The following is a 144,179-nucleotide window of genomic DNA, read 5'->3' as shown; positions in this document are numbered from 1 at the left end:
TAAAGCAGTTTAAATTATTCTAAATATGTTACTATTTACTTCCAATGTTCAGGGTTTAGAGAACGTAGACAAAAAGTTGAGATTACTGTTGCTATGAGCAACGCAAAAGGTACCAAGACTCCAGACAGGAAAAAGAAATTGATTTCTCCATGTTTTTTCGTACTACACAACACTATTGAAAAGCAGTTTCTTGGCACACAACTATTGATCTATTGCTCTGGAGGGTAAATTAAATATGAGATCACATGAAAAGAAAACACATGAATCATTCTTTTGATTCGTGCAAGAGGCCTTTTAAAGTTTATCGGAGCATATGTACACTCCATTTACCTGCAATAAAACAAGAGGCAGGGAGGACCAATGTCGCTTTTGAATTTTGACCCTGAGTATTCTGTTTCATTGTCACAAACAGACATTTACTAAACCTGTAGCACCTAAATCTACTACAGTAAACTGTGAAACCAAACCATTTCAAATGTAACTTTACTCCGTACATTTTTTATTGGGTTTTGGGAAATACAACTGGCTGTGACACATTAAAAGAAATCAAATAAAACCTTTAATAGCTGAACATGGCAACTTTTCATAAGACAAAAACTTTGCACTTTTAAACTAATGGCTCCACTCAATAATTTTATAGAAGTTGTAGAATTTTGAATAAATGTGATCTTTCATCGTTTAAATTGGAATTAAATCGATATACATTATAATAAACAATATCAAGATGTTTATAGCAATTAGTCTGATATTTTCAGTATAATTAGGAGGTAAAACATGTTATTCTCCTTAAATTGTCAGTACTAAGACGCATGGAGAGATAAATTATTTTTGTCTGTCATGAAAAATATTATATTTTAACTCAGTGGTTCTCCACTGGGAGAGGGAGGGTTGGATTTTTTCCTCAAAAAGACATTTTGGCAATGTCTGGAGACATTTTTGGTTGTCTCCAAATGGAGGAGGGGTGCTACTGGCATCTAGTGGGTAGAGGCCCAGGACACTGCTGAACATCCTACAAACTTTAGAAACATTATTTAGGCCTTTATCTGGTACCTTTTCTCTCCTTCTGTTTGGCTTAATGGGAATAACTCACACAAGGAAGAACAGGAGATAAAAGGGAACCAAATATGTTTGTGTGTGTAAAATCAAGCATCCTATAAAATCCTATAAGATTTTAACATTATTTCTTCCATATTCTGAAATTATTATTAAAATAAACTCATTTTTTTTATTAAGATGGCTAATGAGAAAGAATAACTGCCTGGTTGCTGGAGCCCTGAAGCACATATGGGCTTCCAGTCCAAGAGCCCATGGTTAGTAAGTACAGACACATCTAAAACTCACTGTCATTGAATGCTCTTCCTACCTTCCATTGTCCTTCTTCTTGTCTTTTACATTGAAGTCATTCACATTGAAATCTTCATCAGCACCCCAGGGCCTATGTCAGAGAATACAAACTCTTTGGCCTCTAAGATCTGAACCCAACTTGGTTTTTCAGGTGCATCTACACTGATGACCCTTCCCATCTTCCTCTGAGCCATTCCACCAGCTAGTCCTGCAGTGGGCCATGTCCTACCTCTATCCTTTGTGTTCTCATGCTATTTCCTTAACTTGAATACTGTGAGTTTTCATTCCTCACCTTTAAACATCTTAGCCATTGTTACAGGTCCATCTCAATTATCACCTCCTTTGAGAAACCTTTTTCTTTTGTTTTTATTATAGATTTTTATTATTTGTTGTAGACTTGTCCAATCTACTAATTTTTTATTCTCTCCTTCTCCTGTATTCACACGGCATTTTGTTCACATTTGTACACACATCTATCACCAACATGATTTGCTTCTGTGTCTTACAAATTTTAAGTTCCTGGAGAGCAAAGACAATATTTGGATCAATTTTGCATTTCTCATGGGCCATGAATATTTGATAATTTAATAAAATTAAATTGACTTATTTGAATCCAAAATTGGCATTCTAAGAAGCTTGAGACTGTGGAAATGAAGTATCATGAGGTACACTGCAATTTTTATTTTTACATTCCTAGCCAGAGAAAAACAAATTCTAGTATCTTTGGTAAACAAAGAACTCTGGGCTTTGGAATATTTTTGTCTCCACTCCCATACTTTAAGCCCTTTTTAAGGTGAGAAAAAAAATGTGAAGCTACGATATTTGGAAGACTCATCAAATTTTGCAGGCTAATCAACAGCCATAACCATTATGAACTTTGTCTTTTTTTCCACAGGGTAACATTTTACTAGTTCAGAGAAAGTTAATCTCTACTGTTTAGAAATAAAGATTAATTCAGATAAACTGAGTGAGTGTAATTCTGCCAACTTTACATTTCTGAGATAGGAATTGAAAGGACAGCTTCTTAAATGGAATGCATGTGTGCCTGCGTGTCTCATCCTGCGCATGAAGACCAATACATCATAAGGAGTCCCATGTAGTAAAAGCAAGACTTTACTGACATTTCTTCCTACACGTTTAACTCTTTGCACTGTTGCTTGGGTGTTATATTAAGAGTTTTCTCATAGTTTTGGCAAGTCATGATTTTTTTCTAGGCTAAAATTATTGCAGCCATGCTCTAGAGAGTAGTGTTTCTCATCCTTAATCTTCTGTTTGGCTGCCAGTTGGTGTCACTCAGTCACATCTAGCCTTGCCTATAGGTACTTCCTTTGCCAACATCTATAAAGAGGTGGCGGGGCCATTGGGCCATGTACCTTTTAGGTTAGATGCTCTCATTTTCATAACAGAATCCTAAACAGCCCTCGTTCTGGTTGATATACAAAGCATACGAATTAATCAACAAGTCAGTTTCTGCTCTTAAATTTTGGCCAGCGACAGTGACCTTGACCCTTCTACTGTCTGAAAATCACTAAAAGCTTTATACTAAGAAATGTTGTTTTGGGTGCCGGCCCGGTGACGCAGCAGTTAAGTGCGCACATTCTGCCTCGGAGGCCCAGGGTTCACCGGTTCAGATCCCGGGTGTGGACTTGGCAAGCCATGCTGTGGTAGGCGTCCCACATATAAAGTAGAGGAAGATGGGCACAGATGTTAGCTCATGGCCGGTCTTCTTCAGCAGAAAGAGGAGGAATGGCAGCAGATGTTAGCTCAGGGCTTATCTTCCTCAAAAATAAAAAAGAAAGAAAGAAATGTTGTTTTTGAGGACCACCTAAAAGATATGCATGCAAGACCTCTATTACTATAAATCAGAGATGCCAGATAGATGGTTGCTTGCAGCCTTTCATCCATCCTTCACCCACAACAGACACTGTTAATCTATTACAGAACTTCTCTCTCCTGAGCATGAACTCAGCCACAAAACTTCCCAAGGCAGTTATTCAGTTGACATGTGAGTTGAAACTTACTTGCCGTCATAGGGAATGATGATCTAAATGCTGCCCTGAATAAAGCCATACCATTGAAGCTCTGTGATCTTGAACGAACAAGAAAGTTTGGGCGGTTCATTGCACTGATTTAACGCACCGTGCTTTCTAATTGCGGCAACAGTTTACATCGAGGGGATCTGTATGAAACTCCTTATGACACTTTCCTGTTTAGTTCACAGTATCATCATGATGAGGAATCAGGATTTCCCTTCAGACTAAAAATCAAGAAAAACTGTGCTTCTCAAAAACAAACAAACAAATGGACCTGGAGGGCATTATGCTGAGTGAAATAAGTCAGAGAGAGACAAAATACTGGATGATCTCACTTATATGTGGAATCTAAAAAACAAACAAAAATAAAAACCAAACTCATAGATACAGAGAAGAGACTGGTGGTTGCCAGAGGCAGGGTGTGGGGGGTGGGCGAAATGTGTGAAGGTGGTCAAAAGGCATAAATTTCCAGTTATAATATAAATAAGTCAGGAGGATGTAATATACAGAATGGTGACTATAGTTAATAATACCATACTGCATATTTGAAAGCTGCTAAAAGAGTAGATCTTAAACGTTCTCATCACAAGAAAAAAAATTATATGTGTGGTGATGGATGTTAACTAGACTCATTGTGGTGATCGTTTCGCAATATATACACATATTGAGTCATTATTTTGTACACCTGAAACTAATATATGTCAATTATACTTGAATTTAAAAAAAAGAGAGAGAGACCAGCACTTACCAAGTCCTTTTGCACCTATTAGCCAACCTCCTTACTACACCTTCCTTACTTTCTCATCAGTTTTCGTCTCATCCAAACCTAAGGTGGGAAACTTCAGGCTGTAAGCTCCTTGAGGTTTGTCTTACTTGTCGTTGGAACATAGCACTCTATAAACAAGATTTAAAGAATGAATGACTGAATGGCTAATGGAAAATGCCCTTCTCCAAGGTGTGCCCGTTTAGAGATTTATGGATAGAAAAAAAACCTGGTAATAACCTTTTCACTTTTTTCTTGTGGACTCAGAATTGTAAATGGAGGGAATAAAGATTAATCTTAAAGCAGGCCCGGGGCCCAGGTCCCCTCCCACCCCACCGCCAACAGACGTCGAACCCTGTTCCTCCCCTATGAGGGTCTAAGTGTGGTGTTGCCTCCACAGGCCCAAGACAGCAAGAGGGCACTAGGTGCCTAGGGAAAGTCATCGGGAGGAGACATCAGGAAGCAGAGGAGTGTGCTAACGCCATGCATCCGCCTAGCACTTAAGATCTGCTCGGGGGCTGGTAGGAACACAGTCCCAGTCGGTCCCCGGTTATGTTTCCTACCCGGCTTCTGCTCATGGAGTTGTGGGGTTTGGAGCTGGGAGAAATATGAAGAAAGTCAATTTTTAGACCGGGATCAGGTATCCGCAGGCCCGTTTCACTCTACAAATGCCGCTGAAGTCTAGCTCTGAGACCTGGACGGTTTTCTTCAGAAACTTGTGGGCCCCTCCCATTCCTCCGTGGCTTCCCAGGACTAGGCTCCACCAGCAGGGGGAGATAAAGCGCCGTGCACCCAGCCAGAGTAGAAGTGAAACCGAACAGCCTGGGAACTCAGGGAGTGGCCAGGACCGAACGCGGGGAAATGCGCATGCGCGGGACAAGCCTGGCCAATGTATAACGCATAGTCGTGCCGCGTGGCAAGGGCAGAGCGCCGGGATTGGCCAAGACGGAAGGGCGGGGAGCGCAAGAAGAAGAATTGTGACCCGCGCCTGAGGGGCGGGGCCTGGACACCGTGGGAAACCACGCCGGCGACGGCACTGTTGGGAGGGGCATGACCTGAAGACGTGGGACTTAGTTGTTGCGTGAAGGGCGTGGCGTGGCGGCTCGTCAGGGCATGACAAAACTGGTCGAGATTGTGGGAGGGGTGAGATCAGGCAGAGGGCAGCAGAGGAATTACTAGAGTGGAAAGTAGGGAAATGGGCTCAGGGAGGGACGTGGGGTCAACAGAATGAGCGTGACCGGCGTGGTTAACAGGGATGTGAAAGGACGCAGGGCCGGGGCGGGGCCACCGACGGAGACGCCGGGTCATGGAATGGCATGCGGGATGCTCATGACGAAACAGGAAGAAAGGCTGTCGTGTGGGCGGAGCGCAGGGACGTACCGTCAACGTGGGGGCGTGGCCTTGCCGTTCTCAGGGGCCTGACAAAGATGGTCCAGCTCTGAAGGGTGGGCCTAGGCGGAGAGCAGGGGCGGGGCCAAGCTAGCGCGCAGGCCCCTGAGCGCGCCTGAAGGCACGGAGGGACGGCAGCAGAGATATAGCCAGGGCAGCGAGCAGGGGGGGAACCCAGGCCCTGGCTGAGTGGACAGCAACTTGCCGCTCCGAGGCGAGGAGCGTGGCCAGGGCGGGACTTAAGGCCTTGTCGGGGACGTGGGCCGGGTGGACGCTGGCGTGACGTATGAAGCGAAATGACGTCTCCCGGCGTGAGGGGCGTGGCGAGGCGCAAGGGGGCGTAGCCAAGATGGCCGCGCGCATGAGCCTCTCCCGGTAGCGAGCGGAGGGGTTCGCGCTCAGGGAAACGTTCTGGTAAGGGATCGCTGCTGTGTGGAACGTGGTCAGCAGGGGGTCATAGCCTACCAGAGAGGACAGGGATCTTCTGCCCCTCATGGCTACGCGCTGCGATAGGGCCGCGCGAGGAGGCCCACAGTCCCGGCGGGGTTTTTCTGGGGAATGGGCGAGAGGAGGCAAGGCATCGCTCTTTCCCCACTCTAATCTTGTTCCTCCACTATGAGGATCACCAGATAGCTACACTCCGCTTAGAATTCTATTTAAAGGTAGAACAGCTGTCCCAGAGACTTGGGGAAGTGAAATGGTTGTAGTTCCAGACACTGAGACGCCGCAAGCTGAGACTTACTCAGAACTGCATTGTTGATCTTCCCCCTGCCTATGCCGAGGGTTATGGGCAGGTTCACAGCCAATCCCAGGGCAGGGGGTCAACAGCAACAGCATAGCTGTCCCTTGTGGGCAATTCTGAGCCTTCTCTACTCCTCAGTTCTTTTTTTTTATCCTTTTTCTTTTGTGCCCCAGAGCTGGAGGGGAAGAACCTACAAAATACAAACGTTGTTGGTGGCTATGATTCTTTGTGGCATGAGTTAAGAGCTACTGCTCTGAGGCTGCTGGAAATTCGTTTATTATAATTATTGTTATAATTATATAATATTTTTGTTTACTTATATACTACAATATATATTGTTATGTTATATTATTATATTATCAGTATAGTTTTACCTCGTTTATCTTTGTTGAGAAAGTTTGAAAAACATGGGGAGATAACCAAGATGTGTATACCTTAATTTGGGTAGAATTTATTCTCTGTCAGCTACTGAAAACCACACATTTCTCCTTGCCCTTTTTCCTTTACTGACAGTCTGGTCGTCTCCACTCTGCTATTTAAAAGTCTTGGGGGCCGCCCCATGGCATAGTGACTAAATTTGGCACGGTCCGCTTTGGTGGCGTGGTTGGCAGTTCGGATCCCTGACACGAACCTACACTACTGTCAGCTGTGCTGTGATGGTTACCCACATATAAAGTGGAGGAAGATTGGCACAGATGTTAGCTCAAGGCTAATCCTCCTCACCAAAAAAAAAAAAAAAACTCTTGCTGGCATATGGAGAGAAGTCAGAACTCTCTGGTGAGAGAATCTGCCCCATACCCTACCATAAGTATCCCTGCACATACCTCAGAGCAGTCACTGTTCTCAGCCTCCGTTGGAATCTACAGTGAACCAAAAAGTTAAGCCCTCCCTTCTGGGCCCTGGTAAAGAGCTGCACTGTTCTTGAGTATTTTGGAAATGAAACCTTTCAGCTTTCTAGAGCTTTCTTCCTTTACTCAGAAATTGTAAACTCAGTACCAGGACTAAAATTCACCTAAAGGGCGAAAGCAGCAAGGGCACCATTCCTGTGCTTGTACACACCTGCCCTCTTGTCTCTGGAGTCAGGCAAAAGGCTGCCACCACTCATGGTTGGAACACAATAAAAGTTGAGTGATCTTTGATTAAATATGACATTGGGGAAATCTGATGAAAAGAGAGAAATGCATTTCATTTCATTGGCTGCTATAGGGCAGTTAATTGCAGCACACAAACCAGGTTAAGTAATGTATTTTGAAACCTTTGGCAACCCCAGATTGGGATCATGCTCTCAGGGAAGAAGTGTGTGAGAGGAGGAAGCTGAACTTTCTCAATCAAGACATAGAAACATACCCTCGAATTTAAATTTCAGAGAATTGCAAAAGGCTGACTTCCTTTCTAAATCAGGAGGTGAGAAAATGAAGGGTCGATCTGGTAAGAATCAAGGAGTTTTTTAAAATGCAATTGTAACCTTTAGTAAGTAATTTTTTTTGGTGTGTGTTTTGCATATGTATAAATAGCTTGATCAGGCAGAGTTCTAGCCGAGGCATTCAATAAATACATGGTTTATGAATTATTTTAAAGGGCTTTTAGAATCTTTTCTCTTTTCACACATTTGTAAATCTGCAAAACAGCAGATAAGGTACGTTTAAGTAAAACCCAAGGACATACATAAATAATCAGTGATAGCAAGAGCATATAGCACACAAAGTTTACCTTCCCTGGGACCCATCCTGCCTATGGTCCCAACTTTATGGACAGACTTAAGGGCAGACAGATTGTGAAATCCAGCAATGTGTGCTAGTAGTTCATTGTTGTGTGCTGTGTTTGAGGATTAATCACTATTTGTGGTTTCACAAGCTTGGGGTTTATGAGATCACTGGGTAAGGTGGGTAAATAATCACCTCTTGATAAATTATTTTAACAACCATCATTGGCTTTAGGCAGCAGTGCTGGCCTTAAATAGTATACACCTGTTCTCTCAAGTGTCCATATTTTTATATCTTGGTGTATAATTTTGTTCTTAAAGCCCTGAGGCCACAGCTGACTTGTAATTATTGAATGTGTTTGTCAACATGAACATTGTTTTATGTATTTAGAATCCTTTTATTTTGAATATGTGCTTTTGAGAAAGAGAAGTATTTTTGGTCTAAAACTTCTAGTGAACTATTTCTTGCTCATAGACAATGGTTAATAATAATATAAAACATTTATAATTTCGTTCAGTGTTACCTATTTTTCCTGTGCCTGTACTACAAAATATAACTTACTGAGAAAATACACTCTACGTTTATACATTCCAGAACTCACCTGGAGCCTATTTCATAATGGCTATTAGTATGTATTTAATGCTAAATTTTTTTTTTTTTTTAAAGATAGAATTTTTTTTTTTTTTTTTTTTTAAAGATTTTATTTTTTCCTTTTTCTCCCCAAAGCCCCCCGGTACATAGTTGTGTATTCTTCGTTGTGGGTTCTTCTAGTTGTGGCATGTGGGACGCCGCCTCAGCGTGGTCTGATGAGCAGTGCCATGTCCGCGCCCAGGATTCGAACTAACGAAACACTGGGCCGCCTGCAGCGGAGCGCGCGAACTTAACCACTCGGCCACGGGGCCAGCCCCTATTTAATGCTAAATTTTGCAGTTTATAGTCTAGGTGCAAATTCATAAACGCTTTTCTGATAAGCATCTTTCTTCCTGAAGCATATGCCTGGACATAAACAACCTTCTGTATTGTTACAGGTGTTGTAGCCTAGCATTAGCTAACTTGAGTTTCTGTTCATTTGGATTTTCCGGGAAGCCTGCTCGCCCGACCTTCCATGCTCGGTTCCGTCCTTGATTGCCTTTGACTGTTCCTTCACCATCTCTTGGCCTCCTTAATCACTCTCTTTTGTCAGCCCCCCTCTATACGCCCGTTACTCCTGGGGAGAGGAGATTTTCCTTCTGTCTCTAGCCTCATGACCTCTCCTGAGCACCAGAGCTGCACTGCCGACTCTCTCCTAGACTTCTCCCCTCGCCTGCTCTCTTGGCGCCTCAAATCCAAGGTGGTTAGCAGTAAGAGTGCCATCTTCCCCTTCCCACCTGCTCCTCGCACCAGGTTCTGCCTCTCTGTTCAGGGATCCGTCCTCGTCCTACCACCAGCACCACTCCAGCTGTAAAATCACAAGGCCTTCCTCATCTCCTGTCCTTTTCTGTCTTCCAGTTGAGTGCCAAACCCTCTGTTTTTTACCAAAATGGTGATCTCTTGAATACAAAGTACCTTGTACATCTCTTTTGTCACTGTCTAGTCCAGTGCTTCATAGTCTCTCACTTGGATTATTGGAGTTTCATTTTAAATTCCACATGCCCAAATCTGAGCTACTGATTTCCCGCCCAAAACCTTTCCACACACTGTCATCCTCACCTCAGTTCATGGCAACTGCATCCTTCCAGTTGCTTAGCCCAAGAATCTTCCAGTCATCCTTGACTCCTTCCTTTCACGTCTTATGGGGTGTATCTCCAAGATATAGGTAACACCCAATCACTTCTCACCACGTCCACTGTGACATCCTTAGTTCCAGCGCCAGGACTATCCTGAATGATCTCTCTGCTTCTTTCCTGCCTCCCATCCCAGTCAGTTTCTAGGAGGGCGCCCTGAATGATCTTTTAAAACTGCAAATCAGATTCTGTCCTGCTGCACACAAACTCCGTTGTGTCCTCATTTCACTTAGAGCAATGGTTTGCAATCAGAGGTGACCCCCCCTTCTCCAAGGGACATCTGCAATGTCTGGAGACGTTTTGGTTGTCACAGTTGGAGGGAGGGTGTCACTGGCATCAAGTGGGTAGAGACCAGGGATGCTGCTAAACATCCTACGATGCAAAGACCAGTCCTCTACACCAGAGTTATCTGGTCAAAAATGTCAACAATGGAAACCTTGAGTTAAAGAAAGAACCTTTACGGTGGCCTAGAAGTCTACTTGATCGGCATCCATTATCTCTTGCCCTCATGTCCTACTACCCTCCTCCTGGTTCACTCCACTCCTGCCCATATTGGCCTCTCTACTGTCCCTTGTATGTGCCAGATAAGCTCCTACCTCAGGGTCTTTGCACTAGTTTATATTTTTATATATATTTGCACATTATATATTTATGTTTTTGTATGTATGCCCTTCCTCTAGATAGCCGCGTGACTAATTCCCTCATCTCCTTCAAGTCTTCCCTTCAATTTCCCCTACTCTGAGGCCTGCCCTGAGAAGCTTTTTAAGGTGCAACATTCCAAATTCACCTTACCCTGCTCTACTTTTCACTGAACCTATTCTAATTTTCTCCATAATTTACTCATTTATACACTTGCTGTTTATTGTCTGTTTCCTCCTACTAGAATGTAAGCTCTACAAGGATAGGGATTTTGTTTTAGTCCCCTGATGAGCCTAGAACAGTTTCTTGCATTTAATAGATGTTTCGTTGATGTCTTGATGAATGAAAGGGCGAAAGAGTGATGGAGTGAATGAAGGATGGTTGAAGGACTCACCTCGTCACTGACGTTCCTGGCTCCACTCTGCCCACTCCCATCCAGCCTGTGCTGTGCTGACAGTCATCAGAAGCCATCAGTGCTTCATCCTATATGCGTGAAATAACATCAGAAAGTCATCCAGTTTCTTGGACATTCATATTCCCCGAATTAATCTCAAATCCCCATCCAGCTCCACCTTCCACTGTGTCCCCTGGACATCTGCTTAGCTAGACTGACACATAAAATTAACCATCCTGAGTAGAGAGGCTGGGAACAGATAGTTCCCTCACAATTCTCAGAAGGAACCAACCCTGCCGACACCTTGAGATGAGACTTCTAGCCTTCAGAACTGTGAGACGATAAATCTCTGTTCCTTAAGCCAGCCAGATGATGGTACTTTGTTTCAAATTAATACACTGACCTGAAGACAGCAGGTGGAGAGCTAGGCCTGCAGGTGAGGAGTCTCCGTGGGATTCGTGAACTTCCTGCCAGTCCTCTCTAATGTGACGGTGCATCTCTGCCTCTTGAGTTCAGTGTGTTCAATGGCCAAGTGATGCGTACGACAGAGTGCGTGGCACCAGGCTGAAAAGCTGGCTGTTTGCCACCCTTCATTTTACAATACTTGTCTGTGACATAGCTTGTTGTTAGGCAGTTATAGAGTTCTACCTGGAGCCTGCGCTTGTTCCTCTCAGGGTAGTAATAGGAAGTAATTCTGCTTCCTGCTTTCACTGGACACACATCGGGTGTGATTTTTCTCTCCTTCCCCTTGGGTGTAGCCTTCTCCCCTCTAGCTCAGATCTAGCAGGGTCAAGGGCAGTGGTACGGGGAAAAAGAGCTAGTTCAGAGCCAACTAATAGTGAAAGACATGAAGCAAGGGGAGGATGAAATCAGAGTGCATACCTCCTTGCTCAGCATCACTGGGGATCATCATGTGCTTTTTTGTATCTAACATTCTTCTTGGAAAGATGGTGTGAATGAATAATATTGATGTCAGTAAGTGACCTGTGCCTTAGTGTTCTCTCAATGTCTCTTTTTGTGCCTTTTGTCACCTGTCTTCCCCCCCCCTCCCCGCCCCGGCATTGCCAAACTGTTGGGAGGCCTCCAGTAGGCTGAAGGTAGAAAGTGAGGAGGCACTAACGCCTGCTGAGAGCTGGATTGGTCTGTGTTTCCCTTCCCATATGATGTGCATTTCAAGAGGCTCCAAAGAGGAGAAATTGCAACACCGGGAAGGTAGAGTTCATGCCTTGTACATCTTTGCATCCCAGCACGGTGCCTAGAGCAAAGGAAATGACAGTGAATGTTGAAAGTGTTTGCTGGCAGAATTCTCATCCCTGTGAGACTAGGCTAGGTTCATATTGGAGTAGGTTCCTCTTTCAGATTAGGCAGGAAGGACTTTGGGGATCCTTCAGATATTATAGGTAGGGTATGAGACCCTCCTCTTAAATGACAAGCATTTAAAAGTGTTTCAAAATTACAAATGGGTGATGGTGGCATCTAGGAAAAGGAAAAACACTTAATACTGTCTGAGAACATGCTGGCAGTCACTTCACAGTTCTGGGTTCTTGAAATTAGGATCAACATCTTCACCACTCAGGTCATTCCACTAATCCTCACTGAGCAGCCATCATGTCCCAGGCATTGTGTCCCTAAGAGATGCAGCTATGACAGACAGACACAGTCCCTACCACCATGGGGCTTAGATGCTGGGGAGATGGAGTTGTAAAGTACATCCCTGATCAGGTATTTAATTCAACTGAGATAAGCACGGTGACCAAGGAGAAGAGGGCGCTAGGGTCAGGGCAGGCTTTGAGGGAGTGACGCTGGAGTGGATCACCTGAGGAGAGGGTAGGAATTAACTAGGCACAGATGGAGGAAGAGTGGTTTGGGGGAAGGAGGAGTACATGCACCAGCTGGAGGGAGCTTCCTCGGAATTTGGAAGAACTAAAGGGCACATGGCTGGTGTGCAGGCAGGAGCATGAAGTGCATACGAGGGAAGCAGATCAGTCTGAGGTCCTGGGGAGACCAGTAAGTTTGAGGAACAAGACTGGATAAACTACTGACTCTCATTTGGGTCCTCCCCGCCGACCCCCAGTGTACTAATAGTCTGAATTCTGAATGTTGTCCTACTTAGAAGTTTCCACATGCTGTCAATCTCTGTTGTTTACAGCTTTTCCTCCTCTGTCCTCCTGCCTCTAGGTTATTAGATTCCTGCAAGTTATTTGGGAACTGATCAAGATTTCAAGCTAAAGATGGAGTTAATGAATCGTCTGAGGGCCGTTCTTCAAGCCTCTCCATGCAAGTCACCGTGGAGAAGATTCCAGATCCCGAGGTCCATGCCAGTGAGGCCCTGCAGCCTCTACACCTGCACTTACAGAACCCGGAACCGAGCCTGTGAGTACACCACTGCCTTAAAGACAGCGAAAGGCTGGTTGTTTCCTAAGAATCACGTGTGTGTTAAGTGTTTGCGGGTACTATGTCAGTGGCATTCCAGAGTGGGATTATATGCCATAAAAACTGAAAATAGCTACTTGTTTCTCTATTTGTCTTCTAAAATGTGGAAAGTTCTTTTTTTCCTAGCTTTATTGAGATGTAATTGACATTTAACATTGTGTAAGTCTAAGGTGTGCCATGTGATGATTTGAAACACACACGTATTGCAAAATGATTACCACAATAAGGTTTAGAAAGATCTTTTCTTGACCAATTTTAATATGTTAGAATGATGTCATGCAGAAGGAAGACAAGGGAGATGTCCCGGTTTCAAATACTTTGGGACCTGCTCTTTACTGTTTGTTGTTAGCAATAGTCTCCTTACTAATGTTGATCCAGAAACTGAGAATTATTTCTTTGAATCTTAACGTTCTGGAAGTTGCATATTAATGTTTGCAAGCTCCATAGCTTCATGCTCTGGAATATTTCATCCCTAGTTACAAATTGCAGTTACTTCTAGCTGACCACTTTGCCACGTGTGTGCTCTGCTGTAAACGCAGAAGAACAAGTGAGGCAGCAGACGGTCTTCCCTGGAACCTCTCGATCTCCTTCCTCTCCTGAAATACAAGTTACCGTCCATGTCCATGTGCAAGGATTCTCCACCGAGACACTGCTGACTGGGGCGTGGGTCATTCTGTGTTGTCAGGGGACTGTAGTGTGCGCTGTAGGATGTTTAGCAGCATCCCTGGCCTCTACCCACTAGATGCCAGTAGTACCCCCCACAGCTATAATAACCAAAATGTCCGCAGACATTACCAAATGGGCTCTGGGGGACAAAATTGCCCCTGGTTAAGAACCATTGAGATGATAAGTAGATAATGTGTGTATTTGTGGAGAGATGAGTCTGAGTTTGTGGAGAGATGAAATGGGTAAGTATAGCAGTAAAGAGGAATTTTTTCATCTTTTCAATTATTTTAAGGGAACTGACACAATGTGTTCAAATGTTGGCTTCCTTCTAGGTCAAGGTTTCTGCACTTTTTCTCTTTGGGTTTGCTCTCTTTTGACCCCATATGCACATAATTAAACAAATAGTTAAGAAAGGAATGCTTGTAAATTAGTAATACTAATCTAGCTAAATCCAAGGACTTGAAGCTGCTCCATAAATATATTTTTATTGTAAGTTTACTTTGTTTCCTCTAACATTGACTCATTGAAATGAACTGGCCAGAGTCATAATAAATTTCTGGTTGCTGGGTGTGGCTTCCTACCAGCAGGCCCACATCCTACTTGGACTGGCTCATTTTCGATGCTGGCACTTTGCGGTCTAAGGCTTAAAGTGGAAAAAAATAGTCATATTTAGCTAGTGACTAAAGTTTTACTTTTTTTTAACAGGAAGTTGAAAGTTAAAGGTCTCAAATCCAATATGCTTGTCTTTTGGATAATTTGCTCCTTTTAGTGTTAACAAAAACAAAAAGCAGTGGTGGCTTGGGGATGTGGGGGCTTCCCTTGATTAATTTTCCACATCAGATGTTCTTGTTTGTAAGTTGCTAAGAAAAACAAGTGCCAGTCATAATTTGATTTTGTTTTTGGCAATTTCCCTGCCCCTCCCTGTTTTCACTGAGGAGAATATCATGGTCGCTGTACCCTGGGCCACTGAGCATATCCTGTTCCTAAATCCCAGAGGCTCATCTGAGAAGTCTGACAACATTCTTTGTTTCTGGAAGCTCAGTACCCCAGCAGAAGGCCCAGTGTACACTTGTGACCAAGAATGACCCAAGATTGAGAGAGAGAAAAGATAACGTCTATAGGCCTTAGCTAGCACCTGCCACACAGTGAGGACTCAGTGTTGGCAGCTACTTCTGCTACTATGATTGTTAACATCATCGTCTTTATCGCCATCATAGGCTCAGTGCCTCCCTCACATGTCTTTTACAAAGGGTAACTTCTATTTGGTTTTCAGAGTTTCTCCTATGTCTGCTGTTTCTTAAAAATAACCAGCCTAAAATAATCCTTATGCCAAAGGCACATATTTTAGAGTGATAAATTCTGCTCCCCTACAATGGATGCATGTCGTTATACGTTTGTCCAAACCCATAGAATTACAATACCAAGAGTGAATCCTCATGTAAACTATGGACTCCAGGTGATTACGATGTGTCAGTGTAGATTCCACAATTGTAACCAATGTCCCACTCTGATGGGGGATGTTGATGACAGGGGAGGCTATGTGTGTGGGGGCACAGTGTGTATATGGGAAATCTCTGTACTATAAATAAATAAAGTCTTTTTAAAAAATTAAGCATGAGATCTTAGATCATAAGAAAATTAATTTAATAATGTTAATTCTTAATTTAATGAAATATAAAGAATATCATCTAGAATGGAAGTGGTACATATTTATTTGTTATTATTCCAGTAATTCTTAATATTCATGATCTCTCTACTTTTAGAAAGAAGAGAAACATTTCTTTTTAGGATAACTTGGAATAGAATGGCATTGTGTAAAATGTAGCTAACTACTAGCCCTAATAAGTATTTACCTGTAAATTTATTATTTATTTTTTTAAAGATTTTATTTTTCCTTCTTCTCCCCAAAGCCTCCCGGTACATAGTTGTATATTTCAGTTGTGGGTCCTTCTAGTTGTGGCATGTGGGATGCCGCCTCAGCGTGGCTTGACGAGCCATGCTAGGTCCACGCCCAGGATCCGAACCTGCAAAACCCTGGGCTGCCGCAGCAGAGTGTGCCAACTGAACCACTAGGCCACAGGGCCGGCCCCTACCTGTAAATTTAAATTCATTAAAATTTTATGGCCAGAAGTGCTGAGCACTTACCATATTAGTCCTTTCCATCATCAGAGAAAGTTCTATTTGACAGTGCTGATCTATATTATAACTGAGCTGTGTTATAAAGTTCTTCTGTCATTCCTCCAGTTAATTTTGAAGAACAATAGTATCGAGAGGCTTCTTTTGCTGTTTCTTCACGAAAAACTCTGCTCATTCCTAAATAATCTAGACTCAGGATGCCCCAGATTGAGTCTTTCATTAACATCCAAATAACCTTGAGAAACATTGGGAAGATCAAGAGCCCGCTGGAATTGTATTAAGGGCCTCAGGGGAATCTGCAGGTATAAGGAAGTGACAAATAGCCCTGAACTGACCACCAGGAAGCTGCATGTGTATGCTGTGCTTATCTGGGCTCCTTTTACAGCCCTGATGCTCTGAGAAGACAATTTGTGATTCTGTGATCATCCTCAGCAACGTCATATGGAGGGTCCCTGGGTATCCTGTCACTGCGCTAAGCCCTAGGCCTACCAGGATGGTCTTCAGTTAGATGAGGGAACAGCGCATCTCAGGAAAAAGGACGGTACAGGGCAAGGCAGGGGAGAAAAAGCTCATGAGGGTATAGAGCAACCATGTCCAGGAGATAAGTAATGTGAGCCACAAATACGAGCCATATAGGCAATTCTATATTATCTAATAACCACATTTAAAAGAGAACAAATAGTATGTCAATTATACCTCAGTACAACTTGGGGGGGAGGAAGAATAAATAAATTTAGTTGATTTGTGAAATTATTTCTACTAATATAGCAAATATATGTGAAAAAGTTATAGGTGAAATTAATTTTACTAATCTATTTTATTTAACCCAATATATCCAGAATATTATCACTTTAAAATGAAATGAATATGTGAAATATTTTCCATTCTTTGTTTTGTGCCAAGTCTTCAAAGTTCCTAGGTGTTTTACATTTATAGCACATTTCACTGGCAACATGGGGTGAGTGGCTACCACATTAGACAGTGCGGGTACAGAGTGGTTGCCGAGGAGTAACAGCAGATGAAGGGATGCTTAATGTAATGTGGGGTTGTTGGAGAAGGGGCGTCAACTGACCTTGAGAGCCTGGTAGGATTTTATGAAATGAAAGGAGCAGGCAGATGCGATCATGTGAATGCAGGAGATGTTCTGGCGTAAACCTGCTTGCCTGGTCGGAGAGAAGATGGGTGTGAGGTAAGGGGAGAGAGCCTTGGTATTGATACCGAACCTCCTAATCTCAAGTTTGTGTGCCCAATGCACAGCAAACGAAACACTGAGACATAGTGCTTGGAGATGGAGAAAGACTTATTCAAATTGGCCAAAATGAGTAGGTGGGAGCTTGGGTTCGCTCAAATCCACCTCCCCAAGAACAGAAAGCAGGGGGGTTTTATGGAGCTATGGGGCTTGGCAGGAGGAGCTCTGGGAAAACAAAGGGTCACTCCCGATAAGCCCCTGGGCAATCTGACTTCTGGGCTTCAGTGGCTGTAGAGGCCAGCCACCAGGTGATTGCAACCTCCCCCAAGGCATTCTCTTTCTTCTGCAACACAGCTCACAAATGCTCTGGAAAACAAGCTCACAACTCCTCGAGACCCCTGAGTCACCTCTCAAGTTAAACAGGAAAACAGCAAATTGCTTCAGTATCTACAGTAACCCTTAGGTACCTGGCTTCAGTATGACTTGTTTGGTTTTCTCTCTCAGTAAAACAGGCATTAAGTGCTTCCTTTGTGCCTGGTACTGAGTTCAGCCTTGGGGCTGTAGAAATAGTACAGGCCCTAAGGGCTTGGAGTGACACAGATCCTTTGAGCAGATAAAGCAAATACACAGGACATGAGTAATGGTTGGATGCTAAATGGTGTGAGAGTGACTGCAGTGTGAGTTCAGAAGAAGGAAAGATAAGAGTGGTTGGAGAAAATGTCACTGATGCAAGCTTGGTGAGTCGAGGAGTCGAAAGACTTCTTGGACTCTCAAGGTCTGCCAGTAGTTCTCTCTTATTCAGAGAATAGCATGGAGACAGGACCCATGGGTAGTGAAGAGCTGCAGCATGGAGACAGAACCCATGAGCAGTGAAGAGCTGCAATGTGTTGAGGGTTAGAGCTAAATTTATAAGGCATAGGTGTGTGAGTTATTTCTTTACAAGACAAAGGAAAGATCATGAAAAAAACTGTTAAAATGGTATCAGTGCAGGTGGGGTCTGGTTAATGGGTGGTCCTATAACTTTGGATGGAAATCAGGTCGATCAGGTCAGGATGTCCTGTGCTTCCCGGAGGATGATATAGATCATCGGTATGTAGGGCAGGACACCTTGGACTTCTCTCCTTGGGGCAGGAGCAGCCTTGATCCTCATCATCAAGACCAGAATTTGGGAAGACGGAGTAGAGAGAAGTGAGGAAGAAGGAAAAACAACCGAGAGGCATCGTGTGAAGTCTGGAGTGTAAAGGTCTAAACTAGGTTGGTGGTCATGAGCAAGGCAAGGAAGAGAGAAACCTGAAAGATTTTTAAAGAAAATATAATGTGGTGATCAATGAGGTCCTAGGAAATAAAGCAAGAAGGAGAACGAAACCTTTTCATCAATGCTCTTTATCTTCATTCAGTCCACAAGCCAGCTCAGTTCTGGATTGCAGAGCAGTGGAGAAGCAGATAATTAAGTATAGATGTGTAGAGGAGGAGAAATAATTTTCCCTCTATCCTTCTGAGTCCTAGGCTGAGACATCTGTAATAAAAGATTAACAAGAGAAAAACATAAGTCTGTTAACATGTATACCTCATATACACATGGGAGAGACCCAGGAAAACTGAGTGACTCCCTGAGTTGGTCCAAGCCACCACTGATATCGGCTCAACACAAGGTTGACATAAGGGAAGCCATTTTGTAGGAAAAAACCCATATTGTGATTTTAAATGACCTCTGAGTAACTATCCCAGACAAGCTCTGTAGATTTTCTGGCCCCTCCCAGCTGCTTTAAGATGGTAACTTTTGTTCTTTTGAGTTCCTTAGGAGTGTAGGAATGTGATAATCCCAGGCAGAGAGCCTCTGCTGATAACCATAATCAGTGACAACTGAAAGATCAGGGTATAGGGCAGCTGCTCCATTCTCTGATGCATATCCAGTAAAACAAGGGACTATCAGGAACTGGGACCAGATGTCTGCCCCACCCTGAGACCAGCCATCTCCCCCACCTGGAGACTGGCCCTGTATATAACTGGCCTGTAGGCTTTGTTCTGTGAGATGCTTCTTTTGGACATGAGTCAGCCATCTTCCCTCTTGCCAGCAAGCTGTAATAAAGTCCTTTCTCTCCTACTGATGCGGGGTCAGTGAGCCGAGGAGTCGAAAGAAAGATTTCTTGGACTCTCAAGATCTGGCAGTAGTGCTCTTTTATTTAGAGAATAGTGTGGAATAGCATGGGGACAGGACCCATGGGCAGTCAGGCTGCTGCGTGGGGACAGGGCCCACGGGCAGGAGGAGCCGCTGCTGCTGCCCTGAGTTGAGGGTTAGGGCTAATTTTATAAGGCATGGGTATGTGAGTCATCTCTTTACAAGACAAAGGAAAGAACATGAAAAAAAGTTAAAATGGTGTCAGTGCAGGTGGGGTCTGGTCATTGGGTGATCCCATGACTTTTAGACAAGAATCAAATCGGATTAAGTAAAGGTCAGAAGCCACCACCCTAAATCAGTTACATGAGATTGCCAGACAGTAACCAACTTAAGTTCTTGCCTTCCCCATTAAGAGTTTCTAGAGACAAGGTCATCTCTCTTCTTCTTCCTGGTACAGAGAGGGAGGCACCTTTTACAGATAGAGATTTACCTTACAAATGTAAATGTGTCCTAACAAAGGGCAAGTTCCATTCCTCAGAGCCTCCTTCCCTGTCCCAGTTTATCAAAAGCAATCAGCCTCAAATAATCCTGATCCCAAAGAGACATATCTTGGGGTGGCCAATTTCAGGTCCCTACAAGGTCATCCCCCCTTCCTTCACAAATGCAAATATCTCTCAAAGAGCAAGCAAATTCCAGTCCTCGGAGCCTGCTTCTCATCTGCAGTTTTAAAAGTAACCAGCCTAAAATCCTCATCACTACCACCTTGCCTCCTGACTGTTGGCATGTATTGTGGCGCGCAGACGAGCCCACTTCGGTAGTAACACCACCTTAAATACCATCTTCAGCTAAAGAGGAAAGAAATATATGGGGAGGTGGTGGGGAGGCCAATTATGGGAGGCGACCAGGCAAAGCTCAGTAAACAAGGTAAGGTTGTTATGCAGATTTAAATCCTGCCTTCTCCACTGAAACAGAAGAGTTTCTGGTGATTTAGTCATCCTCCTCTTCCTGGTAGGGAGAGGGAGACATCCTTACAAATGGAGATTTCCCTCATAAATGTAAATGTCTCTTACAAAAGATTAACTTCTACTCTTGTTTTCCGAGCTTTTCCTGTGTCTGGTGTTTCCAAAATAATCAGCTCAAAATAATCCTCATGCCAAAGAGGCGTATTTGAGGGTGGCATATTCTGCCCCCCCTTCACCATCCCAAAATATACCTCGTTGGCATAAGGATTATTTTGAGAAACTGCAGACACAGGAGAAGCTCTGGAAACAGTAGAAGTGACCCTTTTGTAAGGGAAATTTACATTAGAAAGGGGCCTGTACCAGGAAGAGGGCTGTTACCAGAGATGGCTTTTTCACCTGAGAGACTTCGGCATGGCGGAGCAAACTCTCTTTACGATACATTTCCTCTTCTCACCTTCCTGTGAAATTCCTTCCTCCCCTTTCGAGCCCCAGACTCCTGTCCCTCTCCTTAGCTCAGGTGTATCAGCCCCAATTGCCTGGCTGCCTTTTGAGTCTCATATCTTTGTGGGGCTCCCATAAGTAAGTAGGGAATTAAAATTTTTTCCTCCTGTTAATCTGTCTTACAGTGGGTCTCAAGTAAGGTTTTCTTCTCCTATCGTGGCATATTCTGCTACCCTTCATATGCGTACAATCATAACCATACCTGTTTAATGTTTTGAAGGAAAAGCTCAGAGTGCTATGATTAAAAATTAAAAGGGGATCATATCATAAGGGGGTAGTCAAAAAAAGTTTCACTGAGGAGGTGCCACTTAAGCCCAAGACCTAAAGATAATAGGAGCCGGCCTTGAGCTGAATGAGGGGCAATTGATTTCTGAGGAGGAGGAGCAGGAACTGAGGAGGAAAGGCAGGAATGCAATTTCCACATTTCTAGGGCTGAAAGAGGAAGACCTCCACCCGCCTCAGGCTGGAGACGGGGTAGTACAAGCACAAGATAAATCAGAGTCAGGACTAGTCGTAGAAATAAATGAGAACTAAAACCGAGCATATCCTCACTATGGAATCTAAAGGGCTTTTGTTATTGACACCTTCCTAATGGCAGCATGGCATCACTCACTTAAACCATGGTTGATAAAATCACTCTATTTCATTTTCCTCAAACAAGAAGAACCTGCAAATGAAGGCTCTGTGGTCAGAACACTTAATCATCTTCCTGTTTTGAGGGACAGTATGAGCAACTACGAAGAAATCATTTCAATCTCCATTTGGTTAAAATGGCAGAAGAGGAAGGGAGGAGAGAACAAAAATGTGAATTTATCTTTAGCAAAACAAGCCCTTGGCAAAAGCTGGCTTCACTAAGGGGACAGTCACCAAGGGCCCCCTAGTGGGGAAATGATCTATGTTCCTAAAGAAGGGCGGGGGAAGGGCTGGAGAAAACCTTCTGGAAGCCGAACTTCTGAACTGAAGGGCATCGAGTGATAGGAGTGTTATGGTCATAAAAGAGCAATTGGAGGAATAGGCCTGGTTTTCTTGGGCTGGTGTTTGTGTGGGTGTGAGAGTAGATTCTGGCCGTTTCCTGAAGGAAGTGGGGAACGATGGAGGGTGAAAGAGGGCATCGTGTCAGGCATCTGCTCATTATTCCACCTCTCCCCTGGTCTTCACAGGAGACCCTCGTAAATTGATTTCGAAGGGTGATTCTCAAATCCTCAGCCACGGTCTGAGTATCTCAGAGAGGAAGAGGGGGCAAGGTCTCTTTGCGCTGGGCATCTTTAAATCTGAATCAGGGCTGTTCTAGGGGTTTCTGGAAGTTTAAAGATATCACACAATTACTCAAATACAGCTTTTCACCCCAACAATAGCAGCTGAATAATCAATACTCAAATTAAAGGGCCTATATTGACTAAGGCACTACAGGGCAACAAAAAAGGAGGGAGATATGGCTCCTGCCTGCAAGGAATTTGCGTTCTAATCCAATTATAGTGTGACTTTATTGTACCGACTCATATGCATTTTCCATTTTAGATTTCTGAAAAAGTTCTTGTTCTTCACAAGTTCTTTTATACTAAGGGAGAAAACCCAAAACATTGGATTTGGACCTCCCTAGAGATGAGTACTGCGTTATATGAAAAAATAGAAAGAAAAAAGAGAATACTCTGAATTTGCCTATAGCTTTTTAGCTGTAGACCAAGATTTCTCAACTTTGGCATTATTGACATTTGGGGCCAGATAAATCTTCCTTGTGGGAGCCAGTCCTGTGAATTGTAGGATGTTTAGCTGCATGCCTGGCCTCTGCCCACTAGATGTCAGTAACACTCTCCTCCAGTTGTGACAACCAACAGTCTCCAGACATTGCCAACTGTCCCCTGGGGGGGCACAAAATCACTTCCTCCCTTGAAAACCACTGATCTAGAAACTGCTTGGAGAGCTCTATATCTATACTACTGGTGCACTTTTCCCAAAAAAACAAAACAAAATAAGGTTAAGATCTTGAACTTGAACTTCCAGCTTTGGGCAACTACCTCAGGAAGAGATGTCTCCTCTATAAGAGTAAACGAGAGGCAGGTTTCTGGCTTTTTTAGTGGAAAGTGGAGTGCCAGTGACCCTGGCATACACAGGGGTTTTGACTGGGTAGCAGCTGTCCTGTCACTTTCTCAAATCCTTTGACTCATTCTTAGTAGTGGGGTGAGGTACAGAGGGTTGTTGGTCATGATTTATCTCCATTCATATTTCCTCTAGTTCTCCTGTTGGTCTTGGTTCCCATCCGTGGTGTTTCTAAAGGGCAGAGAACTGTACCACCCAAATTATACACGTGGGTTCTGTCCATCATGCATGGATGTCTCAACAGCTCTATCTGTGTTACAGGAAGTCCGCTGAGATTTATCAGGACTTGCCACAAAGACCTGGTGCTTGACTCTTGGGTAGAAAAATCATCATCAGTGATGTCATCACTGTGGGTGCCATGTGGGACAAGTTGTGCATGTACACCTTCATATATAATGTCCATAGCTGTGCACGTGACAAACAGAACTCCAGGGATCTTAGCAATGCTGATTCTCTGCCCAGGTTTTGCAGGATGGCTGCCTTGTGCTCACAGTTCGCTTACATGGGAGGTAAACTCAGCAGACGCACTTCTATGGGACCATATAATCCCTCCTATGGGATCAATGTCCCTGTGTCTCTTCCCTCTGACATACTTCACTGCTGTGATTCAGGAAGGGTCTGAGTCTCTCCTTAAGGGTTAGGGGTCTCTGTGTCCCCTATTTTCCTCTTTCTCCTCCATGGTATGACATGGCCCCAAAACCCTGAACATCTTACTTAGACTTCTCAAATTAAGAAGAAATTACTCCTTTCCTTCCCAGATTCATCGGTATCTTTCTTAATTCTTTCAAAACCCTAGAGTGTGTCCCCATCTCAACCGGAAGCCTATAATATTACATTGTGTCTAGGATTCCAGAAATTTCAAAACAGCAAGCTAGATTACAGGATGCATGCTACGCAAGCCTTTATTTCTACTAGCCAACCAATTAAAACCTTACCATGCTTGGTTGAACGTTCTGTCCAAAAATTCTTCCTCCTCTTCCCTCATTTCCTTTGTTGAAAATAAGTTCAGTACTGAAAATGTCATTAATTTGTATTTGTATTTAAAGCTGGCTTGGCAGGTTGGGCTCCGAAAATTATCAATAAAGAGAAGGAACTCGTTTGAGAATAGCCTATTCCACATGGCGCTCGTCTCCACGCATTTTGCTGTTATCGCAGGACTGGGTGTCACTCGGTTTAGGTGAAATTAGAAGGTCACCTGAGATGCTTTAGCTTGATGAGACAGCAGAAGGCCGCTTCTCTACAAGCTGCTCTCTGACCGCTTTGTCTTCTGCCTTGGTCAGTCATTTATGCCCCTGAGCAACTAATTCCTAAGACTTCAATTCCATCGGCCTCGACAGGCTCTCCGCAACTGGAATTGCCTGGTGTGTGATCCCAGATAGTGGACATCTTGGTGATAGCCTGGATGTGCTTTCTCCTAGTGCACCCACTCTGGGAGAGCGTGGACCTGGTCCCGGCAGGCGAGCGCCAGTCGCCTATCAACATCCGGTGGAGGGACAGCGTGTATGATCCTGGCTTAAAACCGCTCACCATCTCTTATGACCCGGCCACCTGCCTCCACATCTGGAATAACGGGTACTCTTTCCTCGTGGAATTTGAAGACTCTACAGATAAATCAGGTGAGAGCCAGACTGGTGTTCTTGTCTGGAGTTAAAGGGACAGTTTCTTGTCAGCAGAGGCCATATCACACTGCCTCCATGCGAGCATGAATCTCCTGTTAGCAGTGGCATGGCACTCATTGAACTGACTTTGCCAGTATATGAAAAAAGTTCCTTCTAGTTTTTAATGCACATTTTCTTCTATTAGTATAGGTAGTATTTCCTATCAATAAATATGTATATCTTTATGTATAAATTCTATAATTGATATAGAAGATAGGGTGTGAAATTAAAGCTTTGTCTGAAATTTATTTTGTATGTAGCTATTGAATATGTACTAGTTTTCTCTGCTTGCTGACTTTACAAGACACTTTTATACTAAATAATCAGATTTAGCTGATCAGATTGCAATATCTTTGAAATGGGGCAAAAAGAATATTCATGTGTGCATGAGGTTACAGTCTTAACTAGTTAGACTAGTCATATATTAGAAAAATGGAAACTCGTGTTCTGTCAATTTTGTTAATTAAACAGTGTTATCTACTTTAAAAGAAACACAATTTAAAAGAGATTTTTAAATTCAACTATTATATTGCTTTTGAATCATCTCTTTTTTTCAACCTACCCAGATATAAACTGATCTGAACAATTTCAAAGTTTACCTGAAACTTTTAGTATCTATGGAAAACAGAATGTGATTAATTCTATGCAGGTTTCTTTTTTTTTTTCCCAAACTGAATTTGATGGTATCAAATAGTCCTGATTAGGACCGGCCCCAGTGGCCTAAGTGGTTAAGTTCAGCACACTCTGCTTTGGCAGCCCAGGTCCAGCTCTCAGGCATGGACTGACACCACTCGTCTGTTAGTGGCCATGCTGTGGTGGCAGCTCACATACAAAAAGAGGAAGATTGGCAGCAGATGTTACCTCAGGGCAAATCTTCCTCAGTAAAAAAAAGAAGTCCTAATTAGTCTGAATAATTATTATTTGAAATAGTGTATCTTAACAAATGGTTATCAACCAGTGGCAATTTTGCTACCTCTTCCCCCCAGGGGTGGGGGACACTTGGCAACATCTGGAGGCATTTTTGGTTGTCACAACTGGGGGGTGGTGGTGCAGCTGCCATCTCGTGAGTACAGGCCAGAAATGCTGCTAAAGATCCTGCAATACATAGGACAACATTCACGAAAACTTATACAGCCTGAAATGTCAAAAGAGCTGAGATTGAGAGACCCTGATCTAAAGGAAATTAGTTTCCTCTTAGGAATGGTAGGAAATAAGTCTGTGAAAGTGTTAATGAATGAAGTAAAAAGTATAACTTAAAGCATAAACAGAAGTGTTCACCCCTATGTGTATCCTGGCTCCAGGATTCTCAACTGTATCTTGGTTTTCTTTGTATTTTCCTGGTGATGCTCTGAAGAGACATAGTCCTCTGGTCCAACTGCAAACAGACTGCTTCTCCAATGGGATCAATCTCTCTGGTCCTCTTCCCTCTGACATACTTCTCTGCTGTGATCCAGGAAGTGCTTGAGTCTCTCCTTAAGGGCTTAGGTGTCTCTGTGTCCCTCATTTTCCTCTTTCTCCTCCATGGTATGACACAACCCTAAACCCTTACATCTTATTTGCATTTCTCAAACTAAGAAGAAATTATTCCTTTTTCTCCCAGATTTACTGGTGTCTTTCTTAATTTTTCCAAAACCCGAGAGTATGCCCCCATCTTAACTAGAAGCCTATAATATTGCATTGTATATAAGGATTCCAGAAATCTTTAAAAGCAAGCTAAATTCCTGTGTTCCTGATGGCCATCTTGCACTATGGTAAGCTCTGTTTGTCTCCTTTACTACCATTATTCCTGCCAGAACTTGACTAATGGGCAGACCCAATCTATAGAACACCAACTCTCGTCCGTTCATGCTAGATGCATAGCAGTCTTCTCAATTAATTAGTCTCAGTCCTGTCTAGGTTCCTGGCAACCTTCTTTCTTTTCTTCTGAGGATCCTAAATGTTGGTCAGCCTTCTAATGACCTTGACAGTCTAAGGACTGTCTGTTGCCAATATATTATTGCTTCATTGAGTTGGAAATCTCAGGAAGTTGTTTAATGAGTTTCTTAACCAAGTGAGTTAATCTTAAGATCATTGAAGGCAAATAGCTTTTTGTTTTATTTTTTTCTTTTGAAAAATAGACCTATTTAAATGGGCAATCTCAGATGGAAAACAAATGACCAACATTTTTGTCATAATAGCTCTTTAGATACCTCCAAACACATCATTCCTTGATTTTACGCTCCCTAGGTGAGTCAGTCTCACACTCTTTTTACAAAATATACAGGAAAAATTATAGAGAGGTTGCTAATTTTCCACTTGTTCTGTCAAGAAAGGACCAAAATAGATAACCTCTTTTCATTATGCTTTAATAATTATTTTCTTCAAGATACTATTAATCTTTAGTAAGTACCTAACTTTCTCTCCCTCTCTCTCTTTTTCCGCATTTCAGTGCTTGCCTCCTATTTCCTGCTTATTCACCGCTATTTCTCCATGCTGTTGCAAAATAACCATTAGTATTCAAAGAGGAAGAAAGAGTGAATGAACCTAAAAAGTAAAGGAAATGTAAAAGAAGGCAAAGACATCCTAGAAATGAAGAAAGACAGAAAACAATTCTAATTCTAGAAAATAAAGGATCTAATAAATATCAATGTCTATAAATTTCAAAAAAACCCAAGGAAATGGTACTGCAGCGTGCTTTACAAAGAACTGGAGGTAAAGTGTGCAGTTAAAGGAGCTGGGGCAGGTATGTGACAGAACAAAACATACCAAACCTTATGGCATGAGCTAAAGGAGCGCTTAGAGGGAACTTACACATGAAAATGCCTATACTGGGGAAGAAATTTCTCAAATCAATAGCCTAGTATTCTACCTTCAGAAATTAGAAAGAGGAGCAAACTAAGCACAAAGCAAACACGAAGAAGGACGTAATAAAGAAGAGAGCAGAAAGCAGTGAAATCACAAGTTGGTTCTTTGGAAGGATCAGCAAAATTGACAAACCTTTACCTAGGTGGACCAAGAAAAAGAAAGAGAAGACTCAAATTACTAAAATTAGGAATGAAAGAAAGGACATCACAACCAACCTTACAGAAATTAAAAGGATAATAGAGAAATTATGTCAGCATCTTATACCACTGCCTTCTGCTGGGCATCATTTTGTTCTTTGGCTCCCCTGAATGGGACACAGTTGTGGATTTTAATGAATACATATGAGCGATGCAAAATATTGTGGGGTAGGGCACTGAATTATGCCTGGGCTGAGTCCCATGGATGATCCCTGTAAATTATCACCTCTTCTGAAATGACTCTTATTGGCGATGGCACCAGGCGTTAAAGAGAGGGAGAGATGAGTCCCATTGTTCTCCTAAGGATGCTTCCTGCCCCATCTTGCTTCGCTTTACTTTACACTTTGATGGGGCATCACCAATGAACCTAGTAAGAATGCTTGCACAAACATTTTAAGTTCTCCTTCCCTATTTTTGGTCCTACATTTACTTTTTTTGAAAAAACAATGTAATGACTTTTAGTAAATTTACAGAGTGGTGCAACCATCACTACAATCCAATTTTAGAATGTTGCCATCACCCCCCCAAGTTTCATGCCCATTTCCTTTTACTCGTGTGGGTCCTGTGTATTACCTTGCCCTTCATCATCCCTCTCTCTGCTAGCTCCACATTAAAAGCAAAAGAAAGGAGCGAATATTCCATAGATTGCTTACTCTAAGTCTGACTCTGCTAGGTGTTTTATATTTGTTATCTAACTTTTTACAAGTTTAATTCTTTTTCATCTTAGAGCACAGAAAGAACAAAATATCAACAACCTTAAATAAATAAGTTATATATTTACTTGACATCTTATTACTGCTCTGCTTTCTAATTCACTGTTTTCTGTCTCTCTTCCCCACCTGTTTCTTGCTGGCTGTACTTCCCCCTCTTGTCCACCCGTCTGCCCCACCTGACCCCACCCTCTTCCTCGCTCTTGCTGAGGCTATCAGTGAGGTTTCAATTAAAAAACCCAACAGACACTTTACAGTCTATTTCTTTAGTTCCTGGTTTCGTTGAGGATCTCCTAAGTGCCAGGTCCTCAGAATAGAAAGAGGAAGAAACGATGGTCTTGCCTTTAAGGAACTTACAGTGTCGTGACGGGACAGACCTTTGAAGAGAAGATGTGAGTGCAGAGTGCTAAGTGCTGTGAGGGAAGTGTGCACCTGAGGTCTGGTGGGAGAAGGCTTCCTGGCTGAGGTGACACCAGGGTGCTCCACATGGAGGTGGAGTGTGAAGCAGTGTGATGCTGTATTAGGTATCACTGTGTGTAAAGTGCCAGAAGGAAGTGGCAGACAAGGAAGTCCTGAGGAAGGCAAGAGCCAGTTAACGGAGAGTTCTGCAGACCATGATCAGAGATGGGGAATCTGAGTGCAGCTTAGCTGGGTACTCTTGCTCTGGGTCTCTCATGGGGCTGTGACCAAAGTGTCAGCTGTGGTTGGGGTCTCATTTCTAGGTTCCTCTGGCAAAGGATCCTCTTCCAAACTCACTCAAGTGGCTGTTGGCAGCATTCACTTCCCCTCAGGACCTGCATTCCTTGCTGGCTGTTGGCCAGAGGCCACCCTCATTTCCTTGCTGCATGGGCCTCTCCAGAGGGCAGCTCACAATATGGCTGCTGGCTTCATCAGAGCAGGCAAGCAAGAAGAGTCAGAGAGGGCAAACAAAATGGAAACCAGTGTCTTTTTGTAAGCTAATCTCAAAAGTGACATCCTATCACTTTTACCCTTAGAAGCAAGTCACAAGGTCCAGCTCACACTCAGGGAAGCGAATTATATAAGGGTGTGAATACCAGGAGACGGGGATCATTGGGAGTCATCTTAGAAACTGCCAGCACATGTGGCTAATGACACAAAACCAATTAATTCAAATTGAGGCCCTTTTCCTGCAAAGTGCATGCTCTTAACCACATTATACAGGAGAATGCTGCCCTGTCTCACCTCTTTCCTATGTACAGTTTATATAGGTGTAGTGCTTGGCACATGGTAGCAACTTAATGACTTGTCTAGCTAGCAAGTGCCCAAGTCAGATGCCTGGGCATCTAACTTCTCTCCCAGGGATCAGAAATGCAGATGCACCTCCAGTGCCAGAGAAGTCATGAAATGAGCGAGGCTGGGAGAGTCTGAGAGAAATAGCAGTGGTGGCAACTGTGAAGAACTGGTGGGACCATCCAAATGGGGGTCGCCATTTCTCCCATCTAGCCTCTTGTTACCCAGCGGGAGCATGTGCCCAACATGGGCAGGGCATCTCCTTCTCAAGTCAAGTTGGAAATGTGGATTTCTATGTGAAGTTGTCTAGCTTTAAATGTTGGCAATGAATTAAAAATGTGTTTAGTGTACAGTGTGGGTGATCCAAACACACCTGAAGACCAGTGCTGCCACTCCCTTGCAGCCACCCATCAGTGACATCTCTCTGCCTTGATCATCTTTGGAGAAGACGCACAGTACGTGTCCAGGAAATGTTGCAGTGTTTTTCTGTGGATAGGAGAGAAAAGCTGGCCCTTTCCTCTGCCCTGGTCATGTGGGACCAGACCTTCAATTTCATTCAACAGATTAGATCATTTGCCAAAGTCATGCTCACAATATGGAGCTGGCATAGAAAAATAAGAATTTTTTGGAAGATATTTTTATTTCAGTCCACTGGAGTACTGTCCTCCTGTTAATTTAGTGAATCACATGATACTATTCTCTGCACCTCTCCTGCCCCTCAAAGGAAAGTGGCCATTGGTGTCTTCACTCACCTCTTACGAAACTCCTTCTTTTCTTAAAAGAGGAAGTTATGTAAAATATTTTTGAAAGCCATTAAGATACATAGCAGACCACTGCATGACGTAACCAGTGTGTTTGGTCCTTGGGGTTGCTGTACTCAATCATTTGCTTACATAAAATTCAACTAATGATGCAATAAATTCTAAAGATCATTAAGATCGATGAGATGGATGGTTTTTGTGGTGTTGTATTGGTTTAACCGTGGACAGACATCACCAGGGTCTGATGAGATGGAAGAATGAGGAATTAATATGCTTTAGCAAATTCAAGCAAAAAAATCTGCACCACCCAAAGCCTTGAGGAAATGTGACTTTAAAAACGTGTTGTATCTGAATATTTTGCCTATAATGTATTGATGTCACTAGTTCCAGAAAACTCTAGGCTAAACAAAAGGTATTTATTATCCAACATGGTGAGGCCAGTGGTAAAGTGTGTGGCTGATGACTCACATTGTTCATTGGGTCCAAAGGGAAATGGGTGATAATTTTTGACTTGGAAATTTCCTATTCCATTTCAATGAAAGGGAAAGAAACACTTGTATCTTCAAAAATTGAAAAGCAAAGTGTCAGTACGTAAAACAGAAAGAGAATATCTGTGGTCCCCATATTTCAGTTTTATGAGAGAGTTGGATAAATATGCTGAGAGAAATTTGCATTTTATTGCATATAAAAATAATGAGGCACAGTAAATATAGAATATAACAGTAAGTCAAGAATTGGCCTTTACCAGTTGTATGTAGCTTGGAGTGTAGTTAAATTTCGATGTCATTCAGAGTGCAGGTCTTGCCCTTATACATGTATTAACTGCGTGGAAATCAAGTTTCTAAACACATGTATATGATACAGTGTGCTCCATTTAGGACAGGTCGTATAGAAGGGTCAACCCACAGAGTCGGCCTTTCCCCTGCATTCCTCCACGGCGTGAATAGCTGTCCCCTGAATTGTTGGATGTGCCATTTCAGTGATCGAGGGAGGACCCCTGGAAGACAACTACCGACTGAAGCAGTTCCATTTTCACTGGGGGGCCATCGATGCCTGGGGCTCCGAGCATACCGTGGACAGCAAATGTTACCCCGCAGAGGTACGTTGAGAAGCTCAGGAACAGTGACAGCTGTGGAGAAGGGGGGATATTTCTGAGTTTCTAGTTCTAAGAAATTATCAGGAAGAATCATGTGATTCCTATAAATGCTAAATAGTCCTCTCAGGGGCATAATTGATTATTCCCAGTTTATACATGCAAAAATAACTTCCCTCATCTCAAATAATATTGCAGAAATGAATCTTAAGATCCTGCAACTGAATTCTTCCAGAATTCTAAGATAGGCTCAAATTATAGCCTAAAGTAATAACCCAGGCAAAAGTACAGGGCCATCAGGTCAAAGTAATCCAGATGAGAGATGCTGGGAGCCTAAATAAAAGCGGTAGCAATTGAAATAGAGAAAAAGAGCAAGATTTAGCAAGTATTTCTGAAATAAAAGCAGCAGGACTTGGAGGCAAGGTCCTCTTCAGGAGAGGAGAGGGAGAAGTTAACCATGACCTTGAGGGCCTCACTCGGGAGGCGGGGCGATGATGCATTCGTGAATGACGGATGAGGAATGATTTGTAGGGAAATATAGGAGGCACATAAGGAAATAGAATTTTGTCTTACAACTTTTCCCCTAATTTAGTTTTAAATGTTACCTTAAAAAGAAACACATTTTAAGTAGTTATCCCTCAAAGAAATTTGTCTTCAACGCCTGTCTAATTCCCATAGGGAGAATCTATTTCTCTCAACATAAACATCTTTGCTTTAGATGCAGATGGGTTTTGAATATGAGTGTTTCATGCAAATCAGGATGAGAATGGACAAATGTTGCTTCCCTCACTGAAATGTTACTCACTTTGCTATCTAAGTTTGTTTTTTATTTTTCTCCCCAAGTAAATCCCTCTATTTCAAAGTAACATTCATTGCTGTTCCTGCATACATTTCTTCCTGTTATTTATTTCTATTTCATTTTGCACCAGATTGTCATATGCTTTTTTCAATGGCTTTATTTTGGATGAGGAAACATGTTAAAATATCATGTGTTGGATAAGGCTGTCTGTCTGTTTTGGAGCGATCCTCCATGATCATGTGTCATACCCTCTTGTAATGGTGTTTCAGCTGCACTTGGTGCATTGGAATGCAGTCAAATTTGAAAACTTTGAGGATGCGGCACTGGAAGAAAATGGTTTGGCTGTGATAGGGGTATTTTTAAAGGTAAAAAAAATCTTACCTACTTTAAATGATGTGTTGTTTTCTATGATGACAAGGCACAACATTGCAATATTAAGTTCTAAGAATATTGGGGTAAAAATAAACAATGGTTAAAATACAAGATTGTTATCAGTATATTTCAAATGGTATAAAAATGCACAGTCTAGTAGAGTAGCCACAAGCCACATGTGGCCATTGAGCACTTGAAATGTGGCTACTTTGACTGTGGAGCCATTTTTTTTTTTTTTTATTAATGTTATGATAGATTACAACCTTGTGAGATTTCAGTTGTACATTTTTGTTAGTCATGTTGTGGGTACACCACTTCCCCCTTTGTGCCCTCCCCCAACCCCCCTTTTCCCTGGTAACCACCGATCTGATCTCCTTATCAATATACTAACTTCCACCTATGAGTGGAGTCATATAGAGTTCGTCTTTCTCTGACTGGCTTATTTTGCTTAACATAATACCCTCGAGGTCCATCCACGTTGTTGTGAATGGGCCAATTTTGTCTTTTTTTATGGCTGAGTAGTATTCCATTGTGTATATATACCACATCTTCTTTATCCAATCATCAGTTTCTGGGCATGTAGGCTGGTTCCACGTCTTGGCTATTGTAAATAATGCTGCGATGAACATAGGGGTGCAACGGACTCTTGAGATTTCTGGTATCAGGTTCTTAGGATAGATACCCAGTAATGGGATGGCTGGGTCATAGGGTATTTCTATTTTTAACTTTTTGAGAAATCGCCATACTGTTTTCCATAGTGGCTGTACCAGTTTGCATTCCCACCAACAGTGTATGAGGGTTCCTCTTTCTCCACAACCTCTCCAACATTTGTCGTTCTTGGTTTTGGATGTTTTTGCCAATCTAACGGGGGTAAGGTGATATCTTAGTGTAGTTTTGATTTGCATTTCCCTGATGATTAGCGATGATGAACATCTTTTCATGTGTCTATTGGCCATATTCATATCTTCTTTTGAGAAATGTCTGTTCATGTCCTCTGCCCATTTTTTGATCGGGTTGTTTGTTTTTTTGTTGTTAAGCAGTGTGAGTTCTTTGTATATTATGGAGATTAACCCTTTGTCGGATAAGTGGCTTGTAAATATTTTTTCCCAATTAGTGAGCTGTTTTTTTGTTTCAATCCTGTTTTCCCTTGCCTTGAAGAAGCTCTTTAGTCTGACGAAGTCCCATTTGTTTATTCTTTCTATTGTTTCCCTCAACTGAGGAGTTATAGTGTCCGAAAAGATTCTTTTGAAACTGATGTCAAAGAGTGTACTGCCTATATTCTCTTCCAAAAGACTTATTGTTTCAGGCCTAATCTTTAGGTCTTTGATCCATTTTGAGTTTATTTTGGTGTGTGGTGAAAAAGAATGGTCAATTTTCAATCTTTTGCATGTGGCTGTCCAGTTTTCCCAGCACCATTTGTTGAAGAGACTTTCTTTTCTCCATTGTAGGCCCTCTGCTCCTTTGTCGAAGATTAGCTGTCCATAGATGTGTGGTTTTATCTCTGGGCTTTCAATTCTGTTCCATTGATCTGTGGACCTGTTTTTGTACCAGTATGTGGAGCCATTTTTAATTTTAATTATTGTAAATTTCAGTTTAAGAACTGATATTTAAAAGGAACAGGGGCACCTTTCCCTGCAGGCACTCTGACCCTGTCAGCAAACAGCCTGCTCATTTGTTCTGTGTCTAATTTGATTCAGTGATGTTTATAACGTCCTAAATTACCAGTTTAAGTGTAGTTGAAGTAGTGTGGTTTGTTTGTTTTTATGTAATCCCAGGTGGCTAATTTTAGTTTGCATTCTGTTACAGTTTCTTCAGTGAGATGTCAATTGTTTTAAATATTTTCTCATTGCTTCTTCTTTAGCTAGGCAAACAACATAAAGAGCTACAGAAGTTAGTGGATACTTTGCCATCAATTAAGCATAAGGTAATAATTTTTTTCCTCTATCACTTGAAATATGTTTTATGTTTCAATCTCAGAGTGGAGCCACTAACAAGGCACTTCGAATTGGCAAATGTAATTAACTTCAGTGTAATTCAGGTTCTCTTTGAAACTTACCTAGAAGACAACTTGCCATTTATAATGCTTATGTTGAGAGAGCCCTGGACCTGGGACACTTTGCAGGGGACAAAAGGAATTTGATTGGTGGGCACTGACCACTCTGGTTTTGCTGCCATGCCACCAAGCTCTTGGGGACTCAGGAACATAATGCTGTCCCCTCCTCTGCTGCTGACACCTGCTCTTTCTAAATTTTTGTGGAAACCGTCAGAGTGTCTTTCTTGACACTTAACTATCCTCCCACATGCTGGGAGAAGAGAAAAGTTTTACAGAAATTTGGTTTGTCCAGTTTTAACGAACAATTACCCATATCCTTCAGGTTGAATAACTTTGTTCAACCCTCAAGATTAATTGTTCAGTGTTCAGAATCCCAAAGGGACTGCTCCATGGAAGTCCATATATTCTTTCTTCTCCCTCCCCCCACTCCCACCTCGGTCTCTCTCCCTCTCCATCTCCCTCTTTTTCCTTTCTTCCCTTCCCACCCCCCGCCCACTTTTAGTCCAGGATCCTGGCTCCTCCTGATTTATATTGCATTTTAGAAAGGAGAATTCTATTAGTCTCTTGAAAAAGAGAAGCCTCCTTGTTTATGCACCAACTACCACCTAATGCCTCCCAAGGAGTTCAGAGGAGACCACCTGCTGTAAAGTCACTAGAATGGAGGGAGCAAATGGTGTCTGCTGTGTTCCCACTGAGGACTATCCAAAATACACATTTAATTGCAAGAACAAAGCATGGGCATAATTCTGTCCTAAGGTGCTCAGAGGTACCTGGAGCTCCTCTGGACCACTGCTGGTCCCCAGGAACCCCTAGAATCATCGCCTCATCATCCCATTCCTGAGTGGTTTTTACCATGAAATGATGACCCCCTTCTCTTGGCCAGGACACCCTTGTGGAATTTGGGTCATTTGATCCTTCCTGCCTGATGCCCACCTGCCCAGATTACTGGACCTACTCGGGGTCCCTGACTACTCCACCACTCTCTGAATCTGTCACCTGGATCATTAAGAAGCAGCCTGTAGAGGTTGATCATGATCAGGTACGGTCTTTCCATGTTTCTATATAAGGAAATTCTAGTCTGCCCCTTTAAAACAAGGTTGGGCTCAAACTTTGGCGTCAGTTTTTAACATCTTGTAGTGCTTATACATTTTTATTAACATGTGCTAATATCTTGTCTTAATTTGGATAAGAATTAGGAAATGCTTCACATAAACTAGAGAGAAGAATTAAAGCTTAGGAAACAGAAGCTTTTTACTTCCGTATTTGACAATGACATATGTTTTATGCATTGTGTATTTTATATATAAATATGAATCTCTATATAAACAAGACTTTTTTAAAGGGAAAATTGAAGGCTAGAAATGGATGTGCTCAAAATCCTTTAAAATACTTAAGGTAATTTTGCTCTGGACTTCTCAGGATGAAGACAGAATCCAATAATGTCTGTCTAGAAATTTTAAGTCAGTTGTTTTGAACTTGGAATTTATTTTTTCCTTAGAAACTAAGTTTAAGTGGTGAAAATCTTGTTTAATTCATGATATAACTAAACTACAATAATACTTGCTTATGATTGCTTTAAGGGATTTTTATTAATTACAGAGCATTTTCACAAGAACAGAAGCTTCCAAAATCTTTTTTATGAAGCCAGGATAACTAATACCAACACTCATCAAAGATTGGACCAAAAAAAAAGAAAACTACAGACTGATGTCTCTGAAGAATATATTTTTCAAAAGCTCAAATAGTATAGTAGAAACAGAATCCAGCAGTACGTTAGAAGAAGTATATGCTTTGTCCAAGTAGCATTTATTCCGGTAATACAAGGATGATTCATTATTAAGAATGATATTAATATAATTCATTGTATAAGTGAATCTAAACAGAAAAATCATAATCATTTCCATAGATTCTTAAAATGCATTAGCAAAATTCACCATTTAGTTTTTAAACATTTTCAGTAAAATAAATGTATGGAGACTTCCCTAACTTGATAGAAGAGATTGATCTCAGTTCTAAAGTAAATAGTATGCTTAATATAGAAAGGATTATGACCATATTAAATTTTATAGTAGATTATATTCTGGAAGTAGTCAATACAAGTAAACCAGAAAAGAAAAAATAAATTAGAGAAACAATAAAAAACTACTGCAAATATAAGATAATTCAGTAATTAGTGGAGTACAATATTAATTTATAGGAATCAATACATTTGACATGTATAAATCACAATCAGTTAAAAGATATAATGATATGAGGATATAATGGAAGAATGAACATTATTTATAATGGAAGCAAAAATATAAAATACCTTAGAATAAGGTTAACAAGAAAACTTAACATTCCTGAAAGACACAAAAGAAGAATTTAATTAATAAAATTCATACCATGTAACTGAATAGGAAGACATCATAAAGACACCTTTGATGTCATCTCCTTAAGTTGTTATTCTCCATGAATTGTTTATTCTCCATAAATTTGATGTGGTCCCAATAAATACAGTCATCCACCACATAATGACCTTTTGGTCAACAATGGACCACATATATGACAGCGGTCCCATAAGATTAGTACCATAAACCCTGGGTGTGTAGTAGGCTATACTGTCTAGGTTTGTGTAAGTACGCTCTGTGGTGTTCACACAAGATTGCCTAACAATGCATTTCTCAGAATATATCCCCATTGTTAAGTGATGCATGACTACATAAATATATATAATTTTTTAACAAAGTGGAATCATTCTGTATGTACCATTTAGCTGCTTTTTTTCCCTCCCCAAAGCCCCAGTACATGGTTGTACATGCTAGTTGTAAGTCCTTCTAGTTCTTCCATGTGAGCTGCTGCCACAGCATGGCTACTGACAGATGAGTGGTGTGGTTCCGCAACTGGGAACTGAACCCAGGCTGCTGAAGTGGTGATTGCACTGAACTTTAACCACTAGGCCATCAGGGCTAGCTCCAGCTGCTTTTTTTCACTCAGTGATGTGTGGAACATTTTATAGGTAATAAACATTATCTTTGATATCATTTTTTAATGGCTATGTATTAGTCAATTTTATAGCTCTAATGTAAATTATTATTGGTACTTGGACTATTTCTAATCTTTTGCAATTAACTTAAAAGCTTAAAAATAAATCTTAACTACATGGACACAATCCTAATGAATGAGGATATGTAATTTGCAAACATGGTCACTATGTTTGGTGCTTGCCCCTGGTCACAGTCCCACCTCTACAGTTCTACTTGGCCTGAAGTCTTTGATCCAAACAAACCTTCACATGCTTGCCTAGTGTGCCCCAGACTGTCCTCTCTAAGCTACAGTGCACCTCACTGAGTGAGGAGAAATGTTGTGAACAGATTTTCCAGCTGGCTTGGAGTCAAGTGTTCCATAACATGGTTGCTCAGAAAGCCAAGGGGCTATTGATTGATGTTATTGCCACTTTAGAGAACAAGCCCTTGATCTGGGGTTGCTCCTTTTGTATTGAGCTGCACTGTCCAATATGTTAGCCACTAGCTACACATGGCCATTTAAATTTAAATATAGATACATTCAAATGCAAATTAAATTAAAAATTCAGTTCCTTAGTTGCACTGGCCACATTTCAAGCACTTAGCCATATGTGGCTTGTGGCTACCGTAATGAACTGTGCAGAGGACATTTCCATCATCATAGGAAGTTCTATTGGACAATGCCAGTCGGGGGTATCCCACGGCCAGTTAAGACATCCACGGGCAGCATTGCTTTGTCACAGTGCTCAGGTGCAGTGATCAATCAAAAATACATTGTTTATGTTAAAGATTCAGTTAAATTTTAAAAAACAAAACATTTTTTGCACTGTTACTATATGCATCAAGCCTTGCCTTTATTATTCTGTAGGCTGGCTATTTTGCCCATTTAAAGATGAGGTTCCTGAGAATCAAAGATGAAGTAACTCGTCCTTGGCAACTGGCTAATATGTGAAGACAGGGTCTTTGACCCCCAGTCTTTGCATCTCAAGTGCCCTGCTGGTTTTGCCACTTCCTGCTACGCTCCTCCTCCCACAACGACATTTTATTTCCTGTCCAGCGGGGCAGGCATTCCTACCCAGAAATAAGTTCTCCTTCTGTATCCAATTTTAGACGAATGTTTCAGAGTTGTAAAGGTGAGAGTAATTTATTCATGAAGTAAAGCTGTTTTTCTATTGAAATTATTTTTGCTTCCTGCTTCTATTTCTAGCTTGAGCAATTTCGGACCCTGCTTTTCACTTCTGAGGGGGAGAAAGAGAAAAGAATGGTGGACAACTTCCGCCCCCTTCAGCCCCTGATGAATCGCACTGTTCGCTCATCCTTCCGTCATGATTATGTGCTGAATATACAAGCAAAACCCAAGCCATCGACCAGCCAAGCGACTCCTTAAGACGATTGTATTTTGGCAGTATTTTGCTTTAAAACATACTAGCTTTTAAAAAATTAACTAGACTATTCTAAACACTTGCATTTAACAATAATTATAGATGTGCATTTTTGGTATGGCAGTGTTCCTTCAGTCTTGGAGGAAAGCTCTTTGGTAAACAAATTCTTACTTTTATTGATAATAACGTTTGTCACTGAAGTACCAGCAAGAGATGTAAGTTTCTCTTCTAGCAACCTGTTGGTAATTGTAATGTCTTTTTATGTCTGACATTTTTGGGCTGTCTTTTTATGTTTATCAATTAGTGGTTCTACAGAGTTATAAATAGGGATGATAACCAAAATAGTTAACAACTAGTAAGGCACAGACATTGACCATCCAGAATGCAGGCCTTTCAGAAACAGCCTCAGGGCCCAAACTGGTACTTCCTGACCAAACATTGGCCGTGGTTTTAGGTATATTTTATTTCAAAACATGAATGTGTATTCTTTTATAAGGCCTTGGCATTGAATATGTTGGCCCTGATCTTTAGTTGTCATTACTAGTACAAGATATGCTTGCTTACTTACTATCAATTTATGATATATGAAAATATTTTTTAATCCTAAGAAAGCAAGTACTTACTAATATCTAGAAATCCTTCTGCATTTCTGAAGATCAGAGATTTTACTTAAAGTCTGGATCATACAGAAAGCATATGCAGAACATGTTAAAGAAAATGCTTGAAGTGCCTAGCACTTAAAATTCTTTCATGATTTATTTACATAAATATTTTTCAAAAGACTAGCAATATAATAGTCTATAGTTTATAGGATTATTTTGCGTTGTTTATACACTTTTATAGACTATGATGATAATATTTTTTCCACAATGACAGAACTCACTTGGCTTTTCTTTAAACCTGTCTGAACTTTATTTCATTAGTTGAGATTCTACGCGAGGCAGGTGATCAACATAAATCTCCCAATTTATACAGTGCTTTAGAAGATGCTTGCTACAGTAATAGAGAAACTTATCAGATAAGCTAAAATCTAGATAATTCTACATATTCTGAGGGATCCATGCCTCTGTTACCCTTGCTTATAAATATCTTGGAATGTCTCTAATTGCCTATAAGCCTGTGTTCAGACTCAATATTGCGTTAATAACTAGTAGTGTTTCTTTCATTAACATGTTAGTCATCTGGCCTGCAAGGTAGGGCTGAATGAACATATTTAAGACTACTGAACTGTCCACTGAAAAAGGTTAAGAGGAAATTTTATGTTATGCATATTTTATAATTAAAAATAAATAATACAGTAGAAAAAAAGGTAGGGTTGGAGTTGTATGTGTAAGTTTGGGAGATTATCTCTGCTCCAAAAAAAGAGGGGGTGAAGGCATTTGCTTCTAGATTGCAGGCCTTTTCTGGGAAAGGGAAGCATGTATGCCCTAGGGAATAAATAAAATTCTTAAAAAGATAAATGTGGGGGGAAAAAGTTTACGTTAACTTAGAAGAATTGATTGGTTTCAAACCATGGTTATCTTTAAAGGGGTAAACAGGGGCCAGAACGGTGGCACAGCGGTTAAGTGCGCACGTTCTGCTTCGGCGGCCCGGGGTTTGTTGGTTCAGATCCCAGGTGCGGATATGGCACTGCTTGGCAAGCCATGCTGTGGCAAGCATCCCACATATGAAGTAGAGGAAGATGGGCACAGATGTTAGCTCAGGGCCAGCCTTCCACAGCAAAAAGAGGAGGATTGGCAGCAGATGTTAGCTCAGGGCTAATCTTCCTCAAAAAAAAAGGGGGGGGGGGATAAACACACAAGATAGGCATTTTCCAGGGCATACAGGCTTCCCTCCTAGGCATCTTGCAAACGCTTAGTGCAAAATTCTATTGCAGCGAGTCTTCCAAATTGGGGTGAGAACCAGTGTATGGAATGCCCGACTTGCCCTTATACCTTAGAGAAACAAAGGAGCTCTGGGTAGGGTGTTGCGGTTTGCCACCCCTGCTTTACTAACACCTGGTGTTCTGGTGTAAGTATTAACAGCACCCTCTTTCACGCTCCGCCGTGGCCTGATTTGCATGATAAATTCTTGGTCACCTTCTTTGCAGAGGTTATGGAAACTGCCTTGGGGGTGTGGTTTCTTCTGTGTCTTAGTCATTTGGTCCCCAAAAGGGTGCTTTAGATGTCCTGGTTACTGATATACCCTAGCAGGAAACTTGTCTGTTATGCTTCCGGAAGTGTTTTACTTGTACCTTCCTAAACATGAAGGGAAAAAATAGGCTTGAGGTCTGTCAAAGGGCTTGAGAAAGAATTTTGTATTGAAATTGCTGCTCATCTTCATTAAATAATATAATAAAGCCCCTTCTTCACAATATTAATATTTGTTGAGTGACTTTTCTTCCTAGTAGTTTTTTTGAGTGTGTAAGATTCTGTAAAATTAGTGAGACATCCTTTACCACGTAGATGAGAAAGTGACTAGAAAACTCATAAGGGATTTACTTATTAGAGAAGCAGGAATGGAAAGAGCCACCCGCCCCTCCTTAGCTCTCCTCTTTCTGTCAAACCAGTGTACAATCTGCTGACATCACCAACAGGGCAAGCTGCCAGCCTCTTTCTCCTTTCCCAGGGCTACATGACTCAGGGTAAAGTTGGCTATTCTAAAACCAGGCATCCACCTCAAAAAAGTTTAGGAAGATGTCTTTCCCTTGCTCACGGGGAGACACATTCTTTTGGCGCGATATTAGCAAAACTATGGTATTGTAATCACTTGAGGTATTTTTCTGTGTCACTAGGAGAATCAATATTATTTACTTGATGTTTATTCTGCTTAACATTTTATTGTCTTTTTAATCCAGCTTTCTTGGTTAAGTTCTTTCATGTAAAATTTTATTGATCAAAAATGGATATAGTTCATTTAAGCAAATTGGCTCTAATTTTACCATATAATTAGTACATATAAACAATACTGGCTACTTAACATATAAATAGTAATGCATTCATGTTGAATGGTCCCTCCAAAATTCATATGTTGAAACCTAATCCCCAATGTGATGGTATTAGGAGGTGGGGCCTTTGGGAGGTGATTAGGTCATGAGGGTGGAGCCCTCATTATGGGGTTAGTGCCCTTTAAAAGAGACCCCAGAGAGCTCTCTCACCCCTTCCTCCATATGAGGTCACAGAAAGAAGACAGCCATCTCTGAACCAGTAAGGAGGGACTCATCAGACATCGAATCAGCCAGCATCTTGATCTTGGACTTCTCAGCCTCTAGAACCGTGAGAAATAAATTGCTGTTGTTTATAAGCCACTCAGTCTATGGTATATTGTAATGGCAGGACTACGACACTTGTCCCTATGCATATTTTGATTCCTGCTTTTTGAATTCAACCACTCTTTAGAAATGGTACTTTGGTTTGGGTTCTGGGTGGGGATTTTCACCCTGCCACCATTCCTTCTCAAACCACCAGCAGTTGTGTTGCTTTGAGCTTATCACTAGACAAAAGAATCAAGTTATAAGAATTATCAGTGGATAATTCTTTCCTCCAAAGAAAACTTAATCAGTTGTACAAATGTAGATTTGTATGCATTTTTCATATTAATATGCATTCGTAAGTATTTTATCTTGCTATTTTAAGTTATAACTGTAATGTGGAAAATATATAAAGCCCTTGGCATAGCAATGAGGGTTGGAGAGGACTTGAGACCTCACTTGATGTCCTTGAGTAAATCTAGTGACTAATACTGAAATTAATGGTAGGCAAAAAATGAAATGTTCTTTCCTGAGAATTTCTGCCTTGACTATTTAATGAATCCTAGTACCACTGTCCTACTAGAGCAAGAAAAAAACAAATTAATTGAAAGAGTCCCAACCTGGCATTCAGAGAGTAGACTTTTTTTCCTTGCTCTCCCTTTATGCTTGCAATAAGAGAAAAATACATTTATGGATTATTCTTTGGCCATTTTATAATAACTAAGACATCTTTAGTAATAGCATTACCTATTACATTATTTATGTAAGTAAAATATTTTCTTTAACTTTTTAAAGATAATCAGCTATTTTCTTCTGACAATGAAAAATAAAAATTTAGGCATTTTCCCATGAGGGCGGGATGAACTGAAGTATACATAATTAAGAATAAGTAGATGTTGTATTTTAGGCACCAAGAAAAATAGAAAATATATGTTATGTTGCAGAATAAAGATAACTTTGTTCTATTTATCAGAATATCAGTAGAATGTATCTTTGTAGTAAATTTTTACATACCTTATTTTTATCTTATGACTTATCAAACTCAAATGATGATAACTATAGTTTGGAAATGGAATTGGCTTTTAGAGTAACTTTAATGAAATTAACTTGAGCAACTGAAGCTTGTTCATGAAAATGAATTCAGTGGTAAATTGTGGAAGATAAATGTCTAACTCCTATAAAAGGAGATTTACATTCATTTCTAAATGATGATAAAATAAAATCTAAATCTGTACTCTTTTTAAATTAGGAGTATCTTCCTAGGAGAAATTCTTACTATTGATCTGGCATGAAAGTCAGGTCTAATTCGTAAGAAATGTGCAGCAACCCAAGCACTGACGCTTTCAGAATAGCAGCAATTCTCAGTATAAGTCCTGGTCATGGAAACCAGCAAAATTGGTGATTTGCACAGCCACATTTTGTGCCATGTAGGGCATTCTCTAGTTAGGGGCTATAACTGCCAAGTCTCCACCATCAAGGAGGGGATTTTTTTGGGGGGTGAGGAAAATTGGCCCTGAGCTAACATCAGTTGCCAATCTTCCTCTTTTTGCTTGAGGAAGATTGTCACTGAGCTAACATCTGTGCCAGTCTTCCTCTATTTCGTGTGTGGGATGCCACCACAGCGTGGCTTGATGAGCAGTGTGTAGGTCTGTGCCCAGGATCCAAACCCACGAACCCCAGGCTGCAGAAGCTGAGCATGTGAACTTACCCACTATGCCACTGGGCCGGCCCCAAAGGAGTTTTAAGATTTAGTGCAAGAAGCAGACATGTGTAGGCAACAAAGTACAATATAGTGTGATAGGTGTTATAAAAGGTGAAATACTTGTGCTGGGAGCACATGCAGGACAAGTACCTAAACCTCCACTTAAGGGGGTCTGGAAGTTTTCACACATATGATGATGATGATGTTATAACAGCTAACGTTTTGGGGATACTGACGATTGCCAGGCACTATGCCAACATATAGCATGCATTTGGGAACTATTATTACTATCTTGATTTTCGCAGATGAGAAAACTGAGGATTAGACACTGAGGAATTTACTCAAGATCAAAGAGTCAAGGCTTGAGTTTCCAGTCCATCCACCTCCAAAGTCTGTGTTCCTAATTACCGAGGCACTGAGCTGGACCAGGTCAACTTGGAGGTGTGTTACTGCGAGTGTTTTTATAAGAGGGAGTAGGGCAGGGCTTTATGCGAGTTTGGGCTTCTGAATGATTCCACGGAGGGACTAGGGGAAGCAGGGTGACTTTAGTAATTGGGTATCTCACTAATTTTGATTTGGAGGAGAGAGGAACAAAGCTAGGGCAGGGAAGTTATCCAATCACTCAAAACACTGCGGTTAATCATTTTGCAGATACAACGTGTCCTTGGCAGAAACCTTTTTTCTTGGTCTTGTCCCTGGCCTTGTACGCGTACATCACAGTCTAATTATTAGCATGGCTGATTTTGCCTTCTCAATATCTACTCTTATTGCCTCAGTTTAATCCCATGTCACCTCTCACCTAGGTCTCAATATTCCAGCTTTATCTTTTATATTGCAAACCAGAGTAATTTACCTAAAACACAAATATTTCCACAACAAGCCTCAATTTAAAAACTTGCAACGGTTCCCTGTTGCCTACAGAACGTAATTAAAGCTTCTTAGCATGGCATACTAGGCCCTCCTATTCCCAGCCCACCTCTACCTCTGTATTCCTTGATACTCTCGAATTGCCCTTTAAATTCGATGGCCCAAATTCTCGTCGTTCTGGCAGATTCCACATTGTTTCACCTCTCCGTGCCTTTGCTTATGCCGATTTACCTGCAACTCAATTCTCACCCTTCTCCACCTGGGTAAAGGCCGTCTGCCTTCAAAACTCAACTCAGGCATCAGAAAGCTCTTCCTGAATCCCCAGGTGGACTGTGTTAAGTAAACTTAGTTGCCTGTACCATATTATATCTATGTAATGGCCCTCGGCCTCTAGATTGTAAATTCCTTGGGAGCAGAGGTTGCACCTTTGCCAACCCCAGGAGTTAGCTTTGCCTGCAGAGCCGGCAGGTGTGAATGGGAGGGGGCGGAGTCAGGAGCTTTGAGGCGGAACCTGGAGAAGTCGGACTGCGATGCCAGGCGAGCGGCTGCCTGTGGGATGAGGCTTCGTGGGCGGATGAAGAGAAAAGAGGGAGAAGTGTGACTTTAACCTCCTGGCCACAAATCACCGCACTATGGTGTGGGGAGAGGTAGTGATACAGCTCTGGGGAAACGCTAGAGGGAAGGATTACTTCCAGAGCGGGGTAGGAGCCCCAGAGGAGTTTTCGGGAAGGAGGCATTGATTTGCGCAGGGCTTTGGAAGACTAGCCACCTACAGGAGTCTCCCGTCTTCCGTCGTTGATCCGCCATGGGCGAGGCACGCTCCCCGCCCGGGCGACAGGCTGCGCGGCACCGACGCCTGCGCGCCACCGCGCGCTGCCTTAAGTCTGCCTCTTCCGGCTGGCTCTTGGGGGCGTGGCTGCGCCGGCAAGATGGCGGCGCCTGAGGAGATGATGTTTCCGGGGAAACTGAGGTAAGCTGAGTTGGGGGAGATGACCTGGCGAGAAGAGGGAACGGAGAGGGCCAAGGCTTGGCATGGAGGATGTGCAGGCGGAAAGGAAAGAGGAGCTGGGCCAAGCAAGCCAGCTGCCGCGGCGGCTCGAGCCCTTCCAGGACTGCGCCCCGGACTCTCACAGCCGTCCATGGAGGCGAGGAGGGAAACAGGTGGCGAGATGCAGAAGACTTGCCGTCTGTCTGGGTGTGGAAGGGCGAGGTGGTGGTAAATGCACGTTCTGTAGTTAAAACACGGGAAGCAAGATTTCACTGCTGAGCACCCGAGCGATTTCCTGTCACTGGGCGCGGAGGAGAGGGGAGCTCAGGCAGCGCTGCAGGTGCGACCACTGACGCTGGAGCGTGTGTGTCTCGTTTTTCCAGCCACAGGAAGTACAGGGCCGCCCTCAAGAAGGAGAAACGAAAGAAACGTCGGCAGGAACTCGCTCGATTAAGAGACTCGGGTAACGGACTCATCGTGTTTTCTGTGTATGAAATTGCTTTCCCCACTCCCGTCCTAACTTGAGGGCCCAGTGTCAGAAGGAAGCCAAGTACTATATCTCATAAAGAATTGTTGTAGCTACTGCCTCTCAAGTAAGGTTGTTTTAGACCCACGTCAGAAACAGTGTTACCGTACTAAAGAAGGGGAAAAAAGTCATGGTGAATCATCACCCACTGATGATGACTAAGTATTTATAAAGTATCTAATATTATCGGTGCAGGCATCATGAATTACAGCAGCTAGCACAGCCCTTGCCCCATAGTAAGTATTCGGTGAATATTTTTCTTTGTAAAACCAGCAAGAGTCGAGGGTTTCAGACATTTTGCAAGTTTTTCTCGAACTTGAGTAACAATAGATAAATATATTGTTGGCTCAAATTATTAATATGTCATTTAAATATATATAAGCCGGGGCCGGCCCTGTGGCCGAGTGGTTAAGTTCGTGTGCTCCGCTTAGGCAGCCCAGGGTTTCGCGGGTTCGGATCCTGGGCGCGGACATGGCACCGCTCATCAGGCCACGCTGAGGCGGCGTCCCACGTGCCACAACTAGAAGGACCCATAACTAAAAATACACAACTATGTACCTGGGGACTTTGAGGAGAAAAAGGAAAAAAAATATATTAAGAAAATATATGTATATGAGCCTAAAACTAGTTAGGAAACTGTCATTTAACTGTGAAACAATGTATTTACAAATAGCAAAACCAAGTAAAATTACACATCCAGTAAAATTCAAATCTCTATTAATGTAATGTTAGGGATGATGGGAAACAGATGCTCACAGCATGAATGTTGTGCTGATTGGAGTTTGGAAATGCCATTACTACTATTGCCCTGTGGTTATTTACTACTGATTTTTTCTGTTAAAATACTGTGGAATCTTCATCTGTATTGGCCGTGGTGTCATTGGCCTTCATATAGCAGAATCTAACATTTATATTAAACCTGCTTGTTTAATAGAATGAAAGAAGTACTAACTTAGTTATAAAATTGTATAGTAGTTGTAAATGCAGATGGAAGCACTGAAATCACACAGGAGTACTGGGTAATAATGGTTGCCATCCAGATTACTCAGAATATGCTTATTAAATTATTCTAGGCAATTCTTGAAGTCCATAGACCATGGCCTCAAGTAACCAGGATCCTTGGGCCTTGAGAAACATAGCCATAGAGGTTTTATTTACCATTGGAGTTGCCAAGTAATTATTTTAGTAGCAATACTTGGAATATTTAGGATGGAAAGAGCATTGTGTTTTACCTGCAACCTGTGTTAGCATCTCTTTTTTATTCGCTCAAAACTGGTCCACTAGAGGCAGGATAAAGCATCAGGGATAAAAGGGAAAAAAAAAGCAAGTTGCAAAACTAGCATGATGCCGTATATAGTTACATGTTTAATACAATTAGATATGTTGTACTTAATATGTATCCTTGCATGTATTTGATTGCACATGTAGAGAAAACGGTACGCCCAGAACTGTTAGTGATCACTGCCATAGAGCATGTCAGCTTGGTTTGAGGGAGGATGAGCGGTTGAGTCAGTCAGGCAACAAATGTTTTTGAGTAACAGCTGTGTCCAGGCAGTGTCTAGTCTATGGGCATCCCTCTGTAAGTCAGTCAGTCTGTGCCAGGTTCTCTGGAAGGCTCTTTACAAACATTAGATGATTTAATTATCTGAATAATTAGATATTATTCTATGTGAGTTATAACTTACCCTAATTTTTTTTTTTTTTGCCTATTTTAATTTCAGGTGCTGAAATAATAAAGTTTACTTGCTTGAGAAAAGCAAATTATTGTACTTATCTAGGACTGGTATTGGTTAGACCTGTACTCAATATATGTGATAGACACAAAATCTTTTTCCTTCAAGCCTGAGATCTGTTACATTTCCTTAAGATCACTTCAGTGTTCCTCCTTTTTTTTTCAAATTTAAATTCTGAATAGGAGAAGATATGAGTTGTTATTATAGTAAATTATTTTCCCATGTTTTATTTTGAAAATGTTCCAAAGTACAGAAATTTGAAAAAATGGAACCATCAATTAATTTTTTAAATTTAATGTCTTATCTACTACCATTATTGTTCTTTTTGCTGCTCATATTGTACCAAATTTGGGTGGTTGGAGCCCTTGTTATTAGAAAGTTTTAAAAACAGGTTTATACTATAATTGTCAAGATTTAAGATTGTATCTGGTTTTTTTCCTGATTATTGACCAAGGTTTTGCACTACTCAGCTAATATAATAAAACATTTAAATTCCCTCAGGACTCGCACAGGAGGAGGAGGAGGCAGAGGATGCTTTTCGTGAACAGCTGGAAGAGGAGAAGCAGTCGGAGATGGAGAGGTCAGCACTAATTGAAAGCCTTCTTGTGAACCCAGTTGTTTTATTTGAGTGTTCTAAGTCTTTACTAAGTAGCACAGGTCTTCTTTATAAAACCTCGTACGAAATAGGTCTTATAAAATACCCTGGATAAATGATTTAAATCTCCAGCTGACGGGCTAAAACTAGATGTTGTCATTTTTCTTTTTAATGGAAGTATTTTTCACTGTTTTTGCTAATTTGTAAATGTTTTTGAAAAAAAAATCCAAATAATTAAGAAGTGTAAAAAGCAAAAGGGCTTCAGTAAACTCAACACACCCAAAAATAGCCACTGTTAAGAACATAAGAAAGAAAATGTAGATGTACTGCACATGAATAATATTCATACATATTTTTCTATAAATTGCTTTTTTTGCTAAATATAGAGGACATTTATTTCAGTGTTGATGCAGAGATCTAATTCAGCCATTTCGATGGCAACATAGTATCCATTGTATGGATGTAGCATAATTTATTCTTTATTCATAATTTATAGTTCTCTACTGGTGGACATTCAGGTTATTTACTATTAAATAATATTCACTTATTACATACTATTATTTACTATTTACTATTAATTGCTATTAGTTTATTATTAATTTACATTTAGGTTTTTTTACTATTATACAAAAAGTTGCAATGAGCATCCCTGATTATACAGTCATACATTGCTTAATGATAGGGATACGTTCTGAGAAATGCATTTTTAGGCAATTTCGTGGTTGTGTGCACATCATAGAGTGTACTTACACAAACCTAGATGGTATAGCCTACTGCACACCTAGGCTATATGGTACTAATCTTATGGGACCACTATGGTATATGCTGCCCATCGTTGACTGCAACACTATTATGCGGCGCATGACTGTATATCCTTGGTAACTGTCCTGTTACTTCCTTTGGAAAATGCCTAGAAATGAAATTGTTGGGATCAAAGGATAAGTACACGTAAAATGTAGATGGGCAGGTAGAAGGCATCTCAGTTTGCAGCCCCTCCAACAGTGGATCAAGGCACCCATATCCCAATACCTTCACTCACACTAGGCATTAGCAATTTTTTAAATTCCTATAGTGAAAAATTACATTTCATTGTTTCAAATGTACATTTCTTTTTTTTTTTTTTTTTTTGAGGAAGACTAGCTCTGAGCTAACTGCGCCAGTCCTCCTCTTTTTGCTGAGTAAGACTGGCCCTGAGCTAACATCCGTGCCCATCTTCCTCTACTTTATATGTGGGACGCCTACCACAGCATGGCGTGCCAAGCAGTGCCATGTCCACACCTGGGATCCGAACCAGCGAATCCCGGGCCACTGAAGTAGAACATGTGCACTTAACCGCTGCGCCACGAGGCCGGCCCCTCACATGTACATTTCTTAATTAGTAAGGTTGAATACCTTTTTAATATATATTATTACCTATTTGTAGATTGCTTAACTCTTGCAGCTTTCTCTTTTGGGAGACATTTTTTTAAGTTTGTTGTAAACAATGTTATTACTTGATTAAGGATATTAATCCTTTATCTGTCATGTGGATGATGTATGTTTTTCTCATTTGTCATCAGTCCTAACTTGGCTTATGGCATTACTTACCATAATTTGATTTTGACATCGTCAGCTTTCATCATGATATGTGACCTTGGTGCCTGACTTTTTAAATTTTTTTATTGTTTGAGGAAGATTAGCCCTGAGCTAACATCTGCTGCCAATCCTCCTCTTTTTGCTGAGGAAGACTGGCCCTGAGCTAACATCCATGCCCATCTTCCTCTACTTTATGTGTGGGATGCCCGCCACAGCATGGCTTGCCAAGCAGTACCATGTCCGTACCCGGGATCTGAACCGGCGAATCCCGGGCTGCCAAGCGGAATGTGTGAACTTAACCGCTGTGTCACTGGGCTGTCCTCTGGTGTCTGACTTAAAAGGCCTCCCCCATCCCAAGATGACAGAAATATTCTGCTGTTTTTCTCTTAGTATTTTTCATGGGATAGTTTTTTGGTTTTTTTTTTTTTTTAAAGTGGCACACAGTAATGTGGATGTGCTTAATGCTACTCAACTGCATGCTTAAAAATGGTTAAAATGGTAAGTTTTATGGTATGTATATTTTGCCACAATAAAAAATAAAAACTTTTTAAAGATTTTACTTTTTCCTTTTTCTCCCAAAGTCCCCTGGTATATAGTTGTGTATTTCTAGTTGTGGGTCCTTCTAGTTGTGGCATGTAGGATGCCGCCCCAGCATGGCCTGATGAGCGGTGCCATGTCCGCGCCCAGGATTCGAACTGACAAGACCCTGGGCCACCGCAGCAGAGCGCGAGAACTCAACCACTCGGCCCCGGGGCCGGCCTCAAAAAATAAAAACTTTTTAAAAGGAGAAAAAACTTTATAGACATTCTCTAGCTATTTAGTGTGTTCACTAGAAATGTTGCTTCTTTTCTTGTAATTAATTTATCTATCTAAGCACATAAATAAGGGGAATTATCAAAATGCACTCCGCCCCTCCCCCTCCACAAATGTAGTAGTGATTGAGAACATGGAGTTGGATTCAGCCAGATCTGCGTTCCAGTCCTGGCCCTGCTACTTAGTAGCTGTGTTCAAGTTGCTTAATTGCTCTAAGCTTCGATCTCCTTTCCTTAAATATGGGGATAAAATCAATCATAGTACCTACCTCCTATAACTGAGGAAAATAATGTGGTGGTGAGTGTATAGTGCTTAACACAGTGTTAGCAGATAGGAGGGGCTGTCATAACTCTGCATATTCTTATTATAGATTTATGATGAAGATGATAGCCTGAAATAGGACAGTGATTCTTTTTTTGTTTTCCCATTTATTTGAGAAGCTTCTTTTAAATCACATTCACGTATCTTTGTGTTCCTTTGATCTTTGTTTATTCCTATATGAGTTGCATAATACTTTATTGTTGAAAAGCAGGAAAATTATGTGAAAATACTGTATGGTTTTAGGTACTACTTTAAAGCAGATGTATGGCGTCAGAGGTAAACACAGCTGGACATTAGTTAAAGTGATGAGAGCAGATTTTATTCTGTAACTGCTAACAGTAGGGGAAAGAGCTGAGCTCCATTCCAATTTGTACAGAGGCAATTTGGGCCTTTTAAAGCGAGAAGGAGGGAGGAGTGCGGGGGCTCAGGAGTGTCACAGAAGTGACAAAGTGCAAAGGGTCGGTCCATGTAAATGTGACTAGGCCAGCAGTGTTTGTTAGCTGGCAGTTAGGGGAATTAGGATTCTGTCCTCCCGCAGAGACTCGGAGACAGAGGCCTTGTCCTTAATGAGTACATTTCCAAGGAATGGTTCTCAGGTCCTTGAGAGAGACACTTCTGAGTTGCGAGAGACTCATATTCACAATTATGAGCCCTTTCTAGTAAATGCTCTAAGAAAGGGAGGGCAGAGGCCCCTCGACAGGTGTTGGCTAGAGCAAATAGTCCATTTTCCTGGCAGCGTAGAGCTTTCTCAGGCAGGCAGTTTAATGTGGGGAGTGGGAGGGCTGGGGTCATCCTAGGGACACAGCCTTAGACTGCCGGAAGCCGTGCGAGACTTTGCTAACGTCTCCTAGTGCAGGAGTTTGACGGAGTTATGTGCCCAGAGCTCTACAGTTCTCAATAGTATATTCAAGTTATTAAATTTTCAACTTCATAACATTTTACTTTGTGGTCTTAAATTTATATACACTTTGGTTCCGCTTATTTACAATTAATATGTTCCTCAGAAGATTCATAAATCAGAGTTCTGCACACTGGAACATATACCCTGTAACACGCACAGGAACATGGACATATGCAGTGTGCCAGTCTCTGCTATGGCTAAAAGATGTATTCTTAGACTCTACAGTTGGAAATGGAATATATTTTCCCATAGAGTGTTTGTAATTGTGGTTGGGATATAAAACCCAGTCTAGATATAAAACCTTATTTAACTCCTAATGTTGCTGAAGTAATATAGAACAATTTCTTATACAGTCATCCCTCAGTATGTGCAGAGGATTGGTTTCAGGACCCCCATGGATACCAAAATCCAAGGATGCTCAAGTCCCTTATATAAAATGGTGTCGTACTTGCATATAACCTATGCACATCCTCCCGTGTACTTTAAATCATCTCTAGGTTACTTATAATACCTAATACAATGTAAGTGCTATGTAAATAGTTGTTGTACTGTATTGTTTAGGGAAAAATGACAAGGAAAAAAACTCTGTACGTGTTCAGTACAGATGCAGCCATCGTAGGCTTTTCCATCTGCTCTTGGTTGAATCTGTGGATGCGGAACCCAAGGATACGGAGGGCCGACTGTATTTCATTTCCCTTTTACAAATTCAGTGAGAAAATGCAGTCTAGGTTCTAAACACCCTGTTGACTAATAAACTTTTGAAATATAACCCATCTTTAAAGTTAGAAACTTATAATATTGGATATCTGAGACACATCATTTTAAGATAACATCACTCTTTATAATTGATCATTTTAAACTAGAGACTTGCTAATTTATTTTTATAACTCCTTGTCATCTTTCCATAAAACCTTTAGCTTTCTTTATTTTAAAGACATGATCATGATGTAGTTTTGTTTCCTTTCTTTTGGCGGTTTAGGTGCTTGGGACAAACCACAGGTGTCTTTTAAGTGAATAGAGTAGCAGTCTACAGGTTTATGGCAGAAGATGCCAGGTTTTCATAGTGCTGCGATCCTGCAATTGCCACTTTTAAAATGCGTGGAAGAGGAAGGGTATTAGTTTCTGAATGTGAAAAGCTAGATGTTGCTTTGAAACTTGTTACTCACTTTATTGGCACCTAAACACTACTGTGGTCAACCTAAAGGGAATTCTTTTATGTGAAAGATGTCATGGACTGAAATGGAGAAGTAGTGATTGTTAAGCCGTTACCCTCTAGGAAGATAGCTGTTGAAATGTAGTGCTTTTCTAAAATGCTACTCATATCTTCTGGTCCTCTTACTCCTACTTAAATGATTTCTACAAAATATCTTTCATGACAGTTTAATCATTCCCAATATGTCATTTTGCTATCATATGAGTGTGTGTGTGTTTGTAGATTAATGCCCATTTCTTTTATTTGATTACATCATTACATTGATAGACAAAAATTACATGAGGAGTGGTTACTGCGGGAGCAGAAGGCACAAGAAGAATTCAGAATGAAGAAGGAAAAGGAAGAGGCAGCTAGAAAACGGCAGGAAGAGCAAGAGGTATGGTATTAATCAGATAACCAGACAACTAACTAGTTAACTAAAACAACTCTCATTAAGAGTTACATATCTTGAACTTAAAAAAACGGGTATTGTCCATTTTACCAATAAGGTTAAAGTTTTTCATTTATTTGCCTCATATGTTAAATGTTTTTAAAAAGTGCATCTGAAAAAAAAATTACCTTCTTTTTTTCCCCCCGTAAAGAGAAAGTTAAAGGAAGAATGGGAAGAGCAGCAGAGGAAAGAGAGAGAAGAGGAGGAGCAGAAGCTGCAGGAGAAGAGAGAGAGAGAGGTGATTCCTGTCCCGGGAGGATAAGCGCCCTGCAGATCCTTAGTGAGCACATGTGGCGTGTGAGGGAGTTGAAGAATAAGCTCTAGGCATATCAGGATTTGGGTTTCGTGGTTTTGTTGAGAAAGAGTCGTGTTTTTAGTATAGATATACACTAGAGTTTCCATATGCTGGTCTTCTTTGAGTCTGTGCAGTGACAGATACCTTAAATTAAGATTTTTCTTCATCTTTACCCGACTTATCCTTTATACCATGGATTGGCAAACTTTTTCTGTAAACGGCCAGAGGGTAAATGTTTTAGGCTTTATGTCTGTATGCAAACATTTAATTCTGCCAGTGTGCCGTGAAAGCAGCCATCGATAATTATAAATGAATGGTTGTGGCTCTGTTCCAATAAAACTTTATTGTTTTATTTACAAAAACAGGCAGCTGGCCCCTGCTTTACGCTGTGTACCACTCTGGAGCAAATGGTGTTTTTCTGAGGTTCTGTTGTATATGGGGTGACTTATTTAGAGAATAATATTTTGTATAGTTTCCACATTTATTTAGTTTACAAAAGACTTAACCGCTTATGACATGTCCACAGGAATTAATTGATTGAAAGAAATCAGGAACTCAAATGTTGAGGAATTCGGAAATATTTTGTTATTAAATCTTGACTTTCCAACTTGGGCTATAAAGGCAATCATAGCTAACACATAGTTGCTCATTAAAGTTTATAAGGCATATGTCTATAACTTCTCTATCTCCTGGGATCTTCTAAAGATTGACTTGGTATATTTTGCTTCTGTTCCTTAATAGTGTCTCTATTTCAAAGAAAACACAGCTCGTCTTTCCTTGACTGATTCATCAGGATGTATCTTTTCTGTAATATTGCTAAATTTGAATAGTGTAAAATTGGGTGGTTTATCACCTTATCTTGGGGAAAATGCCTTTGTTTACATCCTAGTCGTAGTGGGGTAGGACCAGCCTCCACGACCTTTGTTTTTTGTGTCTCAGGCCATCAGTTAATTCCAGCTCAAATTTTAGACACCCTTATTTGTGCGCTGCTTTACAGATGAGGGAAGACCATGCTAGGTTTTTAGGGGGCAGGAAAATTGTTTAGAGCGTATCATTTTTTTATAGAGTAATCAATTCCTATTTTAACCGTAGAATGTTCTTCAATTTAGGTCTTTCTGATATCAGATAAAAGCTAAGACTTCTTTTTAAAAAGTTAAGGCTTTGTTTCAAAGGAAGTCTGGTGAGACATTAAGGAGAAGTAGGGTAAAACGAAGTAGATTCTAAGCAGATATAAAAGGATATGCAATCTGTTTCTGCTGTGGGCTAGGCACTTCTCTTGTAGATGGAGACGGAGCAGTGAAAAAGACAGTCCCTTCTCTCATTGAGTTAGTTTTTTAGACAGGGGAGCCAGGTGATACGTAAGCAAAAAAGATCATTTTAAGTGCTATAAAGAAGTAAAGCTGAGAGTCATGTAATAGATTGCTTGGGGTAGGAAGTACTTCTTTAGATTGCCTGGTCAAGGAAGACTTCTCCAAGGAGCCAAAGTGCGAGCTGACACCTGAGTGCAGAAATCTCAGGGAGAAGGGGTCCAGGTAGAGGGAGAAGAGGCCTGAGCATGGAGTTGAAGGAAGGTCAGAGTACCTTAATCCCAGAGACCAAAGGAGAAAGCATCAGGGGCAGGGGAGGAGGTCAGGAGGGTACGCAGGGTCAGATCACGCAAGGCCTCCTGGATTGAAAGGAGGAGTTTGGATTTTACATTAAGTGTAATGGGAAACCATTGAAGGATTTTTAAGCAGAGAGTGACTTCATCTAATTTATATGTTTACCTTTAAAAGATGATTCTGACTTTTGTATAAAGAAGGGAAGGTGGGGAGCTGTGACCCAGAAGGCAAGAGTGGAAATACGGTGACCGGTTAGAAGGCTACTGTTCTAGATAGGACATGATGGTGGTTTGGCTGAGGGCAGTGCTTAATACAGATAAGTTCACGGATTTGGGGTGTGTTGAGGCAGAGTCATCGGGTCTCTAGCTGGTAGACTGAGTAGATGGGGAAGGGAAAGAAAGAGAGGGAATTCACGTCATACTTTTAGGTTTTTAGTTTGAACAAGTGGGCAGATGGCAGCACCGTTTCCTGAGATGGGGCGTTTATGTGGGTAGGGGGAAGGGAAGAACAAGAGTTCCGTTTTGAGCACTTTAAGTTACCAGGGACCCTTACGTGACCAGGTAGAGTTGTCAAGTAAGCAGCTAGACATATGTGTCTTTTATGTAATGCTTTTAAGGAGCTAGGGCAGAGAAGTCTGTCGAACGTAATTTAAACTTGTTCAAATGCCAAGGAGGTCAAAATTCACTGACATGTTGCAGGGCTTCCTTTGCCTTATTGAAAAGTGTGAGCTTTTTCACCAGTCCTAATTACTACTGTGCATGTCATAATTTAGCATCCATTAAATGTTTATGACGTTTCAGCTAGCATTGTGTTTTATAGTATCCACTAATACCTCATCTTAGAAACTAGAATGTGGAATATATGTTCAAATATACTAAATGTTACTGTTACTGAAACTATTATAAGACTGTGTTTTGTGCTGTGAGCTATTAAATGTCCTATTTGAATAAAGATTCTCAGCTCTATATCCTTTGAAGCTTTTCAGAAGGTCTGTGCTGTGGAAAGCAAATTAGCACCTGAAGCCCTTTGTATGCATGAGTTTTTAAAGTTGTTCCACATGAGATAACCAGAGAAACCCGATGTGACTTACCTGACTGCAGATTGTCATTAGTCCTGTGTTTGCACCGTTTGTAGGAAGCTGTGCAGAAGATGCTGCAGCAGGCTGAAAATGAGGTATTTTCAAAACCTTTCATTAAGAGCTTGAGGCCAACGAACATTTCTTTAAAAACAGTACTTCCGGTAATGTTAATTTTGTGGTAAGCTATTTGGATGGTCTGAATATGGGAATCACGTTTGTGGCTCTGTGATTTATACAGCAGCAGCAGCAACAACAGTTTATTGATGAACAAAAGCAAATGGTATTGAATCAGCCCTGTGGCCTGTCCTCGCTGATAGTTCTTAAAGTGTGTGTAAGCAGCATCACACACCTTGCCCCAAAATGCATGGCTTAACTTGCTTCAGAGTAACTTAGATTGCTCTTAGTGGTGGTTCCCTAACAAGTCCTTCAACCCCTTTCAAAATGGATGGACAGAAGAGAAACCTTGGTGACTGCTCCTGGTAGCCGTAGTCAGGACTGAGGATGGGCAATGACTGGAGCAAGCGAGCCCTGCTGCTCCTGTCCCATGATGACTGTGTGTAAGGTCTTGACGGCGTGTTACAACTTAAATGCGTGTATTCATAAATGAATCCGTTTTTGTTTTCGAACAAAATATTTGATGTACATTTTAAACCTTTAATTCTTTGTGGAATTTTATACTACCAATAAAGTCATGGTTATTTTCAACAGTTGGAAAATAGTACCACATGGCAAAACCCAGAACCCCCCACGGACTTAAGAATAATGGAGAAAGATCGTGCTAATTGTCCATTCTACAGTAAAACAGGAGCTTGCAGATTTGGAGACAGGTAACTAATTTTGCTTCATCATGTCAGAATTCAGTGATTCAAAATGTCGAGGCTTTTGAGTTCTGTTTTGGGGAATGGCATGGGCTTGAGATGTTCATGATCAGGTGGCTGCTGCATTCTTGCTGGTCCTCCGGTTCCCCGGCTGACCTTCCTGTCTCCCCATTCCTGTTCCCATGGGGGGCTTCCCCTGGTTCTCTGCAGGCCCCCTTTCTACTCCTTCCACTGCTTTACGGAGACCTTTTGCTTTTGGTTTTCTTCCTGTGCTTGCATTAGTCCACATGGGACAACTTGGATGGGGAAATAATCTATCTCAAGAGACTGGAGCAGCCTGGCTTTATTTGTTGAATGGCACTGTACATAAAAGAGGCTTTAAAAAATTGGCACGCCCAAAGGGATATCTGTGAAAGACAGGATCCGAGTGAGCAGAGGGAAAGTATTCTAATTCACCTTTCTCGGTCATTCTGCTCCCACACAGGAACAGACCCCGGGGTCAAAACCTGCCAGCAGTGGCTGTCACTTTGGGAAAGTTACTTATGCTCTCTGTGCCTTAGTGCCCTCGTCTGTAAAATGGGGATGAAAAATAGTATCCCGCTTTAAGGGGGTTGTGAGGCTGACGTGAGTGACTGCAGGGAAAGCATGTCAAACAGTGCTGGGCGCGTGGCCAGCACGGTCCGAGTGCTTGCTGCTCTTCTCATTTGGTATTGTTGCCCTTATTCTCTGAGACACTCTTGTCCCCTGCCTCTTTTGGATTAATGTTTTTAAAAGAAGACATTTATGTGGAAAACTAAGTGTTGATGTCTTCATTCATTTAGCAAATATTTAGATACCTACTATATGCCAGGCAATGGTGATTTTTATAATTTGGCTTGTTTATGAATGAACAACTCAGAGTAGGTAAATAATTCATAATGGTGAATGAATCCATGCAAGACAAAGTCTAATTATTACTGTGCATTCTGCAGAAGAAAATAATCATTTCTTAGTATCCTATTAATTCTAGAAAGGGATATGAGTAGGCAAATTCATATGTATTTAATGAGAAACTGTATGTTGTCACTCATGTTTATTTTTATTATAAAATTATCCATGCCACGAGTTTCATTTCCTTCTTTGAGAAAATGAACCTTCTCTTTCTCTTTTTTAATTTAAGCTCTCACACCATTTTACATTTTTTAAGAAGAGTGGTTCTCAAAACCCTGGATGCACGTTAAGAATCATCTAGAAAGCTTAAAAAAAATTTTGTCCTACCTCAAATTGAGTAAATCAAACTCTGAGACTTGGGCAGCCTTAGTTTTGAAATGTCCTCAGGTGTTTCTAATGTGCCCTAGCATTGAGAGCCACTAATGTAGGATATGTAACTCCTCTTATATTTTATAGCTGGGATTATATATGCCCAGAATATCTGTGAAAGGATTTACAGGATCTGGTCAATAGGGAAAGCCTTCTCTTGAGGAACTGGGAACTAAGAGAAGGAAAGAGATTTTATTCCCCTTTGTACCTTTAGAAGTGTTTCCAAAATGTATGTTTAATTTGATCAGGAAATAGTAATAATTGATTGATGTAAAACAGCCCCCACCAAAGAAAAAATGTACAGTGAATTACCTTTGAAAGACAACTGAGACTCAGTATGAGTTCGCATTTGCATGGGTGGTTGAACCAAATTGCATTTAAGGTTTTCTAGCTGTAGGATTCCTCATTTATGACATATCCCTAACATTTCCTTGAATTTTAGAACTAGGGGTCATCTGATTCTGGATTCTCCTTCTGTTGGTCATAAGTGAGAGAAGGGGAGATGTCCTAAATAGTTTCAGGAAATCAGTTGTGGGTACTTACTCATGGAAAGGGGAGTGGGCTGTCAGGCTCTCAAAACCCACCCTGAGAGTCGTTTCGAGGAAATATTGACAGTAGTCAGATTCGTTTGTGAACATTTCTTAATATTTTCATAGGCATACGAAATTTCACCACAACCATCGAAAAAAAGGATGAGAGCGATTTGGGTGTTTCCACCATTCAAGTGATGAGTTGTGAAATAAAATTCAGTTACAAAATCCAGCACCATCCCTTCAAACAAAGATACTGTTCCCCTTTTACAGAGAGCCACAGTGACTTTCGCCACATCATACATCTGTTCTTTTCTGTTAAGATTTGTCACGTCATCAAACACTTCCATAATATAAGCATTTCTTTGGTTGTTTTGTTTTTGTGATTAGTACAGAATTCAATTCTAGAACCTTTCTGGAATTGATATTTCTTGGAGTCATAGCTTTGAGGGGAGTTCTACTTTTTTTCTCCTAAAAGAACACAATCACTGATGACAAGTAAGACTTATTTGTGAGAGTAGTTATTTATACCTCACTTATTTCCAGAAGTGATTTAAAGAAGGCTCACAGTCCTCTGCACTAAGTTTAATAAAAGAAATCAAAAGCAAAGAAAGGAGGAGAGAATGAGTTACTATGAATGTGCAATACATTTGGCCCTGGATTTTTATACATCCCAGGTAGATAATGAGCTGTGTAATTCTTACCAAAAAAGGAAGAATGAGTGATATCTCTGGAAAGACAGATTTTCCAGGCATCAGATTCTAAATGTTTCTCCCAAGGAACGCTGTATAAAGACATTGAGTAGGAAGGGGGACAATAACTTTGATAGATATTTTATTAACAGTTGCATACATAATTTTCATGAGAATGTCTCTTAAAGAGACCGTCAATAAATGATTGCAGCCTAACTAGCATGTAGCTTGATTCTATGAAGGACAAAGGTTGTGGGTACCTGGAGTGCTCCCTTGAGAAAAGAAAAAGAGGCAGAGTCAATTAGCTCTACCTGAGGGGGCATTTGGTCACCCACACCGTTTATTGGCCATCCTTGGGCTAAGGTAATGTCCAAGTATGTGATTTTGCAGCCGTCTTACTTGATTCAAGTATCTGAGTAATGGGTAAATAGCACGGCCTAAACCAGGGGTTCCCAAACATGGCTGACCTTCAGGACCAGGTAGGGAGTTACTTTGAAAATAAGGATTCCCCACTCTTTGAACAGATGGTCTGGGGCAGGACCTGAGAAATCTCAGTTCTTCCCAAGTGATTCTGAGAATCACATGGGCGTAGTACTACAGCTTTAGACGGCCTCTCCAAATATCCCTTGTCTTAGCTGACTTTTCAGTAGGAGATGTAGGGCTGGTCTTGAATATACTCAGATTGTATGGACTATCTCTAGGCCCAGTGGGAACTTTGGCTCGGTACCAAAACTCACAAATGCTCATTTGACACCCTGGGAACTAGAGCCAAGTTCATTCACATATAATAATCCTGTGAGCAGAATTTTAACCTTGTTAAATTGGTTCCTTGTTTAATTCTGTTATGTGCTTCATACTTGTAAAATTCTGATTCACTGCTAACACTGCCAGCCAGGTTGAATCTTCACTCTTTGTTCCGTTGGTAGCTATACTTGGCAAGATGGATCTCATTACAAGGTCTTTGAATAATCTAGGAAGGTCCTTTGGAAAATAGAAAATTTCACATTAATGAACACTGATTGCACATATCTGAGCTGGGCATGGTGCGTGCAGGGCAGTCTCTATGCGTTATCTCACTAGGTGCACACATGTATATCACAGACCTGGAAGGTGAGTATGAGTTAAACATCTAGTCATTTCAAGGCCATTGTTTTCTTTTATATATTTTTTTAAATTTTTTTATTGAGATAATGGTAAGTTACAATCTTGTGAAATTTCACTTGTACATTATTGTTTGTCAGTCGTGTTGTAAGTGCACCCCTTCACCCTTTGTGCCCACCCCCCACCCCACCTTTCCCCTTGTAGCCACTAATCTGTTCTCTTTGTCTACATTTTTAAATTCCTCATATGAGTGAAGTCATACAGAGATTGTTCTTCTCTATCTGGCTTATTTCACTTAACATAATTCCCTCAAGGTCCATCCATGTTGTTGCAAATGGGACGATTTTGTTCTTTTTTATGACTGAGTAGTATTCCATTGTATATGTATACCACATCTTCTTTATCCAATCATCTGTTGATGGGCACTTAGATTGCTTCCATGTCTTGCCTATTGGAAATAATGCTGCAGTGAACATAGGGGTGCATAGGACTTTTGGAATTGCTGACTTCAAGTTCTTTGGATAGATACCCAGTAGTGGGATAGCTGGGTCGTATGGTAGTTCTATTTTTAATTTTTTGAGGAATCTCCATACTGTTTTCCATAGTGGCTGCACCAGTTTGCATTCCCACCAGCAGTGTATGAGGGTTCCTTTTTCTCCACAACCTCTCCAACATTTGTTACTATTAGTTTTAGATATCTTTGTCATTCTAATGGGTGTAAGGTGATATCTTAGTGTAGTTTTGATTTGCATTTCTCTGATGATCAGCGATGATGAACATCTTTTCATGTGCCTATTGGCCATCCGTATATCTTCTTTGGAGAAATGTCTGTTCATGTCTTCTGCCCATTTTTTGATTGGGTTGTTTGATTTTTTGTTGTTGAGTTGTGTGAGTTCTTTATATATTATGGATATTAAGCCTTTGTCAGACATATGACTTGCAAATATTTTTTCCCAGTTAGTGGGTTGTTTTTTTGTTTCAATCCTGTTTTCATTTGCCTTGAAGAAGCTCTTTAGTCTGATGAAGTCCCATTTGTTTATTCTTTCTATTGTTTCCCTTCTCTGGGAAGACATGGTGTCTGAAAAGATCCTTTTAATACTGATGTCAAAGAGTGTACTGCCTACATTTTCTTCTAGAAGCATTATGGTTTCAGGTCTCACCTTTAGGTCTTTGATCCATTTTGAGTTTATTTTGGTGGATGGTGAGAAAGAATGGTCAATTTTCATTCTTTTACATGTGGCTTTCCAGTTTTCGCAGCACCATTTGTTGGAAAGACTTTCTTTTCTCCATTGTAGGCCCTCAGCTCCTTTGTCGAAGATTAGCTGTCCATAAATGTGTGGTTTTATTTCTGGGCTTTCAATTCTGTTCCCTTGATCTGTACACCTGTTTTTTACCAGTACCATGCTGTTTTCATTACTGTAGCTTTCTAGTATGTTTTGAAGTCAGGGATTGTGATGCCTCCTGTTTTGTTCTTTTTTCTCAGGATTGCTTTAGCAATTCAGGGTCTTTTGTTGCCCCATATGAATTTTAAGATTCTTTGTTCTAATTCTGTAAAGAATGTCATTGGGATTCTGATTGGGATAGCTTTGAATCTGTAGATTGGTTTAGGTAGAATGGACATTTTAACTATGTTTATTCTTCCAATCCATGTACCTGGAATGTCTTTCCATCTCTTTATGTTGTCATCCATTTCTTTCAGAAAGGCCTTGTAATTTTCATTGTATAGGTCTTTCACTTCCTTAGTTAAATTCACCCCAAGGTATTCTATTCTTATTGTAGCGATTGTGAATGGTATTGTGTTCTTGAGTTCTTTTTCTGTTAGTTCGTTATTAGAATATAGAAATGCTACTGATTTATGCAAATTGATTTTATACCCTGCGACTTTGCTGTAGTTGTTGATTACTTCTAATAGTTTTCCAATGGATTCTTTGGGGTTTTCTATATATAAGATCATGTCATCTGCAAACAGCGAGAGTTTCACTTCTTCCCTCCCTATTTGGATTCCTTTTATTCCTTTTTCTTGCCTGATTGCTCTGGCCAGGACTTCCAGCACTATGTTAAATAAGAGTGGTGATAGAGAGCATCCTTGTCTCGTTCCTGATTTCAGGGGGATGGTGCTCAGTTTTTGCCCATTGAGTATGATGTTGGCTGTGGGTTTGTCATATATGGCCTTTATTATGTTGAGGTAGTTCCCTTCTATCCCCATTTTGTTAAGAGTTCTTATCATAAATGGCTGTTGGATCTTGTCACATGCTTTCTCTGCATCTATTGAGATGATCACGTGGTTTTTATTCCTCAGTTTGTTGATGTGGTGTATCAGGTTGATTGATTTGCAGATGTTGAACCATCCCTGTGTCCCTGCTATGAATCCCACTTGATCATGATGTATGATCCTTTTGATGAATTGCTGAATTTGGGTTGTTGAGAATTTTTGCATCTATGTTCATCAGCGATATTGGCCTGTAGTTCTCTTTTTTCGTGCTGTCTTTGTCAGGCTTTGGTATCAGCGTGATGTTGGTCCCCTACTATTATTGTGTTATTTTTAATATCTTCTTTTAGGTTTGTTAATAGTTGCTTTATGAACTTTGGTGCTCCTGTGTTGGGTGCATAGATATTCATAAGTGTTATTTCTTCTTGAAGTGTCCCTTTGATCATTATATAATGTCCCTCTGTGTCTCTCTTTACCTGCCTTATTTTGAAATCTGTTTTGTCTGATATAAGTATCGCGACACCTGCTTTCTTTTGTTTGCTATTAGCTTGGAGCATTGTCTTCCACCCCTTCACTCTGTGCCTGTGTTTGTCCTTGGAGCTGAAGTGTGTTTCCTGGAGGAACAAATTGTTGGATCTTGTTCTTTAATCCATTTTGCCACTCTGTGTCTTTTTATTGGAGAGTTCAATCCATTTACATTGAGGGTGATTATTGATGCATGAGGGCTTAATGCTGTCATTCTGTCACTTGTTATCTGGTTTTCCTGCATTACCTTTTTTTCTCGTCCTGTGTGTTTTAGCCTACCCATTGACTTCTGCAATTTCTTATGCTGGGTTTCTTAGATTTTTCCTTATTTATGTTTTGTGTCTCTGTTCTGTTTTTTAGTTTAGTGGCTACCCTGAAGTTTGTATTCAGAATCTTGTGTATAATATAGTCCATTTTCTGGTGGTCTCTTACTTACTTGGCCTAGACTGATTTAGTCCCTTTCCTCTTGCCCTCCTAAATTATTATTTTCATCTCTTATGCCAACTCGTGTTGTGAGTTTGTGGTTACAGTGATAAGATCATCTTTGCTTTGGTGGTTTCCTTCCCTTTATCCTAATGCTATAGTTGAATATTTCTATCCTATTCTGATCCTATTTATCTGTCTCCCTACTCTGTGATTTGTGACCCCTTTCTCCCTTTTTTTCTTTTTTCAGGTATGAGAGCCTTCTTGAGGATTTCTTGTAGTGGATACAAAGTCCCTTAGCTTTTGTTTGTCTGGAAAAGATTTAATTTCTCCCTCATATCTGAAGGATATTTTTGCTGGAGAGAGTATTCTTGGCTGTACATTTTTATCCTTTAAAGTTTTGAATATGTCATTCCATTTTCTGCTGGCTTGTAAGGTTTCTGTAGAGAAATCTGCTGAAAGTCTGATAGGGGTTCCTTTGTAAGTTAGTTTCTTCTGCCTTGCTGCCCTGAGTATTCTTTCTTTGTCATTCATTTTTGCCATTTTTACTACTATATGCCTTGCAGTAGGTCTTTTTACATTGACAAATCTAGGAGATCTGAAAGCTTCCTCTGCACACATTTCTCCCTCAATCCCTAGATTGGGAACTTTTCTTCAATTATTTCTTTGAGGACTCCTTCTGTTCCATTTTCCTTTTCCACACCCTCAGGAATTTCGATGATTCTTAAATTGATTCTCCTCATTGAATCCACTATTTCTCTGAGATTTTCCTCATTCTTTTTAATTCTTAGTTCTCTTTCTTCCTCTATCTGGAGCCATTCAGCCTGTCTATCTTCGATTATGCTAATTTGCTCCTCTATGGTGTCTATACGTGCATTCAGGGAATCTGTATTCTGTTTTATCTGATCCATTGTATTTTTCACCTCTAGTATTTCTGATTGATTCTTCTTTATAGTTTCAATCTCTTTTGTGAAGTAACTCTAGAACTCGTTGACTTGTTTCTCTATATTTCCGTTTACCTCATTAAGGTTTTGATGATAGCTACTCTGAACTCATTTTCACTTAGTTTACCTATTTCCACATCCTCAGGACTTAATTCTGTATTTTTATTGTTTTCCTTCAGGTCTGGAGCTTTTATAAATTGCTGGATGGTAGAGGAGCGGTTTTTGCGCATGATGGTAGTATTCGGTTGCAGTTATAGCCTGTCACTACTAGATGGGGGTCAAGAGCCGTGCGTTCTGAGCCATCCACCTTCAGCTGCAATGGCGGCGTGCACTGCGGGTTGGGGGAGGAGGGGCACTTTCTCTCACGCACTGACCTGGATTCCGATCAGCTCTCGCTCTCTGGTTTCCTGGGGCCCTGGCTTGATGGGGTCCCCGCAGCAAAAGCTTTCCCCCATTAGCGAGTTTCCGCTGCACGGGCAGTGGGAGTCCTGGACGATCCCCAGACATGCAGCCCCTCCCCCACTCCTTCCCTCACCCACAGCAGCGATCCCAGTCTCCAGGGGAGGGAGCGAAGTTCTCTCTTACCCTGTTCCAGCTCTTCCGAGGGGGGCTTCAGCTTCTGCCCTCTGTCGTCGTTTGGCTGCTGTGGGTCTCTAACGATCTCTGTATTAGTTGAAATTCAGTTGTTCTGTTTTGATTATAGTTTGGAGGGGAGAGAGTCCCGGGTCAGCTCACTCCACCATTTCACTGACATCACCTCCTCTCAGAACCATTTCTGAGAGGTACCACATGTTCCTGTCAGGTAGTGTGGCAACTTTGGCGCTGAGCAGGAAGCGCTAAACATCAGCGGCAACACCTGCACTCGGCGAAGAATCACCCCCAACACTCTGGGATCTTCACAGTCGACTCTTCTGGAGAGTTCCCAGGGGTTCTCTTTTTTTTATATTTTTATTTTATTGAGGTCATAATGGTTTATAACATTGTGAAATTTTAGTTGTACATTATTATTTGTCAGTCACCATATAAATGTGCCCCTTTGACAAATGGATAAAGAAGATGTATGTATACACAATGGAATACTACTCGGCCATAAGAAATGCTGAAATCCGGCCATTTCTGACAACATGGATGGACCTTGAGGGTATTATGCTAAGCAAAATAAGTCAGAGGGAGAAAGTCAAATACTGTATGATCTCACTCATAAGTAGAAGATAAAAACAACAACAATCACATAGAGACAGAGATTGGAGTGGTGGTTACCAGAGGGGAAGGGGAAAGGAAGGAGGGTGAAAGGGGTAATTAGGCACATGTGTGTGGTGATGGATTGTAATTAGTCTTTGGGTGGTGAACATGATGTAATCTACACAGAAATCAAAATATGATGTACACCTGAAATTTATATAATGTTCTAAACCAATGTTATCACAATAAAAAATAAAGTTCGTTTTTTTTTCTTTGAGGAAGATTAGCCCTGAGCTAACTGCTGCCAATCCTCTTCTTTTTGCTGAGGAAGACTGGCCCTGAGCTAACATCCGTGCCCATCTTCCTCTACTTTATATGTGGGATGCCTACCACAGCATGGCCTGCCAAGTGGTGCCGTGTTCCCACCTGGGATCCAAACTGGTGAATCCTGGGCCGCTGAAGCCAAACGTGCACACTTAACCACTGTGCTACCGGGCTGGCCCCCAAAATAAAGTTTTTTAAAGCAAAAAAAATAATAAATGTGCCCCTTTACCCCTTATGCCCAGCCCACAACCCCCTTCCCCTCTGGTAACCACTAATCTGTTCTCTTTGTCCATGTGTTAGTTTATCCTCCACATACGAGTGAAATCATGTGGTGTTTGTCTTTCTCTGTCTGGCTTATTTCCCTTAACATAGTACCCTCAAGGTCCATCCACCTTGTTGCAAATGAGACAATTTTATCTTTCTTATGGCTGAGTAGTATTCCATTTAATATATACCACATCTTCTTTATCCAATCATCGGTCAATGGAGACTTGGGTTGCTTCCACGTCTTGGCTATTGTGATTAATACTGCAATCAGAGCCATTGTTTTTTCTAACACTTGCCATGTTCTTCAACTTTTTTCCTAAGTTTTGGGGATTTTTTTCCTAAAAAAATTTGTTTTAACCAATTTTTTTAACTGGAAACCTAATCAGGAAAATTTTGATGATTTGGAACCTTCAACTACATTTTTTCCCATCATTTTATTTTGGAGAAGGAAGTAAATAAGAGTAAACTCATACAAAAGATTTTTAAAAAATTACTTAGGTATTGGGGCCGCCCCCGTGGCCGAGTGGTTAAGTGTGCATGCTCCGCTGCAGGCAGCCCAGTGTTTCGTTGGTTCGAATCCTGGGCGCGGACATGGCACTGCTTATCAAACCACGCTGAAGCAGCGTCCCACATGCCACAACTAGAAGGACCCACAACGAAGAATATACAACTATGTACCGGGGGGCTTTGGGGAGAAAAAGGAAAAAAATAAAATCTTTAAAAAAAAAAATTACTTAGGTACAATCTGGTCCTATGAAAAGGAAATTGTTCTTCATAATGGTTAGCCTCCTTTATTAAATAAAAATTTAATCATATCACATACAGCTATGTGCCCCATAACAATGTTTTGGTCAATGACAGACCACATATACGACAGTGGTCCTGTAAGATTAGTACCATACAGCCTAGGCGTGTGGTAGGCGATGCCATCTAGGTTTGTGTAAGCATACTCTATGATATTCGCACAACATCCAGATCACCTAACAACACATTTCTCAGAACATGTCCCTGTTGTTAAGCAATGCACAGCTGTAATGAACAGGCAGTAGTGTGTAGGTTAACTGGGCTCACTTGGCTCCTCTCTGGCCAGCCATGTGACTTGGGTAAGTGGGCTTCTCTAAGCCTCAGTTTCCTTCTTTGCAAAGTGGGGAAAATACTAGCCCCGACTGTCCTACCAGGTTGCAAGGATCAGAGGAAAAAATATAAAAATGCCATGAAAACCAAGAAATGTGTTCCTTTAGCTCAAAACTCTTAGATTACCTTAGTGTCTTAAGCATTGGGTTAGTTGAAGATTGTATAGAACCTGGATCATATTGTTCTCGCCTTCCTCCTGAGTCCCACATATGGTATCTGCCTGTCACCACAATCTGTCATGCCACTGGACCTTCTTCCCTGTGCTTCCAATGTATAAAGCTCTTGAACTTCATTAAAAGGCAGTTGAATGGCATATGAACTTGGAAATAATTCCCAACTTTACATTTTAATGAGAGCCAATATATTGGTCAGTCTTAGAACAGTTTTCTTAAGTGTTAAAATTTGATGTCTGAATGGGGTTTATTATCTTACAATTAAATCGAAACAGCCAAGTTACCTGAGTCTTTACCTCAAAGTTTAAAGCAAGCTTTTTATGTGTAATTTCTACCTATTGGACTTCCGAATTTAGGTTTTTCTGTCATATGCAGGTGTTCACGTAAACACAATTTCCCGGCATCAAGTCCCACCCTTCTTATTAGAAGCATGTTTACAACATTTGGAATGGAGCAGTGCAGAAGGGACGACTATGACCCTGACGCAAGCCTGGAGTACAGTGAAGAGGAAACCTACCAGCAGTTCCTGGACTTCTATGACGATGTGCTCCCCGAGTTCAAGAACGTGGGGAAAGTGATCCAGTTCAAGGTGGGCATGCGCAATGCATATGAAGGAGGGTATCGGTTCACTTCCCACTGAAGTACCTGATGGGGTGAGAGGGATAGGGCACAGGCTCTCTGCCTGGGTGGGGACATGGGTGATGGGACAGTACCTGGCAGCCAGGCACTCAGTAAATCTTACTTCCTTCTCTCTCCCTTTCCAGCCCCCTCCGTGCTGATGCGGTAGAAGTAGTTCATGAAATCATAAACATGTACTAGCATGAGTTCCTGGGTGCCAGGGTCTACATTGGAAAGGATCTTTCATCTACTCAGTACCTTTATGGTCCAGCTCTTCCAGGCGATGAATTCTCTGCATAAGGTCCTCAGCAGATAGCAGTCCCAGCATTCACTTAGAGGCTGCATATCATGGAGAATGTGCTCCCTCCCTTCCTTTGTAGCTGGTCTCATTTAAAGCTGCAGTGTACACAGTGTGACACCACTGCACTTACTCCACTTACCGAGTTTGTTGTTGCATTGTGTTGATGGTACCTGCTTACAACTTCCACCCAAGGTGCATGTTCTTTCTGCTGGAGCTACCCAAGAACATAAATCTGGCTTCGTTTTTTTCACCTTGTTTTTATTCATTGGATACTTTCAATGCTGAACATAGTGTTCTCAAAGTCATCGTTTGATGCAGCATTGTTGTTAGTGCCCTGGAGTGGATTCTGACTCATAGCGACCCCGTGCACAGCAGAGCAGAACCCTGCCTGGTTTCTTTGCGCCATCCTCTCACCTTCCAGCGCTCTATCAATGCCCTGCTGCTATTCACAGGTTTTTCATGGCCAGTTTTTCCAGAAGTGGTTGGCCAGGTCCTACTTCCTAGTCTGTCTTAGTCTGGAAGCTCTGCTGAAACTTGTCCCCCATGGTTGACCCTGCTGGTATTTGAAATACTGATGGCATAGCTTTCAGCATCACAGCAACATGCAGCCACCACAGGATGACAACCGACAGACGGGTGGTGTGGTTCCCTGACTGGGAAATGAACCCCAATCGTAGCAGTGAGCACACCGAATCTTATCTACTAGACCACCAGGTGATGCAGCATATGGGGTGCAAAAGAGGCATTCAGATTACACAGAATTATTTCAAAGCATTCCTTCAGGCAAGAGTAAAGTCAGACGTAATAGCCACTGCTCCCGGACCTAGTAGTTGGACTCCTAACATAGTGAAGCCTCTTACTTTGTGATTTGATCAGATCCGAACCTGAATGATTTTCTTGTTAGGGTGGGGAAGATGTCCCATGATTTGGAAAAAGATTGGAATAAAGCTGAGGTTTGTTTCTGCTAGTTGGAAATGACAGCGGAAATTTGGAACAGCCCAGGAACAGAGCCACTGCTAACCAGCAGCACTCGTGAAATTCAAGGGTATATTTCTTTCTGCTGATTCCAAGATTTTTAAAATTCTTTTAAAATTTCTCTTTCCCCTTTACCTTTTGTTTCTGTTGGGTGCACCTTCCTGGCTTTGCACTACTTCTCAGCACAACCAATAAACACTGAGGTGGAAGCGCCTGGCCACACACAACACAGTCCCACATTAGAAGTTAGAAGAACTGGGGCTGCCGGCCCTGTGGCCAAGTGGTTAAGTTCGCATGCTCTGCTTCGGTGGCCTGGGGTTTCACTGGTTCGGATCCTGGGCTCGGACATGGCACCGCTCATCAGGCCATGCTGAGGTGGTGTCCCACATAACACAACCAGAGGGACCTACAACTAGAATATACAACTCTGTCCTTGGTGGGGCTTTGGGGAGAAGAAGAAAAAAAAAAGATTGGCAACAGATGTTAGCTCAGGTGCCAATAATCTTAAAAAAAATAATAAAAAAAGTTAGAAGCAGCACCACTGAGGAGCCAGCGTGGTTTGCCTAGCTCCGCACACTCGAACATGTCACGTTCCCTCTTCGTGCCTTTGCCTCATCCCGAGAGTCGGGATTGGACTGCATCAGTGGCTTCTCTCTCGGGGCGCCCACATTATACTGCTTCCGTAAAGTTAGTGGTGGAGCTGCTTTCAGAACTTTAGAGTCGTTAGTGGGAATCACAGTGTTACTGCATCAGGCTGCACCCGCTACCACGGTGTATGTTTTCTTTTCTTTAGAATTCTGTCAGCCAAGCTCATGCTAATCACATTGGCAGTTATAAATGGAAAGCTGTTTAGTAAATTTTTAGTAGGAAAATTTCCAAAACATCAAATTCATCATGGAAAATTCATAACGGGTCCCTGGGAACCACTGTCTTAAGTGATCTCTAAGGTCCCTGGTGCAGCTGACATGGCCTCCGGGGGCCGGTTAGTCTTCCTTCTAAGGATGGTGTTGCAAACTGTCGGTCACTGCAGATCCCACCTTTTTTGGGATGTTCTAATAAAAATATTCTGGAACAGATTTGTAAAATTATATTCATTTTGAAAATTAAAAGCTAAACATTAGTATGAATGTTTGAGGACCTTTTTATACCATTACATAAAACCAAATCAGATTTGTCACTTTTGAAAGCAAATGATGAAATGTTCAACCGAACTAACTAGTAAATAGGAAGAGTGCATATTAAAATGATATTATTCACACCTTTCAGGTAAGAAATTATAAATTCTATTAATACCCAGAGTGGGTGAAGATAGGTGTAAATTAGTAAAACCACTTCAGAGAGCAGTTTGTCAGTATCTGGTGAAGTTGAAGGTACACGCAGCCTACGGATCAGCACGCTCCTTCTGGTTATGCACACTTGAGAGATCCGCCCGCCTGCGCAGACGCGGCCAGGAGTGCTCTGCAGCACAGTTTGTGGATGAGAAATTGTAAGCAGTTGGATATGTAGTATTAGAGGAGTGGATAAATAAATTTGATAATTTGACATATCCAGTATACGGTAGTTAAAATGAGTCATTAAAGGGGCCAGCCTGGTGGCATGGGGTTAAGTTTGTGTGCTCTGCTTCTTGCGGCCCAGGGTTTGCAGGTTTGGATCCTGGGCGCAGACCTACACACCGCACATACAAAATAGAGGAGGATTGGCACAGATGTTAGCTCAGGGCACATCTTCCTCACCAAAAAAAAAGAGTCATTAAATTTACATGATTACATCTTGAAACAAGAATGTGGAATAAATACGATTTATATAAAATTTTAAAATGTACAAAGCAATACTATACATTGTGTATATATATTTTTCTTTGCATATGTATACCTAAATATGTGTATACTCATATATATATATAATAGACATACATTTATATGTATGTCTATACATAATCTATGTATATATTTCATGGCATGCATATGATATATGTGTATATGCCTGTGTGTATACGATGGCTATGGATAGTTGTATCTCTGTAGATAGGTGTATGTGTGTGCGTGTGTGTGGATGTTGTGTTTGGAGTGTGAAGGAGACGCCCAGCCTCAGAAGAGTGCTCATCTATGTGGTGGAGGAGGGAGAGGAACTGGATGGAAGGGCTTCAACTGGGTCTTTAACATTTTACGTGTTTAAACATTCTCAGTCAAACATGGAAAATATTAGTGTTGAATCTGAGTGGTGTATATGTGGGCTGATTTCTATTCTCTGTATTTTCATGCATGTGTGAGACATTTCATATCTATGAAAAAAACCCCTGGATCCCCAGGGATCAGATAATTGGGGCCTGCAGCGCCTGCTGCGTGCTGAAGTATGCCTCAGATAGACGGGAGAGTGGGGTGGTGTCTCGATTCTGGAATCTTCGATTGATGACTACTTTTGGTAATGTTGGCCTGGGCAGAGTGCATTTGGTGACTGGAGGGCTTCTCTTCCTTAGTTTTGTTTTAATGATAGACTTCTTCATTGCTCCTTAGGTCAGCTGCAACTTGGAACCTCATCTGAGGGGCAATGTGTATGTTCAATATCAATCGTAAGTATTCTGAACATAAACATCTGTATGTTTTGTCACTGTATAGTGTTATAATTGTGTTGACCTCTGGGGTTTTCCCACTAAATATATAGCTTTCATATGCATGGTATTTTAAAAATGTAAATTTTAAGACCTGATATAGAAATATGGAAGAGATTTGAAAATAGTACATTTGTATTTCATTCTTTGTATACTTCCATAGTTTTGAATCTTTTGCAATAGTTATATTTTTACTGATATAATTTTAATAATTAAAATACAAACTGAAAAGGGATAACAGAAAAGAGAATAGAAAAGTATAAATCAAAAGAGCCAGAACTTGAAGCCCCAAGTAATGTCAGCGTGCATTTGGTCCACTAAGAAAGCAGTTAATGTATCATTTCTGCTCATCTTGCTGTTTGCTCGGGCTGCGCCATGGCTAATGGGTTCAAGTCACCATTGTAAGAACAGTCGCTTAGCTGAGAAAGAACAGGCTCTGACACTGGGAAACATTCTGCGTTTTTAATGGTCCGGTCTTTTGGTTTAAGAAGCTTTGACTCAAGCCAACTTGCATGCATCAGCACCTCTCAGAGGGTTAGTGAAACGGGCTCCTGAATAAGCTGTGAGCCTCAGGAGCTTGAATGCTCTAGTGAGGATGCCTAGGGAGGGCAGAGGCAGTGGGCTTGGTCCTACAGTGAACTGATAAAGGGTCAAGGAACACCAGGACTGATCTGCATATTAAAAAGGTAAAGTGCATCCTTTAATTTGTGGTTTAAAGGGAAGAAGAATGCCAGACAGCCCTCTCTCTGTTTAACGGACGGTGGTATGCAGGACGCCAGCTTCAGTGCGAATTCTGCCCAGTGACCCAATGGAAAATGGCAATTTGTGGTAAAATACAGCATGATGACTTTTTTCCCATTTCGGAGGTGTTTTCTATTCATTGGTTCCCCTCACTGGAGCTGTTTTTGCCCCACTTTTATCCCTACTGAATCTTTCATCTCTGCCGTCTAAAACATTGCATATAACATTTCCTGCCCTAACTTGAAAGATGTGCTTTGGGGCGGTCGAGACTGACTTTAGCTGGAGGATCTGGTGAGGGCGCATTCAGTTGGCCTGACTCATCGGACAGTGGCCGAATCAGGAAATGAGTCAGTCCTCTGAGTAGCCAGCAGTTCTGAAGGGCTCATTCTCTTCTGATTTCTATCAGATGGGCTTAGCTGAAGTGTTTATTGTGCAAGTACCTGGAAGCAAAGAGACGGAGCTCCCCCCACCCCTCAGGGGGCACTTCTCTTCCCCTTTGCTTTGCACGCTCCTGCTTGAAACCTCCTATTTAAAAATCTATAATTTATAAAGTCTGAATCTTTGGCAACCTGGTCTTAATGGATGCTGTCACTTAAAAACCATTTATTGAAGAGGAAAAAAAAGGATTTTAGAATTCCTTGCTTTACGCCTTAAGTTTAAAGGCTTGGGAGCTGAAAGAGATGGATCCGTTTTCTCCATAAAGGCAGTCACTTTTGTCCGCTCCTGGAGTCCCGTGATTTCAGGGAGGTGCTTCTTGAGTGTGACTTTGACTGCCCCAAAGCGGGAGACTATTTCACTTGTTTTTTTAAATAATAGCTTTGTTATTTTCCCTAGTAACTAATGATGTTGAGCAGTTTTTCGTGTCCTTATTATTGGCCATTTGTGTATCGTCTTTGGAGAGATGTCTCTTCCTATACTTTGCCTGTTTTTAATTAGGTTATATGTTTTTGTATTTGGTTATAAGAGTTCTTGATTTATTCTACAGACAAGTCCCATATTACAGACATGATTTGCAAATATTTTCTTCCATTCTGTGGGTTGTGTTTTCACTTTGATGGTGTCCTTTGAAGCAGAGAAGTTTTTAATTTTGATGAAGTCCAATTTACTTTTTTCTTTTTTTGCTTATGCTTTTGGTGTCATATCTAAGAATCCATTGCCTAGCTCAGTGTCATGAAGATTTATTTGTATGTTTTCTTCAAAGAGTTTTACAGTTTATGTCTTACATTTCGGACTCTGATCCATTTTGACTTACTTTTTGTATATAGTGTGTAGTATGGAGGTATTTCACTTTTAACTATTTCACATAGTTGGGGAATTTACTGCTTAAAAAAAAAACTTGAAAACTAGAAAAGGATCTCTAAGTTCAACTAGATTTCACTGTTGACAAGAATCTTCCATATTAAAAGGACTTGGTAAATTTAAAGCATTAGGCCAATGTTTATCATCTTAAAGTGTAAAGAAAGTACAGAATCCTTCACTTATTTTTTATTTTTTTTGAGGAAGATTAGTCCTGAGCTAACGTCTGTGGCCAATCCTCTTCTTTTTTGCTGAGGAAGACTGCCCTGAGCTAACATCCGTGCCCATCTTCCTCTACTTTATATGTAGGACACCTGCCAAAGCATGGCCTGCCAAGTGGTGCCATGTCTGCACCCGGGACCCGAACCGGCAAAACCCGGGCCGCCGAAGCGGAACGTGTGCACTTAACCTCTGTGCCACTGGGCTGACCCCCATCCTTCACTTATAATAGGCTCTCTCCTTTGGCTAGGGATCTGTCCTGCCAACACTGCGCCCTCAAAGCACACTGCCACAGGGACTCCGAGGGTTGGTTCTTCAGTGTTAATTAGGGCTCTACGTTGTCCACCAGTGGGATGGAATCCCTAGAAAAAATAACATGGCCACCATTTTGTTTGGTTGCACTCCATACCATAATGGAGTAGGGGAACGGGAGAGTCTCGTTAATTCAAGCTTCTGTTTTGTTACTCTCCACTGTGCCATTTGTTAGAGCATTGAATGTTTTTGAAATTCTGGAAACCAAAACTATGACATCAGTTTATGTAAATTAAGTAATACGCAAGAGAAAATAGTTCTATCACATTTGAACATCAGAGATATACCTTCTGAAAAGGATAAAGTGCCGGCAGTAAACGCTGTGTCCTGACTCTGCCATTGCAGGTTTATTTGAAATACAACAATGTCCAAGAGGAAAACACTGCAACTTTCTCCATGTGTTCAGAAATCCCAACAATGAGTTTTGGGAAGCCAATAGAGACATCTACCTGTCTCCAGATCGGACTGGCTCCTCCTTTGGTAAGAACTTGGAGAGGAGAGAGAGGATGGGCCACCATGACAAATACTACGGCAGGCCACGGAGGAGAAGAAGCCCCAGTCCAGCCCACTCCTACAAAAGAAATGGGCAAGCCGAGAGAAAAAGGAGAAGTAGTCACAGGGGGAAGAAATCGCACAAACACACATCCAAAAGTCGGGAAAGGCACAGTTCACGAAGTAGAGGAAGAAAAAGGGACCGCAGCCGGGGCCGGAGCAGCCGCAGCCAGAGCCGCCGCAGCCAGAGCCGCCGGAGCCGGAGTCAGAGCTCCTCGAGGTCCAGGAGTCGGGGTGGGAAAAGGTCAGGCAGCAGAGACAGAACCATTCACAGTCCCAAATCCAAATAAAGCTATTTTGTTCTTAAATGATCGTATATCGTATTTGTTATGGCTGCTACTTACTTGGATAGAGGGCTCTGAGCTCACATGGGTTAGCAAGGCTGGCAGAACCCTTTGTAGCCTGCCTGGAACCCTATTTAAAAATCCTTTATTCTCTGATCATCAAAATGTATAAACAACAGGAAAATTACTTGTAATCCTAACCCTAAAAGATAACCAGTTAACACTGGGGCATCACTTTAGTCTTTTTTTCTCTTCTTAGGGGTGCATACACATAGTTTTTTACACTAAGATCACATATGGCTACAGTTGAATATGCTTTTTTTCACATAAAACATTGTCATATTTCATCAAGCCCTATTCTTAATGTTATTTTTACTCACTGCATAGTGTGGATCTCAATTTATTCAACCATATTCCTATTAGTGGATTTTTAAGTTAATTTTAATTTTGCACTATTAAAGAATTCTGTGCTATAAAAACAATCCTGTGGTGAATTTCCTTAAATACTTTCACATTTCCGATCATTTCCTTAGGATAAATTACATCAAGAGCTATGAAAGCTGAAGTACTTCCAAATTGCCCTCCAGAAAGACTACAAAAAATTTGTCAACAATAAATTTTGCTGTCCCCACAACACCAAGTTACTTTAATCTTTGCCAATTTACTAACTGTTACGTGTTTCTTTCTGTACGTTTTGGCTAAGCCAAACACTTTTTTCTGCATTCAATGGCCATTAAATTTGGTTGCTTGCCCTTTATTAATAATCTTTTGGATTTTTCTACATGCGATAGCTGAATAGCTTTTTAACTTTAAAATGCGCTTTCTCAGTTTTAAAGTACTAAAGGGTAGAGTCAGTTTCTCCCCGTCCCTTCAACCCCGTATTTGCAGTCCCTCAGCTGGAGGCTCTCCATTAGTGTTCACCTTTTTTATAGTGTTGGAGAGTTCTTTATATAGAAGTAAGTCTTGTTTTTGTCATTTTCAGGAAAATTAGGGACACCGCTACTGACTATGCCTAGTGTTAAAGCAATTCTGGTAAAGAGTGGTCAGAGAACCTTCTGTAAAAAAGCTTAAGGCAAAATATCATTCTTAGATTTCAGATCCTGGAAAAGATGCTCTCGTGTTTCCTTAATTTTTTTTTTTTGAGTCACCTCCTTTCCATGGACATACTAGGGATCCTGCATTTCAGAGCAGGCGGCATTTGGCAACTTGAGATTTGGAAGCAAGGACGTAAGGATGCACAAAATACTGAAATTTCTTCACAATTGGGATTTCTGAGTGCTATCTGTTGAAAATGAGTTCTTTAATATGTGTTCTATAAAAGAAAGGATGTGGTCCAGAATACATTTTACTTTAAGAATGGATTTGTTCTAGACTTTAAATACTTGCTTTACCCTACAAATGATTAAAAATTTTCTGTAACTACTGGATTCACTAACTAAATTCATTATTTTTCAGTACTTTCCTAAATACAGCCAAGATAGATATACACAATTAAATGTGGTATTCAAAGCTGAATGGTCTTACTAGATCATAGAGGAAACAATAAGAAACAGCAGCTTGTGCTCAAAGTAATTGAGATGTCGGTGACTTTTCCTCAAGCGTTAATGAGCAGTGAGCTATGAAGGAAGGAGCAGTTTTTAAACCACTGACTGTTCATTATCCTGATAAATGACCATCTTGAACTTAAGTTTCTTAATGTTTTTTAAACTTATAACCTGATTACTCTTTATGATTCCAAAATTCCAACTCTACATTGCCAGCAGAGGCCCATAGGCCTGTTTTCAGTGAATAAATAGGTGGGTGTTGGAGGCTAAGATGACAAGTATCTATCTTTTTTCTTTTTTTTAGCAGACTAACAACTTAATTTGTGGTAGTTGTTTCCCCGTTCTTCAATAGCCTCCTTTAAGTATGAAACATTTCCCATCTGTAGTTAATAGGAGGTCCTTTAACTATCATGATAACCAAAGCTTTGATTTGCTGCTTAGGCAGTAGTTTGCAAATCTCAGTCCACTTCCGCGCGTGCGTTAGCACCTCCAGTTCCGGGTGGGGGGGGGGGGGGGGGGGGGGGGGGGGGGTTCAGTTAATTTGGAATACCTTTGGTTACCTGGAGTAATCTGAGTTGCTCATCCAGAAAGAGTAGAAAAGTCAACTGCATCAAGGTTTTAAAAGCGGCATTTATTGATTGAAAATAAATGTGTAGATAAGCTCTCAGCATGGAATCCACATTACTTTTTAATGAGCTTGAAGTACATGAAGACTCCTTAAATCTTCTGCCATTTATCTTGTGTGTGTGCTTTTAACAACCACATTCAAATGGAGATGAACTTTCAACATTTTACTGAAAAAAAAAATTCCTCCAGCAGCTCTCCAGTTTGACAAACTTTTGGAAAGAGATAGATAAAAACACACTACAGTGGTGTACGTTGAACATTTATTACAACTAATTGGCGATATGATAAGACAGTGCTCACGTGACCTGAATGTTGGTCACAATCACAACAACACTTAGTCCAGCCCAGCAGATACAAATGAAAGTGTAAGCTGTGAAGACATGTTTACATACCTAGAAGTATGTACAAAAGTGACACTGAAACAACTGTAGAGCTTCCAAAAATCTAGGGCCCACTAACGCCACTTTACTTCATTCAACTCTCGCTTTCCTGTGAAAGGTAGTGTCTTTCTCTAAGACTTCTGATAACTAAGCAGTGCCATGGAAGGGAAGGAAGCTGCCCTAAAGTTTGCAGCACTTACAAGTGGAGAGAATCAACAGCAGAGCAAAATAAATGGATCTGTAACAAGCACCCCAGAAGGAATATTCGTGCTTTAATGACTTACGCAACACTTCGTGTAGAGAGTAACACATTTTCTGTAAGATACTGTTGTGAAGAATTCCACATAAGCCAACATTTCCATTTCATTTGGGGTATCAGAAACAATCCAACTAAGTGACTAAATGATTATGACCACAAATAATTTATCTCAGGAGTCAAATGTTCCTTGGCCTTAAAAATAATGTGCTCACTACTACGAAACAGTTGGTCTGTTCCTCGTCCCACGTTTGGAACGCTTAAGAAAATATTTAGTGTAAAGCAGCATTGTTCCAATTTAGTCGTTTATATATTCCCTTTGTTTTAAGGTATGTAGTTTCCAATAAGGATCTTTGGTAGAAAAATTTTTTTTTTTCAAGTTTCAACAGTTAAATTTTCATTCATTTGATAGGTGACATGTCAATTCCCTTTATTCTCATATATACTGAAATGCTGCACTAGTCTTTGGTTTCATAAAATTAGGTTTCACATTATAATTTAAGTTTACTTTGCCAAAGACAGTAATTAATCAATGCATATTGCCTGATTGTGTCATTTTCATAGATACTCTTCAATCTTCAGAAAAGGCGCCTTTCTCTCTCTGCAGTACTCTAATTCATATTTAAGTCCCTTAAGTTACCACTTGATTAACCAAAGTTCCCTTAAAAACAAAATTTGTGTAGGCCTGAATGAAGCAGCTTAGCAAAACAGTAATACTGACAAGACGTCATCTTACACCATTAGCTAACATGGACATGAAGGCAGTGACCATCTACAGTGTGTGAAATGCCACAAGAAGTCATCAACAAGGGAGGAGAGTTATGTCAGTCCAATTTCTTCAAGAACACTACGTGGGGTTTCAGCTTCCTGTGGAGGGAAAATGTGAGACTCTGGTAAGCAGATCCCGGGAGGCTTGAGAACGTGAAATCGACACGGAGGGGCGTGCACGTTTCAGAGAAGACAGCAAGCAGCTGAGTGTATGGGCACACTCTACTATCGAGAGCCGGTGGTTACTTGGGGTTTTGCACCCAAAATTGGAGACCACAGAAGGATATTTTCAGCATGCATTAAATATCTATTGATTACCTACCAACGTGCTGGGCACCGTTGCTGAAACACAAAAAGCAGTCAAACCCACTGGCAACTTAGGAAACCACTGCTACCGAATTATCTACAGGAAAGGTAAGTTACCTTAGTGGTAAAATTCAAAAGCTCCCCTAAATAAAAAGCAGGCAAAATCTCCTGAGTTTTCTCCGATTCTTCACATAATTTTGTTTTCCATGCTTTTTCTTTTTTTTGCTCACATGTATTTATAGAAATGTCTTCCTGAGTTTTTACTCAGTTTTTGACTTAAGACTTAACTGTCCCCAGCAGCAAGGCTTCCGAAACTCAACTTCCCAGACCTCCCCAGGGCAAACAATGGCTCCAGTGGAGGCAACATACAGGAAGAACCTCTGCGACACAAGGCATTTTTGTCCTATGTAACAACCGATACTCATTTTTAAATGTCAAAGGAAGACAAAGCAGGCATATCTAGAAAAACATTTGAAAATTTTCCAAAGTGGCTGATTTTGCACGTCACAAAACAAAAAAGGACCAAGCGGGTCAAGTTTCAGGTATTACTAGCAACAATTTTGTAGTTAAAAGGAATACTATATTTTACTGGAAGGAAACAATGTAATTTTTAGTATCTAATAATAAATTAACTTACTTTTGCATCCTAATTGTGGTACAGCACAAAACAAGGAAAAGAAAGATTATATTAAACCATAAATCCACACATTAGATTTCATTATATGTAAAGCATTACATGGAATAATCTTAATTACTTAAACTCTCCGGTCTGTTTCCTTATTCGGAAAACCAGACTCATAGTACTTACCTTCCTGTGTAGAGATTAAGAGGGACAAGGCTTGGTGCCTGACTTACAGAGAATGCTCAGGGAATGTTAGCTGCTGTCGCTACACAACTGAAATCTAAATGAAGGTATTTAGTTTGAGTACTAAATGAAGTACTATAAACCGTGTCTCCATATAAACTTCATATGATGGCCTTTTAGTATGTTTGTGTATTAACGAAAAATGGGTAAAAAATCAGCTTTGGTGAAAAAAGGCTATTTTTTTATGAAGTATTCTTGCCCCCCAAAATTGAACCTCAACCTAACCAGGCTACAGATCTAAATATACTTGTAGGATCTGAAAACAAGTTCAACATCAGAAGATTACAATCAGCCAAATACAGAACAGAGGAAATTCCACAGCATAGGTGACTCAGTTAAAAAAAAATGCAAGGGGGGAAAAACGCAGAGTTGTTGTTAAAGATTAAGAGACTTAGGAGACATCAACCAGATACACTGGGAGCTTTGTTTGGAAACTGATTCTAACGAACCAATTATAAAAATGCATTTTTCAGACAATTAGGAAACACTGAATCAGGAATAAGATATTAGGAATTACTGAAGTGTTAAAGATGAAATGATAGGATGTCTAGGGCCTGCTCCAAAATACTGAGGCAAAAATGGGAGGCGGATGGTTGATGAAACGAGTTAGTGTTCAGAGTACTGAGTTGATGGTTGTTGAAGCTGAGTGATGTGTACATGAGGGTTCCTTATACTCTATTTGCATATCTTAGAGTTTTCATGATATAGTTTTTAAAGAAAGTCTAATGGAAATGATGCAGCACTCCCAGGGGTGATGTAAGACAATCTCTTCCGTTTATAATGTTTAGCTTTAAGGATTAAACATACTGAAAGACTGACATCTGAATCACATAGATACTAAAGGAAACAATTTAAAAATCATCATTTTCATTTGACGTTAATTTTTAAAAACATCCTACAACCTTTAATGTATTTATTAAAGGATGTCTACATTGAACCCTATGCAGTTAATGTTCTTTATTAGCTTATGCCTGTAAAAATGCTCCCCATCCTATCCCCTGGAGCTGGTCAGATCTCCTGTATGTGCTCACTGCTTGCAGTCTTATATAGCATTTCTTGAAGAGAACCATGTTGTTTATCAAATGTGCATTATTTAAAATATTTGTACTTTCTAAAAAGCCTAGTTTCAAAGAATCATTTCACATTTTATTCCTTTGAGACTTGTACAAATAGTACATTAGTTTTTTTTACAAATTGTGTTTATAATATAAAACGTAATTTTGACATGTTCACACTGAAATTCTAGCTCAAATTCCCTAGAAAACCTATTGTCTAAAGCAGTCAAACTCACAGAAACAGGAAGCAGAATGGTGGTGACCAAGGGCTGAGGGGAAGGGGAACGGGGATCACTTGTTGGATGGGCACAGAGTTTCAGTTTTGCAAGATGAACAACTTCTGGAGGTCTGCTGCGCAACAGCGTGAACACACTCAGCGCTACCGAACTGCACACTTCAAAATGGTTAAGCTGGTAAACTCCGCTACGTGTTTTTACCACGATTAAAAAAACTAAAATATAAAATACATTATCAAAAGCGATGGAGAAGAAACAGTCATTCACATGAGACAAAGTACATGCAATACTTTTATTTTAGACATGCAAGGAAAGCTATTTCAGAATCTACTAATTTAAAGCAAGCAGCTGTTATACAGATAACAAAAGAAGCAACATCTTGTTACAGCTCAGCACAGGCATCCAAAGCAAACAGGCATGAGACAGTGCATATTTATGCACCATTAAAATCAGATGAATAACATACTGCAGGGCGAGGGGAGGGATGGAGGGAAAAAAATGGAAATGAAAGACCAATGTTCCCCAGTCCTTTCGATGTATAATGCTAAATTTCTCATTTGATAGCCCAGCCAGGTGCTTCACATGTCATGTCGTACAGTGAGAATGGTCAGAATGCAAGTAACTGATCTGCACAGCTGCCTAATACACATTTCCATGGTCTTCCTTCACTGGTAAACCAGTTTGACCGTCTTCTGAATTCATTGTTTAATGATAGCCTACTTAACTCAGGCTTTAAACTCTCTAGATATAAACAATGAATTACTTGGTACTTTTCCTTTTATAAAATATGTTGCATGTTTTATTAAAAGTATACACAATAATGATCAATATTAAAGGTTTTAATAGTCAGAAATATAAAACCATAGCTAACAAATCATAAAGTATTTAATGAAGACTTAACATAAAATCATAACTAGTAAAGTATTGGTATTTAAACTGAATATTAAGATTTTAACTATATAAATAAACTCAGTATCAATACTTTGAAAGAGTTACTTACTATTGAACAATAGATATCGAAGAGACTTCTGACATAGCTTTCTAATCGTTCTTAAAGGGGAATGTTCAATACTATATAGCACAAATGTGATTCAATAAATGTGGCATTACGAATTTCTTCAAACTGTGAATGTTTTACCTTAAATATTATATAATAGTGCAGATTTTACTTTCTTGTATTATTGCCAAATAAACTTATGTGATACATTAGAACATATTAGGTCATATAGACTATAATATAATCACACTAAATAAATATAGTTTGGGTTTTTTCCCAACATTTGAAGACCAAACCACACTATATATTATGGCACTGCTTACTTCCAGCTAGCATTTCAGCTATATTTTCTTTGGTAAACATTTTAACAATTGCTAGGTTTTCCTCTTACAAGATTAATCACAGATGGTTCATAGATGATGACATGTATGTGTTTAAGAAGAAATATTACTCAAAACACTCATAGGTCATATTTCTTCAAGAAGAAATTAAAACAGTTGCAAGCAGGAATAAGCTATATCAACATCACACAGAATGAAAATAAAACAGAAAAGAGGAATAAGAACAGGAAAAACATTACAATTGTAAAGGTATTGGTTCTGAAATATTCTATTATTATATAAGATAACCAGTCACCAAGCTGAGGATATTTTCTTTCATAAGTATATCAGCTCTCTATTTCCTCTGTGAAATTCTGCATACACGATGAGTAGTCATTTAGTACACAGGGACATTAAAATATTCATGACGTGGCTACAAAAGAAATGCATATATTCTTACACACAGTATACAAAGTGACACAGACACAACCAGATTTTTAGAATGTTTAGTGCACAGAAAAGAAAACTTAAATTTTCGTTTTTGTTCTTTGGTTTCTGGCTGAATATTTAGCTTCTAAACAATGCCCAGGAGTTGAGATTCATCTCTTATAACTTTACTGTATATAATGGTAATCAAATGAGGACCTATGTCCTACAAAATCCTACAGCACTGTATTTACTAATCACGCACTGAAAAGATTTTCAGTGTAAGTCATCTGGTCAATACTGAGTTAACTGAAAATTCAATGAGAATACTCCCTCCCGCCAGTGTTCATCAGGATTGTATTACACGAAGTAAAGGAATCGAATCCCTTAATGAAAATCACTGCATCCTAAGGTGACCATAAACTCTCTTACAGATCCTAGAGGAAAATTTTTCCCAAGAAAAAGCTGAAAAGTAGTCACCCATTTGGTATTTTAAAAGCAGCAATGGAGTTTTTCACAGTCCACTTAGCTTAAAAAAAAAAAAAAAGAATAAAGAAAACTCAAAGACTATGCCTTTGAGACTAAGGATATTTCTTTTTAAACAATGCTCAAGACAGACTTTAAAGAACTCTCCAAACAGATTTGTTAAATGCCTACGCCTGCAAAGGGATCTGAAAAGATGCTTCTCACATCACTGAGATAACCTGAGGGGAGGTTTGAAACGGACCCAGTGTGTCCAGGGACGGATTTCTAGGGACTCCAAGAACCCCCTGGAACCAGAGGCAAAATTGTGTCCCGATCTTCCTGAGAAGAGGGCCCATGGCGCTTCAGACTCTTGAAGGGAATAAAACCCCCGCCAAAAGGCTTGTGACTCAAAAAGTTTAAAACTGCTTATTTGAGTGCTTTTAAAATTTCTTCAATTTTAATAATTATTCATTTTGGCACTTTGAAATGTTAGGCTACAAAGTCATATAAACTGTTCCAATAAAATATGTAACAGATCCCTTATATAATAACCAGTAAATACAAAATCTGAGGAGAAAAGCCAGTTAAATTTTAATCCTCAGATAATTCCTAAACATTTAAAGGGAAAGATGCCCTTTTTCCCCACTCAGAATAGGTTATAGCGGAATGAAGCAACATGTTACGGTAATAATATTAATAATAAATTAAACCCCCAAATGCGTCATTTTCATATAGAAATTCCTCATTTTCCTAGAGGAATTCTATTTCTGTATCAATGGCATTGGTGATTCACAATATTTAATAATACTTTCTGTTAATGAATCTCTGAACCTATTTCAATATTCTCTGTGTAAAAAAATAAATTATGAGCCCCAATGATGGAGCATTATCAGAGCAAAATTCTTTATGAAAATACCAATTAAATGAAATAATTGAGAATATCCCTTGGGATTTAATGTAATTAGACTTTTCAGATGTTAAAATATAAATAACAAACTTGACATTCTATTACAAACTGAATTCATATGTCCTACTACATTCTGATGCATGTCAGTACTCCAGTATGCTTTTTTACATCCAATGAAACTCCTGCTATGATACATATTCTGTTTTCTGGAGAGAGAACAAGAAAAGTTTAAGTCTGTCAACCTTTCACCTAAATAACACCAGTTCTTTAAGCCTTTATATCTTTTAATCTTTTTGTTTTCTCTTAATTTTATATCACACCATGTAAAAAACCAACCATGGAGAGCTTATGCCCATTAAAAGAAAAGAGAAAGGTAGTTTCCCAAGTAGGGTTGAGTCCAGAGCGTTTGTCCCCCCAGGAGACTTAGCATGAAAGAGAACCAACACTTCTATAGGAACAATTCTCAAATGTGGCCACCCAGGCATTTCTGGCAGACCTCTGACTACCTTTAGGAAAGGGAAGGGTTGATGATAAGCCAAACCATTCTTTACAGCCAATGATCCATATTACTGTACTTAAACAAGAAATTAGCGTCTATCAATTGTGAAAAAGATTCTTCATAGGGAGAAAACTCTCTTTACTGGAAAAACATCCTTCAAGAAGAAAAGAAATGCTAAAATGCACAAAAATAAATGTATTCTTTTACCACTTTTAAGTTGCTATAACATGTTTTAGTTTCCTAGTTTAGACTGCTAGGGTTTGAAAAATATGTGCTGTAAATAAATGCCTTAACGACCACTTAACATTTAAGGTTGATTTTTAGCTAAATGATATGCCCATAATTAACCAAGCTATTTTTTCCCTTACATACAAAGGAAATATTATAGTGCATTATATATAACTCCACTATTCTGGGCCCTCATATCACCACAGGACATCTTATGAGTCACGGAATAATTATATTAATCGAGATTCAGGGAAGGTGAGTCAAGTCTGTCCTAACACACAAGCGGCCCTGTGCAGAATTAGACTAGCCAGCAGACGGAGTTTCTTAACACACCAAAACATCAGTGATTTAGATTCTGTGAGAATAAAGGCCAGAGTGAAAACAGAAAAACATTTTTAAGCCAGCTGTATTCTACAAATACAAACCACAAGCTGCCCTTAGTACAGATTCAGTGGAGACCTATTTTTGGAATAAAGATTAGACATGTATTCTTTCTAATCTGAAACGGGCCTTCAGTCCTGGGCAATCCTTTTGCTCATCACTGATTTGCTCCCCATTAAGTCTATACCAAACCCTCAACATTTTCCTCAAGTTTTCTACCTCTTCTCTTTCTCCTCAATCCCCAGCAGCTCTCCTCTAGATGATGTTTCTCAAAGCCAAGAAAACGACAACTTTCTCAATGTCATTCATCCAACTCAGGAGAACAAAAATCTACAGCTTTACCCCCTTAGCTCCTCGTGACGAAGGAGAAGGAAGACTCATCTTGCCCAAGAGCAATGCTCTTGATTCCATTCCCATTCACCTCGCAATATACTTTTCCTTTGATTCTATATTCCTGGTTTTCACTGCTCTCTGCATTAGCTCCTTTTCCTTAGTATACATGTGTGCTCAACTTTCCTCCATACTAAGAATAATCTTTTTCTCAATCCCCTACAAAAAGGACGAGATGTGGTGGGAAGTGCAGGATAACAACGAAACACAGCAAAGAGGAATTAAATTACACCTGTTCTCAGAACCACCTACGTCCCTAAGAAAAGACAAACCCCATTACCTTAAAAATTCCCAGATATTCACCACACTACACTGATGACTCAAAAGTAAAACGATCTGGGAAACTATAATGAAAACTGGTAAGCTAGCAATTATCTGGAGGCTTAAGTAAACTAGTGGTATTGCATCCAAAATTAAAAACTTAGTCTCCTGATTTTCTCTTTCTAGTACACAATGTGGTCAAAGAGGAAATAATTTACATTTAATGAAAAGTGAATATAAGTAAGTATAATTTGAAGTTACTGCTGTACTCTAGTTTTTCTTGTAAAGGTGCTTCACTTGTTCCCCACACTATAAAGTGGTATCCTTTGTCCTTAGTGCTCTAGAATACAATGGTCCTTTTTATTGCCCCCCACTGAATTCTGTGGCAAAGTCCTTACTCTCAACTCTGGAACCACTTGCCTTGTGCTAAAGACCAAAGGGCTGGAGAGTATCCAAACTCACTAAGATCTATTTTTAGCAATGAATAAAGAGAGAAGAACTGAAAGCTATTTATAAAGTACCTTTTAGATGACAGGGCTCATGGTGTCAGTCTTGTTTCACAAGCAATTGTGAGGCACTAGGAAAGCTGAGTGATTTTTTTATACTAAGTTAGCAATGAGTGGCAAGAACAACATGGTTGCTCCAGATGGTTAGTGTCTAAAATGGCCGAGAGCACATAAGTGCTTCACTTTACATGCTGAAACTTTTCTAGCAAATTCTACTCGTTTCACCTAATGGAGCAACACAATGTATACTCTTCCATTCACACAGCAGCATTTTGTCATTTTAAAAAAATTTATAAATTTAAAAAATTGTTATACTTAATACACTTAAATATACTTATAATAATGTTTGTTTTACACTTCTAGAAAGGAGGGCGGACCTCAAACATTTTCAGAGGTAATAATATCCTGCTCCTAGATCTTTTCTCACTTGATATCCTTGAGTATCTTTCCGTATCATATAGAAATTGATCTCAGCTCTTTCACAGCCAGGTAACAGCTTCATGTATGGCTGTACTGTAATTTTCTTAACCTATTTCTCATTGATGGACGTTGGGTAAGTTTCCAATGGCTTAAGATTATACTGAGCACCATGTGTGTCTTGGGGCGTTTGTGTATTTCTGGTGGGTCAAAGTGTCACTGATGAGTCAAAAGGTGTACACATTTAATGGCTAATAGATATTGCCAAACTAATCCTCCAAAATGGAATACAAGTTCAAGTGCTCACAAGCAGCAAACAAGAGGGTCTCTCATCTTTGCCAATTCAAGAAACAAACCAAAAGATCTAATTGATATTTTAATTTACATTCCCTTAGTAAAACCCCTTTTTTCTTTCATCTGTGAAATACTTATTCATATGTGCTGCTGTCTTTTTCTATTGTGCTGTTGATCTATTTCTATTACATTTGTCTTATAAACTTGTCTTAAAAATAATGATGCGGATAACTACATCTTATAAACCCTGCTTTACAACCCATTAGTGATAAAACACTAAGGACAAATTACTTTCTGTGGAAGTTAATTGTATTTTTTAAGTAAAAGATATCAGAATAACTTAGCAAATATAACTTTAGACTGTAAAGAAATAGTTTTAAGCATATTTTAGGGTAACTGTATTGTATTTGCCTTGGTCTTCCATTTGGATCATAACCTGAAATGCCCTAAACTTAATCACGGTTTTCCAAATATAAAAGATTTCTTGGAATCACTGAATTCCAAATATTTGAATTCCAAATATTCAAACTCTAAATATCTTTGCTATGTAGATTATTTAAGGCTAACAGGGTACAAAAGAACAAAAATAAAGCCTATATGTATAATACAAGTCTATATATTGTAAATTCTGGTGATTTAAACTACTCCTCCTGTAAGGAATCATCAAATCCCTAAGGCAGATGGGGAAATCAGCAGAGAGTTCAAAAGCGTTCTAACTGCCTGCATGGTATACTCAATTCTGTTTCCAGGTAAAAACTCAATTACCTTAATAGACATTAACAGATTTGGTTGTTGTTGAAGAAAATAAATTATCTAGTGACATCCCACAAGCTTTGCTGTGGGTTAGGTGCTAAAGTCAACCATAGATTATCTCCCCAGGCACTGGTTATCAAGTAAAGGTAATTTTGGTGAATCAGAGAGGTGATTTTTATAGGCATTTATGTGTTCTTAAGCATATTTGTCCTTCTTTCACAACTTTTAGGTTTTTTCCCCCTCCTACTTTTGATTCATTTTCAGCCAGTCATTTATACTCTGGACAATACACTAAGTTGAAAAGATGTAGCAGTCTATAAATGTAAATGGAATTTATAAATGGAATCTTTACATATTCCATGGTGTTAAATTAAACCAGGGTTTCTGTACCTGGCATTATTGACACTTGAGGCTGGATAATTCCTTGTTCTGGGAGGGCTGTCCTGGGCACTGTTGGATGTTTAGCAGCATCCTTGGTCTTTACCTACCAGATGCCAGTAGCACCCCACTGCCAGTTGTGACAATTAAAACTGTGCCCAGACATTGCCCAATGTCGCCTGAGGAGGTACAACTGCCTCATCCCCCACCCCAGCTGAGAACCACTGAGTTAATCTACTTGCCTCTGGTTGGTGGGTAAGATTATGTTCTAGTTTGCTTGCCTATATTTGTTAATTTTTCTATAATGGGATTTTTATTTTTTAAAAAAAGGCAACAGAAGAAACAATAAAAGAAAATAAAAAAGAATGTGTCAGTGGAGGAAAAAAGAACTCAAACCTTGAAATTTTTCTGAAAGTACTTTTAAAAGAAAAAAATCACCACCAACAGCTAGGAATATGCTCTTCGTAGATCCCTGTGCAGGTCCCAATCCTAGGGTTCACGCAATCAATTCAGTAGATCAGGATCAATATTGAAGAAAAGAATAGCACAGAAAATGTGAGATTGCAAAACAAGAAATAAGAGTGAGTACCACTGAACAAAATTATTTTGGTTCATGTGTATGTAACTGTTGTGATATAAAAATGTATTTATTGCTGTGGGTTCTTGACAAATACTTCTGGAAATCAGATTTACAGTTACTGAATATTTCAAGTTATTCCAACTTCTCATTATTACAAATAGCCCAGAGTAGCAAGAGTTGGCTCAAAATGAGTTAAAATGAAACAGCAAGGGGGAAAATCCTCAAAATTCTGAAAAGCAAACAAATAAAAAGAGCTCAAAAAAACACATAAACATACAGCAAAATGATTACAACCTGAAAACCAGTGACAAAGGACATTGGCCAAATTGTTTCTTATTAAAAGTAAAGCGAAAGGCAAGATTTGTTCTGCCTTCTGTTTTTTCTGTATCTACCCTTCTGTATTTTCCACTTCAAGTATTAATAAACCAAACGTCACTTATCCAGAATTTGGTCTAGCACACCCCAATCAAGTCTACCTATAAAAAATAAAAATATGCTGACATAAAAGACCACAACTTTGTTAACTTTTAACCCAATTTAAAAGAAAAAGATTTAGGCTTAACGGTTTTAACATAAACAATGGTAATTACAAAGGAATTACAGGAGTTTGTCTTATTAAAGCAAATCCTAAGAGGATTTATATCAAAACGCTTTTTGCTGTTAAATGGTATTATTGTATATATTTGAAAGCATCTAACTGTTTTAAAACAATGTAAGATATTCTTGAGTTTGACTAGTATTCCAAAATATTCTTAATTAGCAAGATTTTAATTTAAAAAAACCCCAAAATTTTACATTAAAAGGCATAATGTTATTAAATACTTTAAGTACTTATTTACTTAAAATAATTTTTTTACAAACGATTATTTTTTAAAGAAGTCATTTTTTCTCCTAAGATTCTTACCTTTCCATTTTTATGCCGTCCAACAGATTTATTAATTTTATTTCCACAAAATGTTGCAGAGTACTAAGATATATCATGCAGGCCCAGCACTAAAACAAATCAATTTCAGCAGCACTAATTCTCCATAGAGCACCAGTTTCTAGACGAGGCAGAGTAACAACTGCAAATCCAGGAAATCTATTCACAAAGTGGATCAGCTCAAAGTAGAAGCAAATTCATGAGTGTAATGCTTGCTTTTGGTACCTCACTTATTTTTTATTTCTCAGATTACTTTAGTGAGAAACAATACCAACAGCAAACAAAGCTCAAAAGGAAAACCCCCACAAATATCAAAATGATGCTGTTAGTATAAAAAAGAAAGGTTGACACATCTCAAAGCGCTGATCAACACGTGTCATCATGCATCTACCGCTGAGGGTTAAAGCCCAAAGCCCAGTATTTAACCAGTTGATCTGCACGGATCAAGCAAGGACTTGAAATCATCTCACGTGCAACAGTCTTTGCATAACACCCCATTTTATCCATGCCACAAAAAATGGTAAATTTAGTAGTTACCAATAAATAAGTTGGGGGTCAAAGGGACTAAAGCCTTAGACTGCTCTTTATCATAAGATATCCTCAGACAAACCTCCCCATTCTTCATTCTGGCTCTATAAAATTAAGGAGCAGAGAAAAACTGGTAAGTGCCTGACTTTGCAGAGAAAATGCACTCTATATTTCCTGTCATTATGTTTATAAAATAAATCCAACTATACCACTGCCCTGCAGCCTTCCCCCCAAAAAACTCTAGCTTAAAATAGGTATTTAATTGGTGGGGGTTGGGGGAAATGTTCCAAGTATTGCAAAGAATTCAATTCAGTAATTGCAGCAAGTCGCACCTTAATAATTTAAGAATCAAGTTAAGTACCAGTGGCATGTTAAGAAAAGATGTTTTAAATTCCAATAGTCAAACATTAAAAATTGGATAATGGACCAATTTCTCTGGGCTTTACCCCCAAATTATGACACAGACTAAGTGAATACCATAACCTAAATTCTGTATTCATACAACAGAATACCAAAAGGAATAAACATAGAGTTCAGTCTAGAAAAGTCAAAACTGAATCCTTTTTTTACCAAGTGATTAACATAAAAAAGATATCTTTATTATGTAATCACAATGTCTGATATTTTAGCCGTTATTATTTGAACACACATTTATGCTATATTCGCATTACTGACTATAATACGCTAATAGAAAATCTACTTTATCCACTGACTGTCTGCCTTATTTGCCTGTAAAATGAAGGACTACCTAAACAAACTACATGATGTTTATACAAATTGGGTAAAAGGGAAATTTTAAAGAAATTTTTCTGAAGAAAATAAACATTCATAAAGATAGAAATGTAATTTCACACAAAAAAAGGGACTAAAATAAAATTATTTTGTGGTCTGCACTATCTTTCAGCCAACAGATATTTTCATTATAAATTCAAAGTCATTGGTGTTTAGAATTAATCGACTCAAGCAGAAGAACTGACACCAGATAGAAAAATCACAATACACGAAAAACTAGATTAAAGCCAATCAATTAGGACTTTTACAAATTTAAGGCTCCATTTAGATAAATGTCTTTACAGCTATACTTACAATTTTGGAAGCAAAATCATTTCATGACATAGACTAAGTGAATACTATACCCTAAATTATAAGACCAAAAAATGCTACTATAGATCTCCATGTTTTGATAAATCTAATAAGAAATTATTTGAGAAATATCATTTATACCTATATAACCATTTTAAAACTTCCAACTATTGATAATTTGAACAATGAAAATGTCTAGTCTAAAAAGTAAAAGATGGCATCAGTGTTAGGAAATTCTACTCTGCTCAATACAGAAAAACCTCCAGGAGAATTATGAATTTCTTTACTGTATTACTGAGAAACAAAGAAGTTGGTATCTAAAACAGAATGTTTAAAATTTAAAATATACATACCAAGCCAGTACACGAATGTCGGGGTGGGGAGGAGCACAGTGGTTAAAATTTCCCACTGCTCTGGAGTCTAGCAGATCTGGATTTGGAATCCTGGTTTTGCCAGCTGCTACCTAGGACCAGTCACTGGAACCTCACTAAGCCTCTACTTCACTTGTTAGAAAGGTTCTCATGCCATTTTCTCAGGGCGTCCTGAGGGTTACCATAGGATATCTCACATCTAACTGCTCAATAAGCATTAGCTATCATCATGGTTCCTTTTTGTTGTCATGGTGCCCAGACAAAAACTTTTTTAGCAGTTTGTAGAATGCTTTTTCTCATCCTATTCCACCATTTATTTTATGAACATAACATTCAAATACTCTCCAGGAAATGTAAATATGTATCATGTATCAACGTATAAATGAATCTATTTTAGGAAACAAGCATCTTGTCATCCCCAGATTTCTTGTGATAGTATGTTGGTGAATAACCCGAATAACACGTTAACCTGAACAGAATAACCTGAAGCCTTAGTGCCCCATACAGACTTTAGCTTGGCTTCCTAAAGACCTTAACCTGCAATGTATTATAACTCACTCTAAATTCAGAATGGACCAGCCACCTTCTGCCTCCTCAAGACCTGAATGGATAAATTAAGAAAAATGGTTCACTTAGTCCACTGAGTAGAAAATGTCTTAATGTACTACTACGTCTTTGGTTTATGTACAAAACAATGTAAAGGTAGTCACAGAAGAGAAATAGGGCGAAAGCTCTCTTCTAAAGACAGGAATTATAACAGTAGTCAACTTTTTTTTTTTAAACTAGGCTGAGACAGGGTAAGGAGAACTTTACAGGGGACCATAGACATCCTATGCTTCTCTCTCCATTCTACTGTCCCCAATTAAAGATATAAAAATACTATTTCATAAAGGGAGACACTACTTAATGCTTTAACAGGGGAGATATGCACATAAATAAACACGGACCCGTAATAACTTTTTTTATCCTTTAGTACATTAAACATTAAATACTCATTACATGCTATAAGTAAACAGCATATTGGTCATATTGCAAAGTCTATAGCAATTTCCCAGTAGAGTTCAAAAAACAATCGAGAAACAAGGAGCTATCAGTGCCCTAAACAGTACTCTCTAGAAAAAACATGTTAAAATGAAAAGCTGAACTTCAGCAACTTTAGAAATGTTTTAAGGCAAATGTAATTAATCAAGACATGAATGAAGAACTTGGAGGAGATACCAGGAAGTGATAGAACAGAATATATAGTTCCATAATAATGAAATATAAAAGTGATTAAGGGAAGAGACAAATATGAAAAATTCCCAATTCCTGATCCTGGTTTTAACCAAATTTTTAGAAAAGTCTGATCAGTGAACAGCAAAATAAGTTAGTGCTAACTTTAAAACCAATTTTACAACAATAGATGAGCTTGTAGTCAGCACATCTGATGTTAAAAAAAAACTCCTCAATGACATATTTGCAATCAATTAATAAACAACCGTGGCAAACTATACACATACAGAAAAGGGGCTGTACTCATTTCACTACTGAACACCAGGGCTGCCAACAAAACACTACACTTCTGTAGGCACCTTAACCACTGTTTTGGTAACTCAAGATCATTAAATGTACAATGCATCGTCTCATATTTAATCTATGTATGTTCCAGATGATGCCATCCCAACTTCGAGCAATCCCCACAACTGACTCAGTCAGTGACTGATGCAGATGGATTACCGAGAGCTCCCCCCCTCCCTATAGAGGCCAATGGTTACAAAGTTATAATGGAGAAAAAGAGATTTACTCTTCTTCCCTTAGTTCTCATTTCTGCTATAACAGAAATGCTAAAAAATTGGATTTAAAGCCTCCTTTAATAATTAAAAAAAAGACAATTACCTTAATGAAAACACACTACATTTTTTATATTGATTAGCCCCTTCTCCTCATGCTATAAACTTTCTATTTGATTAAAACCACAATTATGGCCAAAGCATAATTCAACTTGGTACCTAAACTAAGGTATCAAGTTTTTAGGAAAAGGCAGCCTTATTTATGAAACTTTAAACTTCAGAAATCCAAGGTACAGAAGCATTAAATATACGATTAACCCAGGACAACTGAGGAAATTAGAAAAGAAAGGGGGTTTATTAATGGTTGTGGTGATATCCAGGCAAGACAAGAATGCGGTCATTTGACAACATGGTTTGTTATTCAAGAAGAGCAGAGAAGTACAAATTCTTTTTTAGTTAGTTTTGCTAACACAAACCAGAGGGTTCTACACAAAGTGTAATTATAACACTATCATTTTCTTGGCTACATTTGCACTTAATGGACACAAGGTGAAAATATGGACCAATTTGGAATGAAAATGCCATAATCTCACAGTCAACTCCCGATTATCCACATTAAAGAGAAAAGGGGTTATCTTAAGTAATTCAGAACAATGGATGGAGAGTTCTCAAATTACTATTACTTTTAATGAATCTTTTCCCTTCTTAAAGTAGTCTGTCCTCTAAAGGTTTAGACTCTAGTGTTTTGGGGTCCAAAAAGGGGCCATCAATACAACAGACTATCCCCAAAGTAAACGACCCATCTATAGCCAACTGAGTTGATGTGACTGACACATATTCCAATCAATACACTGCACAGGGACACTCCATGCCAAGCATGCTTCAGAGTATTTCTGAAACTGTAAGAATGAGGGAAGATGACTGAGACTTTCCTAGCAAGAGCAAAACATGCTAGTGTCTAGTCAAGAGAACTCTGAGAAGCTTACCTCCTGCAGTAGATCAGCTTGCTCAATTGCTTTAAGGACATTTTTCTTGGATGTTTCCTGAACCTCCCCTCCCAAAAGAAACTCATCCAAAATAAAATAAGCCTTCTCAAAATTAAAGATGATATCAAGTTCACACACCTGAAAAGCAAAAAACATAATGTTAAAACTGAAGAAAGCAAAAGATACTTATCCACTATTACATAGTGAATAAAATCTGATCAGAGTGAATCATTCTTAATTCTTTCTAAAAATGGCAATCTTGCTAACTAAGCATCATTGATTTAGTCAGCTTAATTTTCCCATCTCAAGTACTTGAAAACATAATGCCTATAAGCTAAGTAAGATCTGACTCTGCAAGCTCCCAACAGGAGCAACTTCAAAATTTTCTACTCATGAAAACTCATCTTTTTAAATATATATTTTTCCTGGGTAATGTGATTATAACTGCTAACCAAACCTAAATTCTACACTAAGCACTTCCAGAATATTAATCTTTGCAGTTGGATTCCTTTCTATTTCACTATTTTAAACCTCATTCTCACCACCATAATTAAATGAGTAGGTCTGTGGGATCAAGCAATTCTGGCAGTTAACTGACTAGGCACACTGACAAGAAATAGTCATTCCTTCCATTTCCCACAGTTACTTTTAAATAGTCAGAATCCTCAAGACAATCAAATAATAAACTTGTTACAGAAAAGATTAAAGAAAAAAATACAATGGCATTCAATTTCCTAAAACAAAATACTACTCACACTGCCAAAATACTTGTCAAGTAATTCCACATAACGATGAATTATTTCCAGGGTAATTAGTTCATTGTCCTGATCCTCAATAGCACAGCAAAAATACAGACTAGCATATCTGTAACAAAAAACAAATGCAGAAAAAATTTTTCCCTATAATCATGTTTTCTAAATATATTTTCACATCCTATTGCAAAAGATCCCAAGCTTATATAGTTTATTTCCTCTTTTACAACAATACATATTTTCTCCTAGACTACAAAAGTAACAAATGCATATAAGAGAAATTCTGAAAAGTACAGGCAAGTAAAAAAGAAAACAAAATAATCACTCAATCACACTAAATCTAGAAAGAGTAACTTATTTTGCTCTTCTTCCTTTCAGGCTTCTTTCTATGAATATTCTAAAACATGGCTGACCCAGGTTGTTCTCAAGTTTACTTAATTAAAACAAAATGCACTGCATGACTAATTCACACTACAAGTAAACAAGATGAAAGCAAACTCTCTATTTGACAGACTTATTGAAGATCTTGTCAATGTGAAGCTGACGTTCTGGAACGTTTTAGTGAAGTGTAATATACACACAGAGAAGAACACAAGTCATAAATATATAACTCAATTAGTTTTCAAAGTGAACCCACCCATGTACCAGTGCCCAGATCAAGAAAGAGAATTATTACTGAACCCCTGAAGCCCCTCTCCCAGCCTCTCTAGGTCACAACCTCCCACCTCTAAGGGTAACTACCATGTTGACTTCTAACAGCATAGAATTGTTTTTAAAAAGGAGATTTCTAGGATTGTGGAATAACCCCCTAGAAAAGAACAATTGTTCCAAATTATTACAGAATGTAGAGAAAGAGAACAGGGGAAACTGAAACTGTCCTCAAATTTTCCAAGTTCTACACTACTGAATTGAAGCTTAGGTTATTTATCCTTGAAGAAGGAATAAGGCTGGAAAACTCATATGCTCCTCCAAATTAGGATTCCAGCACATGGGCCCAGGTTATACTTGACCCAAAGAAGCCAAAACTTATTAATATACACCCTAAGGCAAAGCAAACAATGACCAAGTCCTTTGAGGAGGATTAAAAGAGCATTTTCAAATAGGTTAAAGTGTATTTAAGGCTTTCGAAAAGAAACAAAATAAAAACCCAAGACATTCTAAACAAGTCTCAGTTGAGATTGTAATTTTCACTGAAGAGCATTTAAGTGATTTTTAGAAAACACAACGGGCAATTACTGCTCATAGTATTAACGTAAAATAATACACAAGCACACACACAGTCTGAGTTCCGGAATTCAATGAATTCCTGCTCTTCAGTATGCGAATAACTAGTACTTACATAACACTCTATTAATTTCAATATTATAAAAAACATTTCATCTTATTTGATCTTTCCAACAGCAGGCACCATCATCCTTGATTATGAAAGAAAAAAAAACCAAGGCCCACGAGTACAGGGTCTGCCAAGTGGTTGTACTAGGACAAGAAATCTGATTTTCGGATTTTAACTCCAGGCCTTTTTCCATCTACCACACCGACTTCCTTGTCGTACACAGCCTGACTTTTGCCATGTCCATGCTACCTGACTTCTCCACATTCAGCAAGTTATTTAAAATGGTGGGTCTCCTGCAGTCTTTGAGAGGAGGCGTTTGAACGCATTCATTCATTATCATGAAGCACTTAACAGGGCACCACTTCCAACTTTAACAAAAGTGCTTCCTCTCTATCCCAGCACGACCCTATGTTTCTGTTTATCTGTTTAAAAGGCAATGGGATATTTCAACTCTCCATCCTCCCTAACCCATGCTCACCAAACAGAATTTTCAATTTGGGGAAAATGACACAAATAACACATAAGATTCCCTAAATTAAGAAAACTAAAGAGTAAAGGGACTGACATTAAAAATGGTAGATAAAATCCAGACATGACTAGCTGACATGAATAGAGTGCTAAATAATTCCACTAGAAAGAATTTACTAATAACAGTTTCGGGTAAAACTCCTTTCACTCTTGATTTCAATGCTACTGTTAAGCAATCTAATGCCTGCGCCATCCTAGCTCCTCGTCCACAAGCACTGCCTCTTTACTTACAAATAAACAGCACTTAAACACTAGTCAAAGGTCCTAATTTATATGAATCATTCATAAATATTAATTTAAATATCACCAGGACTGATGTTATCTAAGCACCAACCAGTAATATCAAAAAAAAAAAAAAACCCTGCAACACTATCTAAATGTTTGCTTCCACTCAGAATGGAAAAAGAGGCATCAAATTAAATGAATTCTTCCTGCAGGTGAACACCTAGTTGTCAGGATTATAAGAAGGCACCTCTTTCCAGGAAGCTTTGGGAACAAAGAACCAAGCATAATAACGGGTAACATTCACTGAGCCCTCACTCTGAGTGAGGCATTAAACGTTAGCTAAGGCTTTGCATATTTTACCATTTTAACCCTCACAACAACCCTTCCAGAGAGACAGGGTTATTACTTACATCTATAGGAGACCCAAGCTTAATTGAGTAACCTCCCCAGGAACAGCAATTTGACTCCAAAGCCCAAGCTTTATATTAAAAACTAGAGCCAGGAACTGTATTAAATAAAGTAATCCTGCACCTGGCAAAAATTAAAACATACTCAAAGCAATATTTTAAGAGCTTCAAAGCTCTTAAAGAGGGAGAGACAAAAAATTGTCATAGTGATTTAGTAAAAGATTACCAAGAGAACCTGAAGTGTACTCCCTATTTTTAGAACCAAATGGTTTTTAAAATTCAATAATGAGTTCATTTTGTTCTCTTAGTGCATATTTGTAAGTCTAAATCTGAAGTAAAATTAATAATAGACTAGTAAGAAGAAAGGTATGTTTGGTTATTTTTAGCAGAGTGGATTAAGGCTTACTCTAATTACTGGCACTCAGAGAACATCTGAAAGTGCCTATTCTTACATTCAGAACACATGACTTCCCCGCAGTCAGCTAAATATCAGCTGACTGTGGGTGAATGGAACGAATCTGTTCTCAATCCCCACTGGTATGTCATTACAAATTCCTTTGTTAGTAAAGAAAATCAATACAGCACTCTTCGACAAATTCTCAAGCTAGTATTTGGAGATGTATGTGTTTTTAAATTAATTTTAAAACTTTAATCCAGTGCCTCTTCCATAACATGCTGCACGAAACAGGAATCAAAAAAGCATAGTTTTGTCTTCAAGAGATCTTCAAGAGCATTTATTATAGAGATGAGGAAACAAAGGCAAAATGACTTGTTCAAACTCACAAAACTAGCTAATGGCACAGAACAGAACTCAAGTCCCAGATTTTCAGTCTGTTTTTTCATCTGTATTATCCTTACTCCCTACTCCCACCTCTCATTATTTGAAATGCTCAGGATGGAGAATGTAGATGAGAAAACTTGAGGAAAGAAGACAAACATCACTTGCTGGTGTGAACAGCAAAAGCGCTAGTTCAGAATTTCTCAGGAGCTAAGCAGCAATTCTTTGCTTAGAAGGTCTTTCCCTTTCAGCTAGACTAGAGAAATAGATCACCTGTCTATATCAACAAAATATACATCCTTAAGTACAACAGATGAAGTATGAAATGGGGAGATGCATAGGAAAACTGATTATAAATTCTAACTTTTGTATGTGAATTTTCTCTCAATAAAGCTGTCTTTCTTGAAGTGCACCTTTTATTTACAGGAGCTTGATGCAAGTTACGAGTCAGGTCAGATTACCCTTTACAGCCTTTAAAAGAAAAAGCGGTGGCCCAACATGGGTGGGCTGAATGCTGCATGCAGGACCACCAAACTAGGGCTTTCTTTTCTTCCCTTTAACAGGCCTTTTCCTTCAGCTGCAGGAATCTCAATTCACGGGACTGATTCTTTTGCTGGTATTTTCCTCCTCCACACGGGGGACTCCTTCTCCTATCTAGAAATAAGCTTAAGTCTCTCACACCTTTTTTTTTTTAACTCTGTCCCCACTCCTGTGTCTATGGGTGGTTACCACCTCTTCAGTCCTTCATAGCAAAACTCCCCAAATAGCCTACATTTGCTGTTTAAATCTCTCCACCGCTTCACACTTTGCCCCATTTCTTTGAGAGTTCTGTCTCTACTATTCCACTGAAAATGTTCTGACAAAGGGCATTTTATGAAACGCTTACTGTAAAATCTGATTCCTTCTTCACTTTAATGGAACTTTATGCAACATCTGGCACTGGTAACCTTATTTTCGAAACTCTCTCCTCTTCCCCAATGTTACTGACCCTACACTTCCGCCTCCCCCACTGCCTGCTGCTTGAATGTTGGTGATCTAACACTTTATGTCTAATTTTCCATGCCTACGCCCACTCCGAGAAAACTAGGCACCTCAAAGTCAACCTGTCTATTAGCTCACCCTTTACCCTGTCAGCTGACCCAGCAATGTAGAATCACTCCTTTCAGTGCCCTCCCCTCTTCTAGCAGGGAGTAAGTCTTAGAACTAACTTGCCTCAGCAACAGCTCTCCTTTCCACCTACTGAGCCCACAGCAGGGGTCTTCCTTTAGGACCCCATTATAAAGCAATCTCCTAACAGATCCCTCAGGTGCCAGTCTCAGCCCTCCCCCCATCCATTCTCCAATTACATGATCTTTTAAGAAATGCAAATCTGCTTTTTTCATCTCTGTTTCAAATCTTTGCCTCAAACTTAAGATTTGAGTTCTGGGGCTGGCCCCGTGGCCCAGTGGTTAAGTTCCCGCGCTCCGCTGCAGGCGGCCCAGTGTTTCGTTGGTTCGAATCCTGGGCGCAGACATGGCACTGCTCATCAAACCACGCTGAGGCAGCATCCCACATGCCACAACTAGAAGGATCCACAACAAAGAATATACAACTATGTACCGGGGGGCTTTGGGGAGAAAAAGGAAAAAAATAAAATCTTAAAAAAGGAAAAAAAAAAAAGATTTGAGTTCTAGCCCCTATGTCACTAACTGGTATATGACCTTGGACAAGTCACTTCTCCCCAATTCTAGTTTTTACAAAACTGAACATGATCAACACTAGCAGTTTTCAATCTCAGGAACCGTCTCCTCTGCAGAGAGTAGAGGCCAAGTAAGCAAGGGTACAGGATCCCAGCCCTGATTTTACAAGAGCACCTCCACTTCCACTGGTTTCTTTTAAGCTTCTATCCCTGGGGGAAAAAGCTTTTTTAAAAAATCACTCGAGTAGATTATTCTAAGACATCTCTCATCTCTAAAATGCTATGACTTTTCTCAACAAGTACCAAACCAAACACTGGATACAAAATCACCCAAAGATGACGAAATTCATTCTATTGTAAAGAGGAGTCTATGGTTTTTAAAAAATTCTCGCTGTCCTTATAATCTCCATTACTTCCTCTGCCATTTCCCCAACAACAACAACAAACCTATCCACACTTGGAGTGGAATAAAGGAAAGCTGAGACAAAACCCGGACTTCTCTTCAACCCTCTTTGCAGCCTGCACTGTTAGTTCCCTGCACATCCCCCATAGAAGAGAATTTTTTTATATGCAGAAACTCTCTTAAATACAGTAAATTATTCATAAGGGAACAGAAATGGAGAAAAACAAAGTAGTTATATTTCTTTTAACCTGATTAGAACAATACTGAGAAATTTATTTTAAGGTATTAAAAGAGTTTCAGATGTTAATAAAGATGTATAGCATTTTAAAAAGAAAGTTTAGTGTTCAAAGCCAATCTATGAGTCATTTTGCAACATCAAAAATTTAAAAATCTACTCTTGGCAAAATTATCTATCAGATCTAATCACACCTCCACCACAGCAACAAGCGTACTTCAAATTAATAAAGACTACTGATGAAGAGATCCTGTAAAAACACAAAGTTTTTAAACATATATATATATATATGGCTGAAATGGTCTATGTATCCAAGGTGTTTATAAGTGAGTAAGACTCTAAGTCAGATAAAAGGCATGTCAATTATCAGTCATTACTTTATTGATTTTCGGGGAGAAGTGGGGGGGAAATCCTTGTCTAAATTCTGAGAGTTACTCACACAATTTAAAATATTGACCCTATTTTCCCCTGCAAAGAAATTAATTCATTGAATTTTTCTGAAAAGATGATTAAGCATGAATAATCATTTATGCCTTTAATTATATAATTAGTTTTAAAATGACTTCCCTGACATTATCATTTTAGCCTGGGTAATCAATCAGAACCGCAGTTTTTGAAAAAATAAAGCTTTAATTTAAACCTTTTTCATCTAAATCTTTATTATTTATAAATGTCAGCTCTCAAAAGTCTGCAATTTCCACATTATAAATAACTGAACATTTGATTCTATTTCACCCTTCTGATAAATAAAAATTATACCTTTTGTAAACAATCTTCAGATCTCGCCACTCAAGAAAGCTGCACATTTTAGGTTTCCGTGCTAAGACGGTTTGAACAAGTTCTCTTGTGATCTTTTTCTTCTCTTTGTCTGACAGTGGGACATACCATTTCTGCAGTCGAAGCTTTCCCTGACGACTAAAAAGCAACATAAACTGCATCTGTTAAGATAAACAGAACCAAGATTACATGCAATACTTTGATTCAATAAAGTTAAGATTAAGATGACATGTTTCATAGAGAAACTTTGGGGGGCAGGGTGACAAATGGGGGACAAACGATTAGTAGCCATCAATATTTCTATGCCAGTTAAAATAGCAGGAAATTCTTGTAGAAAGATCTTCCCACCAGATGCAATCTCTCTGCTCCACCCTGTTCCTCGTAAGTTTGGAAAGCAGTGTGTGGAAAAAAAGAAAAACAGGTAATAAGCTGGAGTGGAAATTTTGAGGAAAAAGAAAGATAACTCTTGCAATTTAAGAAACTATTGTCTGCCTATGCGATACATTCCACACTCTCTATATGCATCAAGAGAATTGCTGACATCAACTGGTTTAGGTAGATTTAAAAGAAGCAGGAGACCTACTATTCTTCCCCCTGAGGCTGTTCTAGTTCCAGTTTGAACTGCTTGTAGACAGACGGCTATCACTTACAGAATGCTCTCTTCAGTTTATGCTTACATATTTTAAGCAAAACAAAAGATCTAAGATAATAGCCAAAAAAAAAATCCCATAAATGCATTTTTCTTAATGAAAGCTTGGCTTTTAAGTATCTCATCTCACTTTTTAAAAATTCCAACATAAATACGCACACAATAAATGAGTTAATGTAGTATTATGAAAGAGAACAGAAACCTCTAAAAAGCCAAGAGTTAAACACATGCAGAGACATTACGCGAAATACTTCATTTAAAACAACAACAAACAGCACCGACAGATGGAGTGGATGCTGAATTCTAGTGTACATTACACTTAAACTATTTTGTATATATTTATCTGGAATCTGCAAATCTGTTATTAGTCTACATATTTAATTTTTAAGGAAAGCTTCTTGTAAATTCAACTGGTCTTCTCAATTGCAAACAGATAAGCATCGTTTCTACAAAGGTAATTTAAAGGCAGAATTCAGACAAGTATTTTTTTAACTATTGTAAGCTCCTTTAACAGTGTTACTGCAAGGAAGATTCCAACCTGATTCTTAATATTCACCACACCATCTTGAATTTAAACATGGGGTGGGGGAATTTACACAACCAATTTAGAATAGAATGGGCCCTGAATTTCGCTAAGAAATTATTGTTGCTTTTTGTACTAATCCAGACAGGCATCATCAAGATATTTAGAAATACATGATGCGGCAATTTAACTTTATCAAAGTTAAAACTGGCTTATTACAACTCACTTAAAACGCTTCACTGGCACAAAATAAACGAACGATACTCGTGACATCAAAGTGCCTCCCATACAAGTCCCGTAAAGAAGCGGCATTCGAAGGGGACAGGAAGTAAAGCATCAACTGGACAACGTTTAATGCAAACCCGTTACCAGAACTTGGAAAATAACAGACCCGTATTCCAGGATCTCGGGGACCAGGAGAGGTGGGAGGTTTGCTTTCGAAAGGAGTATGGGCTCAACGCTGTCGGTAGCAGGGTCTTGTATTCCCTCTCTACCACTTGATGGAACAAATAAATAATTCAGTCTCTTTGAAATAAATTATGTGCTAACATGGGACAACACCCGGTTGCAAGGCACAAGTATTCCCTCTTATTAACAACCAATGCTTTGACTGTGCCGCAAATCACAGGGCACCTCAATTCCTTGAGATTGCTATTAAAAACAATGGGTTCGGCCGTGGGGCGGGCTCGGGGCCAGCGTTCCTCGGTCCGGCCGTCTCCGCTGCCTCCCCGCCGCCCCACGGGGCCGCACTCCATCACTGACCGAGCCCGGGCGAGGTGACAGGCAAGGAGCGGGGCAGACAATAGCATCCGCCGCCGCGCAGGGGGCGCCAAGGGTCCTCGGCCGCCGCCGCCCCCAGCCGCGGGCCCCTCCCAAAAATGCCCCGCAAAACTTGAGGCGATTTCCGAACCACAGGTGCCGCGGGGCCGCCGCGGCGTCCGGGACTGGCCCCCGCATCCCGGGGCGCGGCGCGGCGTGGGAAGAGGGCAGCAGACGCAGAGAGAAGTGAGTTGCCGGGCGCAGCGCCCCGGTGGCGGGGCAAGCGCGGGGTGGGGTCGTCGGGGCGCGCGCGGGGCGGCGGGGGGCGCGCCCAACCCTCCCGCCCCCATCCCCGTCCTCGGCGCCCCGGCTCGTCCCCCGGGACTTACGGCGGCCGCGGGCCGCGGGCGCGGCGGGGCTCGGCCGGCGGCGGCGGCGGCGGCGGCGGCGGCTGAGGGGAAGCCCCTGTCGCTGAGCTGAGGAAGGGAAGCCGTGTTGCTGCGGGGAGGGGACTCGGTCGGCGGAGGGAAGGCTTAGGCGCGGAGGGGAGGGCGAGCCGACAGACCCCGCCCCGGGGGCCGGACGAGGGAGGAGCCGCGGCTGCGGCGAGCGGAGGGGCGGGCTGGGCGACGCGCGGGAAGCAGCTCGGCCGTCGCCAACGGCACCGGAGGCGGCGCAGGCGACCGCACAGTCAAAGGAAGCTCATTGGCTGCGTCTCTACCGAGAGGGGTGGTGCGAACCGGAAGCCAGGCCACGTGACCCGGAAGCGGCTTCTGCCGGGGCTGGCGCGCCTGCGCGCTCCTGCGTGTGCGTTCGGGACTCGCGCGGTTGTCTGTTCCCCCTATTCAGTGCGCGAGGACAGGGTTCCGCGGTGCCCTTTGTCGACCCCGCTGTGCGGGGCAGGGAGGGTCTGCACCGCGAAGAGCCAAGTTCGAGCTCCGATTACTTTCCGTGCCCCAAGAGGGTGGGACGGGGAGGTGTGACGGCCGGTGATGATCGTGAGGGGAGAGAGGGGGTGCTGCAACTTGGGGAAAACAAGTCACCTCTTTTCGTGGAGCTCGTGCAGGTGTTCAGAGGGTCGTTTGCAATTATTCTGCTTCAAAACTGTCCGGAATCCGGCCCCTCCTTCCCATTGCACTGCTACAGCCCTAGACACATTTCGCCCCAAGCTGTGCGAGTGTTTCTTTTTGCGCTAGCCTCTCCCATCCTCAGTGCTGCGGACCTGATGAGTTACTGTCCGTTCTCTGCTGAGAAACCCAGACAGCACCTCATCTTCCATATTCCGCTTCCTTCACGCGGAGCCGCCGCCTCCCCGGCTCCCGCCCCCAAGCTGCCTGGGTTCCAGTTTAGCCTTGACGACTTGCTCTGCCTGACATGCCCTTCCTCTCAAATGTCACATCTCCTATGAAGCCTCATCCTCAAACCCTGTAAGAACGAATCCCTCTTTCACCCACTTGTCCGTTAGCCTGTATATAGCACATCTTGAATCTTATTTATTTTGCATCCCCACTTGCCCGTTAGCCTCTATTTAGCACATCTTGAATTTTATTCATTTTGCATCGCATCCTAGTTCACTGCCTGGCATCTAACAATAAATGTGAGTTGACTGATAAGGACTATAAAATGATAGGTTTGTTAAGAGCCGTAGTGCTGAGCATTGTGCCCGGTACATAATGTATGTCCATATTTTTTTGAATGAGAGAATGGATGAATCATCTAGTAAGACTCATCTTTTACAGATGAGGAAAGGGGAGCCCCACGGGATTAAGTGACCTTGCTTGAACAGCCACGGGTTTCTCATGTCGAGTGCTATTCATTACCCGAGTCACCTAGGTTCTTACAAAGGAATCTGGAAAATTGTTTTTGTTGAGCTATGCCCTTTTTGCAGAGGTTCCCAAACGTAGTTGCCAGAATTTTTTTCATGGCCCAAAGTGAAAAAGAAATGCTAAGTTTTTCATGAAGCTAAATTTATTTATTTTAAACGAATTCTTTATTAGAGAGTATGTTCTTTTTGTGTGTGTTAAAATGTCTATAAAACTAAGAGAGTATATAATAGGGATTTCGGGGCATTTTTTAATGCCCTTATTTGACAAAATTGTATAATACCTCTCCTTTTAAGCACTACTTTGCTGGTTGAAAAATCTCCTACTAATGTATGATTAATGTATACTGGAATATTAAAGAAATGGTTGGCACAAAGCACAGAGCTGACTCTCTGTAGGTCTTTAGGTCCCCTGTTCAAATTTCTCTCTGCTGCCTGACCGATCATACCCCAAAGGTACATGTTCATGTCCCCTTTCTCCCTTATTACACAAAACAGATGCCTTTAGCCAGTTCAAAGATCTAATACTGTGCAATGAAAACTCGCCCTCTAGAACCAAATGCTGCTTTTCTCTTATTCTGTACAAAATACATATATCCTCAAGCTTCCTGAGATAACGACCTTCAAGTTTAAACTCATTGGTTATGTTCCTAATGTTGGTCTGTGGTTCTGAAGATGAGGATAGGAGACTTGCTGATGACATATTGGCAGTCTCTGGTGTTCCTAGCCAAGAAAAGGTGGGGGTTAGGGGTAGAGAGGGAAAGGAATTATGGGAAAAATAATTAGCGGCTGAAAGCAGCTATTACATAATCTTGCCTGCTTATTAATTTAGCAGAAGGAATGGCTTATTAAATTCTAATAGCAACAGCACAACTGCAAACAACCTAGCAATTAACAGTGCAGGGCCCATTATTTTGTTAGTATGCTCTCTTCTTTTGGCAAGTGTATAAGAACAAAATTTATAGAAGCAGATGGTCTTTTTCAGTAGATTATAGATGGTTTATTCCCCAGTCTTAGTATTAAGTGCTAATTGTGCATTCACCGTGAAAGACAAAAGAGGCACTTTTACTGTCTTTGTTAGTAATTAACTGCTTGACTTTGATTCCCACAATTTCCAAATTGTGGGCTTTGTTATATACATGTTTCTTCTCACCTAGTATCTTTTTCATCTGTAATGTTAATAGGGTATCTTTTTTAATCCTCTGCTTTTGTTATCTTGGTGGTCCTGATTTCTTGGTTGTTAATGATGGTACAAAAATTATTTTTTCTGAAAAACTAAAAATCAGATTTTATACTTTTTTTTTGGTACAGGAGACATTTATTACAAAACCATTTCTCGTGGAACAAGAACATGTAGTTTCATGTTGCAAGACCTGATGTTTCCCAGGTTTCAATGGCTCAGGTAGATAAAGGGAAATTCGGCAAAGTCAAAAGAGAAAAGAACAGATTTATCCTTAAGTAGGAAAGATAACTGTGGCCCAAGTGTGCAGAAGGGGAAGAATTGAGTATTTCTGGTAACCTGCCTTTCATTTATTTTTTTTTATTGACATATAATTGACATATAGCATTATATTAGTTCTAGGTGTACTATATAATGATCGGATATTTGTATATATTGCAAAGTGATCACCACAATAAGTCTAGTTAACATCACTTGTTTCTTAAAAAAAAAAAGTGCCTGCTTTCATTTATGCTGAATGCAAGAGGTGAGGGTGAAATAGGGATTCTGCCTCTTAACAATAAGACCTTGAGACTTTTATGTAATCGTTTAAAAGTTTTCAACAATAGCTTTAGTTTCCTGTTAAATGGGTGATAGCTGTATGCTTTTATCTCCTCTCCCTCTTAGAATGCCATTAAATGGAAAAAAAAGAGGAATGTTTAAAGTATATATCCACATGGACAATAAGAGAGGGGACACTAGCATGGGGACGTCAACAAGGATGTCAGGGGACACTGCCAGCTCATCATTAAACACGATTTAAGGAAAAATTGTAATATGTTTATATTGAGAATATGGAGGAGCAGAAGTGAGGGGATCTTGAAATAATGCTAAATCCTCACACACTAAAAGTAAGAAAATAGATAATATCAAACATAAATCAATCTTTAGATACCAGGAAATAAATTCCAGAAGCAATGATGACTTTCTTTCCAGGGACAAAATCTTGAGGTAGGATGTGATACAGGTTATTATTATATTTTATTTTAGTGCAGGTTTTGCTTAGATAATTTTTAAAAATATTGTAATGACGTAGATAAAAACTCTTCTGTTAGTGCTAACACTGTATTATGGATTTGCACAGTGTTCCTTTAGCCAGTCTATGTATTATTTAGAAATTATTAAATAAAAATGCCTTGTAATCGAATTCAGTGCTGAATCAGTATAGAAGATGGTAATAAGTGTAAAAAGAGATGCTTAGAGTTTGCGCATTTGCATCTCCAAAGATAAAGTTGTTCCAGGGCGAAAACTGGCCTAAAATAATGAGAATTTGTAAACAAAATCGTTTCAAATAGATAGAGCTGTTACTGCCAAAGTCCTCAACAATGATCTAAAGAGAAATGTGGAACATATGCTCTTTCTTGAAGCCTGTTTCCATGACTTTGAATAAAATGCAGGAAAATGATTCTCTCCTTTTAATGTTAGGTTAGAGCAGTGTTTCTCAAACTGGGCAATTTTATCCCTCCCCCAGGGCACACATGGCAGTGTCTGGAGACATTTTGGAGGGCAGGATGGTGATGCTGCTGCAATGTACGGGACAGCTCCCATCACAAACAATTATCCAGCCCAAGATGTCAGTAGTGCCAAGGTTGAGAAACCCTGAGTTAGTCACTGAAAAGGTTACCATGCAGTAACTGAGATCTTGTATAGGTATTTCAAGAAATAGAATATGTACTATCTTCATATAAGTTTTTCTCTCTCTTAAAGGAGTTGGAGGCATTCTTAATATTACATAAAATCCTTAACTGCTGAAAAGACTGGCCACATAATAAGGCAGTCCATATTCTTTAATGACACCTAGAATAAACAACGTAAATGGGATTTTTTTTCAAAGTGACCCCAGAATATTAGTGGAAGTTATTTAGAACCTGAATCCGTGAGATGACTATTCTATCCATTCATTCATTTAACATAAGTATTTATTTTGTATCTGCTCTCAGCTGGGCACTCTGGAAGGTAATGGGGAGACAAAGAGGAGTAAGATGCTGACTCTGTCCTGAAGCTCCAAAACCATTTCTCCGGACACAGAACTCTTGTCTTTTGGAGACACACCCTGGATAGTCAGAGGAGCAGTCACCAGTCAAATGTGTGGATACACATTCTCTTAGGAAACCCCTAGAGATGCTTCATAGAACCTTGGATTTCCATGACTGACACCTTTGGAAACTATTTCCCCTAATGATCTCTCAGGATTTTTAGCAGTCTTTTCATTCTATGAATTTTCTACAGCACTCTTAATTCACAGCCATGTAGGAGACAGATTCGATATGTTTTCAACAAAACAACTTCGAATAATATTCTTTTGACCTGGTCCTTCAAATGAAATGTTTCAGCAGTAATTTAACTCAACTAGACCAGTGGTTCTAGGATATTCTCTAGAGGACTTGTGAAAATACACATTGCTGGGCCCCGTCCCCAGAATTTCAGAAGGTCTGAGTGAGGCCTGATAATTGCATTTCTAACAAATTCCCAGGCACTGCTGATGCTGCTGCTCTGGGGACCACACTTTGAGAACCACCGCTCTGTGTCAAAAGAAAAGCTATAATATGGAACTGGAAAGTTCTCAAAGCCAGCGCTTGTGATATAATTTTCCCAAATGATCTAAAGCAAACTTGAGATCTGAATATTTTTTATTGCTGACCTCATTAAGTCTGATAACATTAGGAGAGTAATATTCCCAGTTATATTGAACATGAAGCTAAATCTATATGCAGAACCCAGAGTGGCGTATGATTGTTGTGTGCCCTGTGCAAACTAATGTACAAATGTACAAACTAATAGTCTGTTACAAATTAGAGCGCGTAGAGAAACTTGAAGCTTCCACCATAAAAATCAGATGCTTACTTGATGAATATCACTACTCTAAAAATATTTTCCAACTACTCATGCCAAGTAGGAATCACCTCTGAAATATTTTGTTAGTAATTACAGATATGAGGTAGAAAGGAGAGAGTTGAGAGAGAGCAGTCAGACAGAATCAATGTCCCTGGATAAGCAGAAACCACTCTGCAATAATCAAAATCTGCCCTTTGTCATCCTTGGCACACAGCTAGACCCTATTCCTCAGCCACCCTGCAGTTAGGTATGCGTGCCCACGGGGCTGAGATCGGGCTGAGGAAACGTGGATGGAAGTGATATCAGGCGGGGCCCAGAAAAATCTTCCATAGGAAAGCCTCTTCCCTCCCTCCCTCCTCAACTCTGCTTTTGCCCCCTGGACATTGACACCCAGGGTCACCTTGGAAGTTAGGCTTTGAAGATGGCTGAGTCTGTCAGCCTGGGTTCCCGAATGCCTGCTTGGAGCAGACACACACAGACCACTACCACCATCATCATCCCTACCACCAATTGTACTTTCTGCTTCTTTTTTTTTTTTTTGAGGAAGATTAGCCCTGAGCTAACATCTGCTGTATTGAGTGTTTACTCCTTTCCCCCACATCTTCAACCTCTCCCTCTCTACCCATCAATATGTCTCTCCCTCCTTAAACCAGAACAGCACCTCTAACTTGACGCCACGGCCCCTCTCCAGCTACCTCTGTATTTTTTTCCTCCTCTTTAAATACAAACCTCCTAAAACAGCTGTCTCCACTTCTCCCTTTCCATTTTTTCCTCCATGTGCTGCAATGAGCATTTCTACGTATCACTTCACTCAAATGGCTTTTTTTTTTTTGGAAGATTAGCCCTGAGTTAATGTGCTGCCAATCCTCCTCTTTTTGCTGAGGAAGACTGGCCCTGAGCTAACATCCATGCCCATCTTCCTCTACTTTATATGTAGGACGCCTACCACAGTATGGCTTGACAAGCCGTGCGTAGGTCCACGCCCAGGATCCGAACTAGTGAACCCTGGGCCACCAAAGCGGAACGTGCAAACTTAACCAATGCGCCACTGGGCCGGGCCCCCCAGTTGTACTTGAAGTGAATGAGAAGTAACTTTGTATTAAGCCACTGATTTTTCCAGGTTCATCTGTTACAACTGCTGGTATTACTGGCCATTCTTGCACACTTAGTTACAAGGAGAAAGAACCATAGTGATGGGGAGAGCAGTTGAACTTTCAAGTGGATGGCTTTTTTTCTCGATTCTTAACCTGCTTTTTGTGTTCCTTTATGTGTCTCCTTTCCACTGAAATTTAAAGAGAATTCTCGTACAATCTGAGCCCAGAATTTAAAACAACTTCTCTATCAAAGGGGCAAAAAAAGACTGATTTGAGGTTTTTCTTTACATTCCTGGCAAAGTCTAGCATTTGTTCCAGGCAATAGATAAGGCAAAATTTAAAAAATCGTAAGGCTGAAAAAGCTGAGGAAATGGGTGGGCGGGAGGGGGCACTTTCCAGTAAACTGTCCCTAATTGTCAAAAATGGATAATATTATCATTAATCTCTTAGAATCAAGAAACCCAAGTTTATAGTTTATTTGTGACCAGATTGTGTTTTTCTCTTCTAAATACTATAGGGCAAAGTTAAAACACTTATCCAAAAGCACTATTTAGAATACATGGACATTTTAATTGAATGATCTGGAAAATATTTAGAAATACCACACACATCTTAACTACAACAAATATATAAAATAATAGAATTTTAAAGGTTATTTTACTCAAAAACTTAATGTTAGAAATGAGTAAATTAAGCCCCAGAGAAGTTAAACAAATTGTTCAAGATCATACTACCTAGTGGCAGATGAGGATCTAGGGCCCCTATGTTCTATCTGCAGGCAATGTTTTTCCACCACAGTATACTGTCTGTTGCCCATAAACTACTAGCCCATTATTGTTAGGCAAAAACAAACAAACACATAAACTGAAAAACCACACACACAGCCCCTCAAAACATAAACTTGGGCTAGCCTCTGAGGTTTAGTGGTTAAGTTCAGCATACTCTGCTTTGGTGGCCTGGGTTCAGTTCCTGGGCATGGACTGACACCACTCAGCTGTCAGTGGCCATGCTGTGGTGGCAGCTCACATACAAAAAGAGGAAGATTGGCAGCACATGTTAGCTCAGGGCCAATCTTCCTCAGCCAAAAAAACAAAAACAGAATCATAAACTCAGTTTTTCCTCCTGTGATCTCTCTGCCTGGTATTAAAAGTATTCATGTCTCAGGGCTGGCCTAGTGGTTAAGTTTGTGTGCTCTGATTCCGAGGCCTGGGGTTTGTGGGTTTGGATCCAGGCACAGACCTACACACCAATCATCAAGCCATGCTGTGGAGGCATCCCACATACAAATATAGAGAAAGATTGGCACAGATGTTAGCTCAGGGACAATCTTTCTCAAGCAAAAAGAGGCAAATTGGAAAATTGGCAACAGATGTTAGCTCAGGGCCAATCTTCCTCACCAAAGAAAAAAGAAGTATTTGTGTCTCCACTAGCCAACTGAAACCCTTGTAATCTCCAGGACTGGGATAGTATCTTACTAATCTTTATATCACAGAACTAATACAATGCTTTGCATAGAATAGACACTCAAAAAATGTTAATTAAATTGAATTGGAATGCTAAAAGAAGATTTAATAAGCTCCTATCTCGTTACTTCTTGAGTGTTATCAGTTTTTCCTGCCTCACCTCCCCCTACCAAAGCATATAAAGTATTCTCCTCCTTTCTCTCCCTACTAATACTGCACTAGGTCAGACCAAAAAACTGGACCTTCTATCTCAGCCCCTTCCCTCCTCCTGATCCCATTACAGTTCGTCTCCACATGGCCGCCTGAGTATATTTTCTAAAACATAAGTCCAATAGAGATTAGACCCTCTGCTTAAAATGCTTCAATTTCTTTATTACTTCATTCAATTTGTACACCTAAGTCAGGGCCACACACTCACTGGATACTGGGGATGAACTAGAGAACAATTTAGACGTGGAAACTTCCACCAGGTTCACATGGAATTTGGCAGTCCCACTGCAGTAGAGTAAGTGTTTCAAAGGGGGAAGGCCAGGCTGCTGTGGGAGTATATGGGAGCGGGCCTAATGCAGAGTTTTGGTGGACTGCAGTGATGGGTGGTAGGGTCAGGGAAGGTTTCCTGGAGGACACAGCCTTTAGGCCAAGAGTGAAAAAAAATGAGAGTTAGTCAAGAGAAGACAGGGCAGGAGTGTTCCACACAGAGAGAATAGCATATGCAAAGATGAAGAGATGAGTGCATGACTGTCTTAGGGACCTGAATGGAAGGTCAGCGTGGCCAGAGAGTAACTAGGTAAAGACCAGTCTGCAGAGGACAGGAAGATCAGATCATGCAGGACCTTTCAGACAAGATTAAAACATTTGGGCTTTATATAAGGATATCAAGGAACATTGAAAGATTTTAAGCAAAGGCAGTCCCGTTATAAGATTTGAGTTTCAGAGTTTCAGAAAGATCACTCTGGATGAAATGTGGTTAATTGCAAGATATATTGTAGTCAGAGTTTAGTTGCAGATAAAATAAGCCATTCTAACTGATAGAAACAGAAGCAGTCTAAAAATGATTGGAAGAGCTGGAAGAGCAAAATCTAGGCTGTTTCCAGGAAAACCTTCCAGAATAACACTGTAGACCTTGATCGCCAGGGAGCTGCTGTGTCTGCTATGATCAGTGAGCTGGAATATTAAGAAGCTCTCTCCAGGGTGCTCACAAGGAATCAAATCTGCTGGCACCTTGATCTTGGACTTAGCCTCCAGAACTGTGAGAAATAAATATTTGTTGTTTAAGCCAAAAAAAAAAAAGAAGAAGAAGAAGAAGAAGAAGAAGCTCTCTCCATAACTGCTGGCTTCAGGACTATTCCTCCTCTGCTGTGATTGAGAAATCAGAAAGCTGTTGCCAGCAAAATGGGTGCTTGGATTCTGCCTTTTTTCACTCACGTGGCTAGGGACTGGTCACTGGACTCCCTCTACAATTGCCACTGAAAGCCAAATGCTTCCATAACCATGCTTGCCAGCAGAAGCGAGGCCCCCTCTTCATGATATATCACTTCCCTCTTCCAAATCTTGCATGGGTGCAGCTGGTTGTTGGAATCTACATCACAGCCAGAAGCCTAGCTAAAGATTAGAATAGATATTGAGCAAGCAGATCCATAATGTCCACTGCAGAGGTCAAGACTCGTGGCCAAGGGACCAACTGGGAAGCTATTGAATAATTCGCATGAGAGGTGAAGGTAGCCTGAACAAGGAATAAAGAGAAGGAGATAGATTAGAGAGAGTTTAAGAGGTAGGATTGATTGATGTGGGTTACTTTGATGTGAGGGCAAAGGGAGTGGGTGTAAAGTCAAGGATGACATTGGGGGATGATTCCTGAGAGAGGGAACCCAGGAAGAAGGCAGACTGCTGCTGAACTCCTCTTTCAATCTCCAAAATCAGATATATGTGGGGCCTCCAAATGGGTAGTGGGGGTTGTTGATACATGTCTGAAGGCTCAGGAGTGAGGTTGGGGCTGTAGCTAGAGATTTGTGAGTCATCAGCATAGAGCTGGTAAATGAAGCTGAGTAGGAAGATGAGATCACTTCAGAAGAATGTATATAACAATAATCATTTTTTTAAAAAGTACTGTGAAAGACAGAATTAGAAGATGATTCCCATGATGTTCCCCACCTGGTGTTACTCCCATGATTATGTTATGTTACCTGGCCAAAGGGAATTTGCGGATGTAATTAAGGTTACTAATCAGTTGACCTTAAAATAGACAGATTATAAAAGAGGGCCTAACTTAATCATATGAGACTCTTTAAAAGAAGAGAGTTTTCTCTGGCTAGTAGAGGAAATCAGAGAGATTTGAAGCATAAGAGGAATTTGATGAGAGGGGATTTCTTCACTGCTAAGAAGGAGGGGACTATGTGGAAGGACCTGAGAGTAGCCTCTAGGAGGTGAGAATGGACCCAGCTGATGGCCAACAAAAAAACAGGGACCTCAGTCCTACAACTACAAGGAACTGAATTCTGCCAACAACCTGCATGAGCTGGGAAAAGGACTCAACTCCAGATGAGAACACAGCCCCAGACAACACCTTGACTTTAGCCTCGTGAGACCTGAGCAGAGGATCTAGTTAAGCCATGCCTGGACTCCTGACCCACAGAAGCTGAGAGAAAATAGATGGATGTTGTTTTAAACTGCTAAGTTTGTGTTAACTTGTTACACATTAATAGATCACTTATACAAATACCCAGGACACAATTCAGGAGTACTAATTTTTTTTGGGGGGGGGCCAGGGGAAAAGCCTCAAAAGAATACTGAGAAGTAGTGGTCAAAAGCATGGGAGAAGATCCAGAAGTATGTAGAGTCTTGAAGCTAAAGGAAGAAATCCTGATAAGAAGGAGAAGGTTGTCAAATATGCCAAATATTGCTGAGAATTCAAATAGGAACAGAAAGGGCTCACTGGATTCAAAAAAGCCATTTGAGGGGCCGGCCCTGTGGTGCAGTGGTTAAGTGCTCACGTTCTGCTTCGTCGGCCCAGGGTTTGCTGGTTCAGATCCTGGGTGCAGACATGGCACCGCTTGGCAGGCCATTCTGTGACAGGCGTCCCACATATAAACTAGAGGAAGATGGGCATGGATGTTAGCTCAGGGCCAGTCTTCCTCAGCAAAAAGAGGAGGATTGGCAGCACATTAACTCAGGGCTAATCTCCCTCAAAAAAAAAAAAAAAAAGCCATTTGAGTGAAGTGTCACATAGAAATGCTCATTGCAGCACCTGGAGGAAAAAATGGAAAGGGAGAAGTGGAGACAGCTGTTTTAGGAGGTTTGTATTTAAAGAGGAGGAAAAAAATACAGAGGTAGCTGGAGAGGGGCCGTGGCGTCAAGTTAGAGGTGCTGTTCTGGTTTAAGGAGGGAGAGACGTATTGATGGGTAGGAGTCAGTAGAGAGGGAGAGGTTGAAGATATGGGGGAAAGGAGTAAACACTCAATACTACAAGTACACTGAGTAGTGAGGAGGTGATGCAAACCAGGACACAGGTAGAGAGACTAAATGAGAGAAGGGGCATTTCTTCCATTTTTCTCAGATAAGTGAATGGTAGGGGAGGAAGAAAGGATGGAAGTAAGCACATAGTTGATGGTATGGAAAGAGCTTCTTCCTCTCTGACATAGAGGAGGAGGTAAGATTATCTGCTGGGCTTAAGAAGGAGGTAGAGATTGGTTGAGATGTGTGAAGCAGGTTTCTACTAGAGAACTTGGAGAACCGGAGAGGAGCTTCTGGAGCAATATGAAAGGATAACTGAGGGCACTGAGTGCACAGTGGAGATGAGATCTGTGGCTGAGTCATTCTCTAATTAGTTGCATTGATGGACAGTTGAGATTTGTCAGATGGTTGAGATAGAAGGACTAGAGACTGAAGCGATGAGGCATGGAATTCAAGCCAGACAAGGAAAGCAGTGACAATGAAAGCAGGGAGTTTCAGGGCAGGGAGGGAGGTTGTGGACGCTGATAGAGCAGAAAGAGACAAAGTAGTGGGGTCAAGGAAGAGAAAGACCCTATGCCTATTAAGGCCAGGTTGTAATTAGAGCAACTAAGTGAGACAACTGGAAGTACTGGAGGCTGTGTTCTGAGAGACACATGTGAATGCATTATTTCAGAGATGGAAGAGGTGGGGAGATAGGGTAGGGTATGCAACAAATAAGGGCGGAGTGGGTAGCCGAGTGGAAAGGAGGTGAAGGTCACTGGAGTAGAGAAGATCAAGGAAAAGACTCCATTGGGTATTGAGTAGTGGGTCATCTATGTGGATGTCAAAGTCATTCAGGATGGTAGCAAGACCTGGTGGAAAAGGTGACAGTGATCCAGTTGCTAAAGACTCTAAAGAAAGACAGGGAGTGGTATATAATGGCAACAGGAGGAGTAGCGTGTCATTTTTTAAAAATGGTAGCTTTGTTGAGTTACAATTCACGCGCCACACAATTCATCCATTTGTAGTGTACAATTCAATAGCCTTTAGTATATTTACAGAGTTGTGCAACCATCACCACAATCAATTTCATCACTCAAATATAACACAAACATTTTCATCACTCAAGAAAGAAACCCTACACCCCTTAGCCATCACCCCCAATCTCCCTATTCCCCCAAGCCCCTGCCAACCACTAATCTGCTTTCTGTCTATAGATTTGCCATTCTGGCCGTTCCACATAAATGGAAGCATGCAGTATGTGGTCCCTTGTGTCTGACTTCCTTCTCTTAGCATAGTGTTTTCAAGGTTCATCCATGTTTTAGCATGTATGGGGATTTCATTTCAAAACATGATTTTAATGGTGGAAAGAACCTCAGAAGAGCTTAGGGAAGGATATAAGTGTGCAAACACTTCCCTTGGACTCCAAGACAGCTCTGGTCATTAAATTCAGCCCTAAAGTTGTTATAAGCACCTCTTTCTCTTGAGAGTATCTAAAATAAGTCAATATTAAATGCTAATACTTGCTTCTTCCCTCCCCGCCCCCAGCAGTAAATATAACTGAAAGCCTTGCTTAATTACAAAAACTGAGTCAGTCATTGTTGCTTCATGTGAACTACTTGCCTAGGAAACACCTTCATCTTGCAGAGGAGATAATGAGCAAAACTGGCAATGCTCTAATAAGCTCTAAATTAAGCATATATAATGTTGAACCAAAATATAAGAATCAGCAAAAAATTTTTTCGACTTATTGATCATTAGTGTTAATGAGAACAGCAGCAAGTGGCTTTGTTCCTGTTCACTTAGAAAGTATAAAAACAAGGTAAGCAAGCAATTAGGAAGGTTAATGTGAGAATTCAGGTTTCATCCTGATAATGGAATAATTTATTTCGTAGCCTATTGACCTTGGAAGCCCCTGATGGCTTCATCTTCTCTGGTCTTTGGCTAATTTTCAACCACGTTAGTAACAGAAACTGTGAAAATGGGATCGGGGCCTACTAAAAGCAATAAAACCAAATGAATACATCTGCCTCCAGGAAATGTCAATTACAAATAAGCTAAGGGACTTTTGTCTGTATGAAGGGACCAGAGCCCCTTATTAATAATAGTGAAGGAAGTAATCCTAGAGACTAGAGGTTCTGGTGAGAGGGACTAAGGCTCTCCGAGGAGCTCAGATTGTAAGAGACACATAAAAACCTGGGAGGAGGGAGAGAGCAATCAATCACTCAAACCACAAGAACAGCACAGACCTGTAACACTAGTGCAAGAAAGACTAGCTAGAGAGAACTGAGACTTGCTGAAGGGTATTTGAATTGAAGGTTCATCGCTGCGGTGGAATCTCTTTTGTTTGCCCAGTATCCCTCACTCCTTCTAAAAACAGTACCCTCATTCTTCAGGGAAATTGTTCTCTTCCCCTACCACCATCACTGCCATTCCAAGGATGCAGACTAAAAGAATGCAAGTCTTCAGGTTTGGACAAATCATATCTGAGAATATAAAAACAATTTTCAAAAGAGATCCTTAAAATATCATCTGCAATCTCTGGGAAATAGAAGTGCTTCCTGAAGACAGGAGATGGGCAAATGCCTTGGTTTTCAAAAATGGGGAGAAGTAGGTGATACAAATGTTAACAGGGGTTTCAGTATTAATTCTGCATTAAGACTATCAAATTGAACCTTGTACACTGCTGGTGGGAATGTAAATTGGTGCAGCCGCTATGGAAAACAGTATGGAGATTCCTCAAAAAATTAAAAATGCAACTACCATATGATCCAGCTATTCCACTTCTGGGTATGTATCCAAAGAACATGAAAACACTAATTCAAAATGATATATACAACCGTATGTTCACTGCAGCATGATTTACAATAGCCAAGACTTGGAAACAATAGCCCATTAACAGATGAATGGATAAAGAAGGTGTGGTGTACACACACACACACACACACACACACACACACACACACACACACACTGGAATATTACTCAGCCATAAAAAAGACAAAATCATGCCATTTGGGACAACGTTGATGGACCTTGAGGGTATTATGCTAAGTGAAATAAGTCAGACAGAGAAAGACAAATACAGTATGATTTCACTCATGTGGGAGATAAACAAACACATCGATGCAGAGAACAGATTGGTGGTTATCAGAGGGGAAGGAGGTGGGGGGAGGGCAAAAGGGGTAAAGGGGCACATGTGTACAGTGATGGATGGCAACTAGACTATTGGTGGGGAGCACAATGCAGCCTATACGGAAGGCAAAATATGATGTACACCTGAAATTTATGCAATGTTATAAATCAATGTTACTTCAATAAAAAAAATAAAATAAAAATATCAAATGGGTGGTCTGTGAACTCCCAGAGAGAGAAAAGGTGATCCTTAAGGAAACCAGCATGAATTTACTAAGACAAGACAGCCTGACAGACAGGCCTTGGTTTCTTTTGTGATTTCTTTATTAGACTAGCAGATCAAAGGAATCCTGTGGACATAGAGGTTTCTGTATTTCTGCAAAGCATTTTTCAAAGACTTTCATGGCATCCTTGCAGAAAAGATGGAGAAACTGGGTGGTTGATAAGATAATTGAGCAGCATAACCACTCCTTCCTAAGAATGCTGAGCAATGGATCTATTTTTGTCAACTCTGGCAAATTTTGTCAAAGGTGTATGTTGAACAGGGCTGTTTTCCTAGCATGGTCCTTTTTAAGTACCCTGGATATGGGCTGAGTGGACCTGGTTATCAGTGTACGGAGAACAAGAGGCTGGGAGGGAGTATGAATAAATCAAATGACAAAGCAGGTTCCAAATTGGCATTGGCCCAGGGATGATGTCTCAGCTAGTATCTTTTGGAATAATGCAGGATAAATGCGTAAATAAATGCGAAAATGGCCATCTCTATTAAAATGAAACTTAAAGTTTTAGTGTGCTGTCCTTGGAACCTAAGTTAAGGATATAGGTAGGATATAGGGAGAAGGATATAAGGGTATATAAGGATATTGGGAAAACTTGTTAAATAGCAGCATGTGGAAAAGAAGACTTGGGGATTTTAGTGGCCTGAGGCCAGTAAGAACCAAGAGTGTGATGAGGCTACAAAAGAAAAGGAAACAACAACAAAGGAATCTTGGGCTGTTTAAGCAGAAATATAGTGTTCTGACTGTTCTATGCTTTTGATAATCAATCTTACTATACTTTGATTTATTATGTTCAATTCTGGGAAACATATTTCTTGAGGGACGTAGACCAACTTGAACTCCTTCATAGGAGTCATATCATATAGTGCTATAAATCATGACATATGAGCAACAGCCAAAATGAGTGAGGATGGTTAGCTCAGAGAATAAAATATTTAGGGGAAAAAGGATGACTCTTACAGCATTGAAAAAGATGGGATATAAGACAGAATTCTGTTTAGTTCCAAGAGGAAAATAAGACCAATGGATGAAAGTTACAGGGTGGTAGATTTCAGATAAAATATAAACAAGTACTACTAATAGTTAAGAGTCTGGAATCGAAGTGGGTAAGCTCTCAGTGGTTGGAGATGTTCAAACAGATGACATGGCAGAGGGGACTCCTCTGCCACAGAAAGGGGCGGACACTTACAACCTTAAGATTCCTTTCAATTTGGGAATCCCGAAAAGCCCACTTCCGATCTTCTGCTATTTTGGGATTTGTGTGTGTGTATGTGTTTTCGTGTTCTTTCTACCTGAAACAGAAACGAAATGTTTCATGAGCATATGTCAGAGGTCTAGAATAGTTAGGCACAGATGAGATAGAAGACCAGCATCTAGAATTTCCTTTGGATCTCCCCTATAATGGCTAACGCACAAACCCTCAACAAAAGGCCTCTTTTCTTGAAGCTTCTCTGTGTTTCTCATGAAGATGCTTATTTTATATCTCATTTATATTCATGATTTAACCTTGAATTGAGGTGATTTCTTTCCTCTTAAATAAGTCTTTCCTTCAACTGCTTTCTTATTGCTTGTGGATATCTCCTAATTTAAGAGTGGAGAATCATGTGTTTTTACAACTACTAAAGAAACTGTACCTCCTTACTGTGATTTCCATTGTTGGAAATTCACATTGAGTAAAAATACTTTCCTCATTCTCATCTTATTCTTTCTTCGACGGGATTCTCTTTGGGAAGATACTTGATGTTTGCCACAAAAGCCTGGAAGAGCTTTTCAGGGCACCATACAAAACAGTATGCCCTTCAAGTTAGGCAGAGCCAGGCTTTAAATCTTGGCTTTTTTGTGTAACTTAGTCAGCTTGCTTTATCTTTCAGAACCTCAGTTTCCTCATCTGTTAAATGAGGTTAATAATACATATTTCAGAAAGTTATTTTGAAGATGAAATAAAATAAAGTGTGCTGAGGACCTATAATAGTACTTAGTACATAGTAGATATACAATGGCACATGAATATTATTATTAATTCCCCACACACTAACTTTCCAACAATTTTCAATTTTCCTTAAAGTAACAGATCAAATTTAATTTCTTAACACTATAGTATTTCTATTTAAAATATTTATTGCCAGTTGTCCGTTTCTTTCCTTAATCTAATCATTTAACTATACCAAAATGTCCTAACTTCATAATTATTTGTAGGTTTATTCAAAAAAGTTGGCATGGTGGTAACCAAGCCCAAGGCATGTGTTTATCATTAGCCTAGACTTTTTCTACTACCCGTTCTGTGTCTAGGTCTGAAGCTGTAGCTTTCCCAAAATGCCTCGCCCAGGGAAAAGCAATTGCAGAGTCCCTGCCTCTGTAGTCTGCCCTAACCAAGCCCAGGGCACTGATTGTTTCCATCCTGTACTTTACAGAAATTGGCCTCCTCTGTTTGATTTGAAGTCATGAGTCTGGATCACAGTGAGCGGTACACTCTGCTTAATGAATCATTAGTAGGACAGAGAAAAGAACAGACTCAATTACATGCTGGGTTGGTTAACCAGCCTTTCTCTGAACACTGCCCTGCTCCAACCTACGCTGAAACAGGGAGGCTTTTGTATAGCAACGACTCCCTCGCCAGTAGTTCTGTCTGTTGAACCTAAGACCCATATTCTACATTCTTGATTGATTTTAATCTGACTTGGCAGCTTTCTTAAGTACTGTGGCCATCTGCAAGCAGGAATAATGATGGCTTTGTACAAACATCATAGCTGCTGGGCTCCCTGCCTCACTTCCCTCTTTCTGTCTTCTTGACCACATGCTTCATCACCTGCAGGTGTCAAACTTTGCTTGGTTGCCCTTCAGAGTCAGGCTCTGGGGGCTTGCTCAGGAGGTGATGAGCCCAAGAAAAAAGGGGAAAGAGAGTGGTGAATAGATAAACCGTAAACAAATTAATTAGGTGATGGTAAGTGCTACCCTCCTCTCCTCTGCATCTGGGGCTCCAGCCTTAGAATATAAAGTTTGTTGAATGAGCTATGTTCTCTCCCACCTCAGTGACTTTGAACATACCTGTGGAAACCTTCCTCAACCTTTAGAAAACCTCAGCCCTTTCCACCTCCTTGACATTCCCGAGATCATGGCCCCTCCTATGATTTATTGTTGTCTGTCTACTCCTACTAGTCCAGAGGCTCCTTACAAGCATGGACCATGTATTTTCATTTTCTGTGTCTCAGAGACTTAACACAATGCCTGACGTATAAAGATTACTCAATAATTCTTGGTTGATTGACTGAATGGGTCAGGGGAGAGTTGAAGGCCAACTTTGATTTATTACATAAATAATACTGAGCCCCCATGATATCCCAGGGGAGCCAGACAGTCTAAAAATAAACACATAAATATGTCAGGTAGTGAGAAGTGCAAGAGGTGAGGAGAAGGGAGTGACAGCGGGAGATAAACAATAAGCAGATAAACAAATAGGTCAGGAGGTCATAAACAGCAAGAGAGAGAAATGCTAGAGAGGGGCTGCGGGGGTTGCTGTTTCAGATAGAGTGGTCTGGGAAGGCCTGCCCAGCAAAGTGACATTTGAGCACAGATCTAAAGAAAGTGAGAGAAGGAACCAGTAGAATCTAGGGAATAAGCTTTCCAGGCAGAGAGAACAGAGAGTGCCAAATCTTAGAGCTTGGTGTGAGGAAGTATGGCATATTTGATGTAAGGAATTGGAAGGAAACTAGTGTGGCTGGAGTGGAGTGGGTGAAGAGGAGAGTGGTGAGAGGTGAGATTTAAAAAAGAAGAAGGAAAAAAAAACAGAAGAAGAAAAAAACACAGACAAAAGATGGCTATAAGTCCTGGGGTTGAGGCCAAGGTGAATATGGTAAACCTCATAGAAAACTTAGAAATGAGACCCTGAATTTCTATGGTTGGAAAGCAAGAGAAAAAAGCCAGAGGAATGGAAGGATATCGGGGTGTGTGTGGGGGGGGGTCCTAATTCTGAAACATGAGACAATAGCAAAAATAACAGTCTAGGATGCTTGATGTTACTCTCAGTTAATTGATGACAATATGGAAAGAATGATTTGTAAGCACCCACACAGGAAATTAGTGAACTGTAGGAGCTAGGATGGTGGGGTCACACAGAACGTCCAATAAGTCATCAGATTTCCTTTGTACCTTCACTAATGATGTTAAGGTGGTTGATCAAAGCAGTGCGGTACAAATAGTGTACCGAGATTTCTGCAAGGTATTTGGCAAGGTCTTGGTATCGTCATGGACAGGACAGGCAGACACGCTCTGAATATCACCCTGTTAGATGGCTGTGGTTTTTTTATTTGTTCTTTTTTTTATTGTGGTAAAATACACATAACATAAAATTTACCATTTTAACCATTTTAAAGTATACAATTCAGTGGTATTAAGTACATTCACAATGTTGTGCAACCGTCACCACTATCTAGTTCCAGAACTTTTTCATCACCCCCACAGGAAACTCTGTGCTCATTAAGTAATCACTCCCCATTCTCTCCTTCCCCCAGTCCCTGGCAATCACTAAACTGCTTTCTATATCTGTGGATTTGCTTACTCTTGCTATTTCATATAAATGGAATCACATAATATGTGGTCTTTTCTGTCTGTCTTCTTTCACTTAGCGTAATGTTTTCAAAGTTCATCCACGTTGTAGCATATATCAGCACTTCATTTTTTTTATAGCTGATTAATATTCCATTATATGGATATATGACATTTTGTTTATCCATTCGTCAGTTGATGGAACAAGTTTTTGTTTGAACATCTCTTTTTAATTCTTTTGGGTATATACCTAGGAGTGGAATTGCTGGACCATATGGTAATTCTATGTTTGACCTTTTGAGGAACTGCCACACTGTTTTTCACAGCAGCTATACCACATTATATTCCCATCAGCAATGTATGAGGATTCCAATTGCTCCACATCTTCACCCACACTTGTTATTTTCTAGCTTTTGCTTTTTTTTATATATATATAGCCATCCTGGTGGGTGTGAAATGGTATCTCATTGTGGTTTTGATTTGCATTTTCCTAATGACTAATGATAAGCATCTTTTCATGTGCTTGTTGGCCATTTCCGCATCTTCTTTGGGGAAAGGTCTATTCAAGTGCTTTGCACATTTTTAAATTGGGTTATTTGTCTTTTTGTTGTTGAATTGTAAGAGTTCTTTATATAGTCTAAATATTAGACCCTTATCAGATATACGATTTAAAATATTTTTTCCTATTCTGTAGGTTGTTTTTTTACTTTCTTGATAGTGTCTTTTAATTCACAAAAGTTTTTGATTTTGATGAAGTTGAATATATCTATTTTTTCTTATTTTGCTTGTGCTTTTAATGTCACGTCTAAGAACACATTGCCAAATTCAAAGTCGTGATTTACTCCTAGGTTTTCGTCTAAGAGTTATAGTTTTAGAGACCCTATCCCACTGTTACTCCGTTGGAAGGGTCAGGGAGCACCCTATCTGTCAGTAACAGTGGGAACTGGAAGATCTCAGGCAGTCTGCGGGAGGAAAAGGGCCTCCTGGTAAGAGGACTAGCCTCATGTTGGGAGCCCACCAGGGGAGTTCACATCCTAGCACCCATTCAGCCTTCAGGTCTTCAGACCTTGCAGACCTTCCTCCAAGGACTCATTAAACACAAGCTTCTTTTCAGGAGCAGAAATTAACTGGGCCTTAAGTAGGGTTTCTACAGTTAGTGAGAGGTCCGAGAAAGCACTGTGTTAATAAGCAGACTCCAAAAAATAATACAGAGCCAATCCTGCAGCTCTGTGGAGCTCTCAGTGCACACGTGGGTAAGGAGTCCCGAGATGATATCTCCAGAGGTGATCAGGAGCCACTTGGCTGCTTCCCAGGCCTTGCAGAAGCTGCTTGATTTGGCCTTGGGTGATGACCAAGCAGAGCAGGAGGTATTAGCCTCTGCACACACTCCTCCCTCAACTATGTGGTTTGCCAACGCAACCTGACTCTGACTCTTCTGCCTCCTTCTTCCACTTTTAAGACCCTTTGTGATTCTATCAGGCTCACACAATAATCCAGGATAATGTCCCTATCATAAAGTCAGCTGATTAGCAACCTTAATTCCCCTTTGCCATGTAAGGTAATATGTTTACAGGTTCTGGGGATTAGGACAGGCATCTTCAGGGTCCCATTATTCTGCCTACCACACCTTCGTTGTCATCTTTAGGGCTTGGGAGGATCTCCAAGTTGCTAAGAAGATACCAGGGGATGACTTATGGGCAGCTTTATCATCCCACAGTTTCCTTTCCTTGAAGATACCCTGCTGCATTGCTTCTGCAGTCTTTGGGCATAAGCGTTGTGACCACCTAGTCACTGGCCATTCCAACTCAGCCAGGTGACCTGCCAACAACTCCAGGGAAGATGTATCCCACCCCCAGGTAAACCCTTCTGTCTTTCCAAAGGACCATAGCATGGGGTCAAGTAGTGTTTGCCCCATGTTGAGTGCCAGCTGTTAAATCCCAGGGCAGGGACCAATGCTATGCACAGTACATAATGCAGGGGTAAAACAGGTTTATTGAGGACATATAGAGGAGGGCCAATGAAATTTATGACATACAATGTCAGGGCACAGTTGGAAGCACCAAGGGTTGGCTCCAGGAGAAGGACTCTGCTCCTCTGTACTTGTAGAGAAATTGAGAGGGGCAGGAGGTACCCGATCGGGAGTGCCTCATCAGGAATTAGGAAGACTTGGATTACTGGTCAGTGGAATGACCTTGCTGAGGTGAGGATTATCCTAATCTTGGATGTGAGGCACTTGGAATTTGCACACAGCAGCCACCCTTAGCTGAACACCTTGAAGTCTTTCCTGTGAGACCGCCTGTTGCTAGGCTCCCTGAGAGGAGGCACAGGCCCCTCCAGCAAATGGTCTCTCTCTCTTGAGAAGGCAAACTGACCAGGTTTTCAGATGATACCCAAGTGGAAGGGATACCAAATTCAGAATCAGGATTTTGAAAGATTGAAGCAAGCCAGAAAGATGAGTAAAACATAACCAGATGATATTTATTGGTTATTTTTTTCTTTTACTTTCTTTATTTCTTTTTTTTTGCAAATGTGTCTAAATACTCTAACATCATAAGTTCAGAGTGGGTGAGTCTGTGGAAAAAACTCAGAGATTTTCTAGGCCAGTTAACACATCAATATATATATTAATCCAAGATTAATTTTAAGGACTTAGTTTTTGCCTCAAAGAGTAACAAAACCCAGAAAGAATAAATACGTGCTTAAGAAAAATCAACCTGAAAATAGCTACTAGTGCTCTTAACAAGAACCAAGGGGCTACCCAAGTAGCCTATCAAAGAGAGCGCTCAAAGTGCCTGGGTTTATTTCCAACATCCCATAACAAATTAATGTTAAAATTGCAACAATATGTCTCCTTCTAAATCGGCAAACTCAAAAACCACTGGTTATCAAACATTTTGCTTGATGTACTGACATCTCTCCCACACTCTTAGGAGCAGCTTTCACGAAGAACATTCCCCTCCAGGTGCCATACATAATGCAATTAATGAATGGAGGATGTATATGAGGGTGGGGGTGGGAGTAGAAAAAATACAATTTAGACACAAAATCAGAAATCGTATTATTCCAGAGTCAACTGCCCTACCATAAGTTTTTTTAAGGTATGCTTTTTGGTGAGGAAGATTGGCCCTGAGCTAACATCTGTTGCCAATCTTCCTCTTTTTTTTTTTCCTCCCCAAAGCCCCAGTACATAGTTGTACATCCTAGTTGTAAGTCATTCTAGTTCTTCTATGTGGGACACTGCCACAGCATGGTTTGACGAGTGGTGTGTAGGTCTGCACCCAGGATCCAAACCAGAGAACCCTGGGCAGCCAAAGTGGAGTGCACAAACTTAACCACTTGGCCATGGGGCCAGCCCCTACCTACCATAAATTTTTTAAAACCTCAAAATCCATCACAATGCTTATATAATATTTTTCATCTTCAATATCATAAGAGCACCAAAGAACAAGCCAATTACTTTCTAAAAAATGTATGAAAAAGTAAATCATAGAATTCCATTCAATTTTTAACTATGTATAATATTTATGAGTCCACAAATTACAAATGAAAAATAAGAAAAAGGTAATAAAAGTGATTTGTTTCCAACTGGGAAACACGTATTAGAAAATTTGAACCTGCTCTTGCAAAATATTGTTCACCAGATTTTCTCCTGGGGACCTGGACAGTTAGCATAATACTTACAGATTTTCAGATAAAGAATGTGTCCTAAGGTTTGAATTTTCACAACTGACAATTTTGACAGTTTTAGCTGATATCAAAGGACCTAACTCTTAGACAGACCCAGAAAAAAAATCTGCATAAAGTGACTTAGGAATATCTGTGCTCCCCTGTCCAGTTCTAATCACCACCATTTATAACATTCACATGACTCAAGCTTAAGTTTTTTGGCTTGTGCTATTCCCTCAACATTCAAACAGCTACCGTAGGAGAAAGGAAGGCGATAAATAAAACATCCAAGGATATTATAATTTCCAAGTGTTGAAAGAAAACTCATCTGAATGTTACAGCAGGCAGGATTTTAAAGTAGTATTTGGTGTTTGAAAATACAAACAAGTGTTATGTGTTATGTGGTAGTGTTTGAACTCGTTAACTGATGACTTAAAATTTCAGAAGTTCAAATTCATATATCAAAAAGATGTGTCTATCCTAGCAAAGAGGAGAACAGGAATTGTTCCAAAACCCAGCGGAGAATTTAAGTGCTGTATCTGGATAAGATGACATCTTCATGAGCAATACACATAAAATTTAAGTCAGTATGGGGCTATTGTATGATTCTAAAACAACTAAGCTGAGTCTCAAACAGTCCTCAGACAGTGAACATCAGAATTGCCCTCTTTGTTAATCTCAGTCCTATCCATTTCAAACTCGTTTTTTTCCTCTTGAAGTTGCTTGCAGACCAGGATGTTGGTATTTGATAAGTTATACAAATAAGCACAGATGAGGGCAATAATCCCAATAAACAGACGTTTTGGGAATGCTGATAACAAATAATCACCTCTTTTAGATAAAAATCTGCTTCAAAGAAGATGTGAATGCATTTCAAATTTTCCCGAGAAATTGATTTCCATCCACAATCCAAAAACCAATGGTAAAGATAAAAAGTCCCAAAGAAAAGTGTTGAAAAGAGCATTACATCTTCCCGCCTCCCAAAGGTGATGTCATATTAATAGCAAAGGAAAACAGGTCAAAATATACATTTTTTACATTTTACACTATTGTAATCTATCCTTAAGCCTGCAGTAACAACTAGCATCAGGATCTTGAACACTACTACTGTTTTAATTAATATGTGAACATCTCCCTGTAATTATTATCAAGAATAAAAATGTTAGACTACAATATCACCTTACACCCGTTAGATTGGCAAAAACATCCAAAACCAAGAGTGACAAATGTTGGAGAGGTTGTGGAGAAAAAGGAACCCTCATACACTGTTGGTGGGAATGCAAACTGGTGCAGCCACTATGGAAAACAGTATGGAGATTTCTCAAAAAGTTAAAAATAGAAATACCCTATGACCCAGCCATCCCATTACTGGGTATCTATCCTAAGAACCTGATATCAGAAATCTCAAGAGTCCGTTGCACCCCTATGTTCATCGCAGCATTATTTACAATAGCCAAGACGTGGAACCAGCCTACATGCCCAGAAACTGATGATTGGATAAAGAAGATGTGGTATATATACACAATGGAATACTACTCAGCCATAAAAAAAGACAAAATTGGCCCATTCACAACAACGTGGATGGACCTCGAGGGTATTATGTTAAGCAAAATAAGCCAGTCAGAGAAAGACGAACTCTATATGACTCCACTCATAGGTGGAAATTAGTATATTGATAAGGAGATCTGATCGGTGGTTACCAGGGAAAAGGGGGGGTGGGGGGAGGGCACAGAGGGGGAAGTGGTGTACCCACAACATGACTAACAAAAATGTACAACTGAAATCTCACAAGGTTGTAATCTATGATAACATTAATAAAAAAAAAAATTCAAAAAAAAAAAATGTTAGACTACAGACCAAGCCCAACTCTCTGGTCTCCCCATCCTTACCCAGAATGTGTAGGTAGGAATTGATGGCTAAAATAGGAATCATTTATGTATTTTAGAAACTATGACTGTACTGAGGAGGTCAAATATAGCATCACTAGAAAATCCAGCTTTTCTCTGGGGGCTCCACTGATTCCTAGTGTCTTTTTTCTACCCACCTGCTTCCTTCCCCTCTAAGAGAAGTGTCCCCAAACTCCTCTCTCTTCATTTGGCATGCTCTTCTGTTCAATGAACCTAGACAGATGTTGCTTCCATATCTGGCCCGCCCCCTCCCACAGTCCTGCAATTAGGATCAGCACTTTTTCCTGTTTTGTTTTTATATTTTTCCTGAGAAGCAATTTGCCCCTTTACATGATCACCCTCAGTGAGGAAACACCTATTTTGCACCCTACTTTGTCATGACCACTTGGACCAAATTCTGACCTCAAAAGATGAATGAAATTGCATGTTTTAATTAAGATCAGGGGCCAACGGATTAAGAGAAAAAACTGGAAATTAAAGGCTTCATTTGTAGATATTATAGCTTAGACATTTTAAGAAATCATCTAGATTTTCCTGAAAAGTAAATATAAAACTAAAAGAACTTTAACGACATGGTTAATGTGCTACCCTCCTATATGAACTTAAAAAACTTCTAATCTTGTTTTTAAGGAAATGCTTTAGAATACCTTAAGATACAAACAATAGAAATCCAACCAGTAGTAAAAAGGTCCAAACTATAGAGGAAAGATTACAATGCGACCAAGGAGCCCTACTTTCTGGGAAGAAGAGTGCAAGGTAGCCAGCCCTGACTCAGCACAGATGGAACAATGATAGCTTCTATCGAGTTCTTCTACTGCGGGATTATCCATTTCATTAGGGATTTAGACTCAGAGAGAGATGTGCATGTTTTGCTCATTCTTATTCTCAAAATAATAATATCTTTTCCTTGAGCCAGTCAATTTTGTTTAAAGTTTTCAATAGCTAAGACTGCTATAAGCTGTAATACCCAGCTGAATCTTTTGTATGTTGCAAAGAAACGGCAAAGATATATTACTTTTTATGGTGCAACCCCAATGATCTCTCCCTTTTTATCTCGTTTTTTTTTAAATTATAGGAGGATAGAATTTCTCTGTTCTCCCCAGTCTGTGACCCATGTTAAATTGTTTTTATCTCAGTGAAAACTGTTTCCACAACACGTATTTTAACATATAATTTTACATAATGAAGCATGAATGACTATTCATGATAAAAGTTTTTTAAAAACCCCACTGACGTTGTTGCACTAATCACTTGAGCATCCCCTGTAGAAAACAATAGAATTATTTCTAATATTTGCTTGAATAGATCATTTTTCTTGTGAAGAACCCACTAATGGAGTCAAATAGAATCAGCAGAATATGTGCATACAGGGAAAAATTAATCCGTGCCTGTCTTTATTATGATAATGGATACTTTTCTCTCAAGAAATTAAAGCCCATTGCATCCATCCCGAAACCCTCTTGCGATAGTGTTAGGAAATGTTCTTCTCCTTTAATGATCAAATGATAGTATTTGTGAAAGCTCTCTGTAAGCTGTAAAGTAGTATTCGTGTATAAATTACTATCGTTGTTGGCTTAATGCTGATTTATAGCTGAGGCTAAAAGGAGACACCTGGAGGCTGTTCTAGTTTGGTTCCCCCAAAGCAGACCCTGAGACGAGGATTTGGGTGCAGAGGATTGGGGGAGGTGATTCCAGGAAGCACAGGAGTCGGGACCATTGGTGAGGGAGGAAGTCACCAAAACAGGCGAGTTATGAGTAATTATAACCATGTGCAAATGAAGCTCGGGGAAACCAAGCAGCCTCTGAATTGTCCCACTAAGGATGGGGAAACGGAGGTATTTAGCCACAGGCTTCTGTTCCTCATTGGTTAAGTGTTGCCCTTGGAGATAATAAGTCCCTGGCACTTCCTAGGCACCCTGTGCCCAGGCTGAGCCAGCTCCAAAGGTGCTAGAGAAAGTCTTTGGGCAGAGTTGCAGAGAGGCATGGGTAGTTGATTGAGATGAGGAGCTGTCAGCATGTACAAGACTGTCTTCCCCAGGAACTGCAGTGAACCCGGGCTGGGCCAAGGGCATGTGGGGCAGGACATGTGTAGCGTGTGCTGAGAAGTCAAGCATTCTATGTAGGCTCAGAAGCTAAGTCAAGAGCAAGCTTCTGGAATGTGATTTGTGCTGTCTTGGTCCCAGGCCTATCATAAACACTTTGCATGAGTGAAGCATCCTAGGTGAAATTACCCTGAGTTCCTTTAATACGGTGTATTGGTGCCACTATTAGCTATTTTTAGATGTCGAGACAGGTGCTGTCCAGCCTCTGCTATGTTTCATGAAATTTATTGATGTGGTTTGGGAGGCAGTACATTCTAGTACAATTTGTTCTAACCCTGGGTTCTCATTAGAATCTTCCAAGGAGCTTTGAAGGAAAATACTGATGCCTTGGCGCTACCCGTTGAAAATAAGGATCTCTTGGAGTGGGGCCAAGGTCTTCGTGTGTGTGTGTGTGTGTGTGTGTGTGTGTGTATGTTTTAACTCTCCGGATGATTTTTGTTGCAGCCAAAATTGAAATCACTGGGTAATGAAGAGAATGTAGCTTTGGAAAATCTTTGAAATCAGATGGCCTTGGGCATAGATTTCTTGCCTTGGGCTTAGACTCTGCTAAGCCGCTGTATAACTTTCTGTAGGTAACACACCTTCTCTGAGGCTCAGTTTCCTCACTTATAAATCAAGGATACTATGTCTATTTCACGGCCTTCTTTGAGAATTAAATGGATGCAAAAGAAGAAATCTACTCTCATGCCTGGCACATAGTTGGTGCTTAATAAATGTCAATTCTCCCTTCCCAAGTGCCATCTGACTTGCTCTGAGAAGAAAGTGCTACTATGTCTCCATACGTTGGAGAATGAAAATTCAGTTTTCACATGTAGGTGAAGAGGGTGGAGAGTTGTAAGAACAAATGCAGGAGGGCAGGATAGGATTGTTACACTGTCAGAAGCTAATGAAAGAGAATATAACAGGAGACCGAACAACTGGCTCAAAATGGAAACAAGAAAACCACTAACTGGCTGAAATACAGTTATGCAAAGGCTTCTTCTGGAACAGATTCAGGATGGCATGAGAGCAAGTGCCTGCCAGGGATAAGTGGAGACTCTGGGGTCAGGCCTTACCCTCACAGAGTGTCTGTATGCAGTTGAAGTCCCAAGTGGATATACCTTCAACCGCAGGGAAAATATTTACCAGGGACTCTTTACGACACTCTAGGTTAGGCTAAGTACCCTCCTCTGGATTTCTTGGGTTACCTTTAAATTAACATTTCATATTATAGTCAAAGTAACTATGTATGTATTGACTAGGAGACCTTGAGTTTCTTTTGGGCAGGGCTGTGTTGGTTCATCAACAATACCTGGTGCATAACTGAAGTTCAACTATTATCTAAACTGAGTCCAAACACTCTGGGTCAATGCGGTGACTTTGAGATTGCCTGTCCCAACAAGTGGCAGCCTTAATCGCTTCCCCTTTGTTTCAGGAATGCTGAGTTTGTTCAATTAGAAGAGTCTAATTTCAGGAGAGACAAAGTCTGCACCCATTTTGCTTCCATAAACAATGCCAGTCTTTTTTTTTTTTTAAGATTGGCATCTGAGCTGACAACTGTTGCCAACTTTCTTTTTTTTTTCCCTGATTTTTTTCTCCCCAAATCCCCCCAGTGTATAGTTGTATATATTTTTTTTAGTTGTGGGTCCTTCTAGTTGTGGCATGTTGCACGCCGCCTCAGCGTGGCCTGATGAGCAGTGCCATGTCCACGCCCAGGATCCAAACCGGCGAAACTCTGGGCCACCAGAGCGGAGCGTGCGAACTTAACCACTTGGCCCCTGGTGGGCCCCAAGAATGCCAGTCTTAAAATGGTGACGGTATTCCATAGGAAGGCAGGGGAAAGAGTCACAAAAAAATGGAGCTGGGGCCCTTATGACTAGACTTTATCAGTTATGTGAGCCAATTCTGTTTGAATTGGGTTCTCTGTACCTTGCAAGCCAAAGTTTCCAAGTGGATATGGTTATTTTTGGGCAAGGCAGTCTCATGTGCAGTCTTTTGACCCCTGCTCAGCTACCTAAGAATGGGTGTTGGGCCTGGAACACTTCTTCACCAAGAGATAAAGAGCCCGCACAGCCTGTGCTGAGCTTATTACCTTGTGTGGGAGTATCTTTCCCTGTTTCAAGCTCAACGAGTGCTCCTCAACACTTAAGCATGTATGTCAAAGGCCCGCAGTCACACCCACAGCTTTCAGTATTTTAGACTCCATGGGGAGGGATCAGGGTCCTTCTCCTGTGGCACGAGAGGGGTGTTCATAGGCCAGTTGCCCTGTGTTGACTGCCCCGAGGACCTGCTGGCCATGGGGGACCAACACACACTATTGAAGCTGATCTTGCTTTGTCTCTTCTCTATGTGAGTAAAGCGTTGTTCCATCCAGTGCTTGACTGTGTTGTGTTTTCCTTGACAACTCTGATACAAACATGCAATGGGCAGAAGTGTTTGGAGTCCTCCCCTGGGATTGGTGACCAGTATACTGTGTTCTGCTCCCCTGGGATTGATAGCTAGTACATGATCTTCTGCTCAACAGTTATATATAGTCATATTTTGCACAAAAGTATAGTGAGTACATTATCTTTAGATAAGCAGGATGAGGACTAGATTTCTTAGCATCAGTAGTTGTATTAATTGATACAACTTGATCAGTTTTGGAAACATGACAAAGCAAACAAAAAGGATGTTAGATAAAAAGGGATTTATTGGAAGGATCTTGGGATAATCCATTGCACGGTTTGTCTCAGTAGGACGGTGATGTGATTGGTGGAAGGATGCCCAAAGACACAGTTAAAGGAATATTTTCAATATTTTCTCTAATGTCAAAAGATACAAGTGGTTAAGTTCGTGCACTCTGCTTCAGTGGCCCAGGGTTTCGCCAGTTCGGATCCTGGGTGTGGACATGGCACCACTTATCAGGCCATGCTGAGGTGGCATCTCACATAGATAGCACAAGCAGAAGGACCTACAACTGGAACATACAGCTATGTACTGGGGAGCTTTGGGGAGAAGAAGAAAAAAAAGAAGAAAAGAAGATTGGCAACAGATGTTAGCTCAGGTGCCAATCTTTAAAAAAAAAAAAGATACAGAAACATAGTGCACCCGACAGCCTCACAAAGCAGGAGACCATGCAGCCTGCATCCTTGATTCCTCCGAGATCCCTTTAAGGACGGTGGACACAGAGTGAGAATTTTACTGGGTAGGAGAAGCTCTTACCCTCTCTTGTCTTGGAGTCTTTTTACTCTCTTAGCCCCTTTCGGTCATACTGGAGAGCCTGGTGACCTGCTTGCCTGCTCACTAGACATAAGAAACGGACACAAAACACCCCTTGCGCATTCCTCATTTGCCATCTGACTGGTGACGTTAAAGGTTAATTTACCACAAGTTTCTGAGTCTGAGCCTTCAGGCCTGCCTGAAGTCCATTCTGTACTTCTAGAATAGAGGCCAGAACCAACAGACCAAGTCTTGGGGAAGCAAGAAGCAGGGTGGCCCTCGGGACCCCAGGGACACGATGGGGATCTCCCTCTCCTCAAGCCCCTGCCTCTCTCCCTGTCTTTGCTTCTCTCAGCAGGTTTCAGCTAGGATGTTGAAACCCTGGTTGATGGCAGCTCAAGGGCTCACATCCTCCCAGCACAGATACCTGAGAAGAAACAGTTCCCTTCCCTTAGGGCTGATTTGAAAGTGTCCAGGGAAGTTCCTCTGACAGAACGAGCATGGGTCATAGTCACTCTCCTATGAATTGGGTTGTTGTAGTGAGCTCGGGCAGCTATAACAGAATATCATAGACTGGGTGGCTTAAGCAACAATTTATTTCTCACAGTTCTGGAGGCTGGGAAGTACAAAATTAGGCTGCCAGCATGGTTGGGCTCTGGTGAGGGCCCTCTTCCTGGTTTCTAGATGGCCACCTTCTTGCTGTGTCCTCACACAGCAGAGAGCAGAGTGAGAAAGCAAGCTCATTCAGATTTCTTCTAAAAGCGCTAATCCCATTCATGAGGGCTCTCATGACTTAATTCCCTCCGAAAGGCCCACCTCTTAATACCGTCACACTGGGGGCTAGGATTTCAACATATGAATTTGGGGGGGACGCAAACCTTCAGTCCATAACATGGATTGGAGGGGTGGTGATGGGAGCTGGAGCAGTGAAGACAAGTCCTCAGAGAGAAACTATGGGTCGTTCTCAGAAGGTGGGGTAGTGGCCACGTAAAATAAGTAGATCCCACTGCAACAGTAAATAGTAAACCTTCAAAATCCAAATAACCTTCACTACTAAGCCACTGACCCTGTTCAGGAACAGACGTCATCCCAAGAGCCTCATTTCTTAAAGAACGGTGTCCAACAGAGTTGCTTTTCTAACAATGTTCAGTCATGACAAATATCGCTGTGTCCTGTCCCTTCAAGAAAACACTTAAGAACAGAAGGTGACTGTATGGTTCTATTTCGTTTTTTTTTTATTGTGATAACATTGGTTTATAGCATTATATAAATTTCAAATGTACATTGTAATATATTTCAGTTTCTGTGTAGATTGCATCATGTTCGCCACCCACAGACTAATTACCATCCATCACCACACACGTGTGCCTAATCACTCCTTTCACCCTCCTCCCTCCCCCCTTCCCTTCTGGTAACCACCACTCCAATCTCTGTCTCTATGTGTTTGTTTGTCATTGTTTTTCTCTTCTACTTATGAGTGAGATCATATGGTATTTGACTTTCTCCCTCTGACTTATTTCACTTAGCATAATCCCCTCAAGGTCCATCCATGTTGTTACAAATGGCCGGATTTCATCATTTCTTATGGCTGAGTAGTATTACTGTATGGTTCTATTTCTATAAAATGTCCAGGATAGGCAATTAATAGAGACAGAGGTAGATTAGTGTTGCCAGGGGCTGGGGGCCTAGAGGAGCTGGAGGTGGGGGTGATAGCTAAACGATATGGAGTTTCTTTTTGAGGTGATGCAAATATTCTAAAATATTGGTGATGGTTGCACAACTTTGTGGATATACTAAAAACCATTGGATTGTATACTTTAAATGGATAAATTGTATGGTGTGTGAATTATATCTCAATAAAGCTGTTTGGAAAAAAAAAAGACCAGAGGGCTAAAGGGTTTCCTTGAAATGAAGCTTAAAAACTGGCAAAATAAGAAAAGCAGACCCACAATTGAAGAGAGTGGATGGGGATGAGGTTATTGTTTAACTCACAGCTGTTCCAAGTGTGGGCCCTTCACAGGCAGCTGCATCTCCTGGGAGCTCGATAGAAATGTAAATTCTTGGGTCCTACCCCACACTATCAAATCAGAATCCCTGGGGATCACTAGAGTTGAGAAAGCACTAATTTAACTCATTGCCACTCTTAATAAACAAGAACTCCTTCCCTAACAGGGTGCAAGGTGCTATCGATGGTGCTGTGCAAACTGCAGATCAAGCAAGACGTAAAGGCAGCAATAATATATATTTTTTTAATGTTACTTGGACAAAGGAACCTTAATTCTGTACTTTGCAGATAACGATACCAACATAGCAGGGCTTATTAACAACCAATGGTTACTTGCAGTGACGGTAGTTTATTTGCTGGAAGCTGCTGGAGCGGTTAACCAGACTGATGTGCCTTGAAGCTGCAAGTATTTTCTCTATGACCTGCTAGAAGGATACCTCTATCATTTTTTTCCAGTGAAGACGCTGAAATTGGTGTGAATGCAATGAAAGCTGAGATGCAGGTGGAAATTCAGAGATAGTTTTGTCATCTTGAAAGCCAATTACTTGCTCCAATGCCACATTTCCAGATCCAAGGTTTGAGGACAAATTTATCTCCTGTGATCATGTGAAGCATTGTAAGTGCTGCACACATATTAGAAATAGGCCAGAGCAAGAAAAACAATCTTAAGGCTGCTCCTGAAAATATTCAGAAATTGTCTTCTTTAAGCTGTGCTCAAAACTCAGTTGGTGAGCCTGCATCAGTGAAATTGCACTGTCACCGTCCACCTAACCTTTAACTCTAGGAAGTAAATTTTGACCTTGGTCAAAGACAAAACATAACAAATATTGGAGAGGTTGTGGAGAAAAGGGAACCCTCACACACTGCTGGTGGGAATGCAAACTGGTGCAGCCACTGTGGAAAACAGTATGGAGATTGCTCAAAAAATTAAAAATAGAAATATCATACGATCCAGCTATCCCAACTACTGGGTATTTATCCAAAGAACATGAAATCAACAATTCAAAGAGACTTATACACCCCTATGTTCACTGCAGCATTATTCACAATAGCCAAGATGTGGAAGCAACCCAAGTGCCCATCAACTGATGAATGGATAAAGAAGATGTGGTGTATATATATATATATATATACACAGTGGAATATTACTCAGCCATAAAAAGACAAAATCGTCCCATTTGCAACAACATGGATGGACCTTGAGGGTATTATGTTAAGTGAAGTAAGCCAGATAGAGAAAGACAAACACTGCATGATTTCACTTATATGTGGAAAATAAACACATGGATAAAGAGAACAGATTAGTGGTTACCAGAGGGGAAGGGGTTGGGGATGGGCAAAAGGGGTAGAGGGCACATATATATGGTGACAGATAAAAATTAGACTATTGGGGGCCAGCCCAGTGGCGCAGCAGTTAAGTTTGCACTTTCCGCTTCTCGGCGGCCCGGGGTTCACCGGTTCAGATCCCAGGTGCGGACATGGCACTGCTTGGCATGCCATGCTGTGGTAGCCATCCCACATATAAAGTAGAGGAAGATGGGCACGATGTTAGCTCAGGGCCAGGCTTCCTCAGCAAAAAGAGGAGGACTGGCAGTAGTTAGCTCAGGGCTAATCTTCCTCGGGGGAAAAAAAAAATTAGACTATTGGTGGCGAGCATGATGCAGTCTATACAGAAACTGATAAATAATAATGTACACCTGAAATTGTACAACATTATAAACCATTATGACCTCAATAAAATAATTGAAAAAAAAGTTTTGACCTTGGTCACTTACTATTAGGAGGGAAGCTTAATAAATCGATGGCAACATCTCCAGGAGCAGAACACCATGCTGGCAGTACTGGCCAAAGACATTGTGTGCCTGCTCTGACTTCACTTGAAAGTGGATGTCCATTTGGTACAAAACTGTAAATGTGTGGTGCGATGGTTGAAAGAGCAATCCGGCAGCTGCCTGAGCCCAGATGTTTCTGTAGCTGCAGTAAAATGTCACACTTTAAAAAGTCACTACTCTAACTTTTAATAATAAAATTGTATTATTTTAAAATAAAATTTTAGGTATAGAAATTCATTCTAGGATAGAATATTTGGTTCTGGCCTTGGCTTGGGCCATTAGGCATATGGCTAAAATGCATATTTTGTGCACCCCTGGTTTATAATGGACAAAACGTAAAATTAACATCAGATATCCAGGTTCTTAAAACAATTCCTTGGGCCCCTCTACAACTCCGCATCAGCTTGTGTCCTTGTTTAGCTCTCCCTCTCTTCTTCTCCTTCTCTGCTTTGTTGCTCTCAGGAGCCCAACACAAATTCCTTCCATTTTCTTAGGGGAGCACTTTGGCCCTCTCCTACCTCTGCCTCCAAATTCAGCTAGGGCCTTTCTTCGTTCACATAGCTAAAGCCGTGTAGTAAGTACTGAAACCTGGAGCAACACCTTCCCCAGACTCTTACAGAGACAAAAATATACATTAGCAAATATATGTAATAGAATATAGTATAAATATAATATACACAATATATACACAAACAATAGAAGACACAAATATTAAACTAAATAAAAATTTCCAGTGGGTGAAAATAAGGGATGCATGGGAACTCTCTATACCATCTTTATAATTTTTCTGCAAATCTAAATTTATTCCAAAATAAAGAAAATTATTTTTAAAATGGATGGAAGAATAATAGGTTGGAGAAACAAAACAATCCTGCCAGCAAGACCCCATCCATACCAATGTAGAAGAGAGAAAACACATGGCATAGTCCATGCAAGAGACTACGAAATTTGGACAAAGTCTCGTCTAATTTGTAGAGCAAAACAGAAGAAAGAACAATGACTTCTCTTATCTCCCAGAGAGACAAAGGACGGGGCCTTCTGAAAGTCTGCTACACACCTCTCAAGAGACCCCTTTGCTCATTCTGGAGGTACACATTTACGTGTCTCGAGGCTATTTGGCCCTCGACCTTGAAGATAACTACACTGCAAAAACTGGGGACTGGGCTAAACCCCTAGAGAGATTTGTCTCTATTCCAAAGGTTAGAGTAAGGACTCAGGCTCACTGTGGCACTGTCTTAGGCAATACTCTAAGAAAACGGGTCGGGAGCGAATGGTCTTTTGCCCTTTCTCAACAGAGAAAATAACTTTTATTTACTCTCACAATATCCAGTGTGCACGAGGAGAACTGATATTCCGCTGGTGAGGATGTGAATTGGTAAACTCCTTTGGAAAACAATTTGCCATCATCTAGAAAAATGAAGATGCACATACCCTGTGGCCTTACTGCTATACTCTGAAGAAACTCTACTCTGTGTGTACCAGGAGACATAGAAAACGTCCACCACAGCATTATTCAAAATAGCAGTAAACTGGAAAGAACCCAGTAATCCATTGACAAAATAATGAATAAATCAATGGTAATATGTTCATATAATGGAATACTGTAGAGCAGTGACCATGATTGAACTAGAATTTCACCCATCTGTATGGCAGAGTCTCACAGATATACTAATGAGTAAAAAGTCACAGAATATGGACTGTAGAGCATGAAACACACACACACAGAACGTTATAACATTCAAAAGCAAACAACTCTAAACAAATATTCTTTAGGGATATATATATATATATATATATGTTGTAAAACTATTAAGAAAAGCAAGGAAGTAATAAAAAGAGAATAATTAACAAAATTCAAGATAGTGGTTATGCTGGGGGTGAAAGAGATGCGATTGGGACCTTGAAAACATTGGGAACACATTATTTCTTAGACTGAGTGGTGGATACATGGATATTTGTTTTATTATTTTGTATACCTTTATTATTCTGTATACTTGTTTTATTATTCTGTATAATAGGTTGTTTTGTTTTAATGGACAGTAGAGATAATAGAAGCTAAGGGAGAGATTCATGCTGGCAGGATTTCCAGAGCAGAACCCTTCAGGAGGAGCTGAGACTTCAGTGGGGCCCTTGAAGGGAGGAATCCCATGATTTTTCAAACCTGGAAAGAATGTTAGAATTCATTTGCCAGGCCCCTTCCTTTTGCAGATGAAGAAATAGACATATAGGGAAGTACCTTTTTTTTTTAAAAAAAAAAAAGGCTTAAAAATATATTTTCCACATTGTCAGACCAATTGCAAGGTGGAAAATTTGAGTGAAAAACTCTTTGAGAAGAGCATTGTAGGAGTTGAACACCATAGCCCTACGAATGTCAGGTTGCAATTCTCTTTTTCTCAGTCTTTGCACGCCTCTCTGACAAGTATATACTCCCATTCCTACTCACGGGGCCCTGAGTGGTTGTTCAGCTATTATTGGTCAGACGTGACAAGCAGATACGAGTGGACAGGCAACGTCAGTCTTCTCGGCTTCCCCTCCTGCCAGCGGCAGGTGCTGCCTGGGACCTATTAGATTATATCTGGGGTAGTGGCAGCGCCAACCGAACATCCTGTCCTGGTGCTCTTAGACTCCTGGGTCATCGGTGCAGCACATCCAGAGAGTGCTGAGTGCTCGAAACCTTATGTATTATTCACTTCATCTTTAAAGAGCTACCTCGCTTTATCATACGACTCACATAACTACTCAGTAACAGAATTATAATCCTCTCTGCCACCCGTGACTTTTTTTTTTTAATAAAAGGGGACGTGGAGGCTCAGAGAAGTTAACTTGCCCAAGGTCACACCTTCAAAAATGACATTGTCAGGTTCCAACTCTGAGCTGCCTGGCTCCAAAGTATGTACTGTTTTCACTATAAGCTGCTGACTGTGAGCTCGGTTATCTTTGTCGTTCTAACTATTTAATCCCCTGTCATGAAATAGGAATTTATTTATTTATGATGTTAGTACTTCACTGGAAATAAGGTTGACAGATTAAACACTGTGCAATATTTGGGACGTGTTTATACTAAAAAATTATTTTGTTGTTTGTCTGAAATTCACATTTAAATGGGCATCCTCTATTTTTAATTTGCTAAATCTGGCAACCCTAACCAAAAACCTTGGAGAAAATACTGGGGACAATTTTGCCCCCTACCCCCGACATTTGGCAATATGTGTAGACATTTTTGGTTGTCTTTCTGGAGGCGGGCTTGCTATTGGCATCGAGCGGATAGAGTCCAGGGATGCTGTTAAGCATCCTACAATGCACAGGACAAAGGATTATCTGGTCCAAAATGCCAATAGTACCAAGGTTGAGAAACCTTGTCTTAAAGAATCACTCCTCTAAGATAGTATAAATCCAGGGAAATTATGTATTTCTAATCCGTTTAAGGCTACTGATATATTTCCAAATAGGGCTTGGCCTTCTTCTATTTCTCAGAAAAATAATGCCAAGGCAGTTTATTTATCTGGACTAGTTAACTCAGAATTGTGGATGCTGGTGGCAGCCACAGTAGACTCAATTTTTTACATGCTTTAGCATGTATTATAATAGACTTTTCATATCAGATTTGCACTTTTAATTATGTTTATTGAATAATGTTCTTGATTTGTACTAGGGGCAGGGTTCGAAATGAGGTGGCCTTGGGAAGCAGTCTTGATATTAGGTTGAAATATATGATGGCCAAAACTGGTTGAATATTGGCAATTTCACGTGGTTTGACCTGACGTATACTGTATGGTAAGACTACACAAAATGAAAATGCACTCTCATCCAATCCATGCTTCGAATCAGTTAGAGCTTTCGGTGGTCCCCAGAGTTGCTGTGGTTACTGGCCCTGGGCTAGAACTTTCAGGAGCCGTTGGGGGGGTTGTTTTAATTCCTGATGGAACTTGGGAAACTTGTCTTTCAGCTATTCGTTGTCGCAGTCTTTTTCTCTTTTATCTACTTCCTTGCATTTCACTGAAGTTGGCCACATAGACCTTGGAGCCCCAGGTGCACAAAATGTGCCCAAGCCTTGAACAGCAAGTAAATCCACCAGTAAAAAGAATTCTCATTTCAATTTGTAGCCTTTAAAATTTGTATTCCGATTTATCTCAGGGTCCTGGAGTAAAGAAGGAAAAGTATATTTTCAGTTTATTTCTTGTCAAGAGCCCCTAGAGATATGGGATGTAAGAGAAATGCCAACTGCCCTTTGTTCAGCATCCTTGACAAGAAATATTAGCTATATTTTGGTGTCATAGATTTAGAAAAAGAAACCTCTTTGTTTAAGAAAAAAAGACTAAGACAACATATACTAAAATGATTTGAATTTTACAGATGATACTCTACTAATACTTTTAGTTTCGCACCATCTATTTATCTGAAATTAAATTTCTGGCAAATGGTCATGCCTGGAGATGCTGTTTTTATTTTTATGTGCAGCTGAAACATAGAATAATAAAAATCTGCTTGAGTGGAAGAAATATGTTCATAAAATGTTTCTTTTTTAATCTGAGTTGGCTGAGAGAATGACTTTTTAATCTAGTGGCAGGTGCTTTCATTTGGCTGGTTTTCAGTCTAAATAGTTTATGTTGGAGACACATCATTTGTTTTATATTTGGATACAGTATAACAAACAGTGCCTTTTGAGCTGTGAGGAGGACCCAGCTATGGCAAACATCTTATTCTCCCTATTATCCTACCTTTATAATTATTTC

The 144,179-nt window shown here is 40.4% G+C and overlaps 3 protein-coding genes and 1 long non-coding RNA gene across 13 annotated transcripts; 2 read left to right on the top strand and 2 right to left on the bottom strand.

Moving 5' to 3' along the window:
• Positions 1–3,058: 3,058 nt before the first annotated feature.
• On the bottom strand, positions 3,059–4,939 carry LOC124245840 (uncharacterized). Of its 2 annotated transcripts, none has more exons than XR_006890352.1 (3): positions 4,704–4,939; positions 4,126–4,271; positions 3,059–3,119 (listed from the first exon to the last, which is right to left on the bottom strand). It is a non-coding gene; the product is annotated as an uncharacterized LOC124245840 (long non-coding RNA). The 2 variants fall into 2 exon arrangements; XR_006890353.1 differs by having other exon boundaries at positions 3,063–3,123.
• A 901-nt stretch (positions 4,940–5,840) lies between these two features.
• On the top strand, positions 5,841–40,669 carry CA5B (carbonic anhydrase 5B). Of its 3 annotated transcripts, none has more exons than XM_046673611.1 (8): positions 5,841–5,943; positions 12,949–13,143; positions 24,292–24,489; positions 31,275–31,393; positions 32,456–32,551; positions 34,420–34,482; positions 35,495–35,650; positions 38,824–40,669. In XM_046673611.1, exons 2-8 carry the CDS (start codon positions 13,002–13,004, stop codon positions 39,001–39,003), a joined length of 954 nt encoding a protein of 317 aa, XP_046529567.1. In that variant the 5' UTR covers positions 5,841–5,943; positions 12,949–13,001; the 3' UTR covers positions 39,004–40,669. The 3 variants fall into 3 exon arrangements, with proteins under 3 accessions (XP_046529567.1, XP_046529568.1, XP_046529569.1); XM_046673612.1 differs by lacking the exon at positions 5,841–5,943 and adding an exon at positions 11,853–11,982; XM_046673613.1 differs by lacking the exon at positions 5,841–5,943 and adding an exon at positions 12,697–12,777.
• Positions 40,670–45,388: 4,719 nt separating this feature from the next.
• On the top strand, positions 45,389–76,420 carry ZRSR2 (zinc finger CCCH-type, RNA binding motif and serine/arginine rich 2). 2 transcript variants are annotated; one of them, XM_046673531.1, is made up of 11 exons: positions 45,389–45,766; positions 46,168–46,247; positions 48,545–48,623; positions 53,729–53,837; positions 54,043–54,129; positions 56,922–56,960; positions 57,574–57,692; positions 68,862–69,075; positions 72,894–72,949; positions 73,707–73,816; positions 75,902–76,420. In XM_046673531.1, the coding sequence occupies exons 1-11, from the start codon at positions 45,726–45,728 to the stop codon at positions 76,396–76,398; spliced, it is 1,431 nt and encodes a 476-aa protein (XP_046529487.1). In that variant the 5' UTR covers positions 45,389–45,725; the 3' UTR covers positions 76,399–76,420. The 2 variants fall into 2 exon arrangements, with proteins under 2 accessions (XP_046529487.1, XP_046529488.1); XM_046673532.1 differs by lacking the exon at positions 46,168–46,247 and having other exon boundaries at positions 45,704–45,766.
• A 2,126-nt stretch (positions 76,421–78,546) lies between these two features.
• On the bottom strand, positions 78,547–105,477 carry AP1S2 (adaptor related protein complex 1 subunit sigma 2). 6 transcript variants are annotated; one of them, XR_006890293.1, is made up of 6 exons: positions 105,327–105,477; positions 102,989–103,167; positions 96,646–96,754; positions 95,891–96,028; positions 91,691–91,785; positions 78,547–80,066 (listed from the first exon to the last, which is right to left on the bottom strand). XR_006890293.1 is itself a non-coding variant. In XM_046673140.1 (6 exons), the coding sequence occupies exons 2-5, from the start codon at positions 103,165–103,167 to the stop codon at positions 93,701–93,703; spliced, it is 462 nt and encodes a 153-aa protein (XP_046529096.1). In that variant the 5' UTR covers positions 105,327–105,477; the 3' UTR covers positions 82,698–84,179; positions 93,694–93,700. The 6 variants fall into 6 exon arrangements, 4 of the variants coding, with proteins under 4 accessions (XP_046529093.1, XP_046529096.1, XP_046529095.1 ...); XR_006890294.1 differs by lacking the exon at positions 78,547–80,066 and adding an exon at positions 82,698–84,179; XM_046673140.1 differs by lacking the exons at positions 78,547–80,066; positions 91,691–91,785 and adding exons at positions 82,698–84,179; positions 93,694–93,736.
• Between the last annotated feature and the right edge of the window lie 38,702 nt (positions 105,478–144,179).

Source organism: Equus quagga, chromosome 10 (genome assembly GCF_021613505.1).
Source record: "Equus quagga isolate Etosha38 chromosome 10, UCLA_HA_Equagga_1.0, whole genome shotgun sequence".
NCBI lineage: Eukaryota > Metazoa > Chordata > Mammalia > Perissodactyla > Equidae > Equus > Equus quagga.
The sequence above is the reverse complement of the archived record's forward strand: the minus strand, read 5'-3'. Positions and strand labels throughout refer to the sequence as shown.

Bases quoted from the DNA above. Each gene is read 5' to 3' on its own strand.
- ZRSR2 (XM_046673531.1), top strand. From the start codon at position 45,726: ATGGCGGCGCCTGAGGAGATGATGTTTCCGGGGAAACTGAG. The intron at 48,624-53,728 runs GTCAGCACTAAT...TTACATTGATAG, and splicing joins AAGCAGTCGGAGATGGAGAG to ACAAAAATTACATGAGGAGT. The intron at 56,961-57,573 runs GTATTTTCAAAA...TATTTTCAACAG, and splicing joins TGCAGCAGGCTGAAAATGAG to TTGGAAAATAGTACCACATG.
- CA5B (XM_046673611.1), top strand. From the start codon at position 13,002: ATGGAGTTAATGAATCGTCTGAGGGCCGTTCTTCAAGCCTCTCCATGC. The intron at 13,144-24,291 runs GTGAGTACACCA...GCTTTCTCCTAG, and splicing joins CAGAACCCGGAACCGAGCCT to TGCACCCACTCTGGGAGAGC. The intron at 32,552-34,419 runs GTAAAAAAAATC...CTTCTTCTTTAG, and splicing joins TGATAGGGGTATTTTTAAAG to CTAGGCAAACAACATAAAGA.
- AP1S2 (XM_046673137.1), bottom strand. From the start codon at position 103,167: ATGCAGTTTATGTTGCTTTTTAGTCGTCAGGGAAAGCTTCGACTGCAG. The intron at 96,755-102,988 runs GTATAATTTTTA...TTTTTGTTACAG, and splicing joins CTGAAGATTGTTTACAAAAG to ATATGCTAGTCTGTATTTTT. The intron at 96,029-96,645 runs GTGAGTAGTATT...TTTGCTTTTCAG, and splicing joins TTGACAAGTATTTTGGCAGT to GTGTGTGAACTTGATATCAT.